A 144,179-nucleotide genomic window follows, 5' to 3' on the forward strand; every position below is an offset into this window, starting at 1 on the left:
TTCGAACATTTTCAAAACACAAAAATATACAGATGGAGGATTCACTGTTTTCTTTGAGGAGTCACCGTCAGTTTAGAAAGCGAAGGCGCCGGAGGGGTGCCGTTTTGCAGGAGGGGTGCCGTTTTGCAGATACAAAAAATTTGAACAAAATTTCTTGAATATCTTAGATGTGTGCGCTAAACTCAATGTACCAGTCACACTTACCAATGCTTGGCGACATAACTATCGAATAATTGAAACTGCAGCAATATAACTCGTCCGTCTGCTCCACATTGCGTGCTTATGATTCAGTAAAGTCACTTTGTTTAAAGCTGCCAAAAAATGTATCATTGAGAAGCGTTTCAAGCGCTGCAGTAAACATGCAACTATTTGAAAAAGTGAGGATTTGCACTTTGCTACGACCTTTATTACGGAGGAGTTCGCAGAACACAATTGAAATGTTTTTTTTTCTATCACAAAACACCAAATCTCGCACAACGCCGAAAAAAACCCACGCTATATCAATTTAGGCCCGTAAACAATTCCGCGGAACAGTCGCGCCGTTTGCTTGGAACACTTTTATTATAAACAATTAGTGCACAAAATTTTACGAAATCTTTGTTCTGGTTTAAAAAAACTTTAAAGAAGAACGTAAGAAAACTGTTTAGATTGAAAAATGAGGTCGAGTGCATACGGTGGAGATGTAAACGTTTGGCAGGTATTATAACCATGGATGCACTTCTGCCAAAATGTCGCGAAGGCCCGAACTACTATAAAACTTGCTCCTACTTTCTCACAACTACTAAGAGCGTTGCAGCGCTCTAAGCATCGTTAACAAGGCAGCTCCACGCTAAACAGCGTGACATTTCCTTGATGTTATCCGAAAATTTGGTCCGTACCTACTTAGCTACGTAAAAATGAACGTAGAGCTATCTTAAATTGGTCGAAAATTAACCTTTTGTGGCCGATCATGATCTTTGAATAAAGAATTTATCAGTGACATTTGCGATGACTATTGCGTTGCATATCCTTGAACACCATTCTGTGCAATATATTGCCAACAGTATTTTCTTTTCAGTCCTTGCATAATGAAGCCAGGCCTAGTTTTCGTTGTCTCTGGCGTCAAGAAAAAAACTGAATTGCAGAATTATTTTCAGTTTACAAAAGCGACATCTCTAAGAACTTTTACGGCTGATATTTGTATTTTTTAATAATAAATATCATCATTCACTCTGATGGGCTTGCAAATGTTTCAAAACGGGTGAGCATTATTTCTCCGTACAAAGAAGAAACTGATATTCTCACTTCAAAGTAGCATCCAATTTCTCTCTTATCCAGCATAATACAGATAATGCCAAACCATACAAATTAAGGTGAATTTATTTCTTACTCACTTAAGATATGGTAAATAGGCCTCACGGCGGGTTTCTGTTTGGATAGTGTAGAAAGCACTTACTGAAAACTCACCTATTCTAATGCCTGGGGCACTTAGCCACATTCTTGAAGTATATAAGGCTGACCATGTTTTGGATAATAACTTATACAGTTGTGGTTTCCGGACACCATTCTTATCTCTACTACGTGACTACATGTCAACATGGTTTAAACTGAAATTCTTCGGCGTCGTAACACTTCGGAACTTCATTTGCGGAGCCGGGTCATCTAGGTCTCTATTTTGTTAACTCGCTTTTTCAAAGTTTATCGTAGGTATAATGCCGATGTGCTCGTATACTTTCGAATACTTCTGTACGCAGGCACTACTTTCCTTGTGGTCAGTGACACCAAATATTAAATGCAGAGCATTTCTTAGCCTCGCCTCTTCCTGCGTCGGACGGCGTCCACAGCTCCGCGTCCGCAGCAGGTGCGCCTCTCCTTCTTCCCTCCTCTCTCTCAACAACAGCTGGCGCGCGCATGCGTCGTAGTCAGCCCGTTCGCTCCGTCACGGTCTCGGCGTAACATGTGCGTGATAGCAGCGCGGTGAGGCGTGGAAGGGCGCGCGCTGCTTGCGCATGCGCGCTATCCCATCCGCCCTCCCCCCCGTACTGCTCTCCCTGTACTGCGGACGCTGCAAATATAAAGCGGCTAGCGGTCGCTCGTGCTTCAGTCACTGCGTTGCTCCTTCCCTCCTTGGTTAAAGCTCGCTCCACCCTAACGCGACTTTTCTCTCCTCTCTATACCCCAAACCAACACCAACGCAACTACGACCCAACTACCAACCCTAACGCGACTTTACGCGGCGTTAACGACCCCCAATGCTCTGCATTTACTCGTGTTCCCCTCGCGGGAAGGCGCGGAAATTTTTTTTTACTTGCCTTTCCGCCTTCAAAAAGATTTATTTAAGCTGAATGAATGGTCCGACGTCAATAAATTTCAAACAAGGCATCAAAAAACAATCGTGTTTAAATCCTTACAATATGGTACAAATAGGTCCCAGTGTATATTTGTATGAGTACTATTGCGCGTCCTATCCTGGCTTGCCCGTCATATCGATAGCTACGGTAAATTATTTGTGCGGTTCGTTGACCGTGAGGTGTCTCGCACAACACACATAGGCTATATTGTTAAAAAATGGCTACTCGTTTCTTGTTTACTGAACAATTCTAAGATATTTTGTCCTTTCAACGAGGAGATGTTTGTAACCCAGCTGTAGGTAGAAAAATATCTGTCATGGCCCGCCATGCGTTTGTTTCAATTGTTCTCCAAATAAAAAAAGCAGCAGTTGATATTATGAGAATTATGTTGGAAAAGTGGTTACAATATTTTTGACTTAAAATATTCACCTCTACGGCATGCGCCTGTTTAAGGGATTCCAAAAATTTGAACAGACTATCTGAGAACCATTCAAGATGGGTATGTAGCGGCATATTTTCACGACGACAAAAATGACGCGGTTATCTTGAAAGAAAAACAATTTTTGGAGTGAACTTGTGCTGCCTTAACAACTCAAAAAATAGGCAGGCGGCGCAGCGGGAGTAAATGAATTGACGTGCCCAGGCGAGTGTCGGCGCATCGATTACCGTGGCGTCAGCTATGCGGGTATTTATATTTCGGCACGAGTGTTCCTCCAACCATCAAAATACATCAACACCGCTGTAGATCAAAATACATTATATAGGCCTAGTTACGCGAGTTCGTCATGTTGCGTAGTAACGTTTTAAGCAAACCACGTGGACAAGTTCGCGCCCCGTGCGTCGTCTTGATGTTCGGCAATCACCATCAGGGATCGCCTCAAATGTAAGTTAGCCAGAACCTGGTAGGGTGTTGGTCCCAGAAACTTCTCACTGAATCCGTATTATCTATTGGGAGTCCAAACTCCGTCACAATCCTCTTGGTGGTACTTGGCGTCACAGTGTCGGAGTTTGTTGCATCCCGCATCCACCAGCTCCACAGCCAGCGGGCCTCCTCTGCACCTGAAGGTACCTGCACGCTGAAGATGGTCGTCTCGTACGTGTGGAATCACGGCGTGGTATAGGTGCTGGGTACGTGCACCCTAAACGATTTTCAAGTCGTCACACATGCCAAACTCGTGCCAGCCACCGACATCACGTTCTAATGCCAGAGTTCGGACTACTGCCGGATAACTTTAGGGCGGACGACGTAACAACAGGTGCCACGAACAAAGCATCTACAATGACCACTGCAGCGAGCACTCCTGTAATTCTGCTGCTACCCCGGAAGCCACCATTGTTTCACGGGTGATATGCAGAAGAACCTGAGGAATGGCTGTAGAAGGTGGAGAGGGCCCTAACGTTTAACCGATGGGTTGACACCCAAAAACCCAGGCAAGTGTTTGCCTTCCTTGAAGACTTCGCACGTATTTTGTACGGGAACTACGAACGTACGGTGACGACCTGGAAACTATTGAACAACGAGCTTTTGAAACTGTTCATAACTCTTGCACTCAAGGAACTGGCCTACAAGGGGCTGCCGACACAAACACCGCATTCCAAAGAAAGCGTGCTTGTGTTAGTTTAGGAGTTGAAGCGACGTTTTCGCCGTGTGGCCGCAGAAAAGTGAGAAGAGAAGAAACTAAGGTTCCTGATGCGGGAGGTGAAGTAAGAGCTCTTCCCATACCTTGTCAGCAACCCCCGAAGACTGTGGCTGAATTCGCGGCTGCGGCGGCTGCGTTGGAGAAGATTCTAAAAATATGAACGAGTCGGTACGGCAGCGCAATCAATGCGCTGGTTTCAGAGACGATTGGTGCCGGGACTAGTACTCTTTCACACTATGCGAGACCATCGGTGCAGTGGTGAGGGAGCAGCTTGAGAAACATTTTGCAACAATGCCACAACATGAAGTTGTGCCTCCTTGCATGACGTAATCCCCGAAGGAGTTCAGCACGCATTCGGGACTTTTACGCCGTTCGGAGCACCCTGCGATCCACAAGCTACCACCTATTTCGCATCTGTTCTTCTTTCCCGCCACTTTGAACTAGCCGTCAAGGGTCCCCGCCGCAGCGCCGCCCACTCTCCACCGCCTGACCACCCTTAGGATCAAACCAGATGCGAAGAACTACGGACGTATGGTGAACCCGAGATAATCGTCTGCTGTGCTACCACTGCGGAGAGGTAGGCAACATCTACCGTCGCTGCCCCTACAAAAGGCTCGGTTTACGGGGGTTGTCCATGGGCGTACCCCGCACCATACATGAACAGTAAACTACTGAGACTGAAGAATAACTGACCAACCCCGACCGAGGGCCAGCACGCTTCAACCGTTTGCAGTTGCACTACCCATACCGATCGCCAAACCGTCGAAGCAACGGAGACTGATGCATGGGAGATCTTTTAGCCCGCTCAGAGAAAACTGAAAGCAGCAACGTCAGGTGGTGAAGTTTCACTTTCACAGCGGCGGAATATAGTAAACGCTCCAATGCCGCAAAAACTAGCAGCTCTGTGGGCCTTTCGCTGCGAGTGTTTCTAAAACCGTCAAATTACTTTGGTAACAGTGTAGATCAAAGAATAATACTTTAGGCTATTGATGTTAGGGCGAAACACTCTCCCTATGAAGAGAGATAACCCGAGCGGCATAAAAAATGATGAGTGATGATGATGATGATGTTTAGAGTTTAATGGCGCAAGGCCGACTAAGGGCAAAGAGCGCCAAAAAAAGTGATTACATGTAAGTGACATGGAAGTCAAATAACATTTTAGTAAAAATAAACACAGTAAAACACAACGAAATGAAGATGACTGGTGTAAAGGGCCAGGTTGTCAACATGCATGATAAGAAATGAGAGGTAAAAATTTTACGTCGGCGAGAAACTCGAAAACGCGTTTTATTGAAAACAGGGCTTCGTCTCCTAAGAAGTATGACGGGTGTGGTGGAATATGTCGTGTGTGTAGTTGAGGAAAGTGTTTGCGTCGTGTAGTGTCGAGTGCCTTACATTGTATGAGGATGTGCATCACGGATAGGGCCTCTCCGCACATGCTGCACACAGGTCTTGGAGAACCAGTGAGAATGTGCGAGTGTGTTGCATGAGTGTGCCCTATCCGTAATCTGGCCAAGGCGGCTTCAGTGTATCTATTGCGTGTGTCAGTGGTGTATGGTCCCAAGTGTGGTTTTATTACGTGTAACTTGTTGTCGGTCTGTTCACTCCAGTGTGTTTGCCATGTTTTGCGAAGTTGTTGCCTGATGTGTGGTTTCACGTCGGTGTAGGGTAATGGGGTTATGTCTACTGCATTCGAGAGTGTAGCAGCAGCAGCCATTCGATCCGCTGCTTCGTACCCGGATATACCACAGTGGCCAGGGACCCAGCAAAGAACCAGTTCAGATTGGCGTACATACTGGGACATAATACCCTTGACTATTAAATTTATAACGTGATTTTTTGAGGACTTTGTTGACGACAACGCCCGCACAACACTGAGAGAATCTGTATATCTAATGAATTGTGGGATGTGGCTTTGAAGGATATGATTAACAACCAGAAGTACACCATAGGCCTCTGCCGTAAAGATACTTGTATTAGTGTTAAAAGTTCTAGTGACACTAAGGCCGGGCTCATGCGCCGCGCAGGACACCGAGGTGGAAGTCTTAGAGGCGTCGGTATAAAATTCAGAGCACTCATACTTCTGCTGCAAATACATGAAATGCTGCAGAATTGCACATGTGGGAGCTCGGTTTTTATCTACATGTGTGAATGATGTGTCGCATGAGACAGGGCGGAGATGCCATGGTGCTATGAGATCTGTTACAGAACTTTGGATGGTATCTAAAAAGGAGACAGCAAGCTCTGACGCTTCCTCTCTAACTCTGTAAGAGAAGGGCGCAGAGAAAGATGGTCGATTTAAAGTGAGTTCAGTCATGGAGGTATCATGAAAAACTGATTTAAAAGGATGGTGAGGCATAGATGAAATTTTAAAAGCATAAAGGTGGTCTGTGTATGGTCGCTGACGTTGTAGGTTCCATTTGTTGCACTCTACATACAGGCTTTCGACAGGACTAGTCCGAAAGGCACCACAGGACAAGCGGAGCCCTAGATGAAGCACAGGGTCAAGCATTCTGAGGGATGTTTTAGTGGCTGACCCACAGACAACGCTGCCATAGTCCAATCGTGAGCCTATCAAGCTGGTAAAAACACGCAACAGAAGCTGTTTGTCAGCACCAAAAGAGATGTGCGAGAGAACCTTCAGGATATTCATTGTTTTTAAGCATTTATATTTTAGTTGTTTTATGTGTGGGATTAATGTGAGCTTTTCGTCAAAGATTATACCTAAAAACTTGTGTTCCTTTTTGACAGGAATCGAGACACCATGGAGTTGAATGTCTGGATCCGGCCGGATGCCACGCCTCTTGGAAAACAAGACACAAGTGTACTTCCCTGGATTAAATTTAAAACCGTTGCTGTCTGCCCAACCAGCTAGCTTGTTAACACCAAGCTGGACTTGGCGCTCGCCGACAGACAGGTTACAAGACTTAAAGGATAATTGTACGTCGTCTACATAAATTGAGCAGGAAATCGACGGTGGCAATGCCTTCCTCAGGGAATTCATTTTCACAATAAAAAGGGTGCAACTTAAAACTCCACCTTGTGGCACTCCATTTTCCTGCACATGCACCTTAGAAAGTGCAGTTCCAAGTAATACGCGAAACGTCCTTTCGGACATGTAACTGTAAAGCGTGTTTATCATGTTCCCCGACATGCCAAAGGACTTCAAGTCGCTAAGGATGCCGTACCGCAAAGCAGTAACGTACGCCTTTTCAAGATCAAAGAAGACTGTCATACAGTACTGCTTGTGGAGGAAAGCATCTTTGATATAAGACTCTAATGCAACGAGTTGATCGTTGGTAGATCGCCCCGCCCTGAAGCCCGCCGTGAAGCCCGCCTGGCAGCTCTCGAGAAGGCCATTGTACTCTAAGAAGTACACAAGTCTCCTGTTTATCATCTTCTCGACGAGCTTACACAGGCAGCTTGTCTGGGCAATGGGACGTTAACTGGCGGGAGAGGAAGGGTCCTTCCCTTCCTTTAGGAAAGCCACTACTATGGCCTCCCTCCAAGTGCGTGGAATGTGCCCCGAAAGCCATATTTTATTGTATAGGTGTAAGAGTGTTTCAAGAGTGTCTGGGTGTAGGTGTTGTATCATGGTGTATGTAATCTTATCTGCGCCTGGAGCTGAAGGTTTGCACGAGCTCAGGGCAGCCCTCAACTCATAGAGAGTAAATTCAGAGTTGTAAGAAGTTTTTGATCTGTCTTTGTTGTGTAAGGACTTTTTTTCCTGCAGATGTTTTGTGTTTCATGAAAGTGTTCGTGTAGTGTGCTGAACTGGACACGTGTTCGAAGTGTTGTGCAAGCGTGTTAGCCTGGTCTTCAAGTGTGTCCCCTGTTGTGCTAACCAGGGGCAGGCTGTGTGTCTGTTGTCCTTTGAGCTTGCGTATACGTGTCCAGACTTTGTGTGTGTCTGTGTATGAATTAATGGATGTCAAGAAGGTGTGCCAACTCTCTCGTTTCGCCTCACGGCGCACACGTTTTCCGAACGCCTTGGCCCGTTTGAACAAAATGAGGTTATCCGACGTGGGGTACCGACGAAGGATACCCCACGCCTTGTTCTGGGCCTCTCGCGCCCGCCTTCAGTCCTCATTCCACCACGGCCTCCGCTGGTTGCGCGGGGCACCAGAGGCGTGGGGAATGAACTTTTCAGCGGCGTCGAGGATATGCGCCGGGAGGAGTTGGGTGGCTTCTTCAACGTGTAGGTGTCCTATGTATGTGTGGTGTAGCTTCGATGTCTCTGTAAATGTGTTCCAGTTAGCTCGTGCTTCATTAAACCTATTATGGGAAGAAGAACTGCTTGGGCCGTTACCTATATATGTTAGTGAAGTGGGGAAGTGGTCACTGCCATATGGGTCAGTGCCCACTCCCCACTCAAGACATGGAAAGAGAATTGCCGAACCAATAGCCAAGTCAAGATTTGAGTATGTATTGTGTCCTATGTTATGGTATGTAGGCTGTTTATTGTTGAAAAGGCATGCTCCATAAGATGTAAGGAATTTCTCCATCAGGCGACCTCGGGCATCCGTTCTGGAAGAGTCCCAAAGAGAGTTGTGAGCATTAAGGTCGCCTGTAAGTATGTATGGTTCGTGCAGCTGGTCAACCAGCGCCTCGAAGTCGGTGCTCGTAAGTGCAACATCAGGAGGAATGTATATGGAGCATACCGTTATCAATCTATTAAATATTATTGTGCGGACGGCTACAGCCTCGAGGATGGTGTTCAAGGTGACAGGGTGGCATGCTAAGGATTTGCGGGTGATTATGGCAACACCGCCAGAAGAGTGTGTGCAGCCATCCCTGTCTTTCCTGTATACCATGTAACTATTCAAGAAATTTGTGTGTTTGGAATTCAGATGTGTTTCCTGGACACACATTATACTTGGCTGATTGGCATGGAGAATCTCATAAACGTCGTCAAGATTATTCAGAAGGCCTCTGCAGTTCCATTGAACCATGTTTTCTCTTCCCATTATTATGTGTTCAGAGCTACTGGAGTGTGACTGTTTATGTAGGGTCTTTCGGTGCTTGGACTCTTGGGAGGGTTTTTCTGACCTTCTCTACTGACCTGGACGTCGCAGCCCGTTCCTTGCGCTGCGATGAAAGCCGGAAGGCTCGACGTCCATGTCGTCATCTGAAGGCAAGGGGGTGCCCAGCGGACTGGGCCCCCTTGCCGTGGTACCCTTTCGGGTGTTCTTTGCCTGCGCTGCCAGTGCCGAAGGCGTGGGAAGCACGACAGCCGGCAAAGGCAGTGAGGCGAGGGAGGTGGTCCCTGCGACTGCCTCCGTCTCCATCTCCGTGCCCATGCATGTGCTTTGGGCCGGTGGAGAGGAAGCAGTGGATGCAGCGGCATCCCCAACAGATGTTGTTGCCACCACAGCCGCTGCTGGGTGAGCGGGCGGTGCAGAGGCTGGTTGGGCTGCCTGGGGCAACCCTGGGGGGGCGGGGGCGGGACCAAGTCCGACTCGCGGTACTGGGTCCCCGCCGAAACCAGACGCCGCTCCGCCCCCCGGCGAGCCGCGTCGGCGTACCTCCCCAGGGGGAAAGAGGCGAACCTCTTTCGCGCCTCTGGGAAGGTGATGTTCTCAGTTACCTTCACATTAATAATCGCCTTCTCCTGCTTAAACGTCTCGCACGTTCGAGAGTAGGCGGCATGGGGTCCCTGGCAGTTGGCGCAGGTGGAGGTTGACGATGGAATATTATCAGATGGATGATCATGCTTAGCGCATTTTGCGCAGGTCAGACGACCACGGCAGGAGTTGGTTCCGTGCCGGAACCGCTGGCACTTAAAGCAGCGGCGCGGGTTTTGAATGTAGGGCCGGACATTACAATGTACAAAACCTGCATTGACGTACTCTGGGAGTGTGGACCGGTCAAAAGTAAGGATAATGTGCTTGGTCGAAATTACTTTGTCATCCCTCCTCATAGTTATGCGCCTCACAGCTGTCACGCCCTGATTTCTCAGGCCCTCCAGCAGGTCAGCATCTGTCTCATTCATCAGGTCTACTTCAGAGATGACACCTTGAGTACTGTTCAGGCTCCGGTGGGGTGTCACCCTGATTTCAAGATTGGCTATGCGAGTTTGTTAAAGGAGGATCTTTGCATGCTGTTTGTTGTGTACTTCAACCAGGATTTCTCCAGTTCTTTGTTTTTTGGCCTTATATTTGTCACCAATGATGTCCTCCAGAAATTTCAATATTAGGAACACGGACTGTGATGCAAGAGGCTTTTCTTGGTCACTGGATTCCAACACCAAAAAACGGGTGTAGTTATCGGGCTTTGGAAGACTGTGGGTTGGGAGTGGCGGAAATGAACCTTCGGTGCGGCCCCTTTTCAGCGGCCGATCATGTTTGGGGGGGGGGTGGATTTACGATTTACCATATGGCATGTAAAAGAAGCAGGGGACGGGGGTACTTTCTTCTCAAACCTTACCCTGATAGCCTGAGAGGTCCCGGAGCTCCCTGCCTGGTAAACAGACAGGGAGCCCATCCGCCGGAGCTTGACCTGGGCTCCGACGGCCACCGTTTGAGGCTTCTACCCTTCACCTTTGAACACATCACCATGGTAGGTTACAGTTTATGTTGGGGGCTCGGGGTCCGCCGTGTCGCCAACACCGTCATCATGAATACTCAAGGTGCCCCGTGCGGGAAAAATGATGAGTGAAACAGGCTCTTTACTCGTCACAAAGATAACAAAGCCCGGCGTGGCCTCACGGCAAAAAGAAAGCATAAACGAGGCATGATTCGCGGGAATCTTTTGTTGAGCACGAAGAAAATCAGCTTTTAAAAATGTCGCTGTTTAAACTAACATCGGCAACACTCTCTTTCCTAGACGGAAGATCTGATCTGCTAAGCGATGTTTTATTATGTGCAGAATTTTGTTGCTCTGGTGTGTTTACGCTAAACCTTCCCGCAGTGTCGTGATTTGGTGTTTTTGCTGGAATGTCATAACTACCTGGTACGCAATCAGCCTGTGGAACTGTTGCTGCTGGAGCGCGTCGCCATAAAAGGCTACAGAAGGCTTAGGCTTGCCCACGAGTATATTGCTGTAATATTTTAGCTTAATAATTGTTATCTATACTTAACCTGTGGCACGCAATATTAGCCCTAAAATAACCTACTACATGAAATGTGGCTATGGAGACTTTCATTTTTTTTAATATCTCTTCTCTACTGAAGCCCAACTATGCTAAATAAACTCTATCCACACAATTACATCGGTACATATAAATAGGCTTCTATTTCAGGATACATCCAGTCCTTTTTTCTGGTGAATTGCTGAAGTAACTAATCTGTTTTCTTGCGTAGAATGGCGCCGCATATATTGTTTACCTCATATCAGAGCCCCAATAAAAATACATAAATCATTTGTTTTATAAAACTTATTTTATAAATATGTGTACAATATAATCAACTGCTTTCCTGCCCTAGACCCAAAATTGCCCATACCCTGGAAGAATGCCAACAGTATTCAGATTCATAATAAGGGACTCCACAACAACCTCCAGAATCAGACCTATCAGCATGCATTCATTTTTACAAGCTATTTTTCAACGTATATTGGCAACGTAGGTGATGGCCTGGACTCCCAACTCTCCCAGAGAGCAGACCAAGAATAGCCTCCATGTCATCAATCCTGTCATAAAAAAATTGGCAGAGTACCCTGAACCCCTTTACATGGCATCTGTTTTTAGGAGAACGCGGTTGATTCCGTATTCAACACCGCCGTTCTGGGAGCACTTGAAGACCAAGGAATAGCGGAAACCAACATAGGACTTCTAAAGTCATATATACGGAATGCACCATCAGGATAATCCCCCCCCCCCACACATAAACGACATAAGTTTCCCATTAGAAAATGAGTAAGGCAGGAGATACCATTTTATAAAAACTATTTACAGCCCGTCTTCCAAAGGGCATTTAGAAAGCTCGACTAAAAAAACGTGGGGTTAAGGATAAACGGGGAACTTTTTAGAGATTTGATGTTTGCGGACCACATTGTCTCTGGGTGCGCCGGGAAACACATGCAAAGAATGCTTGGGGAACTACAATCAGAAAATACGGCTGTTGATCCAAACTATATATATGAATAAATATATATTGATGAGGTTTAGGCACTCCAAGAAGGTCATGTTATACTTTGGAAACGAAACGCTCGAAAACGAAAGGATTAAAACTACCTCAGACAGATGGTTAGGGCTGACTGCACCAACGAGAGAAAAATTTGGCGCATAGTAGGTATTTGTTGGTGACCTCTTGGCAAATGAAAATTAATCTTCTCGCACACGGAGTTGATAATTCGCACCTTACTGAACACCTGTAAATCAAACTATGGTCAGATCAGCCGGCGATGGAACAAATATGGTTGGGAATAATACTCAGGGAGAGAAACGAGCTATCTAGATCAAAGAACTAACAAAAATCTAATGTATTAGAGTTCATCTTGGACAAACCAATCGACTTCCGCGGCGATTGTGGCGAGACGGACCGAAATTTTGTAGACAAATTTTTTAACAGAGTAGATACCAAGAGATGGGTTTACAAGAATGGGAAAGTTATCCGCCGATGGATGAAAAAATAAAAAGTTTAGGGGTACCCTCGAGCTGTGTACTTGAGCAGTGCTGTACAGGAGCGGTTGCAGGTCATTGGGAGAGGCCTTCATACTGCAGTAAACCTGAGTAGGCTGCTGACGATGAATCTAAAATCTGAAAATTAGGAAAGGTCACAAGCCGAAACTGAACAGGCTTCACAAACAAACAACTTATTTTCGGGTAAGTCGGTGCGAATATCGCAGCTTAGAGTGTAATTGAATGCAATTGGCTGCACAAGGTATTGAACGCCAATATCTTTGTGTGGTCAACAGGTTGGTCGAAGATGCTCATCATTCTGGTGCATATTGACTATTTTAATACAAATGTACAAAATATTTTCTTTACTTTCTCGTTGTCGACAAGCAATCAACTTAGTTTTGACAAAAGATGTTGTCTTAGGTGTAACCTTCAAATACTGTACCAAGTCGCGTACATCGGGTGGAAAAAACCGCACATATAGGCATCAGCATAAGCGCATATTGGCCACCTATACCACGGCACCGATGTCGTCTGTGCATGTGAAGCATAAAAAACGAACGCAGAAAACTTTTGTGCGGTGTTCAAAAAAGTGTTTGCGAATATTTTGATGGGTGGTTAATACTATCAATTCGCTTCTGTTGTTAGATACAACAGGAATATGGCTATTTTTGCGCCCCGAATTCCGTATGCAGGAGGCTGTTTCAGTACACTTTTGGGTATAAAACAGTGAAAGTCTCTTTTGAAAGCAAAAATACCTTGCGAAAATGAATATTTTTCTGTATGAATTGGTTACTTCCTAAAAAGACCGATGCTGTATACCTGCCTGAGGAAGCATTAGGTTTTCACGTAGCAATAGTTTGCACAACAGTATATATCTCCAGAGGTTACATTGCTGCTTTAAAAAAAGTAAGGGTTCCTGCGAGATGAGTCATACCGCTCCACAGCACCGAAACTCACAAAGACGAAGAAATGTGACGCAAGCAAGCACCATTTGAGCCACTTTTCTTCGTCTCGGACAGTTTGTGTGCTCTGTAGTGGTGCCTTTACGAAAACAAAGATCAGTTTCTTTTATTTTTATTTTAGTTTCAATTTTGCAGTCCAAGCAACAATATAAAAATGTGGGCCAGTTGTTTGATCAAATTGAACAAAGGGTAGGTTTTTAGTTTTGCATGTTAGGCTACGTCCGAAATTGGCGATTTTAAACTTCAAAGAAGTGGTTAAACCTAGTACTTATTGATTAGCACAGAGAACACGGTAGTATTGAAACTGTCTGGTTGAGCAAACGGTACGGTATTACTGTCACACATGTAAAATTTATGGTACATAAAGCAAATAGCTTGGAATGTGCAAGAAAGCCTAGGAGGGCTAATTAAGGAACTGCCTTGGGACTAGTTTATTATTTTTGTTTTCTCCAAGCAGCGTGTGTAAATCGCTTCTTCACTTTGTTTCACTTGACCTATAGCAATGCACTTATGATGCCAAAGCCGGACGTGTCATTTGCGTTGTGCAGGCTGCAAAATGCACCGACCCTCCAATAACATCCTTGCATCGTCAAGTTTGTGAAGCTACCACATTTCACATTGGCTAGCATCAGCTTTTACCACACCAGATTCTAATTGTAGTCCATACCGGCCAACCTCTTATTCGTGTTGGTGCTTTTTTTACAAATTATAGTTAGACTGTCACAGCAGCACGGAGGTTACTAGACACTTGCCAATAAAAGATTGGCACGGTTGTGCTAATTTCAATATGTCCTTACGTAAGGATGTCTCTCAATTGCGGTAGATGTAGATCTGTGAGGCTAAGCTCCTTGTAACTTCATCTATATTCATGCAGTCTCTAACGCAAGCATACCATCATAACTAATGCAAGAAATTTGGCGTCGCAGTTGCCTTTCTATGGATGTCTGCAGGCTCCAAAAAAGCTCTCGTGACTAAAATTGCAAGCCTAGACCCGCCTGCTTCTCCCCCTGGTCCTCATGTGGCGTCCGGCAAAAAATGTTGCATTGATCGTCACGGCAACAATTAAACAAGGGGGGAGTTTGATGCGTGACGTTGGTCAAACTCTGGATAACATTTTGTTTTTTGCTTCGTCGGTGCGGCGTGGCAATGCTGGATTCACAGTTGCCGCTCGCCGACGTTTCAAGCCAGGAGCTCAAAAAAAACGTGAGTGAGCGGTGGCTAGTGCATTGGAATAGCCTCTTGAACAGCCTTGTGTTTGGTGTTGTTTTGCATCAAAAAGCAGAACGTGTAGGTGAACATTCAAATACATTTGTGAATTTGTTTACTGCTTATTTAATTTAATATTACCAAGAGCAGTTTGAGGATGGTATTTATGTTTCTTTTTTTATTGAATGATAATGACTCCGCCGGGTGAATGGTGTCTGTGATATGATTTTACCTCCCGAGGTTTTCTTCGGTCAACAGCCTACCAGGCGCAAAGCAACTCTGCATCACAACAAACAGAGATATTGGAGGAAGGGGTCGTCGCTGGTAGTCTAGTTTCATCGAGGTCCTTGCACGTCGATTACTTACCGATGTTGCACTTGCTGCCTGTCCACTAAAACGGGGCCCAGGAACGAGAAAAATAAGAGAAACTTGAACTCATTAATTGGGCAGTAATGAGGCTTCAGCCTGTGGGCATTACTATTACAAGTACATCAACCCATAGTTGACCATATAACGCAACCTATTCTTGCTACCGGTCATCTTTGAGATGCAAGCCACACCAAAATGTCCCCAGCCCGTTAGGGCTGCACTTAGCTGCACAAGACTAGGGCATAACCTTTCATTCTTGCCTTATCTTTCAAAGAGCCAGTGATTAAGAAATAGCCATTGAAACAACCAGCCTTTCGAAACCAGGGTTCTGCTTGAGTAAACTCGGGAGCTACTGCATGTCTAAATTGTGGCCCACCAAAGCTAGCCGCATAGGTTCGAACATATAGCAAGTGCCGTGGGGCCACGTCAGGAACCATGGTAGCGGCCAGAAATACAAAAAATCTTTCCCAGGCATGTTTAGTGGAAAGCAAACAATGGGTCGGCCTCTTTTCTGTGCTGCTAAGATATCTCTACTCAAAAACGAAACTTGGCCAAATAGTTCCGTAGGAAAAACAGGTGTTGGTAGTGAAATGTCGAGAATCAAGCTTTCCTCAATCAAAAAGCTGTCGGCATCATGGCATACAGCACCGGCACGCCATCTCTTGTCAATACTGGCACCACCATTTTTTTCTTACGCCTAAAGCTTCGTATCAGGTGGAAAAATACTACTCCAGCGCAGTCTTGGCTCCTTTTACATATTCCAAGAGCACAGCCTATTGCACCATTGTGTGAGGGCAAGGAAAGCGTACCTGTGCATACAATACTTTCTGGCCGCATTTTTTCTTCCCGCTCTCATTTTGTCGACATAATATTACGAGCTGCCATTTCCTTTCGAGGCGCGACTGAACAATTGATTGCGTAGAGATAAAGCGGGCGATATTTAAGGAGTTTAATGGACGTCAAAGATTTTGACTTTGAAGAAAGAAATCCTTTGTGGTAATAATGTTTTTCCTGTTATTGTACCTCTATTGAGTTTGTTAGGGTGGACGTTATAATCTCTAAGCTGTTCCTCTTGTTGCCTGAAACCAGAGGTTTTATAACCCTTCGGCGTGCCATGTCTGTGACTACCACGGTAACTCGTGATTCCGATACGTCGTTTCCTTTTATTGCTTGGAGGATGCCCAGTCGTTGTCGCATACAGGTAGTTCTATGTTCTCATCACAATCTTGGAAAAGCTTATGCACGTTGAGGGAAACGAAGTCTGCACGAATTCTTCAGCTGCTTCCCAGTACGTTAGCTGGATACAGGGCCTTGTGCAATCGTTCAAACCCATATGGCTGACCAATGAGACAGACTGCTTTTACTGACCTACAGATTTTCTATTCCAGATATACAATTTTGATACAAGTATTGTTAACTTAAACCACTGAGAGCCAAGATAGTGGTAGCATCTCCTAATATGTTTTCTCAATCAATATGCCACTTTGATATCGACCAACAATGCCAACTGCCCAAGTGCTATAGCAGCTTCAGTTTTTGTTATACAATATGCAAACGTCATTCGACTGTAGATCGAACAGCAGCCAGAAGAAAATTATCGCCTCTCACGCATAATTGCAACCGCGACGTTACCGTGTCCCCAAGAACAAAGGAAATTCACGAACAAGTTAATAAATTAGCCACTGTGTCATTTTGCTTGTGGAAAAAACAAAATCATTGGTTCGGCGAATAGTTTGTTGTGCACTAAACACCTAATACGGCTGAGGGAACCTCTTTTTCAACGAGAAGAAAATATTTTTGATGGCACGGCAAGAACTTCAGTTCTGATCTTCAAAAAGGCAAATCCTTCCAAATTTTTATGTGTTATCTTGCATTTTGTTCTCTTCGGAAAGTAAGTGCAGTGGCCACAACCATTATAGTCTTCAGTACAAGAGTACTCTTATTCATCAATAGACGCGGTTGCAATGACGATTGTGTTGTTGATATGTCTCTGCCACTGCATTACTCTGGCAGTGGTTCCTGCTGAACTTGCTGAATGTCGGCGCTGAATCGTGCGTTCAAAAAACAAAAATCTGGTTGTTTCCCACACAGCGTCCTGATGGGCAGATGAGCCGCTTCCACATCCCACCGAGCGCGTCGACGAGTACTTCAGCTCGCCCTTTCATAGGTACTATTTACCCAGTCCTAACTGCATTTCACGGTTTTTGAAGCGGCATAGAACACTTTGCCTCCCACCACGTTGTTGCAACTATTTTCTGAAAGGAAGAAATGCTAACAAAAACGGTGATAAATTCCCGCGTAATACGTCTCAGTTCATGCGCTCTGGCATATACAGACATTATTGTTGTAATCAACCCCCCGCTACACCGGCGCGCAAAAAACGTGTAGCTGTCTCCGTCTCAAGTATATTCTCTCGTGGCAAAATTGTTTTATTACAGGGAATGCACGTGCTGTTCCAAGAGGAGCTCTGAATAGATTGATTTCAATGGATTGCTGGCGTTGCTGTTAGAGTCATTTATAAAACGTAGTTCTATCTAAACGCGAAACGATTTATATTGAAATCAATGAATTGTTCACTACCAGCAGCTAATTTAACGCCTGGTTGTTTCGAGAAATGCTTTGCACGTACTCCCCAGGTCACACCAGGCCAGCTATGGAAACACCTTTCTCTGACTGTGTTCCTCCCACACCCCAGCACCTGTTCAACTAAGAGGTACGTCAGCGCATTTTATATATCGAAGGGAGATATGCTTACCGAATAATATTTGGGTACCGTCTATATTTTTCTCATAACCAAGGTCGCGTCTCCGCTTTCCTTGAAAATTTTAGAACAAAACATTTGTGTGTAAGACCAAGCCCTTTTACATGGTACGCTCGTCTGTGACATATTTTGAAGATTTTTACGAAGGATATTCTACCCGCTACTTATTCTTCCTGAAGGCGCTGTGGAGGCGAGGAGGCGTGCCGTCGAGCGGTCACCGAATAGGTGGCAATGCCACAGTGATTTGGCCACCACTGCAACAAGGTTTGCGGACTTCGATCCCTAATGCAATTGAAAGTGATGGCCTTATTAGGTTCACGGGATCTTATTGTGGGTTCTAGCTCTTCACTACAATGTGTCACCAGGGAGCCTACGCAGAAGTACGTCACCACCAACAACTGGACATATTTACCTTGGGCAGAAAGAAACGAGTTGACCCCTGAATGTGAAATTTGGGGCCACGGCTAATGGTCAAACATACTAGTGCAGGGGTGACAGACATTCTACGCGCTTCCAGCTAATGCCACGCCTTGAACGTAATTTGTTGCACATTGGGCGATTTGATAGAAGATTTTTATGAAACGTCGGTAGTAGGCGCACATTCCAAGGAACATCCTGATTGTGATTGTCTTCTTGTCCGTTGACGTCAGAAAAGTGCTCACTGTACACGCCCTTCTCTGGGTCAGCACGTACTGCTTTTGGCTCACGAAATGAACAGGAAATGTTTAGTGGTCGTAAGCAAAACGGCATTTCTCTGGAGTGAGCATCAGACCAGCGTTCTTCAGAGCATGCAGCATGGCTCGGAGTCGACGCAAGTGCTCCGTGAAAGTGCAGCGGAAAATGTCGACATCATCTGAGTACACAAGACAAGTCTGCTATTTCAAACCTGCTACAACTGTGGTTTACGCGTTGAAATGTAGCCGGCGCTGCACAAAGCCCAAATGGCATCACTTTCAATTCGTTAAGACCATCTGGTAGATAAATGACTTCTTCGGTCTTTCCCCCTCATCTGCCTCAATCGAGCCAATCGATGAGAAGTAAGCCAATCGACGAGAAAAGGACATGGCGGAGTCAATGCGTGTCGTCCATACGGGGAGGCGGATACACGTCCTCCTTGGTCACTTTGTTTAAAGACGGTAATCCATGACAAACTGCAATGACTTGTCGGTCTTTTTTACAAGCACTGCCGCCGCAGACCACGGATTATTCGACGGTAAAATAACATCGTCCTGGAACATGTCGAGAACCTGGCCTTGGATACCTTCAATCTCTTTAAAGGAAACGCGGTAAGGTGGTTGACGGGGGCGGGGTGATGATGTCGCCAGTAATGATTCCGTATTTGGCAATACTCTTTCGACCACCACTGCCACGAGTAGAGAAACAGTCTCGGAATCAACCAAACAGCTGTAATGGCTGGTGACCCTTGGACAACGAAAGCTTTTGGTCAACATAGGCTTCGACAGAAGTAATGTGCGGCAGCGTAGCTACAACGTTCGTAACTTCAGCAACCGCCGTCTCGCAAGTGAAGTGGGCAATTACTTCTAGGTGAGCTATAGCCATTCCTCTGCGTAAATGCGGTTGCTCTTACCCGAAGCTGGTGGCAAGTACTTCTGCTTGACCATCACGAAGTTCAGCAGTTCCCTGTGCAAAGGGAATGCCCTTTTCTAGAAGGAGTTGAACATTTCCGTCGAGCAGAGCTTCTCCTGAGGTTTGTGTATCTGCCCGGACAGAAAAAAAGGCACTGGACCGCACGGTCATCTTCACGCGATCCGCTATAACGCGCAGTGGTTCGTTTGCCTGAACATTCTCCTGAAGGGTTTCAGGCTTCCGGAGCTTCATCTTCTCGCTCCCAGGTCGATAACGCACCCTCTTCGGTAAAAAAGTCATTGCCAAGAATGACGTCCCTGGAACAGTTCTCAAGGACGACGAATTTTACTGGAGATACTTCATTATTGATTTCGACACGCGCCGTCCGACTGGTGCTACAGTGTGTCCCCGGCGGTGCGTAACCAACAACCATCCCACCGAGTCATTACTTTGAGTAAGCGGTGGCATATTTTCCTAATTAAAGCAGAATAGTCGGCACATGTGACCCCGAGCGTCATAACGTCGAAGCCGGCAAAAACGACGCTGCCAATAAACGATGCGGCATGGGAATCAGGGCACTTGTGGGTGCTAGGGTTCGTGTTCTGCGGTGCAGAAGTCGGCCAACTCACTCATGAGTCCACTCACTCAGACTCGTTTGGACTCAAACTCAGGCGTGAGTTTGAATTTGAGTGAGTGCGAGGCTAGTGTGGAATGGTGAGTTTGAGCTTGAGCGAGTTTGAGCCGAGTGGGCTAGACTGACTTTGAATCTAATTGAGTTTGAGTACGCCTGAGACCCAGTGAATTCTGAGTCCATTTTGAGTTCTGAGTACATTTTGAGTTTGAGTCCATTTTGAGTTCCGACTACATTTTGAGTTTTAGTTCATATTTAGTTTTGAGTTTATTTTGAGTTGTGAGTACATATAAGATTTGAGTCCATTTTGAGTTTGAGTACATATGAGTAGCCTAACAGGGAGCTATGGTTGGCTGTTGATTTTCATGCGTCGCTGTGGGCTTGGAATTCAGGTTAAATGCGGGTACGGCACCATTCGCGGTCCGCATGATCGGTTCGGAGGGAGCGGGTGTCTGATCTTTTTTATTTTTTTATTTTCATAATCCTAAGCACTCGCTATATACGAAGTTTTTGTGGCTGGGCGCGTGAGTGATAATTGACTAATGAGGTCATAAAAAAGGGTTGTGTTAACTTTTTCCTCCTGATGGATCCACTAAGACGGTGGGAAAGGGTGTTGGGAACCCACAGGGCGGCGCTTGCTTGCTGGTTGTTCCCATGCTACTGTTAACGGCTTGATATACTAGTGGTCACAAAGGAAGAGGTGAGAGCTGGGGGCAAAAGGGTGTGGTACTGTCCCTTCTGCTGTTTCAAATGAATTAGCTGAATATACTGGACAACCTCAGATTTGCTGATGACGTAGCCTTGCTAAGTAACTCGGGGGGCGAATTGCAAAGCATGCTTTCCGCACTGGGCGAACAGAGTAGAACCGTGGGCCTGAAAATTAATATGCAGAAAACTAAAGTAATAATCAATGACTTTGCGACAGCACAGCAGTTTGAGATAGGTGGCCAGGCAGCGGATGTGGTAAGCGAATATATCTACTAGGCGAAGTTGTGACCCTAAATCCCAAACATGAGGCAGAGATAATTAGAAGGATCAGAATGGAGTGGGGTGCATATGGCCAATATTCTCAGATAATGAATAGCAGCCTACCATTGTCGCTGAAGAAGAAAGTGTATGACCGCTGCATCTTATCGGTACTCACCTACGGGGCAGAAACTTGGAGGCTCACTAAGAGGGTTCAACTTAAATTGAGAACGACTCAGCAGGGCAATGGAGCGGAAAATGATAGGTGTAAAATTAAGGGACAAGAGAGCAGAGTGGGTCAGGGAGCAAACTGGTGTTAAATACATATACGTAGAAATTAAGAATAAGAAATGGACGTTGGCAGGGCATGTAGTGCGAAGGCAAGATAACCGCTGGTCATTAAGGGTAAACGAGTGAATCCCTAGAGAAGGCAAGCGTTGCAGGGGGCGGCAGAAAGTTAGATGGGCAGATGAGATCAAGAAGTTTGCGGGGATAAATTGGTCACAGTTGGCACAGGACCGAGGTATTTGGAGAATAATGGGAGAGGCCTTAGCCCTGCAGTGGGCTTAGATAGGCTGGTGATGATGATGATGATGATGATGATGACTGAAAACGCCCCTTTAGACAGAATAATGATCGCATTAGATAGGTTGCAAAGTCAAACTGATGACGCTAAGGCGTGTAAGGCCCCTAATGAAAGGTCCAGATTAACGGAATCACGCGGGGTAAATAGGAAAAATGCTTCGTGATTGTAGTCCCCAGGCAGTCGTAATGAGTCATAGATGTAGTTAAAATTCAAAATGACGCTGCTAGGGCATGTGGGAAATAAAATTCAAGGTATCAATGTGGGCAGTCATTCGGAACAAAAATGCGTTATGGTTATACGTGGTCATGTTTAGTCATAAATTCAGTTAAAATTCAAGTTCATGACACTAGTGCGTGTGGCTTATCAAATTAAAGGTCTCAATGGTGGTAAACACGTGTTTCCTGATTATTATCCTGACATAGTCAAGGTGGGTCATAAATTTGGTTAAAATTCCCAATGACGCCACTAGGTGTGCGGGGCAATAAATTGAAGGTTCTGATGAGGGAAATCACGTAGGATACAATTGCGGCATGGGTATATCATGAGAGAGGCATGGTTAGTCATTGATTGGTTTAACATTCAAATTGATTCCGCTAGGATATGATGGGTATCAAAGTATTGGTCTTGATGAGCGGAATCACGTAGGACAACTACAAAACTCTTCCTTGGTATAACCATAACATAGTCATGGCGAGTCTTATATTGGTTTAAAATTTGAAGTGACCCCCCTAAGGCGTGTATGAAATTTACGGTCTTGACGAGGGGTATCACATGGTACAAATAAAAAGGCTTCGTGGTTCTATTCATGAGGCAGTCATAATGAGTCATATATTGGGTTAAATACAAGGTGAGGCCGGTAAAACATGTGGGGTGTCAAATGGAAGGCTTCAGTTAGGGGAATCACGTCAGACATTTAAATAATGCGTCCGGGTCACAGTCATGAGAGTCATGGTTAGTTTGACTGGTATGAACTCCATATGATTTTGCTAGGGTGTGTGGGGTATCAAATTAAAGGTCTCGTCGAGAGGGAACAAGTGTGAGAAATATAAAAATGATTTCTGGTTATAGCTATGAGGATATAGCAAAAGGTATCTTTCTTTATTGCTGGGTCGGGTTCAACAAAAATTCCTTGCCAAACCGTAAGGCAGTTGTGCATTTTACATGGAAATGTTTGTCCAGCGATGTCCATTGCTTCCTAGTAAAAAAAAACTTGTAATAAAAATATTTGCTTCTAATTGGTGAATTACCGAGGCAGGATGGCATGGGTTAAAAAAAAGCCATGCCAAGCTCTCGAACCTAAATCAGCAGACTCAAAAACACTCTGCTAATAACTGCCATTACAACATTACTTCCTACTTTTCTCCGTGTCCCAACAAACAAGCAATTCCTTCGACACATATGGTGTCGCGGAAATTGTGGATGACCATAGGTAACAGGGGGAATCACAGCTTATCAGGAAGGCGAATTTCACTTTTGTTTATGAATAGGCCTTGTGGCCTTGTTTCGTGTCTTAATTTCTTTCCCACAGCGTACCAACATGCACTCGAATCCAGAATTGGCCAAATACATGGGAGACATTAACTCCTTGCCAGATTGTAGGAGATAGAGAAGCAATAGAGCCCCCGAGACATAAAGAGACATTGCGACAGAAGGAAACCACTTCAGAAAAATAAGCAAGCGCAGTTTGTGTTTGCGCTCGAACTCATTTTTTGCAATAAGAAATCAGCGCAAGCTATAAAAACTAGCACATGATAACAATGTAAAGGAAATAATTTGGTCGGGCTCTGCAGTTCTCCAACAACTACATGTCAAAAACAATGAAAAAACAGATTACTTATGCAACACACGCGCGCGCACACACACACACACACACACGCAAACACACGCTCACGGGTACGCGTACACGCACTCGCACTCGCACTGGCACACGCACACGCACACGCCTGCGTGCTGGAAGTTAACAGCTTGGTACGATGGCGGTAATTGCTTAGAATGATAGCGTGATGCTTTCCCGAGGTGCGAGATCTCATCCCAACTAGCAAATACTAAAAAAACTAATACAAGTGCCTCAGCAAACAACGAGGCACTTTTTTGTTTGTCCCACGTGAATTTCCTCCTCGAGACCGTCAACTTGATACCACACATTTTTTGGCGCCATATCTCTCTGAATTGTAACCCAATCTGAGACTATCCATAACTCCTGTGTTTCACGGTTCGCCATTTTCGGTATTTTTTATTTTTTTTTTTAGTTTTTAACGTTTATTTTCATCAATTCTCTACATTTACGCTTTTATAATGATTACTGGTTAAACTTCTGTGATATCTGCATTTTTGTGTAAATGCAGGTCGTTACACGATCCTGTGGAGTGAGGCGGAAGAGGGTACTCGACGAAGAATGCTACGCATTAAAAAGCAAAGGCACATCCACGAACGCCTCGCGTTTGAGACATTCGCGGAGACAGTTCGGTTTGACACAACGAGTTTTTCCAGGATGCAGAGCAAGAATGCACGGAACCATAACCCTAAACCGCTTTGACGTAAACGAACGGTACAGTGAGTGCACGTACCCTTGCCCAATCTTGCTTGTTTCGACCCAGGGAGGTCTATTCCAAGGGGAAATCGCTGAGGTTTTCGAAGATGTAATAAGTAAAGTGAAGGCTAGGCTAATGGCGGACCCTGACGTAGTAGTTGAACTCAAAAAGAAAATCGAAGACTTTCGCGGGAGTCTTACGTTTATGGACGGAACCGTGGAAAGGTTGACAAAAGAACGTGATCAACTAAGAGCTTAAAACAAACCTATGGCTGTGAAGAATGAGAAGCTCGAAATGCGAGCGTCAGAACTTGAGAAGTACTCTCGAAAGAACAAAATTGAAGTGAAAGGTATTCTATGAACTAAAGGTGAAAGGCGCCCTCGTGATAATTCAAGACATCGGGAACAGAATTGAGTGTGCGATCAATGAGAGCGACTTTGAGATAGTTTACCGCGTACCCTCGTCCTCAGACACAATGCATATAATAGCGAGATTTTGCTAATGAGCAAAAAAGCAGAATTCATTTCTAAGGTCCGCAAAGCACAACTTCAGGCCAACAACATTAGCTTCCAGACAAGCGACCTATCGCCCCTATATATTAACGAGCACCTCACCCAGGAAAACAAAAGGCTGTTCGCCAAAGCACTGTCGCTAAAACTTATGCCAAAGCACTCTCGCTCAAATCTTATAAAAAACAAGCCTACAACAAATGTTTTGCAGATGACTTCACGTCTTAACATAACGTGTTGCTGGGAAGACATTTTTGGGCCTCCTATAAGCCCTCATATTCAAATATGAAGGCCCTAGGACTGATTTTATTTTTATAGGTTTTTCTATATGGAAAAGGCTTGGCGCACAGTTTTGCAATTCTGTTGATTTGAATAAGGGCGGCAAGGTGGCGATACACTCGGTCGCGATTCTTGTCTACGTCACTGTGTTACCGAAGACTATTTGCTGGACCCTATCCATAGACAGCTTTGCTGTAAAAAGTGAGATGGTTCCGTAGCCGTCGTTGAGGAGGGGCAAACATCGTGCCGGTTAGCACATTTTTTCCTCGGCTTTCTACTCCGTCACTCCTCGTTCTTCTATCACAAAGAAGCGCCGCTAACTTCCAGATAAGTAAGGTTATAGATACGTTGACTGAAGGTCTTGGTAGGTTGTCTGGGTCAGGCGTTTTAAAACCATCTTTTTCAGACATTTTGTCAGACAGATGTAACTATCAGACTGCGTTCGCTGTGGATCATATCCTTGCAGTCTGCAACAATTCAGCCGGCTGCAGCTAATGTGGTTTAGTGTACATACATTGCCATTTTGGGGGGAAGATTTTCAGGGCCAAGGTGCACAGAGCTTTAATGCAATAAAGGATGTTAACAGTGGCCTTTAAAATGGTACTTCGTGTATATCGTCGCTCTGACAGACTGGGACGACCTTCGCAAGAAAACACCCGAAACATATTACCCACGAGTGTCCGCAATTGGCTCCAGGATTTCCAGAAGCCCTTCAGTTCTAGCACTACAGTATATAAGCGGTTATGCTTCAGAGATTCTGCTTGAAAATTGTTGAGCTGCTTATACAACACTCTTTCGTAGCGCGAGGTGTCACAGGTCAGCGAACCCGCCACCAACAACCAGCAATATATCTTGCATCTTTGTGCAGGTGTCTTATTGAGTATTATTATAATGTAGTTAATCCGGTCGTAAATGCAGATTTCACAGATCATGTTGTTGGTACGGCCACATTCAAATTGTATTTAGGTACGCTGAAAGGTAAACAAATAAGTTCCACTCGCTACAACAGTGCAGGCCCTTGCGTTCATTGCCCGATGCGGACGTTGGCATTCGAGGATGTAGCCTTCTGTACACGGCAAGTGTGAATCACATGGCCGTTTTTCCAATCAACCACTTGACAGCGCATGGCAAGAGCACTGCGCTGCCGTTAATAAACCTAAAACAGCTACAAACTTTGTCTGATATCAAATTACTCTACCCGAAATAAGCGCCAGATGGCTCCCCATTTTTAGCAGTACCGTTTTTCTGTCGTAGTTTTCTTGTTCGAGCAGCACGTTTTTTTACAAAACGTATTTATTGCAATCGCAGAAAGAGAATATTTACAGTACACGCGATCTTCTTCATAATTTTTATTTCAGGTATTACGTACAAAAGCTTCAGGATACAGTATGTTGGCCACAAATTTTTTAGTATGCTCATTACAACAGCCGTCGTTTCCAAGAGTTGCGCTTTCTCCATTTTTCTCTTTAATATTAAACAGTACTTGTGACGTTCAAAAGTTCACCTGCACGTTTGACCACAAAGAACATATATGCTTCTTGCGCACACTCTGTCGAATGAATAGAACAGGAATGTACGTTTTCGATACATATGTCACGCTTACAAAACTTAGCGCAGTGTAGGAAGGTCGATTTTTTTTTTTTTACATGCGAGACCTCTTGTGTCCCTTCAACACAATGCGTTCACACAGCCATGCTTCACCGCGGTACAGATTTGTGTCGAAAGCTCCGAAACGAGCACAGTTGATTGGTAGCTTGTGTGCTGACATATATTCGGTGACTTGTATATAAAATAACATTGATGCCTAGAAAGTGATATTTTCTGAATGTGAAATAGTAGTTGTGCATTAATTTTGTGTATCTGCTATTGAACACCCCGTGGAATTGTTTAGCCACGCGCTCCTTCAGTTGACACAGGACAACGCCCTCAAAGCTCGTTCCGCTGACTAACCATGAAGATTGGCCACATATCGGCCCCGCGATACACTCACCTCGCAACTTCGCTCCGATATCCCAAGGAGCAGAGACCACGCTCGTTAGGACTCATCTCGATGGCTAATCATCAGAGCCACACTGGAACCCTCACCTGTCGTGGATCTTTCTATTCCTGGGTGCACGATCCCTGGTTTGCGCCCCTCCTGGTCTTGCGGCCCTTTACTTTTTTTAATGGCATTGCGCAAGCTTCTTGCTTTAAACAGCACCTTTCGGAGCTAACTTTCGGCCACTTGTCATTAGGGGGATCCTTCTGTTTACACATTCCGCCAACTAATTTAAGGGTGGCTCGTATTGAACACGCTGCGCTGCGGCTCCTCTTCCTCTCGGTGTTTCTTTAACCTTTTACGATTTTCTGCTACATTTTTTCTGCCCCACAGCTATTGTTGTGTTCTGGGCGTGGCCCACAGTTCGTGCAGGCTCCAATCGCAACTTCAACGATTTGCACCAATAACTTTCCGTTCGCCGTATGTGCGTGTCTTAAACAAAGATATATTGCTTTGGCACTAAATATATCTTCAACTAAAATTGGAGTAGTGCTGTGAACTAAATCCGCATTATTGCCAAGAAAGTGTGAGTACATGTGCCCCTTGCAGCAACGGTTATAAAGTCATCCGCAGTGGCCAGCCTGATCAACCAAGGCGTTTCGCTACACCTAATCTATTTTGCCCAACTGCACACTGTGCGTCATATTTTAAACACTTTTAACTTTTTAAACCCTACGTAATTTAAAAGAAAAAAAATCGCAAGAACTCAAGCAACAAACGAAGCGGGGATGACACGCAGCGTTCATGCATCGTCACTTCGTCGACCCACAACGCTGATACAATGATGGCGGTGTACCGTCCCCTCTTCTTTTACCCATGTGTGTTCCTTGCGCCATTGGTATCATAAATTTCAACTGCACCAACAATCCGAACGTGCCATCTTCCCCAACTATTTCCTGCCCTATTTGACGGGAGTAATTTTTATTGGCTTTATTTTCTCAATAACGACACGTTATCTACAATCTTGATTTCGCTTTCGAGCCTAGAAGGAAGCATCTAAAGATCTAATACACTATAAAAGTAACTGGGCAAGAAATAAACACTTGGAAAATTATTGTGATTTACCCGAAGTTTAAGCAGCAAGCTTAAGCAGCGGAAATCAATGTAGGACCAAAGTCTCCTGGTCGTCATTTCGCAGTTTGAGCTGATAGGATTGACAAATTATTTGAACTGTTTCAGATAAAATAAGTAGATCACAATATGGAAAGTTAAAAGTTAGGAAATAGCAAGAATATCACTAATATTTTATTAAAGCGCCTTTCAGTGATGCTAACTTCTGTCTGAAAACAAAAAGAGAAAATGATATAATCACCCTGTTAGACATTTTATAATATATACTATAATATACCATATTACACATAATATAATTTAATTGATTGATTGTGGAGGTTTTACGCGCCGACGCAACGCAGGCGATGAGGCGCGCCATTGTGGAGGGCTCCGGATTAATTTTGACCACCTGGGGATCTTTAACGTGCGCCGAAATCGCGTACACACGGGCGTTTTTGCTTTTCGCCTTCATCAGAAAAGCGGCCGCCGCGGCCGGGAATCGAACCCGCGACCTCGTGCTCAGCAGCGCAACTCCTTAGCCACTGAGCAACCGCGGCGCGTCATACTAGAATTTATATTATACATAATCAGACAATAGTATAAAAAGCCTTCCGAATTAAAGAATATTTAGTTTTTTCAATAAAAATTCAGTCAACTTGATATCGTGCAGTTTAAATCAAAACCATACTGAACAAGTTATTTATTTTATTACAAGCATCCTTCCGGGTAATGGCTCTCTCCGTGTTTATGATGGTGTCCCAAAAGTGCTGGACCATTCGTTGACGCAAATATTCTGTAGTACGAAGTTCTTAAGGTAGAAAAAGGTAACATTTTGGAGTAGATTCACACGTTACTAAGAGAAGTTGTTTATACAAGATATGAATATTAAAAGCCACGGATTCAACATGCTCTCATCACAGCAGAAATTCAACCAGTGCTGTCACACTACAGCACTACAGCTCAAATATTATAAGCAAACGCCGTGCCAAGTAAGATAGAAAACTTTTTTTACGCTTTTTTGGCTAACAGAACAACCTGAAGCCGTTGTTTTGATTATTTATTTTACAATTTTGCCAACTCTAGAAACCACGGCTAAACTATGTTTTTTTGTTTATTATCTACGAGGTGGGTTCTGTAGTACAGTTTTTCAAAGTAATTCTTTATTCTTTGCAATTAAACCATACTTTATTTGCTCGATACGTTTCCGGGCCACTGCTTTTTCTTTCATAAAGCGTGTGAACAAGTCCGTGGAAATGTGGTATGCAGGCGCCAAAAGGCATTACTTATATTCAACTGAGAACTACAGCAATATCACCATTTTGTTGCTTTCTGTACCTCTTGATTACCGAACCTTCTATTTGGTCTTTTGTTTTGATCTTCGCGCCTGCGATGACCTTACAAAAATTCTACCTGTCACCTAGAGAAATAAAAAACGTAGTTTGTTACATTTTAACATTTTCACATGAGTTGGCATACAGGTACTGCCGGACCAAGTTGAATGCGATGGAGATGAACGAATGGCGTTTTACATTTGTTATACCAATAACAATGGTATCTTTGGAACACCTCCAGTGCACCCAATACAAAAGGGGCCAATACAGCATGCCACCACGCCGTAAATCTGCCTGTTGTACTCTGATTCTGTTGATGTTGTGTAGCAATCCTTTTTAGTTTTTATTCTTCCGCAATATAAGAGACAACTTCTGCGCCCTGGTACCAAGTCTTCAAAAATCCAACCAGTCCTATTATTCCGATGCGAAGACCAATAAATTATCAAAACTTGTGGTATTCAGTAGAGTAACTTGACCTTTTCTAAAACCTACACTTTGCACTTTTTATAGCTCTATGTTGAGGTTCATATTTCTTTCTCTGGACGTTTCCATAGTTTTACCTTGTATCGCTATGGTTCTGCATTGGCATTTCATACCCATTAACATGGCCTCTTCAGTAGGTGCTAACCTGGCTTTTCTATAGTTTCACAAGGTTATTCTTTCGCTTCATGTAGGGTTTTCAGTATCTTTATTATTGATTTTCTGTTGCCTTTTCCAACGCTTTGCACTAGCACCCCCACACCCTTCCTTCGGTGTATCCATCTCTTCTAGTGAGACAGCTGCTACTGCTAGTCAAGACGCCCACCGGTTCTACTGTCTCCTGATTGTCCGCATCTCGATTGTGGAGGTGGGTGGCTTTTATCTTTGGTCCGGCAGTGTTATCGACATATCAGACAATAATTTAGCGAGCGTACGCCGTCTCTCTCATCTAGGAGGATACCTGCACTTCAAAGCTCACGTTGAAAATTAAGGCTCAGTATGGCAATCCCGGATGCACACCCACCTACCAATCCTTGTGCTGCCTGACGCAGGCCCCCACCTGATGGTCGGCTCCTTGCATCCTCACCAATTTCCCTCACACTTTTTAGCCTAGCTTTTAATTATCTCCACATTGCTGTACCGTCCAGTTTTTTGAGCGATTGATGGATTCCACAAATGAAAAATAAACATCTGTGCTGTTAACAAGCCGCCCCTGACAGGAAACAACAGGGACAAAAAAATGACAGATTACAATAAAATGGAGGCTTACTTTTATTAATTACGTAAAAGCCTTGTTTTTTATATTTTATCACAAGTACTCATTCCCTTCAAGGTGGCGATGTTTTGCGTGCAAAAAAAAAACAATAAGCAAGACAATATGCAACACGGCTCTATATTTGCAAAACATTACAGATATCCGCTCAAACAAAGCTGTAATTTTTTTATTTCGCAATATTAGACATGTCGTCAATGTGAATGTTAAAGCTTGGAAACAATTAGGAAGTGGAATGGATGTTCCGAAGCAACGTTATCCTTTAGCAGGTCAACACTTTTTTGCACTGTTACAAGGGCATTTTTATCGCACACGGGGTGAATAAAAGTCATTCCGTAGAAAAAATTCTTTTCAATTCGCGGAAGCAGAAATAAAATACTTTTTGTTCGCCAGTGCAAGGTGTTAACGCACCTAAATAATTACAGCGTATATTTATTTCAAATTAACGGTCTGGAGAAGCTTCTACTGAAACTGTTAAAAAGTCCCAATTGTGCTCTGAAAGTGAAGAAGTCTAAACAGGCTACATTTGCAGCTGTTGGTGGGGAATACGTTTTTAATCGTTGTTTTGAGCGCCGCATTCACAATTTTTTTAAGTCCAAATATAAGTAACAAAAATCGCAATGTCTTGTACTTTAACATTTCCGAAGGCACAATGATCCATTTGCCTTGCAATTAGGTTTTGACATTTTCTGCATATAAAATTCCCAGATCAGAAAAACTACGGCCGAGTTTTGTGTTATTCTATGGTGGCACAATAAACATCATTATTATAATTGAAATGTGTTTTTCTATATTTCAAAAATGCGTAAATTTATATTTTAAAAGTTCGCCCAACTAGCAAAGCAGTATGACGTGCGGAATATTTTAAGAACACTGTGGTTGTTGGGCTGTATAAACAGGAGCACTCATGCTCTCAGTTACTTTTTAACATGCTTTTGTGGAAGGGCACTACTGCGTTTGCTATTCTGGCTCTCTTGTTCGCCCGGCCTTCAGACACAGCTTTCTCAAGGAACAATTTTGATGTTAATTTGACGAAAGTAAGTGGCCTCTATTACGCCATTGGGAAAAAACCACTCATTGCATAGCATAAATTACCAAGCTTTCATGAGCACCTGCATGGCTAATTTGACTCTATTTTCGCGAGTTTTTTAAAAGTAATACAGGGTGGCGGTTAAATTATATGCCTGCAGCAGCGGTTAAATTAAAGGCCTGTATCTCACACGCAGTTTGTCGCACTTGGCGTCCTAGCTATCATTTAATAATTTGTTTGAACTTTTGGTCCAAGAAACTTGGAATCATAAAATACAACTTCGCGTCTGGAAGACCACCTACTTTCTTCCAAATTATATGGCTCCAAAAAATTAGCAAACTTTTTGAAATATCTTAGATAAGACAATGTTAGAAAAGGGGTTATCACATTTTTTTATCTAAGCTGCTCGGCTGCCACTGAGATTCCTATGCCTGTTGATGGGCCTCTGACGGAACTACGGCAAAAAATGACAGTACCCTTTGAGCTTTACAAGCAGGATTTTGGGATTGTCATGGGTGAATGATATCAAAGCCTAATATCAACGAATATTTGATATATACTTTTGTACGTGACAAGAAATATTGTGCTCTTTTTATAGTGTGCTGTTCAATACTTCGTTTTTTTCGCGGTATTTAGTTTTTGAGAGTTTCTCCTAAAAAACGGTGGCAAGCAAGGACTACGACGTGCAATACAGGGCCGTCCAGCAAATGTTGGAGGCTCTCGAGCGTCAGCGGCCGAAAGCACTGTACCCTCGGGGGCTGGGTGCGTGTAGGTAGCCGATGCCGAGGGACCGACTGACACGACGTTAGGCAGCGTCAATTTTGCCGGACAATGAAAATTTTTTATCTCTCTCTCTCTCCTAAAAAACAGTAGTTCATTCTATATTCATTGCCGAGAAAGTTGCCTTTAGGTTACCGTACGCTTGCCATATTATTGCTCACCATGTATGCGTTGTTTGTTCCAAATTTTGTTCGCTAAAGTTTTACGAACCTTTGACCCACTGCCTATTGAAACGAAAAATGAAGTATTACAAAATTGTTTGAGAATACACTGAATGGTAAAAACAATGCATTGGAAGATTCAAAAGTATTTATTGGGAGCAACCTATAGGGCGTGCAGCAAAGCATTATAAAGTCTTTTTTTTTCTAAAAGAGCCTTTGAGTTGTGCAAACATAATGCCTGTGTAAATCTATGATGAGGAAACATTGGCTTTATTACTAGGTTTACACAAAGAATCATCCTCAAAACTTCTGGGCCACTGAGTGGCCACATCTAAAACAATGTGTTTTCCTAATTGGTTATGCATGATACGATAAGATTTTGGGCCAACGAAAGTACACCCTAAATGGAGCTTTTAGTACTATTGTCAAGAGTTCGGTGAGCTCCTGCCCCACCTTTAATGCAGTCTAAAAACTGAAGACCCTGCTGAGTGCACGGGTTATGTTTTCTGTAGTGTCACCAGGCGTTTTTTTAGAATTGGTTTCTGAAAAGGGTTCCCTCTGGAGACTCTCTAAACTGCCTATCCAGCCTTCCCTTTCCGACCCACAGATATTTACAAGATTTCCATATAGTTTTGTGTTGACACTGGGACAACGTTAACAAGTTCATTGTCCGGCAACCGTAGAGTTTATTGTAGCTGTTTTTAAATAAGGTCAGCCTAAAAGACAACCGCATCTACAGCACTAGAAATAAAAATACACGCTTCAAAACACTGCAAATATGTAAATGAAACAAAAATTGGTATATTTGTAGTCACTTTTCACCTAAAACGCTGCGATGTATCTTCCAAGTGTCATATCCGATGATGAGGTTTGAAACGATTCTGATGGTGCACTTATGAAACATTGTGAAAGCAAGTGATGGCGAATTCAATTGTGGTACAGCTAGGCACCGCAAACACTAGATCAAAAGAGTTGAAAGATTTACACTTATTTGATAGTTCACGAAACCAAATGACCAAAAGTTTTTTCTCTCTTCAGTCGCACAGCTCACTCATCACACCCACGACGCTTCCCTTAGTAGTGAATATAGCAGTCAAATCTTGATACACACCTTGTAGAGGAACTTCTGTGTACTGATCAAAACAACCATTGCTCAGATACGTCTGACATCGAAAGATGGATGTGTAGTACGGTACAGGTGCTAAGACAACTGTACTTTGCTTAGAGAAAGTGTAAAATGCTTTACTTATTGTGAACGCAACCTGAAACATGTTGTGCAGGTATGCGTCGAATTGACAACCATTGCATTTGGATTTTGTGGGACAGCTTAGAAAATCACCTTCAATAAAGCATAGAATTTTCATTTGTAGTCACAACCTGTGGCCTTGAAGCATGCGTTTCTCACTGCCTAGAACTGGCTTCGTTTATGTTTTCTCAATTATTACCCACCACTAACGAATTCCACAGTGCATCCTAAGGAAATGAATAGTACTGAGGGGTATGCCTATGTCAGTGGCTGATATAACTGGTATTATTCGGGATCAGACCAAATACACTGAATTTTCGTTAACTAAAATTTCTTTTATTTGCTTGGAACAGACCACTTGCTTTTCGGGATTGAGCACTCATAACTTTCTTATTGGAGGTACCATTTCTAAGGGCTGCTACAGCATGAGACTGCAATCAAACACCTGGTAGAAGTAGTCAATGTAACAACTTACTGCAACATGTCCCAAGCAAAGGGGTTGCTTGACTTCCTCTTCGAAGTTGGCAGGATCAATGCTTGTAGCACTGGTGGGCAGGATGCGTATGTCTGGACATTCCTTACCTGCCAGGTAGTGGTACCATTACCGGACGAGCTGGTGTTAAGCACCGAAACTGTTTTTTCTAAAGCTATTAGGAAATCTGTGCCGTGATTTCTATGTGTGGCTGAAATATCCAGCACGTAAAAGCAATAAAAGTCTAGTATACTTAGATAAAGACGTGAATAAAATGTACTCATTGTTTTAAATTGTAGTGCAACACAATAAGAAATTGACCAAATATCATTTAAAACAAATAACGTGATCAAAATATAACGTAAATTACAATGGTGATAACGAAAACCTTACGCAGTTATCACAACAGAGAAAAGAAGAACAAAAAAATTATAGCGGCAGTATTGTGGAAGCAACTATGAACAGTGACACACCATGTACGAAACTTACTAAAGTCAATAAATTACTAAAGCAAGGTTACATTGGAGGCTGCATAAAGTTTGTGCGAATTGTCGTTTAAATAAAGGCTGGTGATGAGGCACCGACACTCTTTTCTTTGGATACTACAAAAATTGGCGAGCTTGAGTGCAATTTCTTGGGTATAGGGCGTTTCCGCTTTTCACCAGCTTCGAAATACAACCTATGCGACGACGATCGTGCCCACTACATAAGTGATGTAGTTTGACAGAACACAATACAGCGCACAACCTCAAAATCTGCCCAGATTTAATAACGCAGGCGTCGCAAATATAGCCAGATGCAGGTGTTCCACTTCTAAGAATTTCTAGCGCCATGATTACGAGCGCAAACGCAACCAGCAATAAACCAAGAGTGTTCTTATTTCCCTTTTTCTTTCTTTTTATAATTAGTCTGCAGTGGGCACTGTCACATAATCGATAATATTAAGATTACGACAATGCCCAATTACAGCCTGAACAGTCGTCGGGAAAACTGTATGGCTTACCTGAAACAGTGGATAAGAGCTTCTGCAAGGATCTTGCACTTCTCGGAAAGCCCGGCGCACACGTGCATAGCGGTTCAACAATTGGTGGCTCACCTGAGAGTCAGCTTATCTTGAGCGAAATTCGACGCGGTTTTTTGGTCAGCCCCGGCGTTTCCCCGCACATAGCGACAATCTCAGCTTTTTCGTCGCTATATCTTTTAGCGCGATTAGGATAACGTCGTCGGGTAAAATATCACACATTTGCACGACAAAACAACGACAATCAACACTGCAGTCTAAGAATCTTGGTACGGCAGCCAAGCCAAACTGTAATAAGGAACCGTTTTGCGACGCCATTTTGGTTGCTTGGATGGTGTTGCCAGACTGCATCGTGGAACTTCGGACTGAGTTTCAGATTGTTCAGACTGTTCTGAAAATTTGTACTGATGTTCGTACAGATGTTTATGTATTTCCGTATTTCTCCTTTTTTTGGCAGTATTTTTCGGCCGCTGCGAGAGAAATGCTTTGACAATAAACCGTCTGCGCGTTCGATAAAGCAGCGTGTCAGTACTGTGACTATACCGGAAGCTTTCCTCCTCAAGCAGAAACATTTGTGAGCAACGTTCAACAACATTTCAACTCGGACTAATTTGCCTGGTCGGGTCCTCTTGTATTTTTTATTGCAAAGCTTTGAATGTTTAGCTTTTCAGTTTTATTTCGGCGAAGTAACTTTTCTGGACACTGCGATTTATTTCCTCATTGCCACAGCTACGACTCTTCCTCTTCTATACCTCTCGCAATGAGCTATGCGTGTTTACAAGTTCTCTAGCGACTCAAAAAGGCGCTAGCGCAATTTCAGCTGTTTCCTTTTGAAGTCGCGATGAGACGAACGCTTTTTAAGTTCAGGGGAAGAAACAGGGAACTGAAAGAGGGCGAAATACAGAGTACCACACAAAAAGACAAAAACACGAGATTGCTCTTGCTGCCGGGAGTCTACCCTGTGTAGCAGCTGCTGGTACTTCCAAGGTAACGAGAAAATTGCTAGCGTGAAACACCCATGTGGGCCAGTATTATTCATAATATATATCGCTATAGATAATCCCTTTATCGGAAAACCCACCACAGCTACGTTGTCTTTTTTTAGGTCATAATAAAAACCTCCTAGAGTGACTTTTTGGTCGGTGTTCTTCTCATCCTAAACGCGGAAAAGTCCTCCCGTTCTTACGTGCACAATAATTTAACGTTGACATCGCGTGCCAATCTGCAATAGACAGTAAGATGATCCTTGAGGTTCAAGAACAGCAGGCAAGGTAGCACTAAGAAACTACACAATAAGGTGTCAAAATTGAGGGGCTGCAAAGTTTTACATTTGTTTCTGATGCCGTGACGGAAGCACAGGCTATCCCGCCGACATTTGACGACGTCGTAACTGGTGGCGGAGCCAATCAGACAATTTGTCACCTTTTAAATATGCACTCCTCTCCCACTCAATTGATTATTTGCAAAATACTGTCTTCACACAATCGCATTGCTCAAACCTACATTCGGGAGTGACCCTTCCGGAATGGTGAAGATGATTCCATTTCGCTTGAGCCTCAGAGATTTGTCTGCCGAGAGCAAGTTTTAAGACCATTTGAGAAAAAAAAACTTGTTATACGGGTGAAGTTAATTACTTGAAGGGTACTTCGTGTCACCTTTCTTATGGATTAGGATGATGTTCGCGTTCTTCCGAGATTCCGGTACGCTTGCGGTAACTAGGCATTGCGTATACAGGTTGGCCAGTTTTTCAAGTATGTTGTCTCCGCCATCCTTCAAGAGGTGTACGGTTATCTGATCTTCAACAGGTGCTTTGCCCCATTTCATTTCTTTCAAAGCCTTCCTTACTTCTTCGGTCGTTACTGGTGGGATGTCTATCTCCTGTGAACTAATTTCTCGTTCGGCTTTATCCTGCATGTCCCGGCTACTGTACAGATGCCTATGGAACTCCTCGGCCACTGTGACTATGTTCTTCCTAGTTTGATGACATTGCTTTGCTTATCTTTATGTGCATACATCTGATTTTTTTCCCACGCCAAGACGCCTCCTTACTGCTTTGAGGTTATTTCCGTTCTTTACACCGCATTCGATCCTCTCCCTATTATACTTCAATATTCCAGCTGTCTTACACTTATTGATTGACTTCGAAAGCTCCGCTAGATTTATTCTGTAAGTTTTGGTGGACATTGTAATGGTATGCCGTTTCTTAATTATATATTTCGTCTTCCGGGAAAGTTTACCAGTATCCTGTCTTGCCATCATGCCTCCGACTTCTTCTGCACACTCCGTGATAATGCTTGTAAGTTTGTCGCTAGCTTCCTGTGTCATAATCTCGGCTTCCTCGGTTAGAGCTGAGTATCGGTTCTGCAAGGCGATCCTGATTTTTTTTTCTTTACGCCTTACTGTTAGCTCAATAACTGGGTTCTTCCGTACTAGCTTGTTAGCGTCCAACCTCAAATAAAGCTTAATTCAAGGTCTTACCATAAGGTGGTTACTACACCTTACCCTTCTGAGCACTTCCACATTTTTTTATGACGCCATGGTTATCGCATAATATCAAGCCTATTTCATTTTTATGGTCCCCATTCGGGCTGCTCCACGTCCACTTCCGGCTCTCCCATTTACAGAAGAAGGTATTCATTATGCGTAGGTTATTCCGTTCTGCAAACTCAACTAGTAGGTCCCCCCTGCTATTTCTACACCCCAGATCATACTTCCCAAATGCCTTGTCTCCAGCCTGGTGATTGCCAACTTTAGCATTGAAATCTCCCATAACTACTGTATAATGTGTTTTTACATTAGCCATTGCCGATTCCACATATTCATACAAGCGTTCTACTGCCTGGTCGCAATGGCTGAATTTGGGGGCATAGTCCTGTAACACCTTGAGCTTGTCCCTCTTATTGAGTCTAATTAAAAGACTTGCAATCTTTCTTTAATGTATAGTATTGTTCTATGTTGCCAGTTATGCTTTTGTTCACTAGAAATCCTACACCCAGTTCTCTTCTGTCCTCTACACCACGGTAAAGTAGAACGTGTCCATTTTTCAGCACCGTAAAGTCTTTACCCATTCTCCTAACCTCACTAAGCCCTATGGCAGCCCATTTTATGCAATTTCTTTCCTCAAACAACACCTCTAGACTCGCTTCACTAGATAAGGTTCAGATGTTAAACGTTGCCAAGTTCAGGTTCCAACGGCGGCCTGCCCGGGTCCAGGTATTCTTAGGATTAACACGATCTAGAAGTTTCGGGATTAGAACTCCTTTGCTACAAGGCCAGTGGCCTACTAAGAAAGAGAAAAGTAAAACGTTGCCCGGCGGCACAAACCGTGACGTTGTTCTCTAAACACGCCACGTATTTTGTTCACGCAGCGGAGACTGAGCTGGGTCCTGGGGCAGCCTAATAGACCCATTAGGTCCCGATAACAGTGATACCAATATCATCGCAATCTTCGAAAAAAAACGGAGATATTAAAAAAAACGTGTAAAGCAGTCGCGACCCCCTAGCCAATTTCCCGCAACTTTTCTATTACGTCACGCAACCTTGTTTGTGCGATTGGCGGCCGCCTAACTGACCTGTCGGGACGACACATGACTGGACGTCTGTAATGAGCCTCTAGTTCCATTGACCGCATCACTTGAATGCTAACCCGCAGTTAACGCACTGAAAATTATGTTTTATTGTTGCCCCGTGTGACGTCATTCTTTGTCATACAACGTTACTGTGGCGCAAAATTTGAAAGTTTTTAACTACTTCTTGCTTTTTTTCGTTAAAAACATCTCTTGGGACTGGAATTGAGCTGAGTGAGATAGTGAATCCTAGTTCTTTCAAATTACACGAAGTTGTATTTTCTCTTCATGGCTCCTTTAAAGCAGGTTCAATTCTCCTTCCCACACATTGATTGAAGCCCACATGATGTGTCGGTGCATGCTTTAAACTGGTACCGTAAAGATCATAAACCATTTTTTACCTTCAAAACTTGCATCTAATTATGCCTCAATAATGGCCGGGATGTCTTAGGGAAGCTTAGCGCACCAGATTTAAGGTTCTGCTTGCATTCGAATTACACCCATTCAAACGATCTTCAAGAATGACACACATTGGCATAGGCCGCAAAAATTGAAAAATGACAATAATGCACTCTTGCACATTTTGTATGACAATAATGACAATAACCAGTGGTTAAACAAATATTGCGATAAGAATGAGGTTATCCTGTTCTGAAAAAAAAAAACTTTCAGTGTGACATAACCATCTAGAAAAGTCTGTTCACCCATCTATTCTCTAGCGGTAAATTTTCTAGAGGTGTATTTATTTATATCACCCGCCGCGGTGGCTCAGTGGTTAAGGCGTTGCGCTGCTGAGCACGAGGTCGCGGGTTCGATTCCCGGCCGTGGCGGCCGCTTTTCTAATGGAGGCGAAAAGCAAAAAAAAAAATACCCGCACCTCCCCGAGGGGGATTGTGAGGATGCAGAGCATAACGGACTGACTGGCGCTGTTTGAAGGTGCGCCAGACAGTTCGTTGGCAGATTAGTTGGCGTCCATTCAGCACATCGAGACGGCGCTGCGCAAATCAACCGAAGAAGCAGCTGATCCAGCGGCGTGCGCACGGGGTATATAAAGGAACTGCCGTGGAGAGGAGGATGAGAGAGAGTCGCGCATGCGCGCTTATCGCACAGCTTGCGGATGATACGCGGAGGGAAAGCGCGTAGCGCACAGACAGCGTGGAGAGGATGAGGGGAGAGGAGGGTATGAGCGCGCGGTAGCAGCTGCCGTGGAGAGGAGGAGGAGAGAGAGGCGCGCATGCGCGCTATCACACAGCTGGCGGGGTGAAACACGGAGGGAGAAGCGCGTCGGCGCACAGACGGCGCGGAGAGGAGAAGGGGAGAGGAGGGTACGAGCGCGCGTTATCCCACAGCTGGCGGGTGCGGACGGACGGCGCGCGCCGACGACGCGTGACAGGCCGCCGCTATAAGATGCTCTGCATCTAAAACGCCCGTGTGTGCGAGATTTCAGCGCACGTTAGGGATCCCCAGGTGGTCAAAATTATTCCGGAGCCCTCCACTACGGCGCGCCTAATCACCTGCGTTGCGTCGGCGCGTTAAACCCTAAAATTGAATACAAATATTTATTTATTTCAAGCGACGTGTTTTGACAAAGAGTATATTCTTTGCTGTGCAATGATGTACACAGCTAATAAACGGGACCTTCGGCCTTAGTCCAGAGGAGCCCTACTTTTTTTAAGCATTTGCGTTTGTAAGGAGTGCCCTCATCCACAGATTGTGGGACCAATACAAAATTTAAGTGAGCTACACGCGTGACAGCGGATTATTCGGAGACGGTAGTGAATGTTGCAGTGCCTAATGCTCTCCATGCGCGGCAAGCATTGCTTATGCCTCTGCATCAAACGCACGATACGCATGTCGTTTCGACGTGGTAGCAAATTCGGGTGAATGCAGGGTGTTGGGTGGTACTGATTCACATGCACAAACATTTGTGCGATTATCGAACGACCGGACCACACACATTCACTGCACTGCACCCCAAAAACATAGCAATTCTGGAATTGCAGTTGGGGCTTGGGGTGCGGCCTAACCCCGGCGACCATTGCCAGTAACGCACTCCTTAACAAGAGCAGGATTGGCCACCCTGGTGTAGTAACAGCCACAGCCTCCCATGAATACGCCAAATAATAAACGGCCCTCAGTCTCCAGTGGCTGCGAAGAAACTGACCACGGCGGCGGTCAGACCTGTGACACAGCAAGGGGTGCTAAGAATCCCTGGACCCGGGCAGGCTGCCGCTGGAATCTGCACTTGGCAACGTTTAACATCTGAACCTTATCTAGTGAAGCGAGTCTAGAGGTGTTGTTCGAGGAAAGAAATGGCATAAAATGAGATGCCATAGGGCTTAGTGAGGTTAGGAGAACAGCTGAAGACTTTACGGTGCTGAAAAATGGACACGTTTTATTTTACCGTGGTGTAAAGGACAGAAGAGAACTGGGCGTAGGATTCCTAGTCAACAAAAGCATAGCTGGCAACATAGAAGAATACTATAGAATTAAAAAAAGATTGCAGGTCTTGTGATTAGACTCAATAAGATGTACAAGTTCAAGGTGGTACAGGGCTATGCCCCCCAATTCAGCCATGACGACCAGGTAGTAGAACGCTTCTATAAAGATGTGGAATCGGCAATGGCTAAAGTAAAAACACAGTATACCGTAGTTATGGGAGATTTCACTGCTAAAGTAGGCAAGCATCAGGCTGGCGACAAGGCAGTTGGGAAGTATGGTCTGGGGTGTAGAAATAGCAGGGGGAACCTGCTAGTTGAGTTTGCAGAACGAAATAACCTACGCGTAATGAATACCTTCTTCTGTAAATGGGAGAGCCGGAAGTGGACGTGGAGCAGCCCGAATGGGGACCATAAAAAAGAAATAGGCTTCATATTATGCGATAACCATGGCGTCGTGAAGGAGGTGGAAGTGCTCGGAAGGGAAAGGTGTAGTAACCATCTTATTGCCGCGAACCATACATTGGGTTTGTTTATTTGTGTTTTGCTTTTACCGCCCGGCTGCGCCGGTCTGTGTTATCTCCGTGCCAAGGGAAGCGCGTGTTCCATTCCTTCTTTCTGTGCCGCATGTGTTATCTGTTGTGATAGGGAGAGCATTCCGATTTACGTGAACAGCCCGGAATAATCTTCTTGCATCTACAATGTTCTCGATGCGAATCGATGGTTCCAGAACCACGCGCGCCGAAAGATAAAAAGCCTGCAGAGCAGACGCCGGGGCATTCGATTCTGCGACGCTCGCCGACGCACGTACGTCACTTTGTTGACCGCTGCCTCGCCGCCTCTGTATTCTTTTCAGTTGTTAGGGGAGCACAGGTTCGCTCCAATAAACTTGTTTCTTTTCCAAACAACTGCGTCGTCCTTGGCTTCGTGACATCTGGTGGAGGTGCGGGGTACGCACCCTTCATGCCCACTACAACCTCTGGAAGCCGCCAAGCCAGTCCAACAAGAGCCAGCCTCCGCGTGCAAGATTTACCACCCGAGTTCGGTCTACTACCGGAGAAGACGAAGAAGAAAGACGTCGCAACCAGCACCATGCTCAACCAAGCCAATCCTCCTGTCGTTCTGCAGCAGCCACGGGAACCGCCATCATTCCGAGGAGCCCCCGCAGAAGACCCAGAAGAATGGTTGGAGAAACTGGAGCGCGTCCGGAAATTCAACAGGTGGGACGACGCAGAAACGTTCCGGCATGTTTTCTTTTACTTGGAAGATTCGGCTCGCACTTGGTTCGAGAACCACGAGAGCTCCTTGACAAACTGGGCTCAGTTCAAAAGCGAGTTCACTAAGACCTTCACTACCGTCGTGCGGAAAGAAAGAGCCGCCCTTTTGTTGGAAACGCGCACGCAACACCCCAATCAAGGCGTCTTGATCTTCGTTGAGGAGATGAAGCAGCTATTTCGCCGCGCGGATCCCGAAATGACGGAAGAAAAGAAGTTGCGGATCTTAATGCGCGGAGTGAAGGAGGAACTGTTTGCCGGACTTGTCCGAAATCCGCCAAAAACCGTCGCCGAATTCGTTACCGAAGCCAGCACCATTGAGAAAGCCCTCGAGATGCGTGCTAAGCAGTATGACCGCAACTTTGTTGGCGCGGCCAATGCGAACGACTTTGGCAGCACGCGGATCCCGGCCGACAGCCTACGCGAGACTATCCGCGAAATAGTGAGGGAGGAGCTGCGGAAACTGCTCCCGACGCCGCCGCAACCACAAGTCGCTTCTCTTACCGACGTCATTAGAGAAGAAGTGCAGCAAGCGCTGGGAACTTCAACGACGCCAGTAGCACCTCGCGAGCCGCAAGCCATGACCTACGCAGCTGCTGTACATCGCCCTCGCCCACCTGCACCCTATCGTCACGAGGCTCCGTACCGTCGTCCCCTCTCGCCGGCCCGACCACCTGCGGCGCAACCCCCTGCCCCAAGGAAGACCGACGTGTGGCGAACGTCAGACAATCGTCCGCTGTGCTACCACTGCGGAGAGGCCGACCACGTCTACCGTCGCTGTCCCTACAGGAGGCTCGGTTTGCGAGGGTTCTCCGTCGACGCACCCCGCCCCCGAACTGGCCAGCGCCCATCGGAGATCGAAGAGTACCTGTCCAACACCAGCCGTCGACCAGCAGGTTTCAACCGTTCGCCGTCGCCCTACCCATACCAATCGCCGAACCGCCGTAGCAACGCTGACATCGCCCGTGGAAGGTCCCCCAGCCCACGCGGGGGAAACTAAAAGCAGCAACTTCTGGAGGTGAAGTTGCTCTACGGCGAAAAACTGGAAACCCTCCAACGACGCAAGGACGTGGTGAAGACAATGATTCACGACATGCCCTCATCAAGACGACCCGACCTAACTCTGACGAGACTCCCGAACACGACGACAGCTATACGCCGCGACGCGTACCCGACCTGACCGAGACGTCCGTTGAGAAGACGACGACAACGACGACGCACAGTGCCCGACCGCCAACACGCACAAGCCGAGATACGACGCCCCGACGAACCCGGAACTCGAGGAAGACTGCGTCTGACGTCAAGGTGTCCATCGACGGCTTTGACGTAGTCGCCCTCGTAGACACGGGAGCTGACTATTCGGTAATGAGCGGACCATTTGCGTCTAAACTGAAGAAAGTTATGACCAGATTTGATGGTCCGCACATACGCACAGCAGGAGGCCACCTCGTGACGCCAAGTGGAACGTGCACATCGCGCGTCACCATAGACGGCACGACGTACCCTGCGGTGTTCGTCGTTTTGCCCAACTGCTCCCGCGACGTAATTCTCGGAATGGACTTTTTGACGGACAACGGCGCAATAATCGATCTGCAGACGAAGTCGATAACTTTTTCCTGCGACCACTCCATGACGCCGGAATCGAACCCCGAACACCGTGCAGCTGTAAGGATCGCCGATGATCACGTCACCCTGCCACCCCGCGCAAGCTTGATGATCACCGTCCACTGTGAAGGTGCTGCTCCCGACGTCGACGCTATCGTGGAGAGTGACCAAAGGTTGCTTCTTGACCGCGGTGTGTCTGTCGCAAGAGGCATTGCACGGTTTAAGCAGCGCAAAGCCCACGTTTTGGTCACCAATTTCACCGAGGAGTACCAGCATTTAAACAAGGGCGCTGCAATTGCGTTCGTCGAAGAAATGCAACAAGCAAGCGACGTGTTAGCAGTCGCCGACTTTGAACGCGCACCCGACGATACCACCAAGCTTCCGCACCCCTTCGACGTGAATCCGGCGCTTCCGCAAGATGAAAGGAACAAGTTATTGGCTTTGCTGCGTCGCTACAGCGAGTGTTTTTCGTCGAACTCAAAGTTACGTCAAACACCTCTGGCGAAGCACCGGATAATAACCGAGGATGGAGCACGACCTACCCGACAGTCACCGTACCGCGTCTCTTCCCACGAGCGTGAAGCCATCCGGACTCAAGTCGACGACATGCTCAACGGCGACATTATACAGCCGTCAAAAAGTCCGTGGGCTGCGCCGGTCGTACTCGTGAAGAAAAAAGACGGCACACTGAGGTTCTGCGTTGACTACCGGCGATTGAACAAGATCACCAAAAAGGACGTGTACCCCCTGCCACGAATCGACGACGCCCTCGACCACCTCTGCCATGCGAGGTACTTCTCATCGATGGATCTGAAGACAGGCTACTGGCAAATTGAAGTGGACGAGAGAGATCGAGAGAAGACTGCATTCATAACCCCGGATGGCCTATACGAGTTCAAGGTGATGCCGTTTGGGCTATGCACGGCACCAGCAACGTTCCAAAGAGTCATGGACACTGTGCTAGCTGGCCTGAAGTGGCACACCTGCCTCGTATACCTCGACGACGTTGTGGTATTCTCTAGGACTTTCGACGAACACCTCGCAAGGTTGCAGTCTGTACTCGAGGCCATCCGTACGTCGGGGTTAACGCTGAAGCCTGAAAAGTGCCGCTTCGCGTACGAGGAACTGAAGTTTTTGGGCCATGTCGTCAACGCCGCGGGAGTCCTGCCTGACCCGTTGAAAACTTCAGCCATAGCGAACTTCCCAAGGCCGAAAGATAAGAAGGGCGTGCGCAGGTTTCTTGGACTGTGCGCATACTACCGGCGCTTTGTCGCAAACTTCGCACGCATTGCAGAGCCGCTCACGCGCTTGACGAAAGACAGCACCCCTTTCAGCTGGGAAGACGACCAAGAAAAGGCATTCTGCGAGCTGCAAAAACATCTGCAAAGCCCGCCCGTGCTCGCGCATTTCGACGAAAACGCCGACACGGAAATACACACGGACGCCAGTGATATAGGCTTGGGTGCCGTCCTTGTCCAAAAACAAAGCGGGTGCGAAAACGTAATCGCCTATGCCAGCCGTGGTCTGTCGAAGGAGGAGAAAAACTACTCTGCCTCCGAAAAAGAGTGCTTGGCTATTATATGGGCCATTTCAAAATTTCGCCCATACGTGTATGGCAGACCGTTCAAGGTTGTAACAGACCATCATGCGCTGTGTTGGCTCGCCAATTTGAAGGACCCCTCTGGCCGTCTTGGGCGGTGGAGTCTGCGCCTGCAAGAGTTCGACGTTACAATCGTTTACAAATCCGGGAGGAAACACTCCGACGCCGACTGCCTGTCCCGCGCCCCTGTCGACCCGCCACCACAAGACTCCGATGAAGACAGCGCGTTCTTCGGGGTTGTTACGGAGAGCGACCTAGCCGCCCAGCAGCGTGCCGACCCCGACTTGCGCGTAATGATCGACTACCTCGAAGGACGAAACGTCGCCGTGCCTAGAGCGTTCAAGCGTAACTTACCAGCATTCAGCCTTAAAAACTCCGTCCTCGTGAAGAAGAATTTCAGCCCCGGAACAAGAACGAATTATCTACTTGTCATCCCCGCAGACCTTCGTGACGAAATTTTGGAAGCGTCCCACGACGACCCGTCTTCCGGACATCTCGGCACAGCTCGCACTATTGCAAAAATTAAGGCGAAGTACTTCTGGCCCCGCCTTACATCCGACGTCACCCACTACGTTCGGAGTTGCCGGGACTGCCAGCGACGAAAAACGCCGCCGACAAGACCCGCCGGACTTCTGCAACCGATCACCGTCCCGTCGAGGCCCTTTCAACAGATTGGAATGGACCTCCTAGGCCCGTTCCCGACGTCACGATCGCAGAACAAGTGGATTGTCGTAGCGACAGACTACATGACGCGCTACGCAGAGACCGCCGCTCTTCCGCGGGGGACTGCACAAGAAGTCGCCAAGTTCTTTATAAACCAAGTTGTGCTGCGACATGGAGCCCCTGAAGTCTTAATCACGGACCGCGGAACGGCCTTTACCGCGGAGCTGATGCAAGGAATCTTACGCTACATTATGGTAAAATCTCGAATTAAGCTAGATTTGAGAAGGGACGGCAACAAGCTAGTGCGAAAGAAGCGATTAATCAGCTAACAGTAAGGGGTAAAAAAGAATTCAGGATCTGGCTACAGAACCGATACTCAGCTCTTGCCGAGGAAGCCGAGCTTTCGACACAGGAACCCACCGACAACCTCACCCGCATTTTCACGGCGTGTGCAATAGAAGTCGGGGGCACGATGGCTAGACAGGACACTGCAAACTTTCGCAGGAGACGAAAGATCTAATTTGGAAATGGCAAACAAGGACAATCTCCACCCCAGCTGACAGAATTGAACTAACAGAGCTTTCTAAGTTAAGCAATGAGTTTAAGACGGCTGACACAAAGAAGTGTAATATGAAGAAGATCGAATACACTGTAAAGAACGGAGGTAGCCTGAAATCAGTAAAGAGTCGTTTTGGCGTGGGGAAAAATCAGATGTACGCACTTAAAGACAAGTCAATTTCATCACAAATAGGGGTAACATAGTCACAGTGGCCGAGGGGTTTTATATGGATCTGTACAGTAGCCAGGACACCCAGGATAATGCCGAACGATAAAGTAGTTCAGAGGAGATAGACATCCCACCAGTAACGACTGAAGAAGTAAGGCAGGCTTTGAAAGAAATGAAAGGGGGCAAAACACCTAGTCAGGATCAGATAACAGCAGACCTCTTGAAGGGTGGAGGAGAAATTGTACTTGAAAAACTGGCAAACCGGGATACGCAATGCCTAATTTCGGCAAGCGTACCAGAATCTTGGTAGAACGCCAACATCATCCTAATCCATAAGAAAGGTGACATGAAGGACCTGAAAAATTACAGGCTGATCAGCTTACTGTCCGTCGTTTACAAGGTACTGACCAAGGTAATCGCTAACAGAATTTCTGCAACCGTAGATTTTAGTCAACCTAAAAAACAAGCAGGGTTCCGTAAAGGTTATTTAACAATAGACCATATTTACACGATCAATCAGGTGATAGAGAAGTGCGCTGAGTATTCTGAACCCCTGTATATAGCCTTCATAGATTATGAGAAAGCGTTCTACTCGGTTCAAACCCTAGATGTTTTTCAGCATTACGGAACCAGAGAGTAGATGAACATTATGTACAAAAACTAGGGAATATGTACAATGGGTCCACAGCTACCGTCATCCTCCTTAGGAAGACCAGTAAAATACTTATAAGGAAGGTCGTCAGACAAGGAGGCACAGTCTCTCCAATGTTATTCACAGCATGTTTACAACAAGTATTCAGAACATTAGATTGGGAACAGGTGGGTGAAAGGTTTAATGGAGAATACCTCAGTAACCTCAGATTTGCTGATGGCATTGCCTTGCTAAGTAACTCGGGGGACGACTTTCAAAGCATGCTTTCCGCACTGGACGAACAGAGTTGAACCGTCGGCCTGAAATATAATATGCAGAAAACTAAAGTGATGATCAATAACCACAAGACAGCACAGCGGTTTGAGATAGGTGGCGAGGCAGTGGAAGTGGTAAGCGAATATATCTACTTAGGCCAAGTTGTGACCGCAGATCCCAAGCATGAGGCAGAGATAATGAGAAGGTTCAGAATGAGGTGGGGTGCATATGGCAGGAATTCTCAGATAATGAATAGCAGCCTACCATTGTCGCCGAAGAAGAAATTGTATGACAGCTGCATCTTACCGATGCTCAACTACGGGGCAGAAACTTGAAGGCTCACTAAGAGGGTTCAACTTAAATTGAGAACCACTCAGAGGGCAATGTAGCGGAAAATGACAGGTGTAACATTAAGGGACAGGAAGAGAGCGGAGTGGGTCAGGGAACAATTGCGTGTTAAGGACATACTGGTGCAAAATTAAGAAGAAGAAATGGACGCAGGCAGGGCATGTAAGGCGCAGGCAAGATAACCGTCGGTTATTAAGGGTAACAGAGTGGATCCCTAGAGAAGGCAAGCGTAGCAGGGAGCGCAAGAAAGTTAGATGGGCGGATCAGATCAAGAAGTTTGCAGGGACAGTTTGGTCACAGTTGGCACAGGACCAAGGTTAATGGAGAATAATGGGAGAGGGTTTTGCCCTGCACTGGGCGTAGATAGGCTGGTGATGATGATGAAATTGAAAGATCAGGCGGCCATACCCAGCAAAAAGTTAAGTTTTTTGGGCTAGCCTCTCTATGAGCAAGTTGTGAAACAAACCTCTGACATCACTTAAGGAAATAAATTTTGGCCTAAATTTACCAACAAGAGGCACATTTCCTGTGTAAAGGATAATCATATCGTGCTATCGGTGAAAAAAAAACTGACCTACGGAGGGTCGAACTAATAACCTTTGCAACAAAAAACAGGTGTGTTACCACTGCACTACCACCATGAACGGAATAGGAGCCCGAACAAGCGGTATTTATTGGTCTTCTCCAACTTAATCTTCAAGGAACACACAAACATTGTCAGTTATGTTTACTGCTTCTCACATAACCATTTCCGCCAGTCATACCGCTTCTTTGGCACGCAGCGGTCCCCAAAATGAGGCTCACCTTGAGCCGTGTAGCCAGCTACGACAAACTAAAACAGATACCGCGCATGCCCGCTAAAGCCAGCTTAGCTTTCAGTGAAACGGAATGCGCGCCTGGAATAAAAATTATGTTGTGTAATCATACTGTGGTTGAATATGCCTCAACGCAGCTGATTACATTCGAGGGTGATCGGCGAAGCGCTAGACTTGTACTCAGCCGCGTTCAATTTGAGCCATGCCACGGATGGTTCTGTCCACAAGCTTAGCCCGCATTATATGGTAGCACAGCGAAAATGAACACGGTTTGAGTTTGTCGCATCGAAAAAAAGTAGCCCATCTTTTCGACGTAAAGGTCGGCATTGCCCCCCTCAAAACAAAAATGGTGAATAAAAGGCATACAGTTCAATACCAGCCCTCCAAGTCCTGACCTAAAAACAAGGAGCGCTAATCAAAGTAGCTTTTCTCTAGTATGCCAAGTTTACGGCGGTACCTTTTCAAAAAGGCAGTTACCTTTTTTTTCTCAAAATTTCCAATGCCACCGCTGTGTTTCTGTTACTATATCTGCGCTTCGCTATCGAATGGATTTTTGCTCGCTGCCAGCATTCGTTCGGAAAATGCCTTTCCATCATCAATTCAGCCGTCAAGCGTGCCGTCACGCCAACATCTGCCGTCCTTGCGCAGCGTGATTGTCAAATTTTTGGCAACACTTTTTCGAAACGGTAGCTCTTGTAATTTTCTCGCAACGGTCAATGCCACCGCTATGTTTTTGTTATTACAAGCGCTTCGCTCTGGTATTATTTTGGAATTCTACCGTCCATCACTCAGAAAATGCCCTTCCATCATCAATTCAGCAGTAAAGCTTACCGTCACGTTAACATCTGCCGCCATTGCGCCGCAAGCCTGCCAGCACCTTCCAGCGTCTCCTTCCAGCAGCTTCTCTTACAGTTTCTCACCTACAACAAGCTTTCCGAGGCGACCATCAAACACAATCAGCCTTGCCACCAATGAATCTTGATGGTTGCTTGATAGAATTTGCTACAGGGGCATGATGGTATTTACGATGAAGATGCTTTGTCATTTATTACATAAACATGGAGTTAAGATGATGATGCATATTGATATTTAGATTCGGAGCGTTTTAAAACGTTTGATTGTATTTTTAGGATATACCTGCAAAATTTGCAGAGAAAAATGAAATCGAGAACTACCGGTGGTTTTTAAACTCTATTACTCTGCAGAAAAATCGAGTTCGTGGGCTCAGTGGTCCAACAAAGAGCGGCAATATTTATTTCTTAGGATTTCTTTTGGATCTTGGGGACGCCCGCAAATAGCTGTTGTAATCTAAAGAAGCAAGTAAATACAGTGCTTCTATAAAACGTATCTTTGATAAACTGTGCATAGATGCAGATTCGTATGTATTGAACTTTTCCATTGAATGGGTCTGTTGGATATATGTACGTATTGATAATTGTATTACAAGTACTTCCGGAATGGCAGTTTCACTTGAACTGCGGAGATGACCTGGCAACCAACCCTAGCTGCTTGTGGCCTTTTTCGTTCGAAAAAGGTAACTATCCTTTTACATCACGAATGTACAAACAAAGAGACAATCATGAAATCCCGCATTATGATGTTTAGCTTCGCACCAACTAAACCAATTGAACTGAGAGTTCATGTCACGCCGTGACAGGTTCAATCTTGCAGGCACGTGACTGAAAACTGACTCCGACTTCTGGCGGTTTTATACGTGGAACTAATTGTCGCAGTGTTACGTGCAATCCGTGTTGCTGGTCTGCTTTCACCGGCAGGAGATGCTAGTCGTATTTAGAGGGGGATTTTTAGGCCATTTGGTAAACTTTCTTGGCCATTTGGTAAAATTTGGGAAGATCTCTGTAGTTAAGACATTTCCAACGGGAACCGACGCACGCACTTGCCGTCGATTTGTGCGTGATGCCTTATTAACACGAAAGCGTTTTATTTCCGTATACACGAACATTTGAGTGACGTCATATCTGTGAGAGAAGTGACGCCAATACAAGGAAGCAAGTGGCCTATGAAGGGTGTACCTTTGTACACAGGTGTTCTTGCTGGGAAGCAACCTTTAGTACTAAAGAGTAGGTTATACTTGGGGTTGTTAGGTTTCCGGTTTGCTATTTTAACACCAGAGTGTTTTATGCCGGGATATACCAAGATTTCACTGATTTCATATCGCTCACTTAACGACGCCAGTACACCTTTGCCGAAGCAACCCGCCAGCAGGACGTCGCTCGCCAAGCAGACCCACAAGACAGCCGCCGACCTGCAAATCATGCTCAGCTGCACATTTCTCTCCGCATTTCACCATCGTGTTTTTCTTATTCTTGTGACAGAGGAATCAACAATTTTTTTTGTAAATGTAAACGCCGCTTTTTAAAAAGTGTGAATGGTTTACTTTCTCCGGCAAAAGAAGAGTGTTTATTGCGAAAGAAAGAAAGTTTGGGGATTTGTGGGCCCTCCAGAGGCGCTGGCAAGAGCCACAATTTTCCGTCCCTTTGACCAAGATGCCCCCACGAAGGTACCTATGAATCCCTGCAGCATTGACTTTCGCGTCATCTTGATACCCACAAAGATTGTGCGAGAATGGTGATTCCTTCCGCAACTGACTCTCGGTCATTGGTGAATACCGAGTACTTCTGAAAAATATTATTTCTGGATGAAATTTAGCAAGGTTATAAAGTTCGGACTTGTTTGCTAGACCAATTTACGTGGCTTTTGACTATGACTACATGTGCTTGTTTTTATGTATTGTATGCCTCTCTGGGCGCATTCAAATTGAACACTTTAGCTTCAGGATTTGGAAGTTACAATCTAGTCAGACTACATACATCGGGACCCTCGCTCTTTATCAGCGAGGGATTCGCACTACACGAACTGCTGGGATTCAAGCGGCAACAGCGCCCCAGAGGAATTCCGTAATGTCCGCGTCCATTCGCGCTTCAGTTCCGGCTGACGCTTCTTAAGTTTCCGCAATTGTTCCTCCAGGTGAGCTACATGCGTTCGTCCCGTACCAAGTTATTACTTCCAAGCCTTTGACGTCTATACCAGTGGACAGACACGTGGGTGTCTCCTTCGTTGCCCAATCGTAGGCATCTCATTGTCTGTGTAACACGCCAAACGAGACCTGAACCTCTCGATTTCGGGGAACAGGTGATTGTACGCATTGAGAAATGAAGCTGCCTTGTTTAAATTACCCACCAACCTAGTGGGTATGTCTTCGGTAGCAGCATTACGCCCTGCGGTGCACGCATGCCCCCTCCCTTTCCTCCAGCACATGCACGCCTAAACGGACAACAGGGGAATAGGCGCGTAATCACGGTAAATACACTGGCGAATGGAGAGTGAAATACATTATGTGCGACCAGACTAAAGTCTTTTAATATTCTTCCACCAGAAGGACTATGAGCAGCTGGTCAACGAGGGCCGCCTAAGCGAGAACGTTGGTCGGAATGGCTTTTAATCTTAAAAAAGAATAATGTGCTCAGGCCGGCGCTCTAACGGCGAAAGTTGCTTTCAACCGCAGGGGTGCACAGCTAGGGGGCGAAGTGGAATTTGAAGCGGGAATGGCCGCGGCTACATTCTCGGCGATGGCGCTGGCGGCAGCTTTCGGGCGTCTTTACACCCATAACGCTAGTGCTGATTCTCTGGTTACATCGCAATGATAAGATAACGGCACTACCGCTGCTGTCAGCCGACTGCGCGACTTGTGAAAGAGGCATCACTCGCGGTAAGGGAAATAATTGTTTTCATCAGCGTTGTACAAGAGGAGACGGCGGTGGCGAATAGAAACCCCGGAGCGCCGCCGAGTAAGTCTCCCTCACCGGAAACAAACCCGAGGGGAGGCGGTCGAGCAAAACAGAAGCGAGGGAATTTCAAGTGAGAATATACTCCTTAATGTAGCCTGTTAGCAAAAGCAAGGTTGGTTACTAGAAGGGCCGGATCAAACACAAGCTGGTATACATTCAGGAGATTGAAGTCACATAATAACTGTAGGAACGATTCACCATTGGCAAATAGGTGCCCAAATTATTTTCTGAGTGGAAGAAACGACAATGTTGTGAATATGAAAAAATAACTAAACGACACTTGTTTTAAAGAGGAATATCTCCTTTTGATTTTTTAGGTAGGAAAAAACCCTGGTTTTAAATTTGTGTTTTTAATTTGTGGTTTTAAATTTAAACATGGTACTCAGTCAGTCGAAAATGAGATAAAGAATTTTAAAGGGTGCATAAATGGCAAGCAGGCTATCACTAGTGCTTATTAGAGAACAGAGGGTGATGATAGTCACTTAATCGTTTGTAACCTGCGAAAAAAAATAGTGACCCACCACGAGGCAGGGTGTTATGAGCCAAATGTAAAAAATGCGGGGTTGTTTAGTTGTATACCAAAACACAAAGATGTGTATAGGTGCATAACAAGGGAAAATGAACGGTATAATGGCATTATAAATGGGAATATTTTCATCGGGACTTTTTCATTACGGTTAATTTCGATTACTACCATTCTATTTTTAAATGTGCTAAGTACGAAGGTAAGCACATAGATACTTGTTTAGGGTTGTTCTCAGTTTTTATAATTTGGCGTTCATTGCCAGTTTCTTCCCATTTTTCTTGCCATGCACAAGCATTGGAATTTTTTTCAATATTTTTGTAGCTATACTTCCTCTCTAGGTTTGTAAGGCTTATGTGGGTAATTATAATATCTCAATATATTTATTTGCCTAAAATAAACAAAAAAAATGTTTCACTGCTTCTTCAGCATCCCACTAAAACTTACTGCGAAAAAAAGGATTCGTTGAAAGCGGCCATAAACATGTAAGGATAAAAAAAGACGTAAAGTTTGCATGCTTTATACACGTTGCTTTAGCGTTACAGTTAGAAGCAAGGGAAGTTTGTTTCCTACATTACATTCACCAGGCGCAAATGGACAGGAGATATTACTTTGCGTATGTTATGATCAATAGGCGTAAGCGACCGCGGTGGCTTACAGATTGTAGACACCTTCTTTAAAAATTATTGCAACAAGTATACTAGATAGAATAGACGGGGAGCGGTTTATTATTGTTATTGCGCAGTTAACGAACATCCGTCGTTTAAGCTTTGAATTGTTGAGGGTAACATAAAATCCAAGGCGAAAGGGAGCGATTTGAAAGCGCGCCATTGGTGCAACCGAAAATAACCTTTTTACTGTGTAATAACGACTGCCTGACATTAAGAGAAATTCGCATAGAGCGTTTAGTGAAAGGTAACGTCTGCGCATGCACTAGACGCTTCGAAAAATTAAAGTTGGTCTGGCCTTGTGGGTATATGTTGTGCGATGGCACTACTCGGCTTGGGTTGAAGGAACGGCGTGTATGCACATCAGAATTTGGAAGCCCCTTTGCCGAAAGGAACAGTATACTAATATTCTTGTGAAGCGAGAGGATAACGTTACTGATAGTACGAAACATTGTTTGTGAACTCAGTGCAATAACGAGAATGAGTGGATAATTGTGTGTTGAAAGGAGAAATTTTGCTTCAATTTGGGAAAACATCTACTTTGGTTACGAAGTACGCTTGCTTTGGATAAAAGAAATTTAATTAGGGACAAATACTGTGAGCATGCGCAGATCGTTCTGTGTTGCACTAATGTGCAGTTTCTTATCGTGTGTTTTGGAGGCTTTAATACGGGGTTAATTATGCATAAGAATCGCCTGTTAAAATATTGTTGTATTCGAAAACCATAACAAAGGGTATTGTTTTGGAAAGCAACGTTTTGTTTAACGCAAGTGAGAGCCTGCATTTACCGGAGAAGGCAATGCCAATTGAGTTTCTTGTCGCTTTTTGTGCTTCTCGAGCAAGTCGTTATTCTGTTCGAGTAAGACGAACGGTACCTCATTGTTGTGATGGCTATATTTTGCGACATTGTTAGAACGCGGTGATAAGCATTGATTTTATAAAAGGCTTCACAGTGTGCAGCACACGCTGTGAAACACGGCAACGCAGTTTTAACCTTCGGTACAGTTGTTTGTTTGTCTAGATATCAATTCTTGATCATTGATCGAGCTCAGCAACCTTTTTTAGATGCGGAGCATCTCATGTTCGGGGCTGTGTCCCTCCCTCCCTTTTCGTTGTTGTGCGCCGTCCGCACACCTAGTTCGCATGCCTGGCCAGGCACCGCTGGATTTGATTATGGACAGATGCCCTAGGAATTTGCCAACCAAAGAATACATCAAGAGATAGCTTCGCGTTCAACCACAGTCGTCATTTTGCCGTAGGAGAACTCTTAGTACCACACCTCCACTGCGGATGCCCAGCCAGGCACCGCTGATGATGATTGTGGCATGATGCCCATAGGGATTGGATTGTCGTTCTCGTTGTCCGCCGTCCACACACCCACTGCGCATGCCTGGCCAGGCAGAGCTGATGATGATTGTGGCAGGATGCCCCTAAGGTGTGGTCAACCAAATAATGCATTACAACATAGCTTCGCGTTCAACCACCGTCGTCATCTTTGCGTAGGGAAACCTTGCGTACCACACCCCCCCTGCGCATGTCTGGCTAGGTTCCGCTGAATATGATTGTGGCAGGATGCCCCTATGGATTGGCCAACCAAAAATTCTTTCATGAGATAGCTTCGCGTTTAACCACCGAAATCATGTTCCCATTGGGAAACCCTTAGTTGTATGCGAGGCATTCCTCCTCTCCTCTCCGAAGCTCCTCTCCTCTCTCGGATTGCGCGAAGATTGGCAACACCTGCGGCTCCGCGTACGATAATGCAAAGCAGCTTAGCGTTAGAGACGTGACTGTAGCCGCTGTATACTCCAAAGGGGGCGCCACTGAAGCTCCGTTGTTTAAATGACATGCGCAAACGATACGCCTCCCTCATTTTCCTCCCACAAAGCCGCGATCGAACTGCAAACTAATGGGACCTTAAGTCGACCCCATGGCTGATTCGCATACTACTCAGGGTTCCCCTACGGGAAGAAGGTGAAATTGTTAGTGGGCGGCGTTCTGTGCAACCACCTGTCTGTTTTACGCTAATGTTTTTTTTGTTTCCTTTGCCCAGATGGCAGAGAATTCCGTGGTTGCAAAAAACGTAATTTAAGCAAATATTAAATTTATTTCGTACTTTTGCGTTTACAACGCAGCCGTAACGTTCACAGTAGGATGCTGTACTATACCTCCAAGTCGCTCACTCAGGTGGGGCTGAAGAGGGGCAATTGTCTTAGCGAATTGCGCTAATCTAGGAAAGCTAGGACCCACCGGACTCAATGAATAGAAGATACCCTGGGCTGTAGTTGGACAAAAGTAATTATCGTCTATACAGCGAAATAAGAACCTGCGAGTAGAGCCGGCAGCACTTAGCGAATGGTCGTGTTGCTACAACGCTTGCTGCCAAGGGAAACTTGCGATGAATTTGGAGCTTCAATTGGAGACCCTCTGTGATAAATTTACACCACAGACCCAACAGGACTTTTTGGGACAACCGTTCAAAGAACACCCACAAAGGAGTGCCAGGTTGGTTTGAACACGGTGGCTAGTGGTAACGCAGTAACTCGGAGAAGTTCTTCCAGTGACCATACCACCTGCAGGTAGAGCAGAGAGCACTCTGAAAACTGTTCTTGTTGCTACAACTCGACTGCCGACTTTACCTTTTGGTTTTGAAAATAGCACAAAGACTTTATAACTCCCTCTTCATGCCCGCGATCGGAGTTGGTAAATATTTTGTTGCTACCCCTTTGTCGGTACCTTGAAACAACAGCGGAGGCCATCCCGTGTAGCAATTGCCCCTCTCTTATATTCCCAAAGAGGATCGCTGCAGACCTGCCGGAGAAAATACGAAACATCTTCTACACCTCTTTTTACCTCCTCTTTGCATATTCTTTACCCGGCCTACCACTTCACCGGCTGTTATTTCTTAAGACGTATGCAGCCATTTTTTCACGTTTCTTTGCTCCTGGTATTCAGGCCCTGCTATCAAATTCCGCTCCCTTCCCAGCAACCCCGTCTCTCTTACTCACTTTTTATACAAACGTACATGCTGTACCCGAGCGTGTCAACTAGAATACTGTTTGATTTACAACGGCATGTAGCGTTCTTCAAACAGTTGTGCAGCTTACACTTCGATATTATTGCCAAAGCGGGATCTATCTTTTGCCAACGAGCTTCCAACAATAACAATTTTTAGGACTAAACCTATATTTCACAAAGAAACAAAAAGCGATTAATGACGGCTTGTCGAAACCGTCTATTCCGAATTTTTTTCATGTTCAAACGAATGGGGTCTAGTTGTTTTACTCAAATCGAAAAGTCCGCTCACGTTTTTGAAGTAAAAATATTCCAACGGGTACCACCGAGAGGTGAATGAGCTAAGTAAATATTGAAGTTGTAAATATAAAACCTTCATAATTGCTATGCTTCGCTTTTATACAAAACCCTAATTAGTAACGTTCAAACCCAAAAAGTTTTAAAGCGCGTTTTTTTAGGTTGTAAGCCTTTTTGTGCTAGTATTTTTATTTTTTTAGTGCATGACGCCGAGACTTTCTTGTTAGGTTTTACCATTTCTTATTTTGTGTTTGTATTCACTGGGTTTATATACTTTGTCATTTGTTGAGTAGAGACGTGTTAAATACTAATCATGCCATGTTGTCTAACCCTTCTGGGTTGTGCAGCTTTTGTGGCTTCTTTCCCTTTGTGTATGTAAATATTTCGTTTTTTAAACTTATCACGCAGTATGGCGTTGGAATTCAGTTTGGCAGGCCAGTTTTCTGCTACAAAAATGAAAATCATGTGGCCCATGTTCCGTCAGTTTTTCTTGAACCTCAAAAAATGCTATAAGTTTCTGGCTACCCGTACAGCAAAAGAAACAAATAATTAAAAGCAGTAACCTCGGCTACTCCTTAACTATGTTCTGATTCATTAGTTTTTTGTTAGACGTAGCAGCCACTTTACTTTTTCAAATGAAGCAATTTAAGCATCGTTCAAATTTTATAACAGATAGAAATGAATTTAAAAGGCTCGGTGCGCAAAGCGTTATTGTTGATATTGTACAATCAATCGGGGTTGTGTGTTGCTCAACCATATTTTGAGGTTTTTCGCGATCCCACTAACCAATTTAACACATATGAAGCCGCATCAAAATTTGTGTCAGGTGATGTTATCGTGTCCTGAATGCAGTTTATGTTATGTGTTTTATTTTTTGTAGTTTATGAATACAAGTGATCTGGTATGGAGCGTGAATTCGAGTTGGGATGTCATAACGTGCAAGCATGATAAAACAAAAAATATTTCTCTAAAGGACGTCTTCTTTTGGAGGAACCTTACAGTGAGGTTCAACACCACCACCACGTAAGTAATACCTGCCATTTTATAGCTTACTTTCTCTTGATACCTTTTTCTCACCTGCAGTTACGCTGAGTTCTTAAAAGGAACGTTTTATGCTTTAAACCCACGAAATATATCAGATACAATAGTAATTACCGACGCACGTGAGTAATTAGGCCTTCTTTCTTTATATGCACCCAAACAATACTTTGAATGTTTCAAATAAGTGCTAGTAACATACAGTAGCCTATAGGTATGACTGCCAAATATATTCATGTACACAATGCACTCAAACCATCAATGACAGCAGCCGCAGCAAGTTCGCGAAGTTCTACGAAAAATACCGGTCTAAAATATTGTTTTTTTTTTCATTCCAATTATTACGGATACTTCCAAGTGAAAGCTTGCAGGCAATACAATCAGCCTTCTTTTCGGTCATCGCAACAAACATTCTTCCCTTATTGTATTTTAATTCGTATGCTCTAGCTGTAAAATTTTCCATGCACCTCTTTTTCGGAAAAATCAAACTTTTTGGGAGAGCAAAAGATTTGCATCGCTTCCTTACATAAACCGAAATGCACTAAGTGCAGCAATTTCTCCAGTGTTGAAATAGACCTGTTTTTAAGGGTCGAAGTCTCATGATGGGTTTACTCTCTAGGTTCTGTAAATGTATATGTTTTCGGGAAAAATGAGGGTTTAGGTTCAAGCTAGGAAATCAACTGGATGTAACTGAACACCAAGTATTTAAACCCCTTTATGATACGTGCTTCATGAAACTGTGATACTTATAGGCGGAGTAAAATAGGTTCAGCAGTGCAATTTCTACCGAACCTGGAAAGGTTACTAATCATTTAATAGCAGAGTAGGATAATCTGATTTCAAGCTGGTGTGACACCTGGCTGATGTCACTAAATTTAAATAAATGTAATGTAATGATTTTTAGCCGTAAACGTATTAACTCTGATTTTCCGTATAGCATAAACAGTAACTTGCTAACACGGACGTCGTCGTACAAATATCTTGGCATCATTCTCACTCCCAATTTGTCTTGGTCGGACCACATCTCTAGCATATGCGCAAAAGCTTCTCGATCACTTGGTTACCTACGACGCAACTTACGCAATTCCCCGTCTAGTGTTCGTAAACTTGCTTTTCTTACATTCGTCCTTCCAAAGCTAGAATTTGCTTCTTCTATTTGGTCTCCTCATCAAAATTATCTAATTGACATGATCGAGTCTATTCAGAATCGAGCTGCTCGTTTCATATCATCTAATTACGACCGATACGCTAGCATCACCCAGATTAAACATGAATGCTCCCTTCAACCGTTACACACACGTCGCTCCTTAGCACTTTTATGCCTATTTCATAAATATATTTATTCCTCGAGATCATCTGAGTTTAATCTTCACCACCCAATTACCATGTCACGTAGACTGCACAACCAGTTCAGCTTCTCCCGCATTTATGGTTCCACGGATGCCTTTAATTCATCTGCCCTCCCACGTGCAATACGCCTTTGGAACGATCTCCCCGACGTTATCGCATCTGTTTCATGCCACGAAACCTTTCGACGCCATTTATCTGATCATTACGCACCGTAATGTTTTCACTGTACAATTTTTGTATACCTTTTATTTTATGTTTCTGGCTTTTAGCGATATTCATTATCTCCGAAATGCGCATGTTGGCTGTGTCTTTCATGAATTCCTGTACCTTTGAATGTATACATACCTACGTGCAGTAGCTATAATACCATTTTTGTTAACTTCAGTTCACATTCTTGACTTGTGTTTTTCCTTCTTCAAACATTGTATTTGCTGTGTTTTGACTTCTTACTTGTGTTTATTTTCTTGCCTTGTGGCATTTTTTTGTTTCTCTGTCGGTAGTTCCCCTTTACAAATTATGTGCTCCCCCTTACGCTATGCCCTTCCATGGGCCTGTAAGGTATCCTGAATAAATAAATAAATAAATCAGCAACCATAATATTCGTGGGATGGCTGCTGTGTAGTGTTTTCATAGTACAAATAGAGATATTCAGATCTGAGGCAACGAAGCCGCTGGTTCCGTTATGTTTCAAGTTTCCAATACCATCAACATTCTCAAAAGCACAAGATAAGCCAGCGAAGCAAAATCTTGTTGGGTTACAAATATTTACTTCTCTAAAAATGCGCGAACGAGGAACAAAGTGAGAGCGCGGTAAATGTATTAACAATCAATTTATTGTGCCTTGTTTTGCGAGTAGAATGTTGACAGCGAAGAAGTTCTTCTCTAGATATTCGCGAACTGATGAGAGTTGTTTTGTTGTAATAATGAAACGAATCTTTTTATTATTTGTTACTGGACCACCTTCCTTGACGGTTCGAGAAAATAAATGTGACAAAAGTTTGAAAGCAAGCAAAAAACATCAAAATGTATTCCCACGTATTGTAATACAAAATGATGTGAAATTTGGTCCATTTTGGCGCCCGAAAATTATGTGTTTAAGAAGTTATCCTGTACAAATACGCAAATTAGGTTTTTTGATTTGATGTTTTTGTACGCTATCAAAACAGCTCCACACTCTAAAACTGTTCCCACTTACCCATTATTCCTCATGTGTTATTTTATATATTTTTATTTTCAATAATGCCACTCTCATTCCGAGACCATAGCAGGTGGGCATACAGATGGTACATGCAGGTGGTACATAACTAAATATCAGCGCAAAAAACAGAAACAGGAATGTAGTGAAATGACAGTCATACAAAGTATAACAGCGAAAAATATACAAATTTGTTTACTTTTATTTAGATGAAAGAATACGGAGCTGAAATTCTTGAACAACACACTTAAAAACTTCCAACATGAACACACTCATAAGAAAAAGCATAATCAAGTCATGCTTTTCAACTTAAGACAAAGAAACCAACACCAAAAAGAAGAGAAATTTTGGATAAAATCCAGTGGTACACAGGCAAATAATAGCAAACTTGCAAACACCCCAGTTAACACTTATAAACTCCACTAATACGCTTTCACTGGTGGTGCAATGCCGCTTGGGAGGCGAGTGTTGCCGCATTAACAGAACATATTTTTAAATTTTGGTGCAAAATCAGATACCGATTTCGCATTTGTTAAGGAGGGATCTAAACAGTTCTATTCCCTTATTGCAAGTGGAAAAAAGGAGTGCTTGAACGTGTCATTGCGGTAGGAGTACCCTTTAAGTGTGTGAATGTTTGAGTCTGATGGATGAATATACAATGATGAGTCAATTTTTAATGGTTGTGAAGTAGCTGAAAAAGAAATTTAGGGCGCGCTTGTTTTGCTCTAATCGCAAGTGTTTGGAGGCCAAAGCTTGCTAACATATTTGTGGGAGAATCAGTGCGCTTATATTTGTTGCAGATGAACCTTGCTGCCTTCCTCTGTACATTTTATAGCTTTTGAATGTTAGTGGCTGTATAAGGAAACCATACTGTGTTAGCATATTCTAATACCGGGCTTACGTAAGTACTATAGGCTAAAAGCTTGCTTGAGTGAGGGGCCAACCGAAGGCATCTGCGAAGATAAAAGAGCTTGCGCAGAGCAACTCAAGTAATATTACAGATGTGCGCATCCCTTCTGAGGTTTGAAGTAATCGTGACGCCTAAATATTTGCGTTCATTCACTTTTTCAAGCATGGTGCCTCTAATGCTGTAGTCATACTGGATAACTTCTCTTTTTCGGGTTATCGTCTGGCACACTGTTTTTTGGGGGGTTAATCGACATTTGCCACATGTCGTACCAGTTGGAAAGATGGTGTAAAGAATTGCTTAGTGCAAGGTGATCTGCATGACTGTTTATTTCTTTGTAAATACAGCAGTCGTCGGCGAAGAGCCTAATGTTGCAAGAGATACTGTCTGTGATATCGTTAATAAAAACAAAAAATAACAAAGGCCCCAAAACGGAGCCTTGTGGTACTCCGGACGTAACAGGCAAGATTTCTGATGGTACTTGGTCATACAGAACATGTGGCGACCGGTTAGTTAAGAAGTCCTTAACCCGATCTGTTAATAATATATCTCCAGTAATACTTCGAAGTTTTGAACTTAATTATTGTGACATACGGAATCAAATGCTTTAGCAAAGTCTAGTAGTATGATATCCGTTTGTGTGCAATTGTTCATAGATAATGCTAAATCATGAACAACTTCTGTTAGTTTCGTGATAGTCGATAATCCGCTGCGAAACCCGTGCTGGCAAGATGACAAAACGCCCTTAGTCTAAAAAAACGGTGAAGTGTTTCAAGAATATATGTTCCAATATTTTGCATGACGTGCAGGTTAAAGACATTGGCCTAAAATTTGAAGGGTTATCGCAATTTTCTGCTTTGGGAATCGGTGTGATTTTAGCTTTTTTTTTCAGTCGTCTGGAAGTTTTGCTAGGGCGAGAGATTTGCGGAAAACCATACCAAGGTATTTGCGGCACCATTCGGCATATCGCTTAGGGAAGGGATTGGGGACGTCATCTGGCCCGGAAGATTTTTTGGGGTCTAGGCCGAGCAAAAGGCAAAATATTCCTTCATCAGTTACATCTAGAGGGTTGATTCCAGTATTATCCATATTTGCAAGCTGTGGAATTTCCCGTCCGCTTTTGTAAAAACGGAGTATAAAAAGTTGTTGTACGTATTGGACTTTGTTGTTTTCTGTTGCCATGAAAGTTCAGGACTGTTGTTTTTTCTAGGGCTCAAATGCTTGCATAACTGTTGTGGGTTGCCAGTCATGAATGGCGGTAACGTTACTTTAAAGTAATGTTCTTTTGCTTGCTTTGTTTTGCCCTTGAAGTGTGAAATAGCTATTTTTAGTTTTGATGTATTCGCACTGCAGCACTGTTGTTTTACCGCTTTCCGAAGTCATTTGAATTTCCTCTTTGCGTGTAGCGTTTCTCTTGTGATCGAGGGGTTATGTCTTTGCGGCCGTGTAGGCCGCAATGGAATAAATTTATTCATGCAGTGCAGAACAGTGCGCTTGAACCTTAGCCAGAGGTCATGTAATCTAAACATCATTATCATTTTCATCCCACCAGCAAATCTTGCAGTTTAAGTTGCTTGTAAACATCCAGCGTAGAAATACATGAGTTCTTGGCATGAATTGTACAACTATCCACTCAAATACGGTAACTTTGGGACGTCGGGAAAAAGTTTTGCTTTGTTGTACCTCCATAACGTGTAACAAGAGTATATATGTATATATATATATATATATATATATAAATATATATATATATATATATATATATATATATATATATATATATATATATATATATATATATATATATAGCCACCGAATCATAAGAGCCACCGGAACTATACGGCGCAATTGAAGTACTCGTAATCTTTCTATACAAAAGAGTGTCCGGTGAGGGGACACAATATCTTCACAAGTGATTTTAACCTGTCTGGATGGTGTGTTCGCAAGGCATAAGTGTAGCAAAACCGGAGTGCGAATCTAGAACGAATATCTTAGCCACCAAAGCTTTGAATTTTAAATTGCCTTATAAAGTAAAAGCAGCCCTAAATTGCAGCGCATTCTTTGCCAATATGCACACAAAGAATGGCTGCAGGCTAAAATAAACACGTAAAATTCCCAGCTATTCTTCAAACACTACCATAAAATACGTGACTTTTAAGAAAGTCATGAATTCTTTTAAACAATAAGCGATTACGTCAATGTTGGGAAGTCGTTACTGCTATAACACTCAAAAAAATACCCTGCAGAATGAACACGGGGTAATGGGCCTTTGGTTGAAAATCTCATGTAATGCACAGCAAACTTAATAGGTTAATCAATAAGTTGCTTGTTGACCGATACGAGTTTCCAGTAAGCAGGTATGAGGCGGAAATTTGGGGTATCACTAGAGAGCTTGAAAGGAAACACGACTTTGATCAACGGGCTGGGGAAAGAAGAATGCCAGGGGTAGTTCGGTGGGTTAAAAGAACCTGCTGTAATTAGTGGGCAAAACCATATGAAAGAAAATATAAGGTTTACTCTGGCGAAGCAAATGGACATCGGTGTGGCATATCTTGCCGATGAGGGCCACTGCATTAACGAAGTGGTTCACAATAGACCGTAAGCACAACAGAATTTGGGCAAGGACTCTTTGAAGGAATTTTTTTATTTATTCATAATACCCATAAAGGCCCTCGTGAGAGGGTATTACATAGGGGGGGGATTACATGAGCAAAAGTACAAACAGTGATGGCCAAAGTCGAAAAAAAAACAGGATAAAAACCTAAAATAAATACAGACTAAGGTTGCGGTATTTGTTATAACAAGTAATTGGAAAGACAGCAAAAAGAGAAAAATGAATAGGCAACAAATCGTTCAAATATAGACACGTACACAATGAACTACCTTTGAAAATGCAAGAAAAAATATTCAATGCACCTAATGATAAAAAGAAAGCAAATAAATCAAACACTCAAAAACGAATAAAAAATATACACTCACTCATCACACCGCAAATAAGCTGAATCGAGATAAATAATAGTACACATTTGCTCTGCACAATCCGGAAAAGGGAAAAAAACAAGTAAAAAAAAAGTTAAATGGAGTCAGTATTTTTAATTATTTCTTGAAATTTCGTGGAGTCTTTTTCTGAGGCAATGTGAGATGGTAGATAAATCCAATCGATTATTGTACGTGAAATGAATGACCGGGAAAAAGCAGAGGACACACAGTGAAAGCGTTTAACTTTGTAGGGTTGATCGTGGCGTGGAAAAATAGTTGCAGGTGCCTCGAAGAAATCTCTGTGAAGTCACACGTGGTGATAAAGTTTATGGAAAAGTGATAGGCGTGTAATTTTGTGACGATGGAATAGTTCGGGTAGCTGTGCTCGGCGTTTTAGTGCTGTGACGCTAGAATGATGTGAATAACCTTAACATATGAAGCGAGTGGCACGATTTTGAAGTGATTCAATGTCGTTTATGATGTAAGCGTGTTCGGGTTCCCAAATGGCTGATGCATATTTCAATTTCGAACGTATTAGTGTATAGTGTAATAAAGGCAAATTTGCGTATGTTAGGAGGAGCCTGTTTAAGGTTACGCTTGAGAAATGCAAAAGAGCTGTTAGCAGCCGCCACGGGGAGTTTTATATGGTAGTGCCATGACAGGTAAGGTTGCAGATGAGTTCTAAGATATTTATTAGTGAAGACGATGTCAACAGTAGTATTATTCAACACATAGGAGATAGGAATCCAGGTACGTGTTTACTAAAAGACATTGACTTTGTTTTAGAGCAATTTACGGTCATTAGCAATGATGAGCACCATGCAATAATAGCGTTTAGAACAAGTTGCAAAGCTTCCCAGTCATTGTCAGAGAAAATTATTCGGTAAATCACACAGTCGCCAGCAAAAATTCTAATTCGGGATGAGACACAGGATGGCAAGTCATGATGTAGATTAGAAACAGTAGTGGACCTAGTACGCTACCCTGTGGGACTCCAGAAGTTACTGGTTTGAAGGAAGCGTTACAATTGTTAGCGTGCGTGAACTGTGTTCTAGAAGAAAGGAAATCTTTTACCGATGCCAAAACGTCAGAGTTTAAAAAAGAAAAGCTAGGGTTTAGAAAGCTTTCAAAAAGTCGATAAAAATAGCATCAACCTGGGCTCCAACGTCAAGAGCTGAATGTATGTCATGAATGAAGCCGGCCAGCTTTGTGTCACATAAGTATCCTCGGTAAAAACCATGGTGATAGTTATGTATAATGTTATAATCTTCCAGGTAGTTATTACTTGGGTGTGTATTATATGTTCGAGAAGTTTACAAATGGTACTGGTTAACGAGATGGCACGATAGTTTAATGGCGATGAGCGTTCACCAGTCTTGAAAATGGGAATTACTTTTGCGATTCGGAAGTCATCTCGGATGCAACCTAATGATAACGATTGGAAACAAAGGGCGGACAGTATGCGACAAATGCTAGCCGATATATTCATTAGTATCTTATTATTAAAGCCGGCATGATCAGAAGCAGTAGAAAATTTTAGTTTATTTTGTAAGGTGAATATACCCTCTTCACTGATTATTGTTTCTTGCATGCTGATATCAGGAATGAGGTTAACTTTCGGGCATGACGGGATGTCTTCCCACGAGAATACTGATATGAATGCGGCGTTTAAAACCTGTGCGCACTAAGACATGGGAATGACGTCGTTGTTACTGGCGGTAAGGACGATATCAGGATGGTCAACAGGCTTAAGGACAGACGAAACTTTCCGAGGGTTATTTACAAGCATTGAGGATAAGTCATGTTTTAAGAAATGACGTCGAGTTGATGTGAGCAGAGACTGGAATTACTTATCACATGTTTTATAGCGTAAACAGGATACTGAAAGGGGGTCTGTTTTATTGGGGTGGCGGTAGTCTTTTCTTTTTGTTATTGAGTTATCGAAGGTGTTGGTTAAACCACGGAGCGGTGTTTACAGTTTTAATGGTGATGAGGGGAATGAACCTGCTGATTTAATTCGTAAGTGCATTTCTAAACATGAGCCAATTGCCATCAAGGGACCGGAATAAATACCCTTCCAAAAATTGAGTTGAGAATTACAGGAGTTGATTAGTAATGCTATCGTAATCAGCTATATTGTAGCACCTTATTTTTCTATTGCGCTTGTTAGGGGAAATCCGGACGCTTCTAGTAAGGACGTCGTGGTCAGAAAGCCCGCCAAGATGAGTAATTTGAGAAAATATATCAGGGTTTATTCGTTAATACTACGTCTGAAATATTTGCTGATGTGGCCGAAAACCGTGTAGGATGAGTAATTAGCTGAACCAGAGAAAAGTCGAGAGAAGGCTGGACGAAATTATGAACTTCACATTGACCATCTCTAACGGATAGAGTTGACCAGCAAATGCTCGGGAAAATAAATCGCGAAAAATTATTAAGAGAAAATTAGGAAAACGAGAACACAGTAGCGTCGGGACACGAGTAAATTCACTGGGAAAATCCGTATTTGCCTGTGGGGGGGTGTTAAAAAACGCCTATAAGAAGGACACGGCCACTACACTTCAGGGAAGTCCATACACATTCCAAAAATGAACTACGAAAATGTAGGGTAAAAAGTCAACTCAGCTGCCACTCAATAGACGTGGCTGAAAATTTTTGTTTTGCAGTAAGCACAACGGGACTCATGCTGCTAATGATGATGATGTCGCCAGGTTGGAATGTTCAAGTTATGTTTTGCCGAATGAGAGGGCGGGTTTACGCCATAATAAACCGTAAATTTGGTGCTGAATATTTTACATTTTTGGTTGTTGATAAGAAGTGTAATATGTACAAGTATACCTAAAAACATAAAGTTATGTATAGTGGATGCATTTGTATATTCCGATTCCGATAGAAAACGAATGTTGCTGTCGTTTTCTAGACTGTAGTTGTCAAAGCCTAGTTTTTATCAACGTGGTAACGTCCGTTTACAAAATAGATAGTATTGAAAGCATGTTTTGTGGCTACAACATACTTTGCGTATTTCAACATCTCCAACCTGGGGAGATACCTGGGCAATGATTTTCTCGTAATATAATATGATTTTCTCCTATAATATAACTAATAAGTTCCAGAAGAATTTTGTTTTTGTTAAGAGAATAATTACCCCTTCTCACATTCCGGAAACTCATAGAGAAGGTTTTCAGATATTTTATTTATGCCGTATAAGCCAGAGAAAACGGCCATAAAACAAGTGCGAAAACTTCCCAAAAGTGGCAGTGAGCAGACGAGAGCTAGATGGGCAGATAAGATCAACACTTTTGTGCTGATAAATTGGTCGCAGTTTGCACAGCATTGGTATAGTTGTAGAATATTGAGAGAGGCTATTGCCCTGAAGTGCGCGTAGACATGCGGCTGATGATGACGTACACGACAGGCTATTAAAACTGAGTGGTAAACAACGTCTAAGAAATACCAAATCAACAAAAAGCACACGGGAAATTGTCCGAAAACTTTTGTGGGCAATCAGGCGTTGTCCGCAGGGTGGCGTCGGTGCTGGTGAAGAAGCGGGGTGTCACTTTGCAGGGTTATGACGACGGCGTCGCACACGTCGGAGCGTTGACGATGAAGAGGCGCCGTTGTCCGCGGTGACAATGGCCTGCCCGGCACCCGCTCGCGATCCGTCGCCCCGCAGCAGCGGGCTGGAGGAAACAGGCTACAGCCGGTCTACGACGGCCAGCCGCAATCATATTATCGAAGAACGGAGCACGCGTACGTTGGGCGCCTGCACGAGTCAGTCACGCCTCGGCCCCAGAATGCCAAGGGGCCTGGTAGACGCTTCTTGAGCTCGGGTGCCGAAACCCGGACGAGCTTCGATTCTTCAACCTGACGTGGTTCTCATCCAACCTGCTCAGTCCCCTGCTCCCGCTGTTCCCCCCTGTTGTCGCCGGGCCTCCCTTGTGCTTCGGTTGTGGCTGCGTCTTATTGGTCCGCGTCCTCCCCTCTTGTGACTTAACGCTTCTTTTTCTTCGGCAAGGCTAGAGGATGGCGGTCCCGTAATGGTTACGTTCCTGCGCTTGTGCCATTGTAGTCGCGAAAGGAGCACGTCACCTCACAAATACATATTGTTTTTGGTTGAACACTAACCTTTACAACTATGTGCTTTTAGGGTTACCTTATATACTTTGGTAACCACACTTTGAGTAATGTGTGGTAGCACCGGCGGCGCTTACTTTGCCTACCCCTAATTCTCGACTTGGAAGTTACGTTGGCCGATATGTGCCCTGCGAGAAATATTTTTACTGCCTCTACCAGCCAAACCTTCTGCCGCGACCGTCGGCATCAACAGAAAACTCCCGTGAACAAATAAAAGAAACTACCAGCTCCGCCAGGAATCGAGCCTCGACCCGAGTTGGTTAAAAGAGCGACATACCATAAGAGGCCGTCAGAAGCAACGGTGTATCACGTCAAACAAACAAACTAGTCTAAAACCTGAAGAAGACGATCCTCCTCTATGCCATGTTCAGGTATAGTACATAAGTCCACTAAACTTGGCTGTTGACTTCAGTCGAGCTTGACTTTGAAAGACAGCCAAAGACGATGTTGAAACCAATTAAAGACACACAGAAGGCTACGACCTTAACACGAATATCCAAGGATGCCGACAACGTGTGAAGAAGTCTCGCCAACTTGCTTGAGTTCTACGAATAAGTAGCTGGTGCATTAAGGGCACTGCAAACTCCTACTACAAAACACCGAATATAACATGGTGTGTTAAGCTCCCTGTGTAATGATGGGTGACTTCAGACGGCACTTCGATGACTTGGACCAAGTTAGAATCTTTTGCAACGGTATTTTGGACCTTACAGAAATCACCGATGTCTTCACAAACGTAAGCACGAGGTTTACCGACGGTGACCTCTGCACAATATTATAAGGCACACCGCCTGAATATACCTACATGGTTGGTGTCAAGAGTTACTACACCTGATTACTGACTTTAGATTGTTTGAAACACCCTTTTATTCTACCATCGCGTCTATGCATTCTAAGAGAAAGTATTGACCTAAGGCATGCCTTTTCTTTGCTCGCATTCCTGTTTTATTCCAAACGTCTGGCTGCACTGGAGCCGTTTCTCAGTTTTTTTATACCAACAGTGTCTTTTTTGATAGCTGGCGTTATTAGGCATGTTTTTTTGGGTGGCAGCCGTCAGCTATCAGGCGTGAACATCGGGAGTCAATAGAACGGTGTAATTTGTTGTAACTCAAAACTACTACAGACGCCGCGATATACATGGGCTCACCGGAATCGGGAATGCAAATCAGAAGCAATGAGATTGTAGATAGGGAGGAAAGGGTAATACGGCAGAGGCAAAAGAAAGTCTACAACTTGATCGGACACTTCCCCTCGCACCGAAGTTTGTTCTACACGCAATGAGTACTGGCTGTAACTAACGCAACCACCAAAGCACCTCTCAAAACAACGCCGGTGGCAAAGCGTATACAGAACGATTACGCCTCCAACATTTTTCCACCTTGCGTAGGAAGAAAAAAAGTTATATTGCCAGGTTTCACAGCATTCAGAAATGAACTAAAATATGCAACGACAAAAACAAACTTCGCTAAGGGGCATTTATTTATAAGAATTTTTGATGTTTTATTGCATTACCGTAAAAATACATACCCACGGAAATTATTGCTGTTTCTGATTTTCTAGTGGAATGATTGAATAGATGCTTCAAAATTATTGCACATGCCTAATAGGCCGTGAACCTCTTGGGTGCCAGAGACTAGCTAAGCGCATAAGAATGATTCTCCAAGAAACATTATAAAAGTACGTATTACATTACCACACGGACACAAGAGTCAGAAAGGACACAACGTAGCCGACGAAGATCCTGTCGAACTTGGGTACCGTACTCCCTGTTCACCACGACTATCACGCTCCCCTCTCCGAAAAATATTAGAAGTTTCCTCAACCTACGCCTAGGAAGGCTATCCTTCCCAGTGCCACAAGGGGATATCATCGCCTAAATTTCGTAGAATCAGCTCAGAATACATTCCGACTCATATATTTACCAATGTAGATGGGTGAGGGTATTTGGTACAAATTGTCCGACATTAACCTAAAATTGCGCTAAATACCGCCAAACGTCCGCTCTCTTATGCCAAACATTGTTGTTTCCAAGAATAGGCTCAGGGGTCAACAACCCAAACATAAAATAGTTAATTTTTTCTACACACGATAGGCTGCCCTGACCAGCTGGTCACCAGAATATCAGCGTGAGCTGATGCTGTGCCTCCGGATATCTGGTTCCAGCTACCGGTCCTAATACCTGCTCATCCGCTTTTCTCAAACGGTCAAACAACCTAAATCAGCGTACACACTGCTCTCACAATCTCCCCCTCTCTCCTTTTTTTGTCTGTTAAAAAACCCAATGTTCAGTCAGGCAACAACGACGAAAACTATAAACTTTGCGACTGTTGTTTTTCTCGTGAACTGACCGAAACACCACAGCCACAAATAGTCAGGCTCATCTCTTATGCCACGGAAGCGCTGATGTCATCTGAGTTTCTCGCGGTGATAAACCCACTGCGGCTACCCGAGCTATCACCACTGAACTTCTGTACTTGGGAACCAGAAATGGTAAATGAAACGCCGCCGTTCAAAAACGATCGTTCCACTTCGGAGTAACGCTAGAGCGACATACATCTTAAGGAATAGATGGAAATGTGAGCTGAAACTTTTTTTCGTATGCCGCAAAGCCCACGCCATTTGATTCGGAGAGTCTTTCGTCCTGGCGCAAAAATCTTCATTGATCACCAACGTTGTCGGTGATTTTCACAGACTCAAAAAGAACTGTGCAGAAACACAGACGCAACCAGGACAAACACCGCATTCGCATCATTGGCGCTCTTTGGTCAACACTCGCCGACTGAGTGTTGACGTTATATAATTGTTTATGTTGCATGCAGGGTACCATTGTTTGAAGTAAACTTGGTTAGTGAAGAAAAATATACATTGCTTTGAGGCTGCAAAAGCAGTTAAACTAAGCCTAATCAATCCGTTGCACCAAATAACCTAGCGGAGCGATGACGTTACCTTGCACTAAATTGAGAAACTTCAATTTCATGTATTTCCAGAAATACTGGAACCTCGCAGGCCACCCCTGGCTTAGCCTTGCGCTCGCTTTGCTAGCCTTAGAATGGCTCCGCCCAGCCTCAGCAGCGCCCCTAAACACGTGACGTCACTTTGCAACACATTATACAGAGTCTTGTGTTAAGAGGCGTCGTCCAGGTTTGTGCGTGTGCTTGCGCCAGGTGACGAGCTCACAGAAAAATACCAAGGAATAATACTGGGCACACTGGAGCGTATGCGTTGTGAAGAGCTTTTGCGATGGCCAGCTGGGCATTCCTGAACGATTAACACAGCGTTTGTGGCGTGAACTCTGACGCGCTGTTCTTCTAGAAAGTTCACGTACGTTCCCACCTAAACGGGGCAGGCACGTCAAGCCCCGTCAATACCCCAACTTTGCGATGCTGGTTACCGCAGGTTGTATCGCGTGCTTACGTGGTGAACTGCGGAAGTGATGTGAATTCATGCAGACAAAACGATCCGGGCCTGCATGGCGAACTTTAAGTGACAAGATTAAAATCTGTGTGAGGTGCATGTCCCAGGTCCCGCACAAAGGGAGAGCGCCACCACACCTACTCTTTCACAAGATTTGCACCACTAGTGCAAGCTGTTCCAATGTGTACCTACGTGAGAAGCAATTCATCCAATGACAATCAGAAAAACTAATTCGCCAATGCATAGGTGTTTGTGCCTTTTTAGGTATGCAATACAAGGCTGCTCGCTTCACTTTCTTTCAAGAATAAGTAGGATGTCGCCGGCCAACGTAATTATAAAGCAATACGTTACAATGCCAGCCATTTTAGTCATAACAGCAGAAGTTTAACGGTTTTGCTGATTTATCAGCAAAATATTAGTAATAATTAACAACGACTGGCATTATTCAAACAAACACGTAGAAAAAGATAGCAGACGAAAATAGTTACTGTGTATTTAATTGCGGTAGACACAAGTGTGGTCGTGAATAAAAGGTCGTTGTTATTGTATCCTCATATTTATGGTAAACAATCTTGATTTCCCCAAATAGGAGGAGGACTTTCCAATCAAGCCGAAACCCTGGCATACCAGAATGAAAATAGCACATGTGGTGTATTTTACGTCACCTACACCAGCACAGGTAAATATCTTTCGTGATAACGTTGAAATTGGTGATTAGAAGAAAATAGTAGGTTAATTATGTTGATTTTTATGGCAGAGCGGGTATTTACTAGCAGGAACTGGACGCGCGGTGCCTATAGGACCCTCATGACAGGGGGAGCATTTGCGTCAGAAGTCCTAGACTTTGGATTGCATATCTGCAATATGCATGCCAAACCATACGGTAACCGTGAGAATTCCATGCTTCACAGTGGATGTCCGCAGTGTGTGGTACTGTTGACACCAAGATAAAAATGACCTAAATGAGAGCTGTGAGGAAGTTTCTACTTCCAGCTCCGGCGTGCTCACGTAGTGAGCCGTGAAAGAACGCAAGTGACAATACTGAAGCGATCGACATTAAAATGAGCCCTTGAGGTGCTACAGAAACTTCTTACACAGGTCGCTTTTAGAGGGGAGACCCCCAGCAAGACGATATCACTGTGGAATCTCTCGACCCCCAGGGACAAGACTCAAGCGCCACAGGGGGAAAGAGGTGACCATCCAGGCCTGCTCAAACAAAGAAGCAATGCGAGCGTTTAGCAAGGAGGAGCTACGACGACGATGCAAGCCAATGGAGATTAAGCTAAGTTCACTACAGGAAATGGTTGGCCTCTCAAGGCGGTCGATGGCGATGGGGCTGTGACCTCTTCAAGCAGGTTCTACAATCACCATTGCCGTAATAGCCAGATTAGTGCCGACTTTCGTAGCACTGTCCGGAGCACGTCTGCGATGCCATAGTGCGATGCCGTTCATGGCGGTGAACTCTGTCGGAAGCACCGCGTAGTAGCGAAAGGTTTAGCTGCGCAGCATTAAATGCAACCTTGAATTCAATTTAGAGAAATTCGGGTAGTACGATGGCAGAGAAATAACAACGACTGCTGTTTTCCGCGTCGCCGCGTTGTACCCGTGAGTTAAAAATGGCAACAGCTGATATCAGTCTTCTTGTCAAAATCGCAGAACATGATGAGCATATGAGAAAGCGTTGAGTGTGTTCGGCCGGACAGTGCGTTTGTGGGAAGGTGATAGGGCGTTGAATAATAAAAACGTCTGTATAGAGCCCGAACAGCTCAGACAAGTGGGCAGCATCCCCTTGGTTGCCCCCACTTTAGGGCATCCAACGAAATCATATTACTTCAGGCGCAAGACCAGTGGATTACACGAACAACTGGATCACAACGCTATTGATAAAGGACGGAGCGTGGTGATACGGGACCAAAATCAATACCGCCCGCAGATGATAGAACTAGACCGCTCGTTTGCAAAATAACGTCTAAAAAATTGCTGCGTTTCAGCAAAACATGTTTTTTTTTCGAATTTCGTCTAAGTTTATCCTAAATAAGCGACAACATGTTCGACATGATTAGCCTGTTGCACGATCACCCCCCCCCCCCATACAACAAGACTACTGGTGGCAGCGTGTATCTCAGTGGACGTAGAACACTCAAAGTGACGGTAATTTTGGGTATCATTTGCGAAGAAATTTGAACTGAGGAAACACTGCTTCATATTCAGGTGCGTAATAAAATAGGACGAGGTCGGGTGAAAGCTGCCTACTTGACGAGTGCAATTTCGTACACCAATTTATAAAGCGGCGAAAGTCTGAGCACAGAAGAAAGCTCGAGGAGCCCTCGCACTGATCGTTTTTGGTTTAAATCGGCCACAGCTTCGAACTTAGACCTCAGCTTCTCAGGATCAAGTTGGACACCATATTTCTCGGCACGTGAAAAAATAAGGCGTTGCACTCACCAAAGAGTCAGGACTATAGGAAGCATCTTGATCACTTAGCAAGTCACGTTTTCACTAGTTGTTTTTGAGGAGGTGGGGCACTGGACGTGTTCCGCTAACCAATGTTTTACTGTTGAGTAGTGTCATGGCCAAACTATGCCGCATCCCGTATTTTCTGTCTTGTTCTGTCCTCGCTTCACCAGTCTCTTCCGGCTGTCTCCGGAATATCGGTTTAGTCCATGAGTTGCGGCGCGGTGTCGAAGAACTCTGATTCTGGAAAATCTTTGGCATGAAGTGTCTCTAGTCTGGCTGCGGAAATAAATCGTGCCCAACGAAAGGAATGGAAAATAGCAGACTTCAGTAGTATGCTCCTGTGCTCTGATTTACAATACCAGGGCTTCTCCTTCTAACCACGCGAGATGGTTTCTAATTGCCAAGAAAATATTCCTTCTACGCTGATTGCGTTCATGAATTACTTTGCCTTGTTACTGTGACCTAAAAAGGCTATTGGTGTATATAATAAATTCAGCAAAGGGCCTCATGAGAGAAATCGCCAAGAAAATGAAGTGTCGCCGGCGGGTTTGCTAAGTGGGAGTGCTTAAACCGCGTAAACAGACAGAAAACTAGGTGGCTTCATAATATCTTTAAGACACCATCGGTAGTAATAAAATATTATACACCACAATGCCAATGGTTTGTTAGTTAAGTATGTCTTTGAGGTGTTCATTGGTTAACGTAGAAACCAATTGGTTAAGTATATTTTACGCGTTTTTTTTATTCCTCGAAACGGTTTTCATTTCGGAATAAGTAGTTTAGGGCAACCGTTTCAAAAATTTCGTTGTCAAAAATATACGAAACGCTGGCTTGTAATTTACACACTGGTACAATAGAACGCTGATACTTGTTGTCTTGCGCAACAAATTTAATTTGGAGGTTCTCTGCTTTAGAAATTTTACACTGCAAAATAATGATATTGCGCTTCTATTGAACATGATTTGCTATTTCACAAGCGACGTAGGAGTACCAGGTTTAGATTTTTATGCATTTTTGTTCGGAAAGAGAAACAATGCTCCAGAAGCATTTATCAGTGATTTAGTGGGTAGCTTTGTGTCCCCTGAAATATGTCAAAGCGCATTTGCTTTGCATCTTTAAGAAACATATATTTCAATATTATTGTTGGAATATTAAAAATTACAACTGGAATAAGGTACAACATTAAGCAACACAGGCAAGAAAACATTGGTATTGGTTTGCGAATGTGCAGTACGCAAATTCTACCATCGCTGTACCTTATTGCGTAATTTCGCTGAAGCAAACATTGCGATTGCTCACTCAGTTTCTGTTTGTTTGAAGGAAATCTGCAGCAGCTACTCACGACCCACTCACGGCTCATCAATACTTCACTCGGCAATCCTACAAGGGGGCTTCTTCACGAAGGTAAGAAATATTTTCAATAGAGTATATACATATAGATATATGTGTGTGTGTGTATATACAAATATAAATATATTTAAATATATATATATATATATATATATATATATGTATGTATATATATATATATATATATATATATATATATTTATATATATATTTATATTGCGAATCAGAATAAAAAATGAGAGGCTGGTTGAAAATAAGACAGAAATGAAGGTTGGCAGTCAAGAAAACCTCAGAAAGCAAAGGGGAGGATATGGTAGGTCATTGAAACAGATAAAAAATTTGGAAAGAAAGAAAGTGGAGAAAAAACGCCCGCCAGGTCGGATCCAAATCTGCGACATTCAGAATACCGGTCTGGTGCGATAACCACTACGCTACCGGCGGAGCTAGTTTTCCCCTCCACTCTGTGGGGTATTTGTGTCAATGTAATTTTTTTCCTGTGCTTGGTGGTAGTAGCCAGCGCCTCTTCGAGTTCTCAGGGTGAAGGGGACCTTTGTCTTAAGCGCGGGCCGTCACTCCAGTGTCTACGACATGTCGAGAGTGGTCGACCAGCGTTGAACCCTCTTAAGCTTCCAATGGCACCAAGACTGCTAGAACAGAGGCCCTCGCAATGCATGTAGCGAATAGGAAATGAGGGGCTCGTTGGAGGTTGTGGCTTCAGATCGCACCTGGCGGGCATTTTTTCTCCATTTTATTTCTTTCCAAATTCTTTATCTGTTTCAATGACCAACCATATCCTCCCCTTTGCTTTCCGAGGTTTTCTTGACTGCCAACAATTATTTCTGTCTTTTATATATATATATATATATATATATATATATATATATATATGTATATGTATATATATATATATATATATATATATATATATATATATATATATATATATATATATATATATATATATATATATATATATATATATAGCAGAACAGAAAGATACGGGACGAGGGACTCGGTAAATATACATATCAAGGTTGCAGTCGTCATTGCCAGTGCTATTCTGCTTTTTTCGAAATATTTAATAGGGCAGAATGACGTGTGCTTGTCACGTTTCTTTGATACATTGATAAATAGGAAAACATACGCCGTTTTTTCGGGAGCGGGCCTCGAACCCACATCTCCGCATAACCGGTGCGGTGCGTTCGCCATTAGGCTATCCCGCAGCGGCTTGTCTCTCGATTTTAAAGCGGGGGTTTATATTTACAAGAGCTCGGAGGCCGGTCAACTAGCGCCGCCCCTCGACTACCGCGGGAGACGTAGAACGTCTTCTTACCCAGCGGTCGCCACATAAACCGTGGTCGCAGGTCGGGGTTAGCAATTGGCATATCCGAACTGCTGGAGGCAGTGCCTCGTCATACATGTAGTAGAACAGAAAGATACGGGACGAGGGACTCGGTAAAGATACATATCAAGGTTGCAGTCGTCATTGCCAGTGGTATTAGGCTTTTTTCGAAATATTTATTAGGACCGAATGACGTGTGCTTGTCACGTTTCTTTGATACATTGATAAATAAGCGAAAACATAGGTCGAGAAAAAATCGAGGGGCGGCGCTAGTTGACCGGCCTCAGAGCTTTTGTAAATATAAACCCCCGCTTTAAAGTCGAGAGACAGGCCGCTGCGTGATAGCCTAATGGCGAACGCACCGCACCGGTTATGCGGAGATGTGGGTTCGAGTCCCGCTCCCGAAAAAACGGCGGATTTTTTCTTATTTATCAATGTATCAAAGAAACCTGACAAGCACACGTTATTCGGCCCTATTAAATATTTCGAAAAAAGCAGAATAGCACTGGCAATGACGACTGCGACCTTGATATGTATCTTGACCGAGTCCCTCGTCCCGTATCTTTCTGTTCTGCTACATATATATATATTTATATTTATATATATTGTGGCGTCTTAGTAGACGGAGGTTTAGAAAGCAGGTTGGCGATGTACCTATTTATTAGGCGTTGCACTACATCGAAGAGTAGAGGCAGCACGGCGAGGCTCAACGAAGATGGGTCAATCAGTCTGGCCCGCGAGCGGTGGACCCATACATTTACGTCGTCGTCTTCAGAAACCTGGTTGGCCAAGAAGCACGGAACGTAAGACTAACTGGGGATTGAACTTTGCACGGCGATCGCACACATCGCAAGCAGGGCATCGCGGCTTGACAAATATCCACGTGACATTTCCCCCTCGTCGAGACAGCATCGTTCCGATGCCTGCAAAGCTCTTGGAAAAAAAGAAATGGAGGCGCTTGCGGCATTGTCCCTCAACGCGTGAGATATGGCTTCATACGCACGACATGAACGACGTCAGGGCGGCGGTTACGCCGGCGTTGAGAAACAATTCCGTCATCCACAACGTCGTAGGTTACGTCGCTAAGTTGGCGCAAAACTGTATAAGGACCAAAGTAGCGTTTGAGGAATTTTTCAGAGTCCTCGACGTCGAACAGGAGCCCATATCCAGACTCGTTCGCAGGGTTTGAAAACGGCAGTCCTGTGACGGAGGTTGTAACGGTGCGTGTCATAGCGCTGTTGCTGCCTTGTTCGTAAGCGCGCCAGTTGACGCGCCTCTTCCGCTCGTTCCGTAAACTCATTTGCTGCATGTTGTCGTTGGTGGTGAGACTGAAGACCGCGGAGACTGAAGGATGACAGCGCTCTTGAAAACACCCGCGGCACAGTGGGAGAACGTCCCTCCAAGAAGTCAATCAGCGGCCGTAATTCGGAGTCCCCCTGTCGCTGTTCCGACACTGAGGATGTGTCCAGCACGCCAAGAATAGCGTCGTCATCGGTGCAGTCATTCGCCGACGCAGGAACAGCTGGTGCTCGGGAGAGACAATCGGCGTCGGCATGCTCTTGGTCGGACTTGTAAACGACTTTGGCGTCAAATTGTTGAAGCCGAAGGCTCCACCGAGCTAATCGTCCAGACGGGTCTTTTAGGCTCATCAACCAGCAGAGCGAGTGATGGTCACTGACCACTGTAAATGGACGGCCATACAGGTATGGTCTAAATTTAAGTACTGCCCAAACGACGGCGAGGCACTCCTTTTCGGTGGCCGAGTAGTTGGCTTCCGAAGAGGACAACATTCGAGTGGCGTACGCAATCACCCTTTCGGCGCCGTCTTGCCATTGCAGAAGAACCGCTCCGAGTCCAACGTTACTGGCGTCGGTGTGAAGCATCGTCGTGGCGTTCTCGTCGAAATGGGCCAAGACCGGAGGTGTTTGCAACCGTTGGCGCAGCTCGTCGAACGCCCTCTGTTGCTCGTCATTCCAAAGGAACACGACATCATTCCTTGTAAGGTTGTTCAGCGAAACTGCAATGTGGGCGAAGTCCTGTATAAATCGTCGGTAATAGGAGCATAGCCCCAAAAAGCGCCTCACGGCTTTCTTGTTGGTTGGCCCGGGAAACTGAGATACCGCTTCAGTCTTAGCAGGATCAGGTCGAACTGCGGCACTGCTAACGACATGGCCGAGGAACAGGAGTTCCTCGTACCCAAAATGACACTTTTCAGGCTTTATTGTAAGTCCGGAGGATCGTATTGCCTAGAGGATGGACGTAAGACGTTCGAGGTGTTCTTGAAACGTGGAGGAAAACACGATCAATTCGTCCAGATACACCAAGCAAGTTTACCACTTTAGGCCCGACAGCACGGTGTCCATCAGTCGTTAAAAAGTGGCAGGAGCGCAACACAACCCGAACTGCAACACTTTAAATTCGTACAGTTCATCAGGCGTCACAAAAGCAATTTTCTCGCGGTCCCGTTCATCGACCTCGATCTGCCAATACCCGCTTTTTAGGTCCATAGACGAAAAGTAGCGGGCATGTCGTAGTCGGTCGAGGGAGTCATCAATGCGAGGCAACGGGTGGACATCTTTTTTGGTGACCTCGTTGAGTTTGCGGTAGTCGACACAAAACCGTAATGTCCCATCTTTCTTTTTCACTAAGACTACGGGCGACGCCCAGGGACTATTCGACGGTGCGATGACGTCGTCTTCCAGCATTTGCTGTACTTGCCGCCGTATTGCATCGCGCTCCTTGGGGGCCACACGGTACGGGTTCTGCCGGATTGGCCTCGTTGTTTCTTCGGTAATTATTCTGTGCTTTGTCGGATGCGTCTGGCGGACACCTGCCATGGACGAAAAACAGTCCGCATATTGTTCCAGTAGGTCGAGGAGCGCTCGGCGTTTTTCGGACGACAGGTTGGTGCTGACGTCTATTGCGAGTTTGGCGCTCGCTGTTGGGGTGGCACCAGTTTGGAGCACGTAACAACCCTCTGCGTAGTCGACAGCTTCGAAGAAGGCTACAGTAGTCCCTTTCAGGATGTGCTGGCGTTCATTGGTGAAATTGGTGAGCAGGAGATTTCCGCGGCCACAGGACAGGTGCACCAGGCCTCTCACGATGGTAAAGCCGTGGTCGAGGAAGAGCGATGTATGCAGCTCGGCAACGCCATCGGCAGTGCAAGGATCGTCGCACTCTACTGCGACGAACGCGCATGATCGTGGCGGCACACTTACGTCGTCAGCGGCGATACGCAGCGGTAGACGTCGGTGCTCGGTAGGCTGTACTGGAGGCCGGTTCGTCGAAAAGCTCACCCTGTTCTAACCGATGTCTATAACGGCGTCGTATTCGCGCAAGAAATCCATGCCGAAGATTACGTCTTTGCTGCACCGAGGTAGAATGACGAACGTGCCGACAAAGTCGGAGCCTCCTAGACGATGCCTAGCCGTGCATTTCCCCACTGGTGTCATGAGTGATATGTCGTCATCATCATCATCACCAACAATCAAGGGATCATCATCATCAGGATTTGTGCTGCGTGGAATAAAACCGGCTTCCATCTTGCCATGTTGTTCGTGGCTGGTGCTCTAAGTATTATTCGCTCGGAAGCGATATAGCAGTGGCGACGAGGATCGCGCTTGCGCTAGGCGAGTAGTCCCACGCAAGAATGAGTGCCGGGCGGCCACCGGAATTCACCGACGAAGAAGGTACGTGGCCTACGTACCGGGTTCGCCTGGAAGCTTACTTCGAAGCCCATAGCATCGAGGAGCCGACGAAGAAGCGAGCACTGCTTATAGCTTCGCTAACGAACAGTGCGGTGCGAGTGGTGCAAGCCCGATGTCACCCGAAACAGGTCAATGAGCTCAGCTACGAGGAAGTGATCGGACATTTGGAAGATCACTACGCTCCGCAAGTCAACGAGATTGCTGCCAGTTATGCTTTCTTCAGGCGTTCGCAACAAGAAGGTGAAAGTGCCCAGGATTTCATTGCGGAAATTCGACGGCTAGCAGAGAAGTGTAACTTCGGAACTTCACTGGAGCGCATGTTAAGAGACCGCATTGTTTGCGGTGTGCGGGATGAAGACGTGCGGAGAAATTTACTGACGCAACGAAAGCTCACACTGGAGCAGGCAGAAGACTTTGTTGTATCAGCACAGGAAGCGGCTCAGAACGCTAAAAGCATGCAATCTGCAGAACCAGATGCGGTACATCTTGCCCGACAGACGGCCCGTCCATGGAAGTCACGCCCTAAACAGGAGAAGCGCCACACTTTTGGAAGATGTGGTGGCGAATCGCATTCAGAGGACGAATGCAAACACCGTCACACGGAGTGCCACCGGTGCGGCAAACGAGGGCATCTACGCCGGATGTGCGGACAATGGCGCCAGGGCTCATATGCAATGACAGCGGAAGCGCACACAGACTCGGACGAAAATGAAGCCCTGCACACGATAGCAGCGGTTCTTCACCAAGAAGCCAGCATCCGCAAGGTTAAGCCAATTTACAAGGAGATTACCTGGAATAACATCCCCATTAGAATGCTGGTGGACACGGGATCACCCGTAAGTGTCATTCCCGAAACGGTCTTCCGGAAGTACAAGGCGATGTGGCCACCATTACGGAACACGCAGTTACGGCTCTCTTGTCTCTTGGGGGAACTTCCAGTCGTCGGACAACTTAGTATGACCGCTGCGTGTGATGGGAAAGATGTCGCTGGCACAGTCATAGTCGTCGGCAGCTCGGGACCATCCTTGTGCGGCAGAGATACAATCAAGGCGTTCAACGAAGTGGGCGTGGCAATGTTGTCTAATGTGGTCGCGAGTGTGCAACCAGTCGAGGTAAAAGCGGCCGGAACGAAACTACAACAGCTGCTCAACGAGTACGCCGACGTGTTCGCTCCGGAGCTAGGCCTCTGCAAGGGACCACCGGTGACGTTTCAGCTGAAAGAGAACGCGTGTCCACGGTTTTTCAAGGCCCGCACGGTACCCTACGCCTTGAGGGATAAGATGTCGGACGCGCTAGACCAGCTGGTTGCCCAAGATGTCCTGGCACCGGTGAAAACCGCCGAATGGGCGACACCAGTAGTACCCGTCGTAAAGGGCGATGGTTCCATTCGAGTGTGCGGAGACTTTCGCATGACAGTAAACGCAGCAACGCTGATGGAACGTTACCCGTTGCCTCGAGTGGATGACATCTTTGCCAAGCTAAACGGAGGGGAAGTCTTCACGACTCTGGACTTACGTCAAGCTTACAACCAGTTACCGTTGGATGAAGAGGCCAAGAAGATGACAGTCCTCAACACGCACAAGGGCCTGTTTTGTTTTAACCGGCTGCCTTTTGGCGTAAGTTCTGCTCCGGCCATATTCTAAAGGCGGATGGATGGGCTTCTGGGCGATATTCCTGGCGTGCAAGTATACCTGGACGACATTATCATCGCGGAGAAAAGGAATGACTTGTCCAGGCTAAAACAGGTTCTACAGCGACTGCGGGAGTACGGTCTCCGACTTCACAAAGGAAAGTGCAAGTTCCGGCAAGATGAAGTCACTTTCCTAGGTCATCGTATTGATGCTAAAGGCCTGCGGCCAAAGGATGACAACATGAAAGCTGTCATCGAAGCCCCAACACCCACTTCGGTGAGTGAGCTGAAAGCCTTCCTGGGCCTCGTAAACTATTACGGCAAATTTCTGCCAAATCTCGCCACCGTGCTGACCCCGCTATATGCCCTTTTAGCTAAAGGGACCAGGTGGCTGTGGGAGCCGAAACAAGAGCGAGCATTCCAAACAGTTAAGGAGGCTATTGCGGCTTCCAAGTTCCTTGCTCACTTCGACCCTGATAAGCCACTACGACTCGAGTGTGACGCGTCACCTGTAGGCATTGGGGCTGTTTTGTCTCACCGTGTCAACGGTGTTGACTACCCCATCGGATTCCGGTCACGGACACTTACAAAGGCCGAGCGCAATTACTCCCAGTTGGAAAAAGAAGCACTGGCTCTTGTCTTCGGCGTCGCGCGGTTTAAGGACTACTTGTATGGACACCGATTTGTGTTAGTGACCGACCACAAACCGCTCACTGGCTTATTCAATCCAAGTAAGGCGATTCCACAGATGGCTGCAGCGAGAATCCAGCGTTGGGCCTTATTTTTGGGAAATTATGACTACACATTACAGTATCGCAAGGGCAGTGAACATTCTAATGCCGATGCCCTCAGTCGTCTGCCATTGCCAGCCACGGAGCCGCGGGACGACTGCCCCGACGCCTGTGTTTTGTATACCCAAGGCCTGGAAGAAACGGCGATATGCGCTCGCGACGTGGCACAACTGACTGATCAGGACGCCATCCTCCGGAAGGTGAAAGAGTGGATTGCAGAGGGATGGCCGTCTTCCCTCCCACAGGGTCACGAACACCTCCGTCCGTACTTTAACCGGAGAACGGAGCTAACCACTAGCCACAATTTGGTGTATTGGGGACATCGCATTGTTCTTCCCATGGCTGCGGCAAAACGCATGTTGCGTCTGCTGCATGAGACACACCCAGGAATGACATCCATGAAAAGCATGGCCCGAACCCTGTTTTGGTACCCGGGTTTGGATAGTGACATAGAACGGCTCGTCAAATCATGCGGTACATGCACGCAGGCCTCGGCGATGCCACCCGTCCAGATACCTTTGGCGTGGCCAGACACCGGCGAAAGATGGAGCCGACTACATGCAGACTTTGCCGGTCCGATAGACGGCCAGATGGTATTGCTTGTGGTGGACGCCAAAACAAAATGGATGGAAGCAGTTCCTATGAAAGTTGCCACAGCGCAATCAACGGTTGATGCCCTAAGGTCAATGTTTGCACGCTTTGGCCTTCCAAAAACTATCGTTTCAGATAACGGACCGCAATTTGTGAGCGCTGTCTTTCGCGAGTTTATGGCCCGAAACAGCGTGCAACATCTCACAACTGCCCCGTATCATCCACAGTCCAACGGATTAGCTGAAAGAGCGGTGCGCACCCTCAAAGAAGGGCTAAAGAAACACACTGGAATAGACCTGAAAACACGCATATCTCGGTTTCTGTTCCGATATCGCCGAACGCCTATCAAGGATGGCAAGTCTCCGGCGGAGCTAATACTGGGATATCAGATCAGAACCAAAATGGACTGCATCACACCGGACAAGGATAGGGCAGACATCCAACCGAGAGCGATAAAGACTAAGTTTAATGCCGGTGACCCCGTCTGGATGCGAAGTTTTGGGTCAGGTCAACGGTGGATTCCCGGAGTTGTGCGCAGTCACCAGGGCTCCCGGATGCTTACGGTTGAATCGGGACAGGGACTCCAGCGACGGCATTTGGACCAGCTGAGGAGTCGGGCTGAAGAACAAGACTGTCGCTCGGAAGACGTTAACCAGCAGGAACCCGCCGCCGAGAGTACCCCGACCTCATCGCAGGTGGACTCGACTTCATCTCCCGGTACTACGACCTCAGTGCAGGACAGCCCGGAAGCAGCCGAGGCGGGAGCTGGCCACCCGCCAACTTTGCGAAAATCGACAAGGCTCCGACGGGCCCCTGACCGCTACGGCTTTTCTCCTGAACGCTTTACCTATTAAGGGGGGAAGAGATGATATGTCGTCATCATCATCATCACCAACAATCAAGGGATCATCATCATCAGGATTTGTGCTGCGTGGAATAAAACCGGCTTCCATCTTGCCATGTTGTTCGTGGCTGGTGCTCTAAGTATTATTCGCTCGGAAGCGATATAGCAATGAGGTGGCCTCCAGCGGACCGAAACTGAGGCCCGTCCCACGCCGTCTTTACCTTGCGCAAGCGCTCGGCAAATTGCTGGCTCACGATGGAGTAATCTGCTCCGGTGTCCAGCAAAGCGGTCACCTCATGCCCGTCGATAGAAACCCTGAGTTCAGCACTAGCGCCTTCGTCGGCGTTAAGGGTCGTCGTAGTTGTGTGCTTACACTGCGGAAATACTGTATGGGCGCTGTGTTCCCGTCGAGTGGTAGTGGGGCATCCGTTGGTTGACGTCGGCGGCGATGGAAGGTCTTCTGAGCCACTGCAATCAGCAGTCTTGCCTCCCCAGGTCGCTTCGTCTAGTTTCCCCGCAGGGGGCTGGAAAACCGGACGTCGGGGCCGTCTCGAGGGGCGCGACGGGTCGGCGGGAGCTGCGGTGCTGGAGACGGTGAGCGGGATCGACGAATAGGTGACGTGGTGTTGCGTGCAGTGAGGTAGTCGGCGATTTCGGTCGGCCGCTGGCCAAGATGGGGAGGAGGAGCAGCCGGAGAGAAGCCACGTAGTCCGATCTCGCGGTAGGGGCACCGTCTGTAGACGTGGCCAGGCTCACCGCGGTGATAGCACAGGGGTTGCCAGTCAGCTGTGCTCCACAAATCCGTTTTGCGAACCCGGGTCGGTGGAAATTTCGGCTGCGAAGTGGGCCACGACTGCACAGGTGAGGGTGGATGACGGAAAGGGACAGTTGGCATGTTTGGTGGCTGCTGACGCATTGCTGCTGCGTAGCTTGCGGGGCTGTCTTGCACGGGCGGGTCGGGAGGTGAGAATGCTTGGCGCAGCTCTTCGTGCACAATCCTGGCTATGGAGGGCGTCTGCTGTGGAGTCGCAATTCCAAGCTTGCTTAGCTCTTCACGCAAGACCGACCTTATCAGTTCTCGCAAAGAGCTGTCATCGCTCGTCAGGCTGGCAGCGGTTCCGGGAGCGTTGGCGGACCTCCGAGAATACTGACGACTGCGCTCCTACACAGCCCGCTCGATAGCCGTGGCCTCCCTGATGAACTCTTGCACAGTGCGTGGCGGGTTTTGGACAAGGCCGGCAAAAAGCTGCTCCTGCCGTGCATAAGGTAGCGAAGTTTCTTCGCATCCGCCATGGCAGTATCAGCGCGGCAAAAAAGGCGTGCCATGTCCTCGGCAAATATGGTGACACTTTCGTTAGGTTTCTGCATTCTCGACTCCAGCAACTGGAGCGCATTCTCAGGACGGTCCGGGTCGGAAAAGGTTTCCTGAAGCTTCTGGCGGAAGTCGGTCCAAGACGGGAATGTAGCCTCATGGTTCTCGTACCAAATACGAGCGCCGTCTTCCAACGAGTAGTACACCTGCCCCAGTTTCAGCGCATCGTCCCACTGATTAAAAGTGGAAACACGCTCGAAGTGAGCAACCCAGTCTTCCACGTCCTCAAAGGCATCCCCTAGGAATTTATTGGGATCGCGAGGCTGGTGAATTACCACCTGTGGTGTTGCCATAATGGGAGCTTGTGGGGTCTTACGGGTGCGGACGTTGGAAAGACCCGGTAATTCAGGAGAGAGACCGAGCTTGCGCCGACTGCTCCGATGGACCGGCTTGTTGATGAGACACGGCCTTTCTGGGCTGGCGCCGGACAGGGATCCAGGCATAAGAAAACCCGGCTCCTCCACCAGTGTTGCGTCTTAGTAGACGGAATTGTAGAAAGCAGGATGGCGATGTACCTATTTATTAGGCGTAGCACTACACCGAAGAGTAGAGGCAGCACGGCGAGGCTCAATAAAGATGGCTCAATCAGTCTGGCCCGCGAGCGGTGGACCCACACATTTACGTCGTCGTCTTCAGAAACCTGGTTGGCCAAGAAGCACGGAACGTAGCACTAACAGGGGATTGAACTTTGCACGGCGATCGCACACATCGCAATCGGGGCATCGCGGCTTGACAAATATCCACGTGACAATATATATATATATATATATATATATATATACATATATATATATATATATATATATATATATACAAATAAGTTGATTTTGCCCGAGTTCAAAAATTGCCTCAATAAAGTAAATAGGCTGACATATGTTCATACAGCACTTAGAGATCGAAAACTTGCGTCATATTTTTCGCGGGGGTTACTGCTAATTTGTTTTCTAAATTATACAAAAAAAGTTTAGAGACCTGCATATATAATAAATTTTATGATTTTTTTGTAGAGGTTGAACTAGTACAACTGTCATAAAAGGTGTTGTAACCGCAAATGAAGCCCACATAAGGAAGAGTGGGTAAACCAGTCGACGATACATTTTACTGTGAACCAACCTGCTTGGGTGCTCTTCCATGGTCAGCCGCCACCTAGAAACAAGTTCTTATTGTCTCCTACGTCGGAGGCCTTACAGCGCGTGAGCAGCTGGCCATTGCGCAATTGATGATCTAGCCGAAAATAATTGTACCGAGGTGTCTCTAGCATTTCCAACAAATTGTGCACTCCACCCACTTTTCTCGTCAAAAAGAATCGTTCAACAGAACATTACCATCGCATGGAGAAAATCACTCGCAACTACAGGGAACCTCTGCACTTAATATGACCTCTTTAAACTATTTAAGGAGCAGTTGTTTTGTATGTGATCCGGGTACCTGCAGCACCTTACGTCAGAAGCTCATTGTTTCAGAACTGTTTTATGGAGGGGTTGAACTAAAACCACGAATGGATGTTCCAAATTTTGGTTGGGAAAGCTACGTTAGAAGGCTAAGCGGCAGTCATAAAGAAAATACCAAAAGCCTCTTCCTATAGTCCAAGACCTGTTTTTACAAATTGAGGTTCACATTACCTAGATGAAATTGCTATCTACGAGGCTAAGGGACACTAGGAATGCCGTGGGTTCGTTTTCGACCTTGGTGGAATCTCAAAGGTGTAACCTTGTGGGCCACGAAGACCAAAACGAACGTTTTAATATCGTCGTTATTGGCATCACTGCGGACCCCGACGAAAAAGAACAACATTTTGAACTAAAAGTTGTCATGAAAACATTTTAGCAGAATTGGGATTTACGAGGGCGTCTCTAAGTTAATTGGAAATCCGGTAGGTAAACGAACTGAAATAAGGCCATTTGGTTTGAATTTCCGTGACATCAAAGAATTCCTTACTATCGCCGTAATGTGAAATAGTTCAAGAGTACTACTAAAATATAAATCCAGATTGGTTTCTCGGTTTAAATCCTAAAAAGAAAACGCTTTCTAAAAGAGGCAAAACCAAGAAAGCTGCTGAAAAGAAGTGTAACTAGCTTGTTAAAAATTTCAAGTCGATCAAGATACCTTCATCTGGAATGCAAATTCCAATCAGTATCAAAAATTGGAATTCATTCTTCACTGCCCTAAAGACATTAGGCCACAAAAGGTGGTGTTGCAGTTAATAAAAAAATATGTTAAAGCCAGAGTGCTCGTGCAATCAGCGGCCAGTGAAAGTTTGGCCTCATAGCATTTCTCTGGAAAAGAATTCACTGTTATTGGTGTGTAAAAACCACCTGATTTTGTTACCGATTTGTTTGTGAATGTGCAATAAATTGTGACCTTTTTTAGAAAAATAGGCTTGAAAGTTTTAACCTGCCCAGCTTTACTGGGACTGTTTGTGAACAGTATCCCATTCCTGTGAGAGTGATAACACATTTGATATATTGCTCACACAATCCTCTCAAACACGTTCTGCAGCCAACACGTGTTTTTTTTTATGGATCTTTTAAATCATACTACCTGTTCGTCACATGTGGTCTTTTTGATCACAACATTGTTTTTGTTTTTATTTTTCTGGATTGTACAACGTTAACTAGCCTTCCACTTCTTAAAAGTGTGGAAGACTTCATGGGCGCTAATGACGTAGCCATTTTTGAGTGTTCTGGAAATATCTCAAATAATTTCGCTGACCGTGATGTCAACGTTCTTTGAAATAAATTTAGATATAAATGTTTATTCTTCCTTAGGTGCTTCGTACCCAATTAAATTTACTATGCTGCCCAGTTTACGAAATGGGTACGTAATCTATAATAAACCCTAAACCTAAAGCCAAGCACCTAACAAAAAACGTGCAGTCTCTTCGCAGCTCAACCACCCGCCGCGGTCACTCAGTGGCTAAGGCGTTGCGCTGCTGAGCACGAGGTCTAGGGTTCGATTCCCGGCAGGGCGGCCCTTTTGTGATGGAGGCGAAAAGAAAAAACGTCCATGTGTACGAGATTTCGGCGCACGATAAGGATCCCCAGGTGGTAAAAATTAATCCGGAGCCCTCCACTACGGCGCGCCTCATAGCCTGCGTTGCGTCGGCGCGTTAAACCCTACCATCAATCAATCAATCTTCGCAGCTCAACGAGTTTCGCATTGTCTTTTCCGATTCCCAGTGTCGTGCCAATTGTTTCTGCTGCAACATCACTTTATCCAACTTCAAAACAGGTGAACATTGAAAATTCCGAGATTTTAAACGGCCGCGAAAAGAAAACGTCACAGTGAGTTTGTACATTGGCTTGTAATTAACCCACGCTGGAGTGATCGTGAATCATGTTATTTGTATTTTCAAGCTGTATTCGCACAGTCACAGTTTGCAACAAGCAATGAACTATCTCTCTACTCTGATGTCAATAGAGTGTCGCATAATAGTGTCTTGAGTATGTTGCTCACAATAAAGAATTGTGCGCCGATCACCCTTTAAATGTGATTGGAAAGCGACACTGTCGACAACACCCACCACGATTACCCATAGTACCTCACTTGAATTCAAACACGGGTCAATGCAAACAGTAAATCCTGAGACAAGTGACATACATTTAACCACTCTCTTTGTTAACTCAAAGAGGTATCCTTTGCTAAGGGTAAATCATTGCATGATCTATGAATGGTCGTTGGTTGAGTGTCATTCGGGAAATACATAAGTTTGAACTCTTTTTTTCAATTCAAGGAAGCAAAATCCCGGTTTTAGGCACTCTCTCTTCTCCAAGTCTGCCCATGCCGACGGGGGCCACAAGTTCGGCAGCCGAGACGGAGAAGAAGAGAAGTTACATGCATTTGTGTGAACTTCCTTTAATAATTTTACCTTCTAGCGCATCCGAAATGCGAGCACGCGATCGGTATTCGTGCTGTAAGAGGAGCACGCAGAAGCACGAGAGGTAGCTTGACGCTATCAGGCGGCATTTACCCCGCAGGAGGCACCCTTAGTAATCTTGGTTACGGTATTGGCAACACCGCGGCCCCAAGCCCCCATACTGATGCTGTAATCTACCGTGGGTTGAAGTTTTATGGTAAATTACAGAAACCGCAAACGGGGGCCGTCGGACCCGAGGTCAAGCTCCGGCGGGTGGCGCCTTGTCTGTTTAACGGGCAGGGAGCTCCCGTACCTCTTCACCTATAAAGGTAATAATGACAAATAACGTGCTCACGTCCCCTGCTTTTATACTATGGTATATGGTATTTCCAAACCTTCGCCCTCGTAATAATCGTGTCCTGAAAATTGGCAATGGGCCAAGTTACTTTCAAACCGTGACCAACCATTCACCTCTGAAGCAAAGACAACTTCCTCGCTTTCTCGTGATGCAATCAGTGGAGAAAGAAACCCCTGTACGGGAAAAAGCCATCGCCCTCGTTGCAAGTTCATCTAGATTGTTGCAGGAAAGAACTACAAGAACAAAATGGCCCCAATTTACGCTGCGAAGGTGGTTCGAAAGCAAATCTATAAACGATACCCACAACAATTATTCATGCGATTTCTCTTACATTCACACACGTGGCTCCGCAAACAGTGAAACCAGAAATTCTGGCTGCCGTTACCTGGAATTCCGAGAGAGCACCTTGCCGAAATCAGCAGCAGTGTCGGCAAGGGGCTCGCTAGATCTACGGGTGACGCGCCGCTGTAGCCGTGGCGGAGATTCGGAAGTGAGAGAAAACGAAGAGGAGCGACTTTCGAAGAGTGAGACAGCGGACCCTAGCAGCCCTAATGTAGTGGCTTAGGGCTACACACCAGCGGGATACAAGCGCAGACACCCAAACCATTCGGCATCTTAGCTTAGGGCCTCCAATTTATACCGATTTAAAGCAGTTATTTTAGTAACGTTGACACTTGCGAGAAAGCCTAAGAAACTTTTAATCGGTATTTATCAGAACCAGTGGCTCCCTTCACCTTTTGTAATACCGATTAAAGCACAACCGAATTGGTATTCAACAATTTAGTGGGAAGCAGTGTGCAAAAGGTAGCCTTCCTCACGGCCAAATGTCTGTATCTGGTTTGTACGTTTCGCTTTCCCTGCCTGTAAACCAATCCTTAACGTAGCTATGTCATGTGACCTCTAATTTCTGACCACTTAATGGAGCCGGAGAAAACTGGAACACATTCACAGAAACATCTTATCTACACCACAAATCCACAACGGATCTATACGGAGAGAAGGCAAACCAACTGGTCTACGTGCACATTCTTCGGCCTCCGAAAAGTTCATTCCCCAGGTGTCCGGTGCCCCGCGCAACACAAGGAGTCCCTGGTGGAACCAGGACTGGAGGCAGGCACCAGAGGCCCAGACCTAGACGTATCTTTCGTTGATACCCTACTTCAGATAACCTGATATTTTTCAAACGACCAAAAGCTGGTGGTAACCAGGTGCGCAGTTAGGCAAAAAAGGAGAGTTGGCGTGCCTTGCTCACTTTTATAAACTAGTACATGGACAAACATATTTCGGGCAAGAATACGATAACATAAATATGAATTCACAGAGCCTACCCTTATCCTGCATAACCGACGACACACTTGAATACCAGGCTAACAGAGGACACGAAACTTCTTACACGTGTCCAGTTCCGCACACTACAGAAACACTTTCCTGAAACATCAGTCTGCCGCCGATAACAAGCCAATATGTGATAACAACAGGTAGGCCACTTATAATTCTGAGTTCATGAACTGAGTTCATCTTCATGAACTGTGGGCTACTCTGGGCTGCTGTAAACCTTCATATCTGGGCCCCGAAAAAATAACATATACAAAGATGCAACACCTACACACCCACACTCCTCAGACATTCCTTCACTCTTACCGCAAGATATGTCTGTCGCAGCACAATCCCGGGTTTTGGAGGCAGGCTATAACGATTTCCTTTCTGAAGAAAGGGTAGGACCCACCCTCTCCTACTAGCTATCGCCCTGACAAGCTGCTCTGAAAGCTCCTCCAGAATATGATTAACAGAAGGCTCGTGTTCTTTATGGAGTACAACGGGCTTTTAGAGCGCTTCCAGGCATGCTTTAGGTTGTGATCTACAAATTATCAAATTGTTTCCTTAGAATGATATAACAAAGATGAATTTTTTAATAAACAGTATTGTAAGTATTTTTAGATGTCAATATAGGGTAAGATACTGCCTGGCGCTAAAAAATTCTTAGGGATCATAATTCTTGTGGTTTGTGAGGCCAGATATTATATACGCTTGAAAAGTACACGCCAGAATAAACTTCTCATGTGATAGTCGGCAATACGCATTTCCGGGGGATGTCCTCACAGCGAACAGTCACCTAATAATGCTCGGCTATTCTAGAGAGTCAAGCGGCAGAGCCGAACTCACAATCGCCAAAAAAGGGAATGCTTACGAATTGTGCCAATAATAAACGTTTACGCAATAGATGAGCAGAGAAGAAAGGAGAACAAATTGTCTTACACCTAGGGGGTGTTTAATTAGGACAGAAATAAGAGTTGGCAGACAAGAATGCCAAGGAAAGCAACTTTGAGCATTGGATAGGTCATTTATTTCCGTTAAAACACATGCAGGTTTTTTTTACAATAGAAAAATAGAGAACAATTGCCGGCCGCGTGGAATCCGAACCGACAACCTCCAGTATCCACGTCTTGGGCCATACGCGTCTGGAACTACTACGCTACCGGCGGGGCGGCTCTCCCATGCGATTTCTGGGGTGTTTATGTTAGATATTTGCTTCCTTTGCTTGGTCGTGGTTGCCAGCGCCACTCGGAATACTCGGCATGAAAGGGACCCGCTTCGTAACCCCGTAGCCGTGACTCGAGCGTTTACGCCATGTTGAGAGTGGTCAACCAGCATTGAACCCTCCTAAGCTACTTATGACCCCAAGACTGCCCGAAGCGAACATTATTTCAGTATACATGCACATATACGTATTGTCGAAGGCCTTTTGAGCAGGGCAGTAATACATGTTCAGACAATAGCTGCTTGATTTGCATTTAGCCGATGGAGTTACGGGCTCATGAACACATGATTACACTCTTTTTGTGGGCGGACGTGTGTAACAGCAGATATGGTGTTGCTTATAGGCGTGAGGTTGGAGTAAATATTTGGCGAGTCCTAGGGGATATACCCAGATAGCTTGATGTGAGAATTTAACTCCTGGAGGGCAATCACTGCAAGTTTAGAGTCAAGATGGTGAAGAATTGAGTTAGTGCCGTACCTTTTTGTTTGAAGCCTGTGCAATCGTAAATTAGGAGTTTTGTTGAAGTTGGGTCAGGCTGTATCCGTTAACGAGGCTGGATCGCATTGTCGGTGTTTCGGGCATACGGGACTGCGGAAGTGTGAGTCCCTAAAGAACGTTTTGTAGTCCTGTCATTTCGGATCGGGCAGAGGTGGCAGTTGTGCTCGAGGGAACAGCATGAAGTGTGCATTGAGGTCACGCTTTTTCTGAATGGGTTATATTCTGTCCGAAGCAGTACGATTTCTCGCCGTTTTTTCTTATTTTCTTCATGAATATTCTCAAGGTATAGGTTTATAGTGGCTTGCGTTGTAGCGAGTGTAGCGAACATGTCTTGGGTTGGCAGGTGGTGGCAGTGGCTGTTGGGGCTGTTTTGGGGGTGTGATTTTCACTGCAGTGGCGTTGGACTGGAATGGTTAGGTATATGGCGCTTTTCGATAGCAGGTGAGTCAGGTTTTTTGAGGCCATTATGGCGAGCTGGGAGAGTAAGGCACACATTGAATACGGGTAGTTTAGTTCTCGGATCCCCATTGAGGTGTGTGGATCGGTACTGGGGTTGAGCTGTCGAAGAGATCTTTTGTTCCCAGCTTACTTGTTTTGGCTGGTCGAACTCGGTGTCGGGTGAATGCTTGGAATCTCGGGACTGGGGACTTCTTTCCTTGTAGAATAACTTCGTCTCTGTGTTGAAGGAGTTGTTCAATGGTATCAATGACAGCCAAGCAATAAGGAGGAGACTCGAGAAGTATCAGATGCACTGGCATGGGCTTGTCTGTGTCGCCTTTGCCGAAGAACAAGCGGTTCGGCATAGCTTAGGACGGACAGGTGGCCAGGAAAGGTGGGTGCCAGCACAAAGGTTTCACGTAGCCAATCTTTGGGGGCTTGGTTGATGCTTCTTGATGTCGCAATGATGGCGGATGGGAGTGGTTGTAAGACGTCAAGCTTGGGATCTGTGGCCGTCGGTATGAAATGTAGAGCAGACTAGGATATTTTTCCTGTAGATGGAGCATGGCTTTTCGGCATGACCCGGACTGTGTAAGGTAACCTGTGGGCTGCGAAGGTGAGAACTGCTGTAGATCAGGTGCCAAGTCTTCGAAAGGCGTAGACTTCATCCAAGTTCTCATCAATAAGTATATAGATCCAAGATCTCATCAATAAATACATAGAGATAATGTATGCTTCCATGAGTCGGGCCGGGATGATGCCCTTCACCTTGTCGTGGGGGCCAGACTCTAAAGTTGGACAACGTGCTCTTGGTTTTCGAGGGTTAGATGTGTGACTTGATTGGGAGATCTTCAAAGAACCGAGCAATGGTAGAGGGTGTGTTTTGAGTTACGCCCACTCTCAGACAGCCATTTGTCTCACGCCACTGGAACATGATGGCGTTAAATAGTGCCAGTTAGAGATCATTATATTCGATGCCGTAAAGCCGGAGTCCGCACTGTGGACGTAATACTAGTTTGAAATTGTCTTTGGGGGATGGTTTATGCTTGAGGGAAGGCTTACTTGTGGGTGCCGGAGATGGCTTCGTGTGGGGAGTTGACATGGCTGCTTTGGGGTTACCTGAGGCGACACTGCGATGCGGGCGACGTTCTTCTAACTGATCTTCTGTAATACTAGAATTGATTTCTGTGCCCGAGGCTGTGTAGGTTAAAGACTGATATTCTTCATTTCAGACAGCCCGACCTTCTTCTGTATTATCAGAATCCATATCTGCTTCCGAGTAATTCTTCTCCAAAGGCAGAGCAAAGGTGCTAGAGGTACCTTGCCTGATTACCTTTTCCAAGCGCCTACCGATTGCCGGTTGGCATGTTTCGGGAATTGTGAAGTAATACAAAATCCTCGACGCCAGGGTCATCTGCAGAACTGAATATCGGCGGCCCACGCTGACGGATCGCCCCAGAGAAGACGACAGCTGGTGGATAAGACGACGCTGCGTGTTCGGCATCAGTAGGCATAGCTAACACATTTGGAGGCAGCCGAGTTTGACCGAGGAATTTCAGGCTTGTGAGTACAATAAATGAGCTGAACCGCAGGACATCCAAAGTCAACAAAAATTTCGATGAACCTATTGCCCAAGGAGATGCAGCAGGGAGCTTAACGAAGGCAGTACAGAGCAGACGGAAGACACGGCTGACTCTAGCGCGCTCTTCTCGCGATCCACGCGGATGCTGGTCGCTGTTCCCTCCACTGCCTTTTCGTTCTCCTTGTGTGGGTAGGGACGACTTCGCAACGAATTGTTGAACGCTGGCAACACAATTGCAAGCATGGACGGGGCACCTTGAGTAATCTTGGTGACGGTATTGGCGACACCGCGGACCCCAAACCCCCATCCGCGGACCCCGAACCCTGTATCCTACCGTGCCTAGGAGTTTTAAGGTGAAGGGTAGAAACCACAAACGGTGGCTGTCGGAGCCGCGGTCAATCTCCGCACGATCGGCTCCCAGTCTTCTTACAAGGCATGCAGCTCCCGGAACGCTCTCGACATCAGGGTAAACCGAGCGAAGGAAGTACCCCCGTTTCCTGCTTTTTTATGCTGCATGGTCTTTCAAAATTTTGTAAACCCACTGATCAACTCCCCAAAAGGCACCGCACCGAAGCGCACTTTTCACCAATGCTTGCTCTACCGTTCGATATACCTGACAACTTCCCCCAGTTCTTGATCATAGCATCGGAAGACAATACAAACTAGTGACATCTGCAACTGTTTTTCTAATAGCTAAGTGCATTGAACGTGTTGTAGGATAACACTACAAAGCCAACAAAGTGACCTCTGGAGAAATCTTTGTAGAAATAAACAATCCAGCACAATCAAAAAAGCTCCTTGAACAAACCCTCATTGGCGACCTGAAAATCGAAGTCACTCCCCGCCGAACGCTAATTACATCCCAAGGTGTAATATCCGAATCTGATCTCTGTAATAAAACTGACTCTGACGTCATCGAGGGCCTGCGCGACCAGGGTGTCCTTGCACTTAGGAAGATCACTATGTGCCGAGAACATCAGGAAATGAAAACCAAACACGTTTTCCTTACCTTTTACCGCAGTACCTTACCTGAATGTGGGAATGCAGGCTTTCTTCAATGTACCGTGCGACCATAAGTCCCTAACCCGCGTCGGTGCTTTAAGTGAAAACGTTATGGGCAGAGTACTAACAAATGCCGTAAGTGGTTCACGTGTACAAAGTGCTCAGAGCACGACCACCCCAAAGAGAATTGCAACAGCACTTTGATCATACGTCCTAACTGCAGTGGCCCGACACAGCGCACTCAAGGACGGGCGAAACACTCCAACTTGAGAAGGAAATAACCAATATTAAAGTCAACGAGAAGAATCTTACCTAGCAGGGCGTAGTACGCTCAGGGCCTTTGATTTTCCAAGTATGCCGACGCAGCTCGCCGGGTTGCGGAGCGGCGTCTTGTCACTGTGGCCACACGGAACTGCGAAGCATACTTGGTTCCACCCCTGCCCCCAAGATGCTGCCTAAGGCAGCCCAACCAGCTGACACCACATCTGTGGCACCACCAAGTGTTGCGTCTGCGACCAACGCCAGGAGTGACGGCTCTTCCGTTGGTCCCCTTATTCCGGCTACCAGACCTCAGGTGGCCATGGATTTAGATGTGGCGGGTCCTTCGACCGACACTGCGTCCAACAAGCAACAAACGGGGTTGGGAGAGATTACTTCCTCCACTTCGAACATATTTCGTGTCGGAGGCTGCAAGGACTCCATCTCGTCGCTGTCCCAGCACTCGGACGACGACATTGACATGACACCGTCTCGGCAAGCGCCTAAGGCGGCGAAACAACTGCGCTCCATAGCGGGTCGGGGAAAAGATCCAGCAGCCCCCCGTGTCACTGGCCCCAATCATACTGGTACGTGGTACGTGATACGTGGTTCGTACCACGTGATACGTGGTGTGAGTGTGGTACGTGATACATCCATCCCTAGTCTTCACCAGCCATAATCTTTAAACATTTATGCTAGCACAAATAGTTACGGAGTAGAACTGTAAGGGCATAATGAAAAACGTAGGTGTTATATATGATATCCTACACAAAACTTAAACGACCGTCCTGTGTTTACAAGAGACTCACTTGAACTCTAAGCATACCAACTTAATAAACCAATACTCTGTATTTAGAAGAGCAAGAGACAGCTGCTCGCTCTGCTCTGGTGCCATGGCAATAGTTATGCAAAAAGCTGTCTCTTGTCAATTTATTCATTTGCGCACCGGCCTAGAAGCGGTTTCTGTTCGGGCAATTATCTTCAACAAGTTAACAACAATTTGCTCACTCTACATTCCCCTTGAACATCGTTTGTCCAGTTACGAATTTGGGTTCCTTATAGATGAAGTGCCAGAACCAGTTTTACTAGTTGGTGACCTTAATGCGTATAGTCCACTATGGGGATCGGAAGGCGCAGATTCCCGGGGTCGCTTAATAGAAAACTTTCTCTTGTCACCCGCAGCTTTGCTCTTTCACAAAAAGCAGCCGACATACTACCATACAGCACACCACACATATTCACACATTGATCTGGCTATAGGCTCCCCCGTTCTTTTTCCGTCCATCGAATGGGAAGTGGATACGAATCCCTACGGAAGAGACCACTTCCCATTCATCCGCAGATATTTAGAAAAATTCCCCTCCAGTTACACTTTACAAGAAAAGTTTAAAGAAGCTGGTGCCGACTGGGCAACGTTTCAAGAGAAGTCTAAACTTACACATCAATAACACACTTAGGAATTGATGAAGTGTGCTTCTTCTACACAGCACACATACTTGATGCCGTTTCTATTCCCCAGACCTCCGATACTACACGGAATCATCAGAGGTCCTAGTGGAATGACGATTGCAAGAAGGCCAGAAATGCTCAGAAGAATGCCTGGGGGGTCCTCTGCAGGTATCCTACCACAGAAACGCTAATTTCCTTCAACCGCGCAAAAGCCATGAATGGGCTAATCCGACGTCAAGCAAAAACAGATAGTTGGAGGTCTTTTCTACCATCAATAAATTCCTTACAGATGCGCGAAACTTTGGAACAGGATACGGAAACTGCACGGGCAGGGAACAAATCTCACACTTTTTGTCAGCACCACTGGCGATACAACTAAACACCAAGCAAACACCCTGGAACAACACTTTGAATATATTTCCAGCTCCTCCCACTACACCGAGACATTCCTGCGATTCAAAGAATCTGTTTAAAGAAAGCCTATTCGTGACAAAAAGAAATATAATAATGGGTATAACTCTCCTTTTTCGCTGCAGGAACTTCTGGTAGCCCTCAACACACGCTGTGCTTCGGCGCCAGAAGCAGATAAAATAACATACACAATGATTCAGCACCTGCACATAGATACCCTCAATACTCTTCTCTTCTTGTACAACAAGACAAGGTGTGCTGGATACTTTCCTCATGCTTAGGAAGAGGCACTTGTGTTAGCTATACTGAAACAGGTTAAAGATGCCTTTTCTGCGACAAGCTATCGCCCTATTGCTTTGATAAGCTGATTGATCAAGCTCACTGAAAACATCATCAATAGACGGATTATGTATTTTTTTGAATATCATGGTGTCCTTGATAGCAGCCACGTAGCTTTCGCATGGGCAGGTTAACAACTTGCAAACCTATAGCTGTTGAATCTTATGTTAAAGATGCTTCTTCTCATAAACAATACTGTTTATCTGTATTTTTTGACATTGAAAAGGCCTATATGGCATCCTCCATGACCCTTAATGTGTCGGCATTTGTGGTAAAACGTTAAACATATTGGAAAGCTACTTATCAGATATAACATTCCGGGTACGAGTTGGTGCTGCGTTATCGCGGGCGTATACACAAGAAAATGGCGTTCCCAGGGTGGTGTGCTTAGCTGCACATTTTTTGTTGTAAAAATGAATACGTTAGGGAGAGCACTGCAACCCACCATTTTTTATTCAATGTAGACGACGTTCACATCCGCATCAGGTCATGCAACTCCTCCATCTGTGAACAGCAGATCCAAGTTGCTGTGAACAGACAAGCCAAGTCTGCAGACAAAAATCGATTTATCCTAAATCCGAAGAAAAGCACTTGTGCTCTCTTTTCCAAAAAGCGTGGAATCCATCTGGAACCGACCACACAACCTAAAGGAGTTCACAGCCCCCTCAAAAGAGAACACAGGTATCTTGGAGTAGCTTCAGATGATAAGCTTACATTCATCCCACATATTAAACAACTTAAAATGAAGTGCATGAAGACTATGAACACATTAAATGTCCTTGCCCGCCAGTAATACGGTGCAGATACAAAATGCCTTTTACGTGTTTTTAAGTCTCTTCAGGTCCCGTATGGACTACGGAAGTTTAGTAGTATAGGTCTGCATCAAAAACGGTTTTAAAAATGCTGGACGCAGTGCTGCACTTGGGGCTCCGCCTGGCGCCCGGGGATTTCCGAACGAGCCCTTTTGAAAGCCTTTATATCGAAACTGAGCAGTGGTGCTTAGAGCACCAGCGTACATACATGGCACTTTTGTACTGCGTAAGGGCATGATCCTTAATTAGTCATCTGCTAAATGCTATTCTTGAAAACAAATCTTCCGAAAAGCTGTTTTTGAGCCGTCCGTCGCTTCTTCTGCCTTCCTCTATGCGAAGTAAGGTGGCGGCAGAGGAAGGTGCGGTTATTTTATTTCAATTTCACAAAACTGACTTCGTTGAGTTCATGCCACCTTGGCAACTGCGCCCTGTCACCTGTGACATGTTTTTCAAGAAAGCGTACAAGAAATATTCACCCACAGAACGCATCCGACAACACTTCCTGCACTTGCAAAACAAATTCCCATACACTGCTTTTTACCCAGATGCCCCCAAAACTGCCACTGCCCTGGCACGGGCTGCACACGGACCCAACATTTCCACCATAAGTACACAAAATAGAAACACAAGTATATTTACGGATGAAGCACATGCTACAACAATTAGGCTAGAACACATAATTGAAACAAGGACCCCACAAACCATTATATACACCGACTCATTGAGTGTTGTGACAGCATTGCATTATGGAAACCCAAGTAGAAACGTTGTGCTGAACAGGTTAGTTAAAGAAATAATGGCAGCCTACGCTCTAAAGCAGGTCATAGTCGCGTGTTGGATGCCTGGACACAGTAGCATTCCTGGTAATGAACTAGCAGACCAGAGCGCCACTGTGGCAGCACTTCACTGTATATATATATATATATATATATATATATATATATATATATATATATATATATATATATATATTTATTTATATATAGCAAAGAAATGAGGGGCTCATTGAGGAAATACAAAAAGATAGGTCGGCAGTTTACAACACCACAGGAGACATAGGAGGGTGGTTAGGCTTTTTTACTGCGGGTAATGAAGTTAACATTTTTTGAAATATACGGAAGAAATAAAGAAAAAAACACGCACCCAGAGTTGGGACCAAGCCCACACTTTTCGATTAGATCACGAATGTCTTACCAATGCAATGGTGTAAAAGTAGTCAGCGGGAAGGAAACCCGCTGACTACTTTTACACCATTTGCGGATCGCGGAGGACTCACTCTTGTTTTTGATTTTGTGTTTGCTTGTGTGCTTCTTGTTATCGTGATTTCGTGCCGCCTTTTCGTCCGTGTTCTTTCCCCTTCCCTCCCGTCCACATTTCTAGCCAATCGGAATGCCTCACGTGCTCAAACTGTTTGAAACACCCCTCACCCGCGACCTCTCCAGCAGGGATGAGGGAAGTAACCCTCCCTCACAGAAGTTTTTGTATAGAGGCGAAATGTGAGAAATTAAAATAGAGCCCTGAAGAAGGAGATTCTAATTCCGAAACTGTTGGCAACAAAAACGGGAAACGTGTCAGTCGACTTCTTTCACTATATATATACAAAGTAAGAAACCCTGGTTACAGCTACAGCGGAGGGTTTATTCGACGTTTCGACTTCGAGAGAAGTCTTCTACGGGAATTCTTCTAGGGGAAATCTTCTACAAGTCTGAGAGACTTGTCTCGATGTCGAAACGTCGAAATAAATCCTCCGCTGTGCCTGTTACCAAGGTTGCTTACTTTGTGCTCACCACGCCTTCGGCCCCATCGCCAGCATGCCAGTTATATAAATATATATCTATCTATCTATATATATATATATATATATATATATATTGTCGCGAAGACAAGCACGATGCAGTTGTCTTGAATGAGAAACACGTTTATTGGAGCGAACTTGTGCTCCCCTAACAACTCAAAAGAATACAGAGGCGGCGAATCAGCGGGCAACAAAGTGACTTGCGCAGGCGAGTGTCGTCGAATCGAATGCTCCGGCGTCCGCACTGGAGGCTTTTTATCTTTCGGCGCGCGTGGTTCTCGAAACGTCGAGTCACATCGTGAACATAGTAGATCCAAGAAGATTATTCTGGGCTGTTCAAGTTAGATCGGAATGCTCTCCCTATCGCGACAGATAACACATGCGGCACAGAAAAAAAGAATAGAACACGCGCTTCCCTTGGCGCAGAGATAACACAGACCGGCGCAGCCGGGCGGTAAAAGCAAAACACAAATAAACAAACCCAATGTATGGTTCGCGGCATTACCCCCCCTCTAAGAGGGCATTGACCCGATGCTAACATAAGCGACAGTCCGAAAATAAAAATAAAATTCGTTATCGTCCGTAGAAAGGTTTTAAGCGAACCACGTGAACGACTTCGGTCCGCGTGCGTCGTCGTGATGTTCCGGAATCACCATCGGGGATCACCTCGTAGGTAAGTTGGCCGACACGTCGTAGAATCTGGTAGGGTCCGAAATACCGTCGCAGGAGCTTCTCACTGAGTCCGCGTCGTCGGATGGGAGTCCAAACCCACACACGATCCCCTGGTTGGTACTCGGCATCTCGGCGTCGGAGGTTGTAGCGGCCCGCATCCACCAGCTGCTGGTCAGTTATACGAAGTCGAGCGAGCTGGCGGGCCTCCTCCGCACGTTGAAGATATCCGTGGACGTCGGCGTTGAAGTCGTCGTCTTCTACGTGCGGAAGCATGGCGTCGAGCATTGTAGTTGGCATTCTACCGTAGACAAGCTCGAACGGCGTCAGCTGCGTCGTCTCCTGGATAGCCGTGTTGTACGGAAACGTGACATACGGGAGCACTTCGTCCCAAGTCTTATGTTCAACGTCAACGTACATTGACAGCATATCTGCGATTGTCTTGTTCAGACGTTCTGTAAGTCCGTTCGTTTGGGGGTGGTACGCCGTCGTTCTTCGGTGATCCGTGTTGCTGTAGCGTAATACTCCTTGCATCAGCTCCGCAGTAAATGCGGTTCCGCGGTCGGTGATTAGGACTTCCGGGGCTCCATGTCGCCGCACAACTTGGCTTATAAAGAACTTTGCCACTTCTTGTGCAGTCCCCCTCGGAAGAGCGGCGGTCTCTGCGTAGCGCATCATGTAGTTTGTCGCTACGACAATCCACTTGTTCTGTGATCGTGACGTAGGGAACGGGCCTAAAAGGTCCATTCCAATCTGTTGAAATGGTCTCGATGGGACGGCAATCGGTTGCAGAAGTCCGGCGGGTCTTGTCGGCGGCTTTTTTCGTCGCTGGCAGTCACGGCAGCTCCGGACATCGTGGGTGACGTCAGAGGTAAGGCCGGGCCAGTAGTACCTCGCCTTGATTTTTCCAATAGTGCGCGATTTACCGAGATGTCCGGAAGACGGGTCGTCGTGTAACGCTTCCAAAATTTCGTCACGAAGGTCCGCGGGGATGACGACAAGATTATTCGCTCTTGTTCCGGGGCTGAAATTCTTCTTCACGAGGACGGAGTTTCTCAGGCTGAATGCTGGTAAGCTGCGTTTCAAGGTCCTAGGAACGGCAACGTTGCATCCCTCGAGGTACTCGATTATGACGCGTAAGTCGGGGTCGGCACGCTGCTGGGCGGCTAGGTCGCTCTCCGCCACGATCCCGAAGAACGCGCCGTCTTCGTCAGCTTCTTGTGGTGGTGGGTCGACGGGGGCACGGGACAGGCAGTCGGCGTCGGAGTGTTTCCTGCCGGATTTATAAACGACTGTAACGTCGAACTCCTGCAGGCGCAAGCTCAACCGCCCAAGACGGCCAGAGGGGTCCTTCAAATTGGCGAGCCAACACAGGGCATGGTGGTCTGTTACAACCTTGAATGGCCTTCCATACACGTATGGGCGAAATTTTGAAATCGCCCATATAATAGCCAGGCACTCTTTCTCAGAGGCAGAATAGTTTTTCTCCTCCTTCGACAGACCACGGCTGGCATAGGCGATTACCCTATCGCAGCCGCTTTGCTTTTGGACAAGGACGGCACCCAAGCCTATATCACTGGCGTCCGTGTGCATTTCCGTTTCGGCATTTTCGTCGAAATGAGCGAGCACGGGCTGTCTTTGCAGGCGTTTTTGCAGCTCGCCGAATGCTTTTTCTTGGTCGTTTTCCCAGCTGAAAGGGGTGCTATCTTTCGTCAAGCGCGTGAGTGGCTCTGCAATGCGTGCGAAGTTTGCGACGAAGCGCTGGTAGAATGCGCACAGCCCGAGAAATCTTCGCACGCCCTTCTTGTCTTTCGGCCTTGGGAAGTTCGCAATGGCTGAAGTTTTGGCCGGGTCAGGTAGGACTCCCGCATCGTTGACGGCGTGGCCCAAGAACTTGAGTTCACCGTATGCGAAACGGCACTTTTCAGGCTTCAGCGTCAACCCCGACGTACGAATAGCCTCGACTACAGTCTCCAACCTTGCAAGGTGTTCGTCGAAAGTCCGGGCGAATACCACTACGTCGTCGAGGTATACGAGGCAGGTGTGCCACTTAAGGCCAGCTAGCACAGTGTCCATGACTCTTTGAAACGTCGCTGGTGCTGTGCACAGCCCAAACGGCATCACCTTGAACTCTTATAGGCCGTCTGGGGTTATAAATGCAGTCTTCTCTCGGTCTCTCTCGTCCACTTCAATTTGCCGGTAGCTGGTCTTCAGGTCCATCGATGAGAAGTACTTCGCGTGGCAGAGGTGGTCGAGGGCGTCGTCGATTCGGGGGAGGGGGTACACGTCCTTTTTCATGATTTTGTTCAGTCGCCGATAGTCAACACAAAACCTTAATGTGCCGTCTTTTTTCTTTACGAGTACGACGGGCGCAGCCCAGGGGCTCTTCGAGGGCTGTATAATGTCGTCGCTGAGCATGTCGTCGACTTGAGTCCGGATGGCTTCCCGTTCGTGTGAAGAGACGCGGTACGGTGACTGTCGGGTGGGTCGGGCTCCATCTTCGGTTATTATTCGGTGCTTCGCTAGAGGGGTCTGACGTAGTTTAGCGCTCGACGAAAAACATTCGCTATAGCGACGCAGCAAAGCCAATAACTTGTTGCGTTGTTCTTGCGGTAGCGCCGGATTCACTTCGAAAGGCTGTGGGAGCTTGAAGGTTTCTACGGGTGTGCGTTCAAAGTCGGCGACCGAGATCACGTCACTTGCTTCTTGCGCTTCTTCGAGGAATGCAATTGCCGCGCCCTTGTTTAAATGCTGGTACTCCTCGGTGAAATTTGTAACCAAAATGTGGGATTGGTGTTCCTTGAAGCGCGCAATGCCTCTCGCGACCGACACACCACGGTTGAGAAGCACCCTTTGATCGGTGTCTACGATAGCGTCGACGTCAGGAGCAGCATCTTCACAGTAGACTGCGACCATAAAGCTTGCGCGGGGTGGCAGGGTGACGTGATCATCGGCAATCCTTACAGCAGCACGTCGTTCGGGGTTCGGTTCCGGCGTCATGGAGTGATTGGGGGAAAAAGTTATTGACTTAGTCTGCAGATCGATTATTGCACCGTTGTCCATCAAAAAGTCCATTCCAAGAATTACGTCGCAGGAGCAGTTAGGCAGAATGACGAACGCCGCAGGGTAAGTTGTGCCGTCTATGGTGACGCGCGTTGTGCACGTTCCACTTGGCGTCACGAGGTGGCCTCCTGCTGTGCCTATGTGCGGACCGTCCTATCTGGTCATAACTTTCTTCAGTTTAGACGCAAATGGTCCGCTCATTACCGAATAGTCAGCTCCCGTGTCTACGAGGGCGACTACGTCAAAGCCGTCGATGGACACCTTGACGTCAGATGCAGTCTTCCTCGAGTTCCGGGTTCGTCGGGGCGTCGTATCTCTGCTTGTACGTGTTGACGGTCGGGCACTGTGCATCGTCGTTGTCGTCGTCTTCTCAACGGACGTCTCGGTCAGGTTGGGTACGCGTCGCGCCGTGTAGCTGTCGTCGTGTTCAGGAGTCTCGTTAGGGCTAGGTCGGGTCGTCGGGTTGAGGGCATGTCGTGAATGATGGTCTTCAGCGAGTCGCTGCGTCGTTGGAGGGTTTTCATTTTTCCGCCGTTGTGCAACTTTACCTCCCGAAGTTGCTGCTTATAGTTTCCCCCGCGTGGGCTGGGGGACCTTCCACATGAGAAGTCAGCAGTGCTGCGGCGGTTCGGTGACTGATACGGGTAGGGCGACGGTGAACGGTTGAAGCGGGCTGGTCCTCGGTTGGTGTTGGAGAGGAATTCTTCGCTCTCAGCAGGACGCTGGCCGTATCGGGGGCGTGGGGCGTCGACGGAGAACCCTCGCAAACCGAGCCTCTTGTAGGGACAGCGACGGTAGATGTGGTCGGCCTCTCCGCAGTGGTAGCACAGCGGGCGATTATCGGGCGTTCGCCACACGTCGGTCTTCCTTGGCGTCTGGTATTGGTTTACAAGGCATCGGGCGGACGGCATTGGACGGCGGTAAGGCTCGGCCTCTTGACGACGGGTTGGAGCAGGGCGGGGTTGACGAACAGCCAAAGAGTAGGTCATGGCTTGTGGTTCGCGGGGTGCTTCCCCAGTTCCCAGTGCGTTTTGGACTTCTTCTCAGATTACGTCGGTCAGGGAAGCCGCTTCAAGTTGCGGCGTCGTTGGAAAAAGCTCCCGAAGCTCCTTCCTGACCACTGCTCGGATGGTCTCTCGCAATGTATCGGAGCTTCCATTTCCAGCACCGATGGTCTCCGAGAACAGCGCGTTGACAGGGCGGTCGTACTGCCTCGTTCGAATTTCTAGCGTCTTCTTCATCGCGGCCGCCTCAGACGCGAATTACGCCACTGTCTTCGCAGGGTTACGGACTAGACAAGCAAAAAGCTCTTGCTTCACTAATCGCATTAGAAACCTGAGCTTCTTTTTCTCGGCCATTTCAGGGTCCGCACGACGAAAAAGTCGCTTCATGTCCTCAACGAAAATCACGACTCCTTCGTTGGGGTGCTGCGTTCGAGTTTCAAGCAAAAGCGCAGCTCGCTCTTTTCTCACCACGGAAGTGAAAGTCTTAAGAACTCCCTTTTGAATTGAGTCCAGTCGGTCAAAGAGCTCTCATGGTTCTCGAACCAAGTTCGAGCAGCATCTTCAAAGTAAAAGAAGACATGCCGGAACGTTTCTTCGTCGTCCAACCTGTTGAAGATGCAGACGCGCTCCAGCTTCTCCAACCATTCTTCGTGGTCTTCAGCGGGGGCTCCCCGGAACAATGGCGGTTCTCAGGGCTGCTGCAGGATGATTGGCGACGTTGTTTCTTGCACCATGGTGTTGGTTGCAGCGTTCCTTCTCTTGGGCCCTTCTGGCAGAAGACCGAACAGGGGTAGCAATCCTTGCAGTCGGGGGCTTTCTCTGGTTGGACTGGCTTGGCGGCTTCGAGATGTCGTAGCGGGCATAAAGACTTAGTACCCAGCACCCCCCCCAGATGTCGCGAAGACAAGAACGATGCAGTTGTCTTGAATGAGAAACACGTTTATTGGAGCGAACTTGTGCTCCCCTAACAACTCAAAAGAATACAGAGGCGGCGAAGCAGCGGTCAACAAAATGACTTGCACAGGCGAGTGTCGTCGAATCGAATGCTCTGGCGTTCGCACTGCAGGCTTTTTATATTTTGGCGCGCGTGGTTCTCAAAACGTCGATTCACATCGAGAACATAGTAGATCCAAGAAGATTATTCTGGGGTGTTCACGTTAGGTCGGAATGCTCTCCCTATCACGACAGATAACACATGCGGCACAGAAAGAAAGAATGGAACACGCGCTTCCCTTGGCGCAGAGATAACACAGACCGGCGCAGCCGGGCGGTAAAAGCAAAACACAAATAAACAAACCCAATGTATGGTTCGCGGCAATATATATATATATACAAATTCAACAGGCGTTTATTTGCAGTGAATGGTAGCGTTCCAGGTGGTGGTATTTAAGTAGGCACTGAGAGGACTAGCCGGAGCGCTGATCACAATGCAGCAGGCTATTACAGATTGTGGTGCGTTCTCCACGATGCTGGTGCTATTTCCTCGTCTTCACAGCCCCCATTCACTAAATACTCAATATTGCTCATGGCCACCGTATTAGAGCATACCCACGCGGGGCATAGTGCGTCGCTCGGAGTGTCTGATAGCATACTCTAAAGGGGTGATTCTTTTGAACTACAATTACCCACCGCGGACAAAAAGAGGCATCCTGGCGACCTAAGGCAAAGAAAAAACCATCTGTTCGTGGTATGCCTTGAGACGGTCGACGTGCACAGTATCGCAGCCGCGACAACAATGGTCTAGGGACAACGTGAGCGGCTCCACTACGTAGTTCACTGGGAATGCGCACTCGATTACACGATAAGGACAATGATATTTGGAGAGTAACTTCTGAGCAAGACGAGGAACAGTCGAGGGTATCCACAGCCACACAAGAGAACAAGCAGCGAACAGAGGGGGCGGTGTTCGATCGTCTAGCTGCGAGATTGACCTCGGAAGACAGGGCCCTGGCCTGCTGGCGACACTCTTTGGCGTTCCGAGATGCCTGTGACACGGTGTACATTCAGATGAATCTGGTCAGTATGGCAGGATGGTGTCGATCGGACCTTACGGGTCGCGGCTCTAGAGGAGAAACAAAGGCGGAAACCGCGTAGTTGCTTGAGTGGCAGTGTTGTACGTTTAAGTTACGTGCAGAAGAACTTGGTCCCAGTCGGTGTGGTCTGCCGAAACATAAGTTGCCCACATATCGCCCAGTGTCCGATTAAATTATCCGTGAGACCATTGTTTTGTGGATGATAAGAAGTGGTGGTGCGGTGGATAACATTGCAATTTTCGAGCAGGGCTTCAATTACTTCAGATAGAAACACACTGCCTCTGTCGCTGAGCAACTCTCTAAGAGGAACCGTGATAAAGTATGAACCGGCGTACAAAAAATGAGGCGACATCACGGGCGTTACCGGCTGGTAGTGCGGCGGTTTCAGCGTATCTCGGTAAGTCGTCTACTGCGACGACGGCCCAGCGGTTTCCTGAAACCGTGTACGGGAGCGGCACGTACAAATCGATTCCTACGCGGTCGAAAGGTCGTACTGGACATGGAAGGGGCTGCAACGAAGCCGGCGGTTTGATTGGATAACCATTATTGCCCATTGCCACCGTATCAGAGCATACCCACACGGGGCGTAGTACGTCCCTCGCAGTGTCTGATAACAAATCTACAAATGGGCGAATCTTGTGCACTACAATACACCCCCACCCACACACACACACACACCCACACACACACATATATAGGAAAGCAAGTTCTCTTTGCTGAAACGTAGGCCACAATCGTGCTTTTACCTTGTTCGAAGTTTTTCTTCTCCTGGGTTCTCTACCATCTTCAAAGTTCTACTACTTCCCATATACATATACATACCTATATCATTACCAGCCTATCTACGCCCACTGCAGGGCAAAGGCTTCTCCCAATATCCTCAAATTACACCGGTCCTGTGCTAACTGCCACCAATTTATCCCCGCAAACTTCTTGATCTCCTCTGCCTCTCTAACTTTCTGCCGCCCCCTTCAACGCTTGCGTTCTCTAGGGATCCACTCTGTTACCTTCAATGACCAACGGTTGTCTTGCCCTCGCATTATATGCGAGGGCAAGATACGTTATTATCATTTACGAAGTCATCATGATCACTAGCCAATATACGTCTACTGCAGGGCAAAGGTCTCCCCCATTAATTCCGGTCCTGGGCAAACTGCAACCAATTTATACTTGCCAACTTGTTGATCTCATCTGCCAATGTAACTTTCTGCCACCCACTGCATCGCTTGCCTTGTTTAGGGATCCACTCTGTTACCCTTAATGACCAACAGTTATCTTGCCCTCGCATTACATGCCCTGCCCACGTCCGCTTCTTAATTTCTACTAATATGTCCTTAACACGCGTTTGTTTCCTGACCCACTCTGCTCTGATCTTGTCCATTATTGTTACACCCATCATCTTCCATTCAACATCCCGCTGAATCATTCTGAATTTAGGTTGAACGCTCTTAGTGAGACTCCAAGTTTCTGCTAAGTAGGTGAGTACCGGTAAGGTGCAGCTGTCATACACTCCTTCAGGGACAAAGGTAGGCGGCTATTCATTATCTGGGAATTTCTGCCGTATCCAAACCACCCCATTCTTATCTTTCTAACCATCTCTGCCTCACGATGCTGTTCCGGGGTCACAACGTGGCCTAAGCAGATATGTTCGCTTACTACTTCTACGTGCCTAGCTTAAACCGCTATGCTGACCCGAGTTTATTGATCAATACTTTGTTTTCTGCATATTATTTTTATACCCACGGTTCTACTGTGTTTGTCCAGTGCAGTTAGCATGCTTTGGAAATCGTCCCCTGAGTTACTTAACAAGACAACGTCATCAACAAATCTGAGGTTACTACGGCATTTTTCATTATCCCTTACACCCACCTGTTCGCTTTCCAATGTTCTGATTACGTCTTGTAAACAACCTCTGAATAACATAGGGGAGATTGTGTCTCCTTGTCTGACGCCCTTATTTATAGGTATTTTGCTTCTCCCCTTATGAAGGATGACGTTAGCCGTGGACTCTTTGTACCTAACCTCAAGTATTCCTACATAATGCTCATGTACACCCCGGTCCATAATGCCTGAATGACGGCTGATGTTTCTACTGGGTCAAATGCTTTCTCAAGATCTATGAAGGCTTTATAGGGGGTTCAGAATATCCAGCGCACTTCTCTATTAACTGCACCATCGTGTGAATATGTTCCATTGTTGAATACCTTTTACGGAAGCTGCTTGTTCTTTAGCTTGACTGAAAGTTAAGGTTGCAGAAATTCTAGTAGCGATTACCTTGGTAGCTACCTTGTAGACGACTTACAGTAAACTGATCGGCCTGTAATTTTTCGTCCCTTATGCCACCTTTTATAAGGATTAGGATGATGTTCGCGCTCGTACATTTGAGGTCTTTAGGCATTGCATATACAGGTCTAGCAGTTTTTCAAGTACAATTTCTCCACCATCCTTCAAGAGGTCTGGTGTTATCTGATCCTCACCAGGTGCTTTACCTTTTCATTTTTTTCAAAGCCTTCCTTACTTTGTCTGTCGTTACTGGTGGGATGTCTATCTCCTCTGAACAACTTTCTCGTTCGGCAGTATGATGGATATCCCAGCTACTGTACAGATCCCTACAGAATCGCACTGAACTGTGAATATTTTATCCCAATTTCTGATGACATTGCTTTGCTTGTCTCTTAGTGCATACATCTGATTTTTCCCCACGCCTTTACGCCTCTTCACTGATTTCAGGCTACCTCCGTCCTTTGCAACGTATTCCATCCTCTCAATAATATAATTCCGTATCTCACTTTTCTTACGCTTATTGAATAACTACGAAAGCTCTGCTAGTTTTATTCTGTCAGTTGGGGTTGAGATTGTCATGTTTTTCCGTTTCCTAATTAGAGCTTCCATCTCCTGGGAACGTTTACCAGTATCCTCTACAGCCATCATGACCCGACTTTTACGGCACACTCTGTGATAATGCGTGTAAGGGCGTCGCTGGCTTCCTGTGTCGTAAACTGTGCTTCCTCGGTAAGAGCTGAATAGCGGTTCTGCAGCGCGATCCTGACTTCTTCTTATTTAGGTCTTACTGTTAGCTCATTATTCGGCTTTTTTCGTACTAGCTCGTTACGGTCCCTCCTGATATCTAGCCTAATTCGAGATCTTAACATACGGTGGTCACTACACCTTACCCTTCCGAGCACTTCCACATGCTGCACGACGCCAGGGCTTTCGCATATATGAAGTCTATTTCATTTTTATGCTCCCCTTCCGGGCTCCTCCACGTACACTTCCGGCTCTCCCGTTTTTGAAAGACGATATTTATATTACGTAGGTAAATTCGTTCTGCAAACTCGACTAGTAGGTCCCCCTGCTATTTCTAGGGCCCAGACCACAGTTCCAAACTGCCTGGTCTCCAGCCTGATTCTTGCCCACCTTATCATTGAAGTCTCCTATACCTGCAGTATTTGTTTTTTAAGCCATTGCCGAGCGAAAGACCTGCTACCCTTTCGTTAATGCTGTAGTATTCTTCTATGTTGCCAGCTATGCTTTCATTCACTAGAAATCCCACTCCCAGTTCTAAGAACCGGAATCACAGCAAAAACAATAACATAAAAGATTTACCCATACAGTGGCAAAGAGACTTGCCTTAATAAGAGTGCAGTTAGATGATTTTTGTTCCGTCAGCATTTGCAACACACTTCTGAATAGCTGTAGAGAGAAAGATGTTTCGGAAACAGAGAGTATGTATACAGTCGCGCTATGCCCAGGGTAAAACAACTACAAAATAGAGAGGGCGCCAGAAAGAAAATAAGAAGGCAGCATTCAAGATTGCACAACGACGTGGCTACGCACATGGCGTGGGTAGCAAGTTCAGGTGGTGCGGAAGTGGGAAAAATCGCGGTTTACAAAAGGAATAAATGTATACATTATGGTATCTAGTGGGTGGGAAGACTTGCTCCGACGGACCAACACTTTTCACAAACACTTCCTGTGTTTGTGAAAAATTATTGTGTGTTGCTAATCTGGACAGCCCGTGTGCCCCCCCCCCCCCCCCGGAATGTAGTTGCCATCAATCAGAGTGTGTGGCGACTGAGGATGGCCCGTGCACTTCCTGTACTACACGGCTAAATGCAAACACGGTACCCACTTCAACAACACTATAAATTTTACACCCCGTTTTACCACGCAGTCTTCATTTTTTTTTGTTTCTTGTTCGTAAACCTTTGCACCGCTCGGCAAACCTTTCCTGTTTTATTTCTGCATATAGCCGCTATTCTAACGTTTTGAATCTCGCGACGATTATTTTCGCAAGAAAAAAGAACGGAATATTATGGTTGACCCTCTGCTCTTAGCCGGGCTACCTGGCGGATACACTTTTCTCTAAGCTGTATAAGTAGAATATGTTATACCCCTTGTTGATGCAGAAAACGCCCACACGCTTCTACACCAGGTTGAAATGTTCAATTTTGAAGCTGAGTAAATCCTTGTCCATCTAGGGTGTTACATCAAACAAGTCCGGGTGGGCAGAAACCTAATTAATATACCCAAGAACTGGAATTTCCATTGCTTTAGTACTTAAATTGCGTACTCATGGCCAAAGACGCCCTTCACAATAAAAAACTTTGGTCTTGAGTAGACGGTGCAGAAAGGCTTTTAAACACAATATAGCCGAAGTACGCCTTCATTTTGTTTCTAATATTTGCCTACAATTTCAGGGCAATATTCGACTCATCTAGAGCTACGCATTAAAGGAGGATACAACGGGCCACAGAAAGTAAACGCTTGTGATTGGGCCTTCAAAGAAATAATGGCGCAAGAACAAGAACCATCCTACAGTGTTTACAATGAGACATGCCTACGTCGAAGCAAATACACGGAACACTCTAACAATACCAGTTTTTTTCAATACCTTAGAAAGTCAAGCATGCTTGTTTCAAAAATAACAAAATAAAGACGTTTTCGATAGTTAAAAAATGCATCTGTGTGGTGAAGGGCTAAATATGACAAAAACTGCTTTAACTGATTTCCGAATACCTCAGGAACTGCAACATGCATTTGTGATACGAGTTCGGTCATTTCAACCAAGAAAGTTCACACGTTCACTTCGGTATTACCTTTACACACTTCACAAAAAATGTTTCTAAATATTAATATATGTCTGCCTAAAACGATCTGTATAACAAAAAATACTTGTTTTTACTATCGAAGACATCAAACATTGTTCATCTCTACCTCCTCGAAGTTTCGTAGACTGGGCTCTTGGAGAGATATTTTTCGACTTTACCAGCATGAGTGTGTAGTCGCGAGATGCAGAAAAAAAAAACAAAATATCGCAAAGCACTGAACGCCACTACTCCGCGACCGGGAAGCGTTTTAGACATTGGGACTTTGTAACAGCGTGGCTGGAGAAATGCAGGTATTATACACATATCTGAATTCGTTGGATGAGTGAAGTACCGCAGTATGCTATAGTTTGCTCTCCATATTTTCTCATAAAATCTCTTCTATACCAATTCGGAAAGAAAGTTCAGTCAGGTGTCACTTTTAATGTACATAATTACACCATTTCTCTCACATGCAGTAAAGCCCTTATCCCTTCCCCATGCATTAAGATGTATTCCAACACTACTGTAGTAACGATTGAGCTCGGCCCCAATAGAAATCACAACATAAGTCGAACCTCGCATTATAGCTAAGTTAAATTGGCAATATTTATGGTTCATTGTAACTCCATTGTTGGTACTGTAATTTTACGTTGGCGTATTTTGTGGCGTAAAATGAATTGTACACTTTAATTTTGGTGGTTGGTAAGTCCTATCTGCTTGGAATATAGAAACCGATCAACGCCTGAAACCCCTAGCCTAACCAAGTTCTGGTTTACTCGGCTTTTGTGAGGAGCATTGTTTGTCCACACAAACAGAGGGAGTTGCAGAAGGCCGATGTTACATTTTGTAGTTTCAATTCTATTATTGCGCTCCCAAATTTTGTAGGCTTCGGGAAACACAGCTCCTTTCATTTTTGTTTTCTCCCGGCTTTTTTCCGGCTCGACTGGGTATGCGATGGCGCGAGAACTCTCCCTGCTGCTGCCGCTGCAGCACGGCGCGACCGATGCCTGTCTGGTGTTGTGGCAGATTTCTCGAGCGTACTTACTCGCACATTATGGTTATAAAACACGGACACCAAGGGCACCCGGGCGAATGGCAACGAGAAGTCTTTTTGAGTGCGGTTATCGGAAAGTGAGAACCTTCTTCGTATGCCATGGGGGTGAGCGGAAGAATAGGACTTCTGTCGTGCGTTTTCTGGGCATGATTATGTCTGTGTTGTATGCCTAATAACTGTTTCTGGCCGCACATCGTGTTCCCGCACCCAACGAGAATAAAGTTTTCAAGCGAAATTCCAGCTCGTATCGTTCTTGGCAAAGTGGTGTACGTCATGCAGCGGAGCTGCCAATGCTCCGCGCTGGTGGAAATACCGGAGCGGTGATTGGCGGGGAGAATCGGGGAGCATGGACGGGGTAGCTGGATAAAATTGGCATGAGAGATTGGCGAATAGAGAGGGCGATAGAGGGCAAGCTAGGCCTCTTCGCATTGTTCCAATGGCAGTATAACTCCTTCAATACCAACAAGGCGACGTAGATACTATAGCAATAAGAACGCAACAATGCTTCCTCAGGCTCACCAGGGAAGAGTGCGACTAGATAGCCACACAAATGCGATAGCCACACAGATAGCCACACAGAGTGCGACTAGAAAATCTAGATAGCCACACAAATCTTTCGCACGGCTGTTGACTCCACTGTGCTTGTGGCGGTGTGGGCCGGGCTCGTTTTTATAGAGGCCCTGTTCTCTAAATGATTTGTGTTTGTTATGTGCATTCCCGGTACCACTTTTTTACAAAACATTTAGGCGACATGAACAACCTTACTCACTACTGTGACACTGTCGAACGGTGCGTTTGCTTACAGTTTGTATGCATTACCATGGCTATTCGCACGTGCATGTATGACGAGCCCAGTTTGAGCGTTTATATGCTGTTTTAGGTTTTTAAAGAGTGCTTTCACAAACTGGTGTAATTTTTTTGTGTGTTTGAAAATGGCTTCTTGCGAAAACCTGGAATTTTTATGGCTCGTACCAGTTCACAGTATTGTGAACTCGAGTTCAGATAGAACAACGCTACATAAACAAACGACACAACTGTGATACAACTGGTTGAGGGAGCAGAGGGAATCATCATTTGTTTTTTGTTTTTTGTGTTGCTATAAGCGAGCACAGCATGAAAATTACGTCGTTACTACGAAGACACCCTTCAAATGAATTCGGCGCCTTGTTTGAGCCTGGTTTCTTGCAATACGAATCGCCTAAGAATAGTTTTGATGAATACTTCTTGTGAAACAAGCCGGAGGAAACTTGGTGTGCATTTCCACGCCGAGTAGTACTTGTAACTCTTATGTTGATGGAGCCTGCCACGTGCGTGCGTTCCTGTTTAATGTCGGTATTGTAGACACATGCTTTCAACCTGAAGAAAAAGAACTTTCGGTGATATTTTGTAGCGTGAGCTACCCTGGCCCAGGTTTAGCAGGTTCGCGTGGCAGTGACGTCACAAGGAGCACAGAACGTTGCTTACTGCCCGGCCTTTCTCACACACACCTTGCGCCCAGCGTCTTCGCCAACCTCCTTTCTGCATGCTGCGACCCGTTCCACTTGATGATCATGCGAGGGGTTGCCGGGTGTGGAACCGTTGGCTCGTGCGTCGCAGCAATGTTGGCGGGCCCCTGTGGAACCAACTTAGCTCTGGGGATATTGTTGACGCTGCACCGGAGCCGCTGGAAAAATATAGATGTGTCACATATCGCGTAAACCATGTGTGTGTGTCACTGAAGCAGCAGTAAGTATATTATTTAGGCTAATCCAAGACAATCAGGAAACCTAAGAATAAGTAGCTCAACCTAAGCTCACACTACGTATATCTCCACATAGCCCTACTAAGCCACTGCTAATTTTTCTTTGCAAACTCTTGCAGAGCTGCTTGTGCAGTCACCTGAGGCCAAACAAAGTTTGCCGCGACATCCAGATGGTATTATTTTCATGAAAATAAATGAGGGCTTGCTGTCTGCTCTGCAGTTTAATGAAATTGAGAGCTGAGGTTGAAGGGTTGGCAGGGACACCACTATTCACGGAGGCAGTGTATAGTCCCCGGTGTGTGTTGAATTGGCCTGATGCCTACGTTGTTTTTGTACTGAGGATGAAATGTTGCGCCTTTCTGGATGCACTTTCCAAACTAGAAGACGTGGGAAATGGTTACAGGCGCTGCGCAAGTCGGCCTGATGATGTCGGAATCGTATACGGCCCTTAGATTAGAATAGTGTATCTTTTAAAGAGAAATCCGAGATAAAGCAATGTTGTGCATGTCCCGAGAAAAGGCCTCCACCGGACAAAATGATCTTGGTACATTCTAATGCTGGGAAATTCCTTCCCTAAGTAGTTGTGCTTGCGTCCGCTCGGACAGTATAAGAAGCGGGGCAGTGACCTGCGACATGAGTGATGCCAGTTTTCTGAACTCATATTGGGTGTAAAACAGTATTTCCCGCAAAAATCTGTCAAGAACTTCTACATCAATGTGGCATATTCTGAAGCGTTATGTAGAGACGATTCCTACCTTGCGTCTGCTACTTTGGCCAGGCGGGCGAAAATGGATTTGGCAGCTCTATCAACATCGCTGAATAAATTTTTGATACCATCATAGTGTAAGAAGGCTTCACAAGTTTGATATTTCTTATGCTACATTACAGCGCGGCAAGATGTATCACCTTAATGTGCGCTATGTTAGCGATATACAGATCCACTCATTAAAGACGGCAGGTTGGGCGGTTTAAGCAGCGCCTCCAGTTGAAAGAAATTCTAAATCCGTAAAATGATGCTATGTCTGAAATTAGGCAAAGTTTACTTCGCCCCATCTTTGTCTTGAGAGCGAAGAGTTACCTAAGTGCACATGAAAAATGTGCTTCACAGAATGTCATTTCCCTAGTTTACTCAAAAATTTTCTTTTGTATTGTACAGGTCGCCTAACCCCAAACCGCTGTGACCATCTGCTATACAGCATAACCAGTTTGGCTCTCGGCTGTTGCACCATATATCTTCACGGGAGAATGAAGGCATGTAGTTCCACCGTGAATCTTCGCAAGATAAAAATTGCAGCAGAATTAGCTGAGCAGCGGTGTAATGGCACGGCCATGCAAAGAAAATACGATGCCGAGCAGAATATATTGACATAGAAAAAAGAGAGCTGTGAGAACCACGTCCATTTGCAGATGAAGCCGTAAGAGGCGCACACACAGCGGATGTGATCTCATGACCCCGTTTGCCTAAATAATGTTACTACATAGATCAAATATCATATGTTTCATTTCCTCTCTGCGGTGCAACGTAGCATGTTTGGGGCCAGAAAGCGAGGTTTCTCCCCACCTCTTTCCCTCTGATTCGCGCTTTCTCCTATCCCTACATGCGCTACAACGCTCCCCAATATCTCAAGAACATAAAATTGTCGAGCATCATGTTTCCTGCCAAGGACAAGGCGACGTGACCAGCTGCGACATGTCACAAAAACACAATGTTCCCTGCCCAAATCTCCTGAGTTCTTAGAGTGATTTGGGCGTTCCTTCGTAGCGCCGGGAGGAATTGCTGTTTCTAGGCCAGTACTCATCATGACCCTCATGCTATTTCGTGGTGGGAACGGCATTTCACGTCTTACTCTTACTAACATATAGAACGTAGTGGTACGTAGTGTGCGGCCTGGTGCGGTTGCTTTTGAAGAAAGGGCTGTGTGACGGTTCAAGAACAGATCTGTCGGCCCGACCTCCGTTCAAGGAGGCTGGTGGGGCATGCAGAACAGGGGTGTCTCTAATGATTGACATATTGTAAATAGCTTAAACTCATTGCGTACTTATTCAAAGCCTATTTCCCGTGTCCTGCGGCCACTCAACGTTGTGTTTGTAATCAGCCCTGGGTAGTCCTTCAGGTTTATAAAATGTGTGAAAATTTAGAAATAGATGTCGAATTACCTTATATGTCGTGTACTTTGAGTTTTTTTCTGATGAGTACGTTGCTTCCTGCATGTTCCGTGATTTTTCTTGACAGACCCTGCACCAAAGATTGGCAGTGTCCGTGTTTTTGTTATGAACGCTGTGTTCAGGACAGTAAGCTCATTAAATGCAGTTTAAGTTGGAGCCGTAGATCATTAACTAAGGTCGTTGTTTACTTCAGCAGTACAGGCACTCTAAACCTCCCTCGTAAGTTCGATACACGCATCACCGCGCTAGAGAAAAAGAAGCCCGGGAAAGACCCTCGGCCGATGTTGCGTTTTTGTTTCAAGGTATTTCTATTACATGCGAAGTAGTAATGCTGCTTTATCGTTCCTGGTATACCTAGAAACTCGCGGATATTATGGTGCAATACTCGATTATAACATTTCTCTTTAGCCAACAGACGACCATTTCTTAATGACATATAAAACTGTTACATGACGCGCTTGCTTTGATGACTATGGTGACGCAAGCGGGGGAAAATGATCACAAAGGCACTGCCTTTATCCGCCCTTTCCGATAAAGAAGAAGGATCACTCCACGCAAGAAAATGACGTAAGCCAATGCAAAGGGGCACAACTGAAGTGTAGAAAGGGCGGGGCATAACGGGAAGAAAATTTTCAGTGGATATTTTTTTGAGATATTTCCCTAGTGCTCCCGAAAAACTTCTCATATGTACAACACTACACTCTTAACGCGAAAAATGCAAGAAGGGACTGGTGAAACCTGTGGTTCTCTTAGGATGGGGACCTCTGCCTCGGAGTTTGGTTAAGTTGTAGAATGAGGTTGCGGGAGAGCTGTGTGCAACCGGGAGGCTGTGAGCTCGTCGGGTGCCCAGACCACGACCTGTCGACTAATCTACCAGACTTGTCGCCTTCATTTGGTCAACGTCTTTTCTTCCAGAATCATGGGCCTATCGCAGACGCACGAACCTCTGGCATGCCCTACTTCTTGGCCCTAGTGAAGTGCCGACCGTGTTCCACCAGCAGCTGACCGTTGACTGCTGCCCACCGCCTGCTGTCGCTTGTGACCTGGCCGTGGCCATGTGTTCGATCCTACCGTGCCTGCCTGACATACGATCGGTTGACCTCGGCGACGACCCGCCACACGGGAGGCAGCAATGGGTGCCCCATCGCACTCCACTCCATTCTGCATAGCATCACATCACTACACAAAGCACATACTCCCTGACAAAGCTGCACAGTCACGGGTAACTGTTTCTACGAAGTATTCCAATTATGGTTTTCCATAGATGTAATAGTTTAATTCTTAGATGCTGTTTTTTTTTGTTTTCAATTGCTTCCGAATAGTCGGTTCTCTGCCTATTAGTGTCTGCCTTATGCTGTGTTGGAGAATACATGTTCATTCAGAACCTTTTAAAGCGTCCTCGTCTGCTTACTGGCACTGCAGCCAGCCCCACTCACCACTGACTGCATGTGAAAAGGACGAGGGGGCTTTTTTCTAACAAGGATATATAAGACATACGATGCAGAACCATATTTTTATGCTAGGTCTTTATATTTTCTGGTTGCTACTGTATAGCTTGTTCTCTCACAACGCAGTGCATAAGCATTCCGTAAAGACGGCGCCCTTTTCCCCCTATATACAGTCGGCATTGTGCATTTCCTATAATCGTGGGTAGAGGTAACGTTGCCTGACTGCGTGGCTTTGTTGGCCTCATTCCCTCTCATCGCGTTGTATTTTAGGATTCAAACAATCACCGCGGCTGGGGAAGCTGGTTAGGGACAAATATCTTCTTTAATGTTTACCTCTCTTAACCATCATCTACGATATATATATATATATTTCAAGAAAATATTTCAAGAAAACTTTCAAGAAGGTAAAAGCACGATTGTTGCCAACGCTTCAGCAAAGAGACTTGATTTCGTCTGGGGAATCTCTCGCCTGGCTGGCACGCTTTATATCGGGGTAGGTCCCCAGGTGAGAGGAGAGAAGGAAAGAAGGAAGTGAAACTGAAAATGTGGATTGGTTTGGGAGTATGTCGGGGGAGATATTGAGGGGCAAAGCAGGTTGTATAGTTTGAGCCACGAAGTAGGTCACAGGGACGACAGCCGGAGGTTGATATTCAGGGAATTTTCGGACAGAAAGTTTGAGAGGGTGTTTGTTGATCCGCCGCGGGGCATACGGAAAGGTTCTCAGAACCGCGGGAAGCAGACCAGGCGAGTGGGGTTCTCATCAGAAACTTTCTGCAAGCCTCAGGTCAAAAGGAAAGGTAGAAAAGGGGGGAAATTACTAGGTAAAGGAAAAAAAAAGAAAAAAAAAACAGGGAGGGAAACCACACAAACTCACACACAAAAGAAAAAGCAATGACCCGGCAACTGAAATAGCACCTGTCACCCACGGAGACAATTCTGGAACAGACCTGTCCTGAAACTCAAAAACGGAAAGGTAAAGTTAGAGTGACGTACGGGGCACAAGACCACGCGGAGTAAAAAAAGAGAGAGAAATAAAATAAATAAAATGGAATTCCAAAAGTAAAGCTTGGAGAGATGGAGCGAGTATTAAGCTGGAGACTAAGGAATGAAATTAAAATAAATTATGTGACCAGGTAAAGACCAGAGGGAGGGGTTATAGTCATTGGATGAGGTGTATGTAAGACAGTGCCTATTTCTGTATTCCCGGTGAATATCGCAACGATTCCAAGTTGCCCCTAGACGCAGTAATTCCAGTAGGTTCCATGGAGTTGGACGATTGAGTACGATTGACGGTATTTCCTGTCCCTAGGAGATCTAAAGTTTTACTGAAGTGTATACAACCTAAGGTAATCAAAATTTTCGCCTGGTTGCCTGAAATGCTGTGCTACAGCTACGGAGGATTTGCTAAGAGTATCTGCCCGGTGACCATTAACACGTAGACTCATAGGTTGACTCGTTTCGCCTACATATTGTTTGTGGCACAATGAGCATTCCAACATACACAGGATGTTGGATGAAGTGACGTAAAACTTGAATAATTCTTGTGGACATAATTACTGGCTGTGCTTTTTACAATGCAGTCGGTCTGCATCTGCGGGTGCCTGCAAGTCTATGCAAATATATATATATATATATGTATATAAATATATATATATATATATGTATATAAATATATATTTATATATATATATATATATATATATATATATATATATATATATATATATATATATATATATATATATATATATACATATATATTTACATATATTTATATATTTATTAATATATACATTTTCCTGAGCTCCCGCAGCTTGTTTCTTATGTTTCTTTCGGGTGGGGAGCGATTGCTGTGTAATACGCCTCCTCCTTTCAGGGCTTCAACAACAACAACTTTCAACGCCTCCAACAATTTAGACTGGTTGTCAACGCGCAGCAATGCGTCTTCGGGACTTCCGACCTCGAGACCCTCGGCCATTTCATCTCGGTGCAGGGTATTCGCCATTTACCCTCCCACGTTTAGGTCGTGAAGAACTTCCCAGAACCTACCAGCCTCCGCCAGCTTCGTCAGTTACTGGACGTGGTAAATTTCTCGCGACGCTTTATACCCCACTGTGCCAAAGTTCTGCATCCAATAACTGAGCTTCTTCGCACAACCAAGAGCTCTTCGTCCGCGATTTTCTCGTCTTCGGAAGCTCAAGTCACTTTCAACGCTGCTAAACAAGCCATCGCCGATTGGGTGCTTCTCATCTACCCGAAAACCTGCGTCCCCACTCTTATCATGGTAGATTCTTCCAGCGTTGCAATCGGCACTGTTCTCAAGCAAAGAATCGACTCCGAGTGGCACCCACTGGGTTTCTTCTCTCGGAAGCTCCAACCTTCCGATCCGCGCTACAGCGTTTTTGTTCGTGAGCTGTTCGCAATTTACGCCGCCATCCAGCACTTCCGGCACCTTTTGGAGGGCCAGTCCTTTTACGTTCTTACGGACCACAAGCCTCTGGAGTACGTTTTTCGTACGAATTCCTCCACGTACGTCGCATAGGAACTTCGTCAGCTCGCCATTATTTCGGAATTCACGACGGACATTCGCCACATCAAAGGTACCGACCACGAGGCTGCTGACACACTTTCACACATTACCTCCATCGGCAGTGCTGCATCTGCTGTGGACGAGGGAATGCCTAGCTGAGGCACAAATTGAAGACCCTGAGCTGCAAGCAGTGCAGGACCACCCGGGTTCTCTCCGTATTAAACTTATGCCTCATCCGTTCGTGCCTAGCGCACTGTGCAGGGACATGTCAGCGGCTGCGCTTCGACCCTTCGTTCCGGCTGCCTTTCGTCGTGCTGTTTTTCACTCGCTCCGCGACATCTGCCGCCCCAGCATCCAAGCCACTCATCTCCTCGTTACACAGCGGTACGTCTGGCCGAGCATCAACACTGATGTCTGCCAGTGGGCACGTTCGTGCCTCGCTTCTCAGACAGCCAAGGTGACGCGCCACACGAAGGCTCCCGCGCAGCCATTTTTGCCATCTAGGTGTCGCTTTGACCAACATTATGGTTATAAAACACGGACACCAAGGGCACCCGGGCGAATGGCAACGAGAAGTCTTTTTGAGTGCGGTTATCGGAAAGTGAGAACCTTCTTCGTATGCCATGGGGGTGAGCTGAAGAATAGGACTACTGCCGTGCGTTTTCTGGGCATGATTATGTCTGTGTTGTATGCCTAATAAGTGTTTCTGGCCGCACATCGTGTTCCCGCACCCAACGAGAATAAAGTTTTCAATCGAAATTCCAGCTCGTATCGTTCTTGCCGAAGTGGTGTACGTCATGCAGCGGAGCTGCCAATGCTCCGGGCTGGTGGAAATACCGGAGCGGTGATTGGCGGGGAGAATCGGGGAGCATGGACGGGGTGGCTGGATAACATTGGCATGAGAGATTGGCGAATAGAGACGGCGATAGAGGGCAAGCTAGGCCACTTCGCATTGTTCCAATGGCAGTATAACTCCTTCAATGCCAACATGGCGACGTAGATACTATAGCAATAAGAACGCAACAATGCTTCCCCAGGCTCACCAGGGAAGAGTGCGACTTTAGTAGAGGAGTTACTCGGATGCTAGGTTGAAGGCTATGAGGCCGCCTTCTTGTAGACGTATGCACTGCTTAGAAAATCTAGATAGCCACACAAATCTTTCCCACGGCTTTTGACTCCACTGTGCTTGTGGCGGTGTGGGCCGGGCTCGTTTTTATAGAGGCCCTGTTCTCTAAATGATTTGTGTTTGTTATGTGTATTCCCGGTACCACTTTTTTACAAAACATTTAAGCGACATGAACACCCTTACTCACTACTGTGACACTGTCGAACGGTGCGTTTGCTTACAGTTTGTATGCATTACCATGGCTATTCGCACGTGCATGTATGACGAGCCCAGTTTGAGCGTTTATATGCTGTTTTAGGTTTTTAAAGAGTGCTTTCACAAACTGGTGTAATTTTTTTGTGTGTTTGAAAATGGCTTCTTGCGAAAACCTGGAATTTTTATGGCTCGTACCAGTTCACAGTATTCTGAACTCGAGTTCAGATAGAAAAACGCTACATAAACAAACAACACAACTGTGATACAATTGGTTGAGGGAGCAGAGGGAATCATCATTTGTTTTTTATTTTCTGTGTTGCTATTAGCGAGCACAGCATGAAAATTACGTCGTTACTACGAAGACACCCTTCAAATGAATTCGGCGCCTTGTTTGAGTCTGGTTTCTTGCAATGCGAATCGCCTAAGAATAGTTTTGATGAATACTTCTTGTGAAACAAGCCGGAGGAAACTCGGTGTGCATTTCCACGCAGAGTAGAACTTGTAACTCTTATGTTGATGGAGCCTGCCACGTGCGTGCGTTCCTGTTTAATGTCGGTTTTGTAGACACATCCTTTCAACCTGAAGAAAAAGAACTTTCGGTGATATTTTGTAGCGTGAGCTACCCTGGCCCAGGTTTAGCAGGTTCCCGTGGCAGTGACGTCACAAGGCGCACAGAACGTTGCTTACTGCCCGGCCTTTCTCACACACACCTTGCGCCCAGCATCTTCGCCAACCTCCTTTCTGCATGTGGCGACCCGTTTCACTTGATGATCATGCGAGGGGTTGCCGGGTGTGGAACCGTTGGCTCGTGCGTCGCAGCAATGCTGGCGGGCCCCTGTGGAACCAACTTAGCTCTGGGGATATTGTTGACGCTGCACCGGAGCCGCTGGAAAACTATAGATGTGTCACATATCGCGTAAACCATGTGTGTGTGTCACTGAAGCAGCAGTAGTATATTATTTAGGCTAATCCAAGACAATCGGGAAACCTAAGAATAAGTAGCTCAACCTAAGCTCACACTACGTATATCTCCACTAAGCCACTGCTAATTTTTCTGTGCAAACTCTTGCAGCGCTGCTTCTGCAGTCACCTGAAGGCCAAACAAAGTTTGCCGCGACATCCAGATGGTATTATTTTCATGAAAATAAATGAGGGCTTGCTGTCTGCTCTGCAGTTTTATGGAATTGAAAGCTGAGGTTGAAGGGTTGGCAGGGACACCACTATTTACGGAGGCAGTGTATAGTCCCCGGTGTGTGTTGAATTGGCCTGATGCCAACGTTGTTTTTGTACTGAGGATGAAATGTTGCGCCGTTCTGGATGCACTTTCTAAACTAGAAGACGTGGGAAATGGTTACAGGCGCTGCGTAAGTCGGCCTAATGGTGTCGGAATCGTATACGGCCCTTAGATTAGAATAGTGTATCTTTTAAAGAGAAATCCGAGATAAAGCAATGTTGTGGATGTCCCGAGAAAAGGCCTCCACCGGACAAAATGATCTTGGTACATTCTAATGCTGGGAAATTCCTTCCCTAGGTAGTTGTGCTTGCGTCCGCTCGGAGAGTATAAGAAGCGGGGCAGTGACCTGCGACATGAGTGATGCCAGTTTTCTGAACTCATATTGGGTGTAAAACAGTATTTCCCGCAAAAATCTGTCAAGAACTTCTACATCAATGTGGCATATTCTGAAGCGTTATGTAGAGACGATTCCTACCTTGCGTCTGCTACTTTGGCCAGGCGGGCGAAAATGGAGTTGGCAGCTCTATCAACATCGCTGAATGAATTTTTGATACCATCTTTGTGTAAGAAGGCTTCACAAGTTTGATATTTCTTATGCTACATTACCGCGCAGCAAGATGTATCACCTTAATGTGGGCTATGTCAGCGATATACAGATCCACTCATTAAAGACGGCAGGTTGGGCAGTTTAGGCAGCGCCTCCAGTTGAAAGAAATTTTAAATCCGTAAAATGATGCTATGTCCTAAATTAGGCAAAGTTTACTTCACCGTAACTTTGTCTTGAGAGCGAAGAGTTACCTAAGTGCACATAAAAAATGTGCTTCACAGAATGTCATTTCCCTAGTTTACTGAAAAATTTTCTTTTGTATTGTACAGGCCGCCTAACCCCAAACCGCTGTGACCATTTGCTATACAGCATAACCAGTTTGGCTCTCGGCTGTTGCACCATATATCTTCACGGGAGAATGAAGGCATGTAGTTCCACCGTGAATCTTCGCAAGATAAAAATTGCAGCAGAATTAGCTGAGCAGCGGTGTAATGGCACGGCCATGCAAAGAAAATACCATGCCGAGCAGAATATATTAACATAGAAAAAAGAGAGCTGTGAGAACCGCGTCCATTTGCATATGAAGCTGTAAGAGGCGCACACACAGCGGATGTGATCTCATGACCCCGTTTACCTAAAAAATGTTACTACATCGCTCAAATATCATATGTTTCATTTCCTCTCCTCGCTGCAACGTAGCATGTTTTGGGCCAGAAAGCGAGGTTTCTCCCCACCTCTTTCCCTCTGATTCGCGCTTTCTGCTATTTCTACATGCGCTACAACGCTCCCCACTATATCAAGAACATAAAAGTGCCGAGCATCATGTTTCCTGCCAAGGACAAGGCGACGTGACCAGCTGCGACCTGTCACAAAAAACACAATGTTCCCTGCCCAAATCTCCTGAGTTCTTAGAGTGATTTGGGCGTTCCTTCGTAGCGCCGAGAGGAATTGCTGTTTCGGGGCCAGTACTCATCATGACCCTCATGCTATTTCGTGGTGGGAACGGCATTTCACGTCTTACTCTTACCAACATGTACAACGTAGTGGTACGTAGTGTGCGGCCTGGTGCGGTTGCTTTTGAAGAAAGGGCTGTGTCACGGTACAAGAACAGATCTGTCGGCCCGACCTCCGTTGAAGGAGGCTGGTGGAGCATGCAGAACAGGGGTGTCTCTAATGATTGACATATTGTAAATAGCTTAAACTCATTGCGTACCTATTCAATGCCTATTTCCCGTGTCCTGCGGCCACTCAACGTTGTGTTTCTCATCAGCCCTGGGTAGTCCTTCAGGTTTATAAAATGTGCGAAAATTTAGAAATAGTTGTCGAATTACCTAATATGTCGTGTACTTTGAGTTTTTTCTGATCAGTACGTTGCTTCCTGCATGTTCCCTGATTTTTCCCGACAGACCCTGAACCAAAGATTGGCAGTGTTCGTGTTTTTGTTATGAACGCTGTGTTCAGGACAGTAAGCTCATTAAATGCAGTGACGTACAACCTAAGGTATATATGACCTAAGGTCATATATACAACCTAAGGTCATCAAAATTGTCGCCTGGTTGGCTGACATGCTGTGCTACAGCTATGGAGGATTTGCTAAGAGTATCTTCCCGGTGACCATTAACACGTAGGCTCATAGGTTGACTCGTTTCGCCTATATACTGTTTGGGGCACATTGAGCATTCCAACATATACACAATGTTGGATGAAGTGCACGTAAAACCTAAATAATTCTTGTGGACATAATTACTGGCTGTGCTTTTTACCATGCAGTCGGTCTGCATCTGCGGGTGCAAGTCTATGCAATATATATATGTATATATGTAAATATAAATATATATATATATATATATATATATATATATATATATATATATATATATATATATATATATATATATATATATATATATATATATATATATATATATATATATATATATATAGATATTTATATATATATATTTGCATATATTTATATATATATAATATATACATTTTCCTGAGTTCCCGTATCTTGTCTCTTATGTTTCTTTCGGGTGGGGGGCGATTGCTGTGTAATACGCTTCCTCGTTTCAGGGATTCAACAGCTATGCCAAAATCATTTTCTGATGATGATGGTTTGTGTTTAATGGCGCAAGGACAACGAGTGGAAAGGGCGCCGGTAAACAAGTTATTTATTGAAGAGAAGTGACTACGACAAACCGTTAGGTATAAAAACATGTGAACCGGACGTAGTAAAATGATTGATAAATAATGGTGACGGCTGGTCTAGAGTCCCAGATTTGATTATGCATGTTAGAAAATGACGTTTAAAAATTTAACGTCTGAAACATACATAAACATGCGTTTCACAGAAACCAAGGCATCGTCACTCAGAAAAAGCGATGGGTGTAGCGGGATCTGTTCTCGGCAGAGTTCTCTGAATAGTTTGTGTCGTGTTGGGTCGAGTGCATTGCATTGATTGAGTATGTGAACTACGGGTAGGTGCCTCTCCCCACCTACCACACACAGGTCATGAAGACCCTGTGCGCAGATGCGAGTGTGTGACATGTGTGTGCTCTGCCCGTAGGCTAGCAAGTGCAACTTCTGTGTATTTGCTCCGTATGCCAATGGTGTATGGTCTGAAGAATGGCGTTATTACGTGTATTTTGCTGTCTGTATTTTCACTCCACTGCATTTGCAATGTTTTGTGAACCTGTTGTCTGATTTGTGTATTCATGTCGGTGTAGAGTAATGTTATGTGTAAAGTATTCACGAGTGTAGCAGCCACAGCCACGTGATCTGCGGTATCGTTCCCGTATATTCCACAGTGGCCAGGAACCCAACATATTGTTATCTTAGGACTTAAGGCGTATGCAATGTTAGGGGCCTTAAAGCCAAGATTGATTACAGAGTTTTTTGAAAGTTTTGTAGACACAAGTGCACTACAACGCTTAGAGAATCTCTAACAGCACGATGTACGCTAAAATTTGATGTACATGTCATGTAAAACAAGTAAAATGCCGTGTGCGTGAGGCCACTCAAGATTCCATACCGCAAAGCCGTGTCGTAGGCCTTTTTCATATAGAAGAAGACTGTTATACAATACTGGTTATGGACGAAGGCATCTTTTACACAAGATTCCAACGCACACAGTTATTCGTAGGTGGATCTCCCCGTCTTGAAACCAGTCTGGCTGCTCTCGAGAAGACCCTTGTACTCTAATAAGTATATGAGATTTCTATTCATAATCTTCTCGAGCATCTCACACAGGCAGCTTGTCAGGGCGGTGGGACAATACCTTCCGGGAATGAAAGGTTCCTTCTCCTCTTTCAGAAAGGCAACTACGATGGCCTCCCTCCATGACCCTGGAAGGTGCCCCGAAATAAATACTTTGTTTTAGAGGTGAAGGATGATTTCAAGTGTCTCTGCGTGTAATTGTTGTATCATAGTGTATGCAATGTTGCCTGTGCCTGGAGCTGAAGATTTACAAATACTCAGTGCGATCTCAGCTCATGAAGTGAGAAGGGGGTGTTATAACATGAAGTTGACTTATTACTACCTCTGCAAAGGCTTCTTCTCACAGGATAATTTGTGTTTTGTGAAAGTGTTGGTGTAGTGGGCTGAACTGGATACATGTTGGAAGTGTTGTGCGAGTGCGTTAGCCTGGGCTTCAAGTGTGTCCCCTGTAGAGCTGACCAGGGGAAGGATGTGTGTATGTTTTCCTTTAGGTTGCGTATCCTGCTCATGCCTTGTGGGTGTCTGTGTATGAGTAATTGATGTATAGATGGTGCGCCAACTCTCTCGATTTGCCTCACGGCGCACACGCTTACCAAATTGCCTAGCCATTTATTATGATATAATTTTTTTGCGTGTGAGGTACCGGCGGAGGATGCCTCATGCCAAATTTTGGGCCTCACGCGCTCGTCTACAGTCCTTATTTTAGCAGCGCCTACTCTAGTTGTGCGGGGCACCGGAGGCGTGGGGGAGGGCTCTTTTGGTGGCGTCGAGGATGTGCACCGTGATGAGTTGGGCTGCTTTCTCCATGTGTAGATGTTCTATGAATGTGTGGTGTAGTATAATGCTTCTGTGAATGTACTCCTGCTTGCTTTTGATTTATAAACCTGTTATGGGAAGATGGACTGCTTGGACCTTTACCTATATACGTTAGTGAAGTGGGCAAGTGGTCACTACCATATGGGTCCATGCCCAAGCCCCACTCAAGAAATGAAAAGAGAACTCCGGAACCAACAGCCAAGTCAAGATGTGAGTATGTAGTGTGTCCTATGTTATGATATGTAGGTTGTTTTTTGTTGAAAAGGCATGCTCCAGAGGATATAAGAAACGTATCTGTCAGGCGACCTCGGGCATCCGTCTCGAGGAGCCCCAAACTGAGTTGTGCACAATAATGTTGCCTGTGAGGGTGTATGTTTTGGGTAGCCTGTCAACCAGCGCGTCGAAATCGGAGCTCGGAAGTGCAAAATCAGGAGAGAGAGAGAGAGAATGCTCTTTAATGTGAACTGGTGAGGTCAGCCCTGCTAGGGACAAGGCTTGCTACACCAGATGGGGAGTGACTACGTTGATGAGTGGTGCATATCAGACATCAGGGTTACAGTAGGAAGAAGACAAACATGAAGTGTTAAAAAAATGAAAAAAAGGACAAGAAAAACATGAGATTGCTGCTAACAGAGTCCGGACAAAAAAATACAATTGAAAAGAAAATCGTTAATGGAAACGCTCAAACAAAATGAAAAGTAAACGACGGGAAAAAAAGTAACAACACCAACCCAAGAAAAATAAATAGATGAACGCCACACTGCGAAAGAGAAGATATCGTGACACACTTGCTCTGTCTCTGATCTAGAGAGATTTGTCTAGTTCAGTCTCTCGTAGGAACTGAAGCAGTACTTTTGTACCTAAGGTACTGTCAGCACTATTGGCCCAAGGCCCAAGAAAATGAAAAAGTTCGAGGCTGCCTCCATGACGTACACGAGAGAGGGAGCTCGCTGCAGTTTTTCGCGCAGCAGCGTATCGAGGGCAGACGCAGAGCAAGTGATTTACAGTCTCGCGCACACCGCAAGTCCGGCACAGGGGGGAATCTTCCCAACCAATCTTACACTTAAAACTCCGAGTAAACGCCACATTCAGACGCACTCGGTGCAGAACTCCTTCACTCCGCTTGTTGAGGCCGCGTGGAAATCGGAAGTCACAATGCGGGTCAATAGCGTGCAGTGGCAGATACCTGCAGTGAGGGTCCTGCCACTCCGACCTTTGTGCAGCCCATCCACTTGCGAGGATAAGGGCATTGCTGTCCTCTCGGGAGAAAGGAAGCTGGGTTGTGTTGCTCAGCAAGTGGCCTGCGCTGGCGGCTGCGTCGGATCTAATGTTGCCTTGTATGTCCGAGTGACCAGGCAACCACTGAAGAGTGATTTCATGGCCTTCGCGCACTGCCATTGTGTGAATTTCGGCAATTTCACATACAAGCTGACTGTGGTTGTTGTTAAGCTTTCGGAGCGCTTGTAAGGCACTGCGCGAGTCGAGGAATATTACCCATTGCTGGGCATGTTGGCCGCTGATGTAATGAAGTGCAGCTCTCACAGCTGCCAGCTCGGTAGCAGTCGAGGATGTTTTATGGCTAAGTTTTCTTTCGATAGTGCACCGGGCTGATGGGATCCACACGCCCATGGCGGATGAGCCCGGGCGAACCGAGCCATCCGCATAAACATGTGTGTATCCTTTGTAAGTGCTAGAAATATACTCGAGTGTGAAGAACTTGAGCGCGGCCGCAAGCATGGCAGACTTTTTGCTAATTCCGGGTATAGTCGTGCAAATTTTCCATGGTGCCAGTACCCACGGGGCTACTATCGACTTTTGAGGCTGTTGAAAATTCGCCGGAAGCAAGTGTCTTGCATACTGTGTGAAGAGGTCTGCCAAAGGATGCGTATGACACCGAGTCAAATGGCGCAAAGACGTTCGAAGCACCTCTTGGCGTTGTAGCACTGTGGCGGAAAAGCACCGAGCTTCGCAAAGGGTTTCAACCGTCGATGTGCATTTAGGTAGACCCAGGCAGGTGCGCATAGCTTTTGCCAGCACTGAGTCTATTACCTTCAGGCTTGTAGGCGATAGCTGATGTAGGGCCGGCAGGCTGTAACGCAAGAGGCCGACAAAAAGGGCTTTATATAGGCAAAAGAGTGAGGATACAGGGCAGCCCCACGAACTCCCACCGAGCATACGCAGAATGCGCACAAAGCACAGAAGCACAGAGAGATGTAAATGAATTATACCGTTATCAACCTATTGTATATTATCGTACGGATTGCTACAGCCTCAAGGACCGTGTTTAAAGAGAGACGGTGGCATACTGGTGATTTCCGGGCGACACTGGCCACACCGCCCGAATAGTGTGTGCCGCCAACCCTGTCCTTTCTGAATACCATTTACCTATTTAGGAATTTGTTCGGAATTGAGGTCTGTTTCTTGGAGACACGTGACACTTGGCTGATCGGCATGCAGCAACTCATACACATCGTCAAGAATTTTAAGGAAGCTGTGCAATTCTATTTAATTATGTTTTCTGCTCCCACTATTTATATTTAGGAATGACTGTAGTATGCCTGTGGTGTGTGTTCATGTGTGCTCTTTCGGGGCTGTTACTCTGGCAAAGGGTTTTTTGGGTCTTTCTGTAGGCTTGGACGTCGGGGGCCGCTCCTTGCCCTGCGTTGCAGGCAGAAATGGGCCAACATCCATATCCTCGTCAGACAACAGAGGGGTGCCCGACGGGCAGGGCCCCCAGGACTTGAACCTCCTTCGATGACCCTTCGTTTGAGCCGCCACGGCCGTGAGCGTAGGGGGCGCCAAAGCTGGTATAGAGCCCTTTGGTCGCCGCTGCGCGTGGTTTGTGCGTCAAAAACAAGCTGCGTGTGCTTTCTGTGTCAGCACAGCACGGTCTGTTTGATTCCAAAAGCCTGCCACGCTGGTACTCTCTTTCTTGCGCTGCGCTGCGACCCCATGGTTCCCGACAGTGGTGACTCCGGACTAAGACATGACCGACCCCCGCAACCTCGCGCCCTCGGGCCCTCTTTTTCCTGACGCTTCCTCGCCGCCGCCGGAAGTCGCAGTCATACAGCTCCGTGTGCCCACCTTCGTGCGCAAGCACGCCCACGTTTGGTTCGCCCAGGTCGAAGCCGTCTTCGATCAGCACCGCGTCACCTCGGAGACTACTCGGTTTCGCCACTTGCTTTGCAACCTGCCTCCTGAGGTGGCTGAGAAAGTGGCAGACGTCATCGGTGCCCCTTAACGATGCTGCGTACCAACGGGTCAAGCAGAGTATTCTGGACCGAACCACGGCATCCGAGAGCGCGCGCCTCCCGCACCTTCTCTTCCACGAAGAGCTTGGAGATCGCCGTTCTACGCAGCTGCTAAACACCATGCGACACCTCGTTGGCATGAGCAAAGTGGACTCGAACGGTGCACTTATATAGGAGCCCTTTATGCAGCACTTGCCACAGTACACTCGCATCGTTTTAGCTGCTGCAGGGAACGTGACCATCGACTGCTCGTCCGATCTTGCTGATAGAGTTCCCGACGCGACTTCTCCCTCATTCGCCACCCTCGCCTAGACCGCACAGTCATCAGCCGTGTAACGCTTAGAGACTCGGATCGATCAACTCGCCGCTTCCATTGAAGTGCTTCGGACGTCCTCTGATTGCCGATGCGGCGCCTCCCCACGTGCTACCCGTCGTTCGTCTTCGCCGGGTGGTTCTTCCTTGCGCAGCCTTAGAAGCTCACCTATCTCCTGGTACTGTCGCACTTGCCAGCGCCGCGCCCGTCACTGCACTTCCTTTTGCAGCTGGTCGAGAAACACGACGCGAGGTCACTGATGGCAGCATGTGACCTCGCCTTACAACCTGGCATCATTTTCCAGGTCACGGATCGCATTTCCGATTTGCGCTTCCTTGTAGACACGGGTGCTGAGGTCAGTGTATTACCAGCCACCAAGTATGAGCGTACTTCTAAATTACCTGGGCTTACGCTTCATGCAGCGAACTCTACCTCTATCGCCACGTACGGTCTTTGGCCCCTTACCCTCGACCTTTGTTTAGGCGCGCCTTCCAGTGGGTCTTTGCAGTAGCCGTCGTCAATCAACCCATCCTAGTCTTCGATTTCCTGACACATTTTCACCCAGACGTCAGCATGCGTCACCATCGCGTGATTGACAGCGAGACGTGCCTTTCCATTCTATGCGTACTGTTTACTGTAGCTTCAACTGGCATCCGCATGCTGCTTTCCTCGTGCCCGTACTATGGGGGCTCCTATGTGGGGCTCCCGGTGTCCATCCCCTGGGCACCCTCCAACATACTGGAGTACGGGTAGGCAGTGGCGGGAGCAGCATCGGTCCCGACAAAAGTGGTTGGCACTGCAACCGCTGCTGCTTCAGCAAACGGCGTCGTGACGGGTTGGGCTGCCTGATGCAAGCCAGTGGGTGGTGAAGGACGAACCAGAGGAGACTCGCTGAACTCGTCCCCATAAAAAAACCAGACGCCGCTCCGCCCCCTCGGCGAGCCACGTCGGCGTACCTCCCCAGGGGGAAATAGGTGACCCACTTTCGCGCCTCTGGGAAGATGTTCTCAGTTACCTTGATGTTTAAGATTTATTTTTCCATTTGAAATTTTTCACAATGGCGGGAGCACGCTGCATGCGGTCCCTGGCAATGCACATAAGTGAGGGGTTCGGATGGGCAGTTGTCGCTCAGATGGTCATGCCCGCGCATTTTCCACAGTTCGTTCGACCACGTCACGAGTTTGCAACTTGCTCGAACCGCTGGCATTTAAAACACCGCCGGGGGTTCGCGGTGTAGGGACGTATTGAGCACCGGATAAAACCTGCATTTATACCTTGTGGAAGTACTGTGCGGTCAAAGGTCAGGATGATGTGCTTGTTGGGAATCTTCTAATCGTATCTGCGGATAGTGATGCGTCTCATGGCAGTGACGCGCTGATCCTTCAAGCCCGCAAGGAGATCCGCATTTGTTTCGTTCAAAAGATATGTCTCGGATATCACACCATGCGAGCTGTTGAAGCTCCGTTGGGGTGTGACCCTGATGGCTAGATCAGCCAGTATAGTATGAGCTACGAACCCAGGATTCCTGCCCAAGCGCCTCCCCGGAGAGCAGCGCCTTCTGTCGGCGTGTGGCGGCGCGACGCTCCGTAACTGAAGGGAGCGAAAAATGAAAAATCAATAGCTCCTCACCCAAACCAGTGAGCTAATTGCTCTCCCGGTTGTAGGCAGAACAGCTTTCACTCTCCATTACTGTATATTTTCAATCATGTAACTCGAACGATGCGTGTTACCTGGGCATATAACTTTTTCTCAATGGCGTCTATGGGCAGTCTCTGCAAAATGGACCACTTGGCTCTCCTAAATCGAGCACTGTGTCGCTGCATGATCAGATATCCAATTGCTCTCCCGGATTTGAGTACTACAGTATGTTAACTACAAGACGCCATAAAATTCCACGTGATTGGTTCACAGAAAAATGTTACTGGGCACTTTTTGTCTGGAGTCTGATGCCAGGTTAGAGAGTGGGAACGTGTGGTGCCCTCTCTCGTAGTGGCCGGCATCCTCTACAGCCCCCATAGCCTCCGCGGTCGGCTGCCGGCGGCGGGCCGCCGGCAGCCCCGCTCGGCTCCGGTCTTTTCGGTGCAGGACGTTTCGGTACAGTGCGTTTCGGTACGGTCTTTCCGGCGCACAGACCTTTCGGGACACGGGCGTTTCGGGACGCGGACCTTTCGGGACACGGGTGTTTCGATACAAAGGCGAATTCCGGCATGCGCTGTAGGCTGCGCGCGTTGTTTACGTGGTGGTTGCGAGCATGCAATTCGTACCTAATTATTACAGATGTTCTTGTTCGCTGTTCTGCGTTATTTTAGGCCAGCAGTTGGTTATGCTGCTTTGCCAAAAAAAAAACTTCTGTTTATTTGTTGAATATTAGCTGGGATATTTGTAGCATTTATAAAACCTAATTGTTCATTATTCTTTTTGTACGACTTATTAAGTATTTTATATAACAAATCAGTGACAGTATCACCGTATTTCCTCGGTCGTGTTTTGACGACTTATTATCGCTTTTTTTTTCAAAAATCAGTGAGAGTAACTATTTTATTTCCACACTTTGCGGATCCCCTACGACAAAGGCTGCGGAAATGAGGGCCACTGCGCGGGAGAAGGAACCTGTGCCTTTTTAGACCGCTAAATGATGTAGGGCAATTTCTCGGCATTCCGCATTTGTATGCGTTGGTTTTTTTTTTTTGATAACGCAAGTGCTTAATAAGGCGTTTTTAGAAATGCATTACGGAAGGCACCAATTATATTCGTCATACCTGTCACCCTCTCCATCTATGCTCTTTCCCCCTTGCCCACCCCCACACAAAGTAGCAGGTCAGAGACTATACGATCAGGCCGACCTCTCTGTGTTTTCTTTCCATGCAATAAATTACTCTCTCTCTCTCTCTCTCTTTTTTTATCGCCGCACGCTTCCGCCCCGGCTTCGTTGTTAGCAGGGGCTGCGGCGGGTTTGCAGTGTTTGTTTTATCAGAAATTGGAAATGCTTTGTAATAATGTTTTCTGCAGCATACGTACAGATAATTAACTTATCAAGGACTACTCATTTGGAATTTTTCTAAGGAACAATGCAAATATCTGTTATGTATTGGTGTTTTATTTCAAATATACTTAATGTTTTGTTTCGGCTCAACAATAATCACAAGTATTGACATTGCCAGCGGACTTAATTGTTTAGAACTCTCCTCTGCATTAACTTTGGCCGGGCGGCTGAATCGAAGAACAGAAAGACAGGCTGACAAACAGACCAAGAGAGAGACCAAACTTTCCGCGTTTAATGAGCCCCTCAACCGTCACGAAAAAAATAAAAAGGAAAGAAACCAAAGTGCCTTTTAATTATAGCACGTGTGCATTCGCCTTTCCTGATATTCTCTATCACCCCGTCGTCGTTGCATTCGGTGTATTGAAGGAGTCTGGTTCTACTCAAAAATAATCAGCGATCGCACTTACAGTGGCGTTGCTAAGGGGAGTGACCAGGGGGGGGGGGGGGGTTGTTGCTGGAGAACCAGCCTCCAATGTCGGGGGTGCCATCTGTGCTTTTCCACTGTGCAAAGTGGGCGCCGAAAGCTTATAGACAACTGTTGCAGCTCTCGCCACACCAGCCGATTAAAAGTTCATTCCTATTATACTGGGAGCAGGCGAGGAGACGTCTGCATCCAACAATGTCGGAAGTGTTATTATACCCGGCTTGAAGCCGCGGAGGCCAACGGGGCGGAAACGGAGCGATTCCTGGAAAGGGGCGCCATCGGTATGACTAAGGCCCTTAGGTATGACGGCGACGCGCGGAAGGGTGCAGGGAGCAAGCCTGTTCCTTGAGATGGGCGACACTGGGGCGAATGAGACTGGTCATTATGTCCTCGGGGGCTTCTTCGGTGGCTCTTTGTTGTGCAGTAAAGAGATTATGTCAGCTCATGGTGCATGTATAGCTATAGCACTGCCATGCACCCGGCCACAGAAACGACTTCGTCGGGACGGCCATCGTCGAGAACGAAAACTTGGTGGCACAGCGTCACGATACCTTAATCGCTACCTTGGGACTCTCACTTTTGTGTACACGCATGGCCTGCGCTAGACAGCCTGCGCATGGCCTGCGCTTTGTGAGATACCTAACGCGTTGAAAGGCTATTGGACGCGGCAGCAGGCTGACCCCAGTCACCCCTGAGAAAGAAAGCTGGTTGTGAAACGTCGGATTCTCCATTTATTGTACCATTGTTTGCAGTGTAATATAGCTTTTCATTTGTAGCCTCCCAACCAGACATGTCGCAGCCAAAAGTGTACCTTCACTGCATGTTGTGTGGGTCCTACAGAGGAACCAATTGGTAATGGGCCTACCCAATTTCCTATTGATTCCGCTGAATGACGATCATTTGCGACCCCACAAGCACGTGTGCATAGGAACTTTTAGAGATATTCGAAGGCACGTCATCCCGCGGCTCACAAAACTTGCACAACATAGGCAGTTTTTTTTTTCGTACCACTGGTGTTGGGAGTCTAAGCTACTTTCTAGTAGTCGACCAAGTGATAGTAAACAAAAACAAAAGAAAAGTGATTATGACCGAGCTCTTTAATAACAAAGTTTTACTCGCAAATAATTGCAAATCGGCACTAACAAACTGGGTGCGAGAGTACAAGCTTTCGCGTTTCAAAGGCCTTGGAGATTTTTAAAGGTCGATAGTCGTGATCTTTTGTCTCAAACGGCATTTCAATCAAATGGTTTTGAAAAACGTTGTGTGTCAGCTCAAAGGTGGCATTTTAGTCAAATGGGGATCCGGACATTTCAGTGTAGGACATTTCGGCGCAGACAATTCGGTGGACGGACATTGCGGTGCACGGACATTTCGGGGGTCTAAGTCTTTTCGGTACAGGGCGTTTCGGTACGGTCTTTTCGGTACACGGACATTTCGGTGCACGGACATTTCGGGGGTCCTTGTCGTTTCGGTACAGGGCGTTTCGGTGCGGTCTTTTCGGTACACGGACGTTTCGGTACAGGACATTTTGGTACAGGGCGGTTCGGTACAGGTCGTTTCGGTACGAAAACAAATTCGAGCGAGCGTTTGAGGCAGCAAAATCCGCGCTCGTTGTTAACATGGGAGTTGCAAGCACGCAAATCGAACGTGTTTATTACAACTGTTGCTCGTAATTTTACGTTATTTTAGGCCAGTAAAAAGATAAAAGAAAGGACGCCAAACAGGCGCTGAAAGTTTATTGACGAAACCATCATGTATATATAATACATCCATGGAACGGAAACAAAAGCCCACATATATGACATACTTTTCATGATGTCATACCTTTCACTTTTTTTTTGAAGCTCGCAGATACTGCAGATGCTCGTTTTTGGCGAGGACTTGTTTAAAGCGGTAGACACGTGAACGACCGGCGGATGCGATTCGCATGCGACTGATCGTTACGACTGATTGTTAGGACGGGTTTTGGCGGATCAGTCGCATGCGAATCGCATGCGCCGGTCGTACTTAGCGCCTGTCTTGCGTTTTTCTTTTTGTCCTTGTCGTCTGAGCTGTGGAATCATGACGACGACAGTTGAGTGCTGTTGCGGCCGTTTTCACGATTTCCCTGGGAAGGCCGATATGAGTGCCCTTGTATTAAAACACGAAGGTTCAGGGCCTTTTATTCTTACAATTTTCGCATGCAGGAAAGTCTGGCACATCCTGCACCCCAGACGGACAGAAGGGTTTGCGTGTTGAGTCCACACAGAAAAGCTACACTTTTAAAATGTTTTGAGCGGGTTTCCAAGTTATCCGATGTAAAAGGGTTGAGATTTGGGCGAGTTGGTAATAATGCATCTAAAAAAAAAATGCGCGGAAATTAACGGGGTTTTCTGTGCTGTCTTCGTGTGTTTTTGTCCCCGTTAATTTGCGCGCAGTTTTTTTTTTAGATTATCCGATATGCCTGGAGTGGTAATATTGCTGCGTAAGAATGTATGTCTGCAGCAACAATAAGTGTCGAATTGGTCACGCTGGAACATGTAAGTGTTATAGTAGATTATATGTAGATTGATAGCTGCCAATTTTGTGAGGAATAATCGAAAAGAAAAATCACGAGACATTCGAGGTGAATGTGGATTACCAGCAAAGCTTGTCTTGGTACGTGACACGCAGGTGGCGCCAAATTTACCGGAAAGGTGTAAACAAATTTAATTTCTGTTGAAAGTTGACGATGGGCATCCTCAAGGAAGACATATACATTTATCCACGCACTTTTATTTTGACTCTAGCGAACGAGCAGACGGTGCATCATATTAACTAGTCTACTGATGGTGCGGATCGAGTGCTGAGACGCATAAGCTTGAGGTCAAGAACGGCGAGTGACATTGGTGGTGACCGTGTACTGACAATGCCTACACCGGGACATTTTTTTTTCGAACGCCCCACGGTAAAGAACGCCTCACTCTTCAGATACGTAACTTTTTGTTTGCATACATGAAAAATACAAAAAAACACTATATATTCAAGTGAGCTTCGCCTAAAAAATGTATTTGTCATGAGGCGGCTCGCTGTCGTTGTTTCGGAAGCCGGTTCCGAAAAGAGAGGGTGTGGGTAAAGCGGGGCTTAGGCGTGGCGCTGCTAAGCACAAGGACGCGGGTTCGATTCCCTGCTGTGGCGGCCGCTTTTCTGGTGGAGGCAAACAGCAAGAACGACCATGTACCGGAATTTCGGCGCACTTTAAAGATCCCCAGGTGTTCAAAATTAATCCGGAGGAATCCACTGTGGTGCGCCTCATAAAACGTTGATCGGGGATTTCCCCCTTTTGACCTAACGCTATTGCTCGTGACCCCCGCACTTCTTTATGTGTATCCAACATGAATGTTTACCAATTCACTCCAATTCGCGGATTGTATTCGGCCTTGTAACTGGAGTACAGATATTCGGGGTGATTTAAATTCAGAATTTTTCTACAATACGTTTCGGAGTTCATATACAGTGAGCACTCATGTTAGCGCAGTGTCCTTGTTATTCTTATATCGCCTCAACGGCGTTCTGCTGTTGTAAATGGTGTGTTGGCAACGGGAATTCTTATTTCTAGAAAAACAAGAAAAAAGGAAAAGAAAATAGTATATGTTAATACTTTTAAAACGAATAATTCTCGCGATTACCACGGGCTTGGAGGGCGACCGACAACATAAATTAATGAAGCCACCTAAGGTTAGGAGTCTTCATGCAATCGACATCGTTTGCAGGAAATGCAGTAAAATTTAACATTCATCAGACGCGATATCCGTGCAGTGAATTGCAGTTTTTGTTCTGCCATGAGGTGAGATCCTCATTTATGTGTAGGTTTGTTTTATGCGTTTCTTATGTTTAGCGTTCATTTTTATATACCCCGTTCACGCATTACTTGTTACACATGCTAAAACTTGTACTTGTGTCTTTTTTAGCTTACCTTACTCAATGCCTTGAGGAAACTGAGAGATAGTTATAAATAAATAAATGAATATATGTAGAATATTACTCATATGGAAGCTAAGCCCTTAGTTGAAACACTAGTTACAAATCTTTATCTCTAGTGGTGTGTCCGTGAGTTCGCATCGTGCGGAAAGGTAATAATGAGCAGTAACAGAGGAATTCTAAAACTAATTATTGATACGTCACGATGTCATAAAATGAATCAATTCCAGAACTTCATTGAAGTAGCTAAGGTGACGCACCGGGAACATCGCTCGCAGGTACTGTTTTGAACGCGTTTTGAAATTTCATGCTTTCTGCTCACGTAATTAGATGCGTCCCTGCAATTTGAATTTTCTCAAAAGCCATTCAAGAATACCAAACTTCGGAAGAAAGAAACGGCGGCTGCTGCCGTAGCATTTTTTTACTCGAAAATATCGTTCCGCAGTTGTAGCTGTCCGAAATAAGTAATTATTATCGAATGCTTTTTTTTCTGGTGGTATGAAATGTGCGATAAACAGGAAAATAGCGTCGTAGATAGACATAAGCCGTATATCTAGTAGTTGTCGTGAATTACTTCGCAGCGGACAACATTTCCAAGCTCCGCCAAAATCCTAACGAAGAGGGCATCCGATTTAAGAGTAGAGGGCAGCGCAATGAACGGGACGAAGCGAAGACGAGACAAGCACAAAGCGCTTGTGTGTGTCTCGTCTTCGCTTCGTCCCAACTTTTGCACCAACCGGCTCAAGCTTCAACTATTCTGAGGCATCCTCTTGCCATCCCACAATAGTCGCGGGGGAACTCTATTGAAGTGACTCCCCGCTCACAGACGAACAATTAACTTGAGGAGAAGGAGTTGACCGCGCCGTCGCACTTGACAGTCAAACCGGTCGAACGCCGCGACCGCCCCGAGAAGAATGAGGGAAAATAGCCCGTGTAGGCAAAATTCCATTTTGCTACGGCACGTGGTGGCAGCTTTGAGAACTAGGGGCGCTTGGGCAGGAATCCTGGACTCGGAAGCTTTGTGGACTGCTGCTTGTCATTCACCACGGTGAAGAGTTCTTCAGGCCTTTGTTTTTTGTCCTTATATGATTTTCTTATTATGGCTGCAAGATATATTGCGATCAAGAAGACTGACTGAGATGCAAGAGGGTGGGATGGAATGAGTGACTTCATGAGAAGAAATCGAGAGTAGTGATTCATTTCAGGAAATGTTAAAGATGGCAATGGGGCAAAAGATACTTCTATGCGGCCCCCTTTCCTGGATGGATCACGTTTGGGGGGGGGGGGGTTGGAAATACCATATAGCATAGTATATAAGCCGGGACGCGGGGGTAATTTTTTCGTCAACTTTACCCTGATAGCTGATAAGGTCCCACAGGCCCCTGCCTTGTAAACATACAGGGAGCCTATCCGCCGGATCTTGCCCCAAGGTCCGACCTCCACCGATCGCGGTTTCCCACCCTTCACCTTGAAACACATCACCACGGTAGGCCACAGCATATTTTTGGAGGCTCGGCATCCGCGGTGTCAGCAATACCGTCCTCAAGTTGGCTTAAGGCGCCCTGTGCGGGGACAGGCTCCTTTTCTCGACTGTGTACCATCCCTTTCACGATGTCCATAGATTGCAATTGGTCGTTCCCCCAAAGGAGCCTATTCTTAGCTTTTGTAGTCGTAGAGTCGTTGCTGCGATCTTTTCGAGTAGAGATGTTGTGATGAACGTTTTATGACTACAGCTACCAAGACGTACTCGATATACGTCTTCTGTTGCTTCTCCTAGCATCCATGCTATTGCTGTCGGCAGCAACACGCATATTCTAGTCGAGTTTCCCACTCATTGCATCAGGGACGTTGCTGTTTGCTGTATTGTAGTATATTATTTTCTCTTTTTATATTTTGGCTTGCATATTGATGTTGCATAGCGCCCTTTTTCATAATTGCAAAAAGACTTGCTTTATAAATCCGCGACGTATCATTCGGGCAACCACTTCTGAAGCTTGATCTGTTATCGGCTACCACTTTTTTTATCTTCCATAGGTAGGCATCCCGTCCTTTCCATGGTCAGGTGGTGTGTTTGCTTGCAGAAAAAGCAGACATTGTTTGCAGAACTGTAAACACTAGTGGTCGTTCTGTGCATTTTTCTGTACTCCTGCTGAGGTCCCACACCTGTTGTCTGCTGCTCCCGCTGGGCTTCCTCGCGTATGCACACCTGTTCCCATACGAATTCTACCATTCTTTGCAGGGAATCGGCACTGTACTCTCCCATTGATGATGTCATTTTTTCGCTGTTAGGTGTCGACCAGTTTTCAGGTCCTCCTTATTCTTGGGCTGGATCAGTTGCTCGGTTGTCATTCCTTTCTTCAATGCTAGAATGAACAGTAGTAGCACTCCGAGCTCACTCCGAGAGCCTGCCGTGCCCGTGTGTTTATCTGCCCATTTCGGAAAAGCTTTCGCAGGGCTTCCGTATGATACACTGAAGTGACCTTAGCGACTCACAACAATTCTTTCAGGCGCAGGTGCACCAATTGCTCCTGTCTCCCAAATGTCATGTTTAGTCTCATGATCGCGTGTCCTTAGTTGCTTTCGCTTGAGAATAAAGACCCTAAATTGCTGCAGATAATTTGCCAGTCAGTACAGACAAAAGGTAGTTGAACTTCTGTCCATTGCTCATATTAGGCCTCAAGTGAACCGCGAATTCGTATTGCCTTCAAAATCTAGAATTGTTCATAAACGTTTTGACTGAACCTAATATTCTCTGATTTTTGAAGCTTTACAATCTGCGTGGAGTCATGTGCAACCTGCGTTGCATGATCCGCCGCTTTGATTTTTTGTGCTAGCGCTGGAGCCGACACATGCCTTCTGTTCCAACATTTAGATAGCTGTTGATCTTCAACCAGATGTCTGCAATTTTAAAGTCATATTCTATCATTCCCTGGAACTCACTTTGCCCCACTTTATCTGTTTTTATGCTCGGCGGATGTCGTAAGGCTTGATGCTATTGCCTTTATTTCAGCTTGTGTTTCTATAAGGGGCTTTCTGTCAGCTGGTTGCGACTTTTGAGCCTCCACCGCTACAATTAGCTGCGTGTTTACCGTTAACCACATTCTTTTCTTTTTCGGGACAGCTTCGTTGTTCATTTTTCTTCAAAATAGGAATTCCCGCCTGAGTTCGAGGATCCGTTGGCTCAGTTGCTGCTAGCCCTTATGTGATCTGCTCGTCTGCTCCAGGCTGGTTCACTAATGCTCTGCCGTTGTCTTCTACTGCTGCTCGATGGAAGGTTGTAGTC

General features: G+C 45.9%; 1 protein-coding gene and 1 long non-coding RNA gene across 2 annotated transcripts; both read left to right on the forward strand.

Annotated features, from left to right (window-relative positions):
• The first annotated feature begins 31,534 nt into the window (after positions 1-31,534).
• On the forward strand, positions 31,535-73,247 carry LOC144142080 (uncharacterized). The gene is made up of 4 exons (XR_013316821.1): positions 31,535-31,628; positions 58,434-58,576; positions 58,637-58,716; positions 73,160-73,247. It is a non-coding gene; the product is annotated as an uncharacterized LOC144142080 (long non-coding RNA).
• An 8,121-nt stretch (positions 73,248-81,368) lies between these two features.
• Positions 81,369-83,069, forward strand: LOC144143382 (uncharacterized). Its single transcript, XM_077675146.1, has one exon. It carries the CDS (start codon positions 81,369-81,371, stop codon positions 83,067-83,069), a length of 1,701 nt encoding a protein of 566 aa, XP_077531272.1.
• The last annotated feature ends 61,110 nt before the right edge of the window (positions 83,070-144,179 follow it).

This window comes from Haemaphysalis longicornis, unplaced genomic scaffold (genome assembly GCF_048455015.1).
Source record: "Haemaphysalis longicornis isolate Haplotype H1 unplaced genomic scaffold, Haemaphysalis longicornis Haplotype H1 scaffold_6, whole genome shotgun sequence".
NCBI classification, from domain to species: domain Eukaryota; kingdom Metazoa; phylum Arthropoda; class Arachnida; order Ixodida; family Ixodidae; genus Haemaphysalis; species Haemaphysalis longicornis.

Excerpts from the sequence above, each read along its gene's own strand:
- LOC144143382 (XM_077675146.1), top strand. The coding sequence starts at position 81,369 with ATGAGTGCCGGGCGGCCACCGGAATTCACCGACGAAGAAGGTACGTGG.